Source organism: Xiphophorus maculatus, chromosome 1, assembly GCF_002775205.1.
Source record: "Xiphophorus maculatus strain JP 163 A chromosome 1, X_maculatus-5.0-male, whole genome shotgun sequence".
Classification (NCBI taxonomy): Eukaryota; Metazoa; Chordata; class Actinopteri; order Cyprinodontiformes; family Poeciliidae; genus Xiphophorus; species Xiphophorus maculatus.
The window spans coordinates 2,808,199-2,952,377 of record NC_036443.1 but is presented as its reverse complement, the minus strand read 5'-3'; the positions used below and the strand labels follow the sequence as shown (position 1 = coordinate 2,952,377).

At 37.6% G+C, this 144,179-nt stretch overlaps 3 protein-coding genes across 8 annotated transcripts in view; 2 read left to right on the top strand and 1 right to left on the bottom strand.

Annotated features, from left to right (window-relative positions):
- The window catches only part of LOC102234774 (Krueppel-like factor 15), a 16,165-nt gene extending 13,931 nt beyond the window's left edge, over positions 1 to 2,234 (top strand). The window contains exon 3 of the mRNA XM_005800918.2: positions 1 to 2,234. This exon is cut by the window's left edge and continues 819 nt beyond it. The gene's annotated coding sequence lies outside the window, so the exon portion shown is untranslated.
- A 53,100-nt stretch (positions 2,235 to 55,334) lies between these two features.
- On the top strand, positions 55,335 to 78,743 carry LOC102235038 (solute carrier family 41 member 3-like). 5 transcript variants are annotated; one of them, XM_023350905.1, is made up of 11 exons: positions 55,335 to 55,491; positions 58,338 to 58,675; positions 66,245 to 66,352; positions 66,751 to 66,822; positions 66,905 to 67,049; positions 67,740 to 67,886; positions 68,315 to 68,459; positions 69,476 to 69,555; positions 73,647 to 73,781; positions 75,144 to 75,292; positions 77,863 to 78,743. In XM_023350905.1, exons 2-11 carry the CDS (start codon positions 58,382 to 58,384, stop codon positions 78,034 to 78,036), a joined length of 1,449 nt encoding a protein of 482 aa, XP_023206673.1. In that variant the 5' UTR covers positions 55,335 to 55,491; positions 58,338 to 58,381; the 3' UTR covers positions 78,037 to 78,743. The 5 variants fall into 5 exon arrangements, with proteins under 5 accessions (XP_023206673.1, XP_023207823.1, XP_023207290.1 ...); XM_023352055.1 differs by lacking the exon at positions 55,335 to 55,491 and adding an exon at positions 57,113 to 57,302; XM_023351522.1 differs by lacking the exon at positions 55,335 to 55,491 and adding an exon at positions 57,113 to 57,323.
- Positions 78,744 to 85,624: 6,881 nt separating this feature from the next.
- LOC102235302 (carbohydrate sulfotransferase 11-like) lies at positions 85,625 to 107,704 on the bottom strand. 2 transcript variants are annotated; one of them, XM_023344572.1, is made up of 4 exons: positions 107,203 to 107,704; positions 89,584 to 89,660; positions 88,569 to 88,733; positions 85,625 to 87,808 (listed from the first exon to the last, which is right to left on the bottom strand). In XM_023344572.1, exons 1-4 carry the CDS (start codon positions 107,297 to 107,299, stop codon positions 87,125 to 87,127), a joined length of 1,023 nt encoding a protein of 340 aa, XP_023200340.1. In that variant the 5' UTR covers positions 107,300 to 107,704; the 3' UTR covers positions 85,625 to 87,124. The 2 variants fall into 2 exon arrangements, with proteins under 2 accessions (XP_023200340.1, XP_014324938.2); XM_014469452.2 differs by having other exon boundaries at positions 85,626 to 87,808; positions 88,569 to 88,736.
- Between the last annotated feature and the right edge of the window lie 36,475 nt (positions 107,705 to 144,179).

Below are 144,179 nucleotides of genomic sequence, written 5' to 3'. Positions count from 1 at the left end.
TCCATCGTAAATCATCACACTGTGTAATTAGCACTGGCACACAGGAAATCTTCAGTGCTCTGTCCCATCGGAGAATCTCTGAGTAAATTGTGTTGTTTTACTGCAGTCTGACTCAGTTTGGATGTTGATTCTCCTCAAAAAGCTTGTATTAGATTGAAACCTATTTTGATGAACGACTGTGAATTGTAGCTAAAGCTAACAGTGGATCCAAATGGTCCTGTGTGTCCGCATCACAACTTCTGTTTTACGACTTGATATTTTGCCATATCATTATCAGTATCACTTTATATAATTTCACTTGCCTCATGTCACTGTTGTGAAATAGCAGTAGATCTCATTTGAATAAGCTAAAACAAAGTTAGTTTTTTCTCTTCCACTGCCAAAAAAAAATAGATTTTGAATGTGAACGCCAATATTATTTATCTTGTCTGACTTAGAAATCACCCCAGGTTGTCAAAAGAACGGTGATCTGTGGTGTAACTGCCTAAAGCAGACCTTAGCAGAAAAGATACTGGACCATTAAAAAAAATACTGGAAAGTTCAAAAGATGCAAAGTTCATATTTTCTAAAGTGAGGTTCTGTAAAGTTGTGTTCAGTGTTAGTTTCCTCACTCTCAGTAGATACAGTGGTAGAAAGTCTACAAGAAACTTGTAAAAAGTTTCTACAAACTTTCTACAAGTTTGTAGAAATGAAGAGAAACTCTCAGACAGGTGGAAGACTAACAGTCAAATGGACCTTTTAGCTAGCTATGTATTTTAAAAACCCAAACAGTAAATGGTCGCCAGGCTATGTTAGCAGATAATAACCATCACTGTTTTTACACCATTGTTGCAATTCAGGAACTTTCTGTTAAAACTATTGCTGTTAATAACTTTGAAGAATCCTAGTGAAACAAGGCAACTGTCTCTCTAAGGCTTATAGCAGGATCATTTCTTTTGGAAAATTTGTAACAATGCACCGATCATCTTGATTATTTGGTTAATATCAATTATTTTGAGATCTGACCTGCAGATTCCAATTTTTACTAATTGCAATTTTCTATTATTAATAGGTCTTAAACACAAAAAACAGAAATGCTGCAGAGAGAGTAATTTTAAAATGCAGAAAATGAAGACATTAGAGGAGTATTCTCATTTATGTATCAAACCACATATGAATAACATTCAGCTGATTCCTTGTAAACCCAGATCAGAGTACATCCTGTGTTTTGATGCATTTACTGATTGAACATAGTGGAAGATTTTAGTTTTGACATATTTTATGGGCAGGAGATCAAAATTTACAACCTTTGGTATTGAATCTTAGTAATAATCATGGAAAAATGGCTGATGTCAACCACTGAAACTTGGACTGGCAGAGAGTTAAAAATAAAAATACAATGTCTTGTTCATAAACCATTAGTAGAGTCACTTTAATCGTCTTGAAAAAAATACAAAGAAACTTGAAATGAACAAATGTAACTGGAATGTTTTCTCTTTTCTTATTGGATTCGTTGAGACTGGAAGTTATTGCATCATGTAACTCATCCCATTTTTTTCATCAAAGCAGGTTTGGGTAAACAGAAAATAAAAAGCAATACTGAAATCCGATCCTCAGTGCTGAACATGTCACATCTGCCTTTGTCCTTTGTTTAGGGGAACAGTGTTGGGCTTTTTGACACATCAGATCTTCCAAAAAATTCAGTTTTCCTCTTTGCTTCCCCTCATCTCTGTACGATGCAATGTATCTCTTCATCTCAGCTGAACTTAAGCCAAATGTGCCACAGCGAGGCAGGAGTCGGTTTCTGTGACATAAGTGTGACAGGTGTCAGCGTTTTTTATTCACATTTAAAACAATGATTGTTGAAAAGTAAAATTACGTGTTTTGTTTGTGTTCATTTTCTCAGTAATTGACGGATCTATTTGAATGTTCAGCACGTGGCCCTTGATGCTGTATGTAGAAAGTGTATTTGCTCTGTCAGGCATTCCTTCCATGCACACAGAGGACACACTTTGATCCATGAATGTATGTAAATACTGTACATGCATCAGAAAGGACAACTGCTTGTAATATCTGTGATTGTGAAAGATTTTTTTTTGTGAAAATGTAGAGAAACTGTACATAACAAAATATTTCGAATATAAAAATATATATGTATACTGTAAAATAAGGAGAATATTTTTTTTTCTGGTGTTCCCAGACCACATATGTTAAAGTGGCTCAGTGAGTATGTCAGAATACAGTTTCAGTTTTACCTGACTGTCTACTTTTCCAAAAACGTACTATTACCAAAGTCATGTCAGCTGGTGAAGTAGCAGCTTCTACATGATGCGTCATAAAATATCTCCTGAGTTGTTTACAAAATGTGGTCTGTACACACTAAAGATAAGAATTGACTCAAATTCTTATATATATTTTTTTGCTTTGTTCTACTATGTAAAACACATTTACAATAAAATTCTGAAGCTTAAATCCTATTGTTGTTCATCTCTGACTAATTTATAGCAACTTATGTCTTAGTTGTTCTTTTACTTTAATAATCCCAGTTAGATTCAGTTCCCATTTTTGCAATATCTTTCCAATATTACTGGACTTCCTTGGATTTCTTTTTTGTTCTTCTGGTATTGTAATTCAAAGTAGAGTTCCAGGGTTTCCAGGTGTGAAAATGTTATTAAACGGAAAAGAGGAAATAGAAATATATTTGAGTTTGCAGAATTTACTCCTTAATCTGTGAGTTTATCATCTAATCAATCCACTTTCAAAAAGTGACTATAAAGCTCTATTGAAGGTCCAAACTTTGATGTTTAAAGTCTTCAAGGGACACAAAACACATTTTTATGTAAAATAATGCAATGATATAATATACTGTATATATACTGTATATATATATAATCAGGATTGTCAGACTAACTTAGATCAGTTGAACATGTTTAAATCTTGGCGCTGCAGTGGAATTTTCGTGGCTAAATGCACATTTGTGAACTTTGGTGCTTTTAGTTTCTAACTGCTGTTATTGCATGTTAGAGCCACCGTTCTTACTCAGCATGAATTTCATTTATTTAAGCAGGTACAAGGTGGCCCATATTTGATTAGTAAATCAGTGGATTGAATAGATTTTTTGTAAAGTGCCTTGAGATGACATGTTGCAAATTGGTGCTATATAAATAGACTGAAATGAATTGAACGTGAGTTCAGTCAGTGAGTCGAAATGTTAAAATCGAGGTTTAGTTTGGGAAATTCAAAATAAGGTATGTCAAATTAATACCAATATGAAAACAACTCCATTTATATCTTATCATCTGAATTTTGCACAGTAAGAAATGTTATAAGGAAAATAAATTAGGAAAATCAAAAATTTTCATTATTAAAGACCAGAAATCTATAAGACAATTTCTATATATTTTAAAAACATTGTGCAGACCTGCATTGTTTTTTAAATGTTTAACAATAAACAAAACACATTATTTATATTTAATACCTTTTTGAAAGTGTACATCTGCATCAGCTTCCTTTCCTGACATTTTGCACACAGTCTTTTTGAGGATAGCACTTCTGAGACTCCTGTTCTAAGAAGACTGAATAAGACGTTTTGACATAAAGAATGTGCAGGAACCCTGGACCCTGCCTTTTGAAAGCAGAATTTGGTAGCGTTAGATAGCTGATTTGTACCAGAAATGGTCCTTTACAAGCATGGCGGTCTCCAAAACAGTCTGACTGCGGTTTGTTTTCACACAGCACTGTGGCAAATGAACCAAACCCTGAGAAGAACCTGTTCCCCCCCTCGCCTGTGGGGGCACTGCACCAAGAACCACTTAAAGAAACAACACGAAAACCTCAGAAGAAGACACTGAACAAAGTTTTAAAATACTTTATAGCTATGCCTGGACATGAGTGTTTCCTGTAATATGACGTGGTGATAGAAATACATGAATTATTCATTATAGCCTGATATGTCAAAACTCAGAGTTGAAAGAGAGTTTTGTAAGTTTTTAGCATCATTATACAGGACCACGACCAACACAATTATCTTTCAGATCCTCTGCCCATATGAGAAACTGCCACTTCTTACAATTATTAAACTTGATCTGAACAAATATTAACTTAAAATTCAGTTCAAACACAATTTGAGATTTTGGGATCCTTTATTCTGTTTGTAAAAACCCCAAAGCTTGCATTTTCAATTTTATTTTGACACTGGGACTGAATTAGAATAAAACAGGGATAAATTTAGCCACTTTTAAGTTAGTCAAACATAAAATTAATTTAAAAAAATACTTAGTTAGTCTTATTCTAAACAGAGTCTAAAATGAACTTATTTATTTCTTTGCTACAGATTAAATATTAGTTGCTCATAAACTTTCAACAGAATTTGAAGTGAAAAATTCTGTGTTTTCAACATCTTTTAAAGATTTAATAAAAGGTAAATAGGTAACGATCCACATATTCAGTGACTTCTGCTGGTTTCAAGAAATATTTTAATAGTAACACAGTCCAATAAAATGCTTAGATGTGTGTCTCTCAGAAGTAGACCCAAACAGACTGTTTCCCGGAAAGTTGCATAAGAAAGAAATCTGGAACACGTGAGCTTATGTCAGTATAAAATTTGGACCACATGGTAAATTTGCATGGAAATTATACCCCATTCTCTGGTCTCCTATTTGCAGATCTTTTTCCTCAAACCACTACCCCCTCATCCCCTGACTGCCCCCCACCCAAAGCCCCTTCAACAACACTTTAAGAGTGGATGTTTCTTGGCCTGCATTTGCTGAGTCATTCTGGAAAAGCATAAAGGTGGCCTTTTCGAAAGTGGTAGCAACTAACACCAAAACAAAAAAAACCCGGGTGTCCCTGACTGCGCGGCTGTTGTCTCTAGACGTAGATCATGTTGATTTACGAGCCAGAGATGCTTTAGAGGCACTCTGGGATGCAGCAGGAGGAGTTAATTCAACACATCTGGCCCTAAACTACCCTCCACACTCAAAAACGGGGCTCGTTTTATTTTTTTGTTATTTTTTTGTTGATGTTCGTGTCCATGGGTCTAACTTTTATTGTGGAGGGAGGAAAAAAATATAGGACGCATAACATAATTTACCACACAACAAAACACAAAGATTGTTTTGTCTTTAAGAGCATCACGAAGCGTGTTCGAACATCCGCTTTATACAGAGTTGGACATTCAGGCAGGAAGAAGCTGCAGGGCAGTCATTAACAGAACTCTTGAGAATGTCTGAATGAGAAGGAAAAAAACTGGAGTCTTTCGCGGAACATCCACTAAACTAAAATGGAGAGAAGTGCTGCACGTAAATCAAAAAGATCTCCTCTAGTTCCTCTTGGTGTTTATAGAAGTGAATTTCCTGCTAACTTTAACCCGTTTAATTCCACCGGCAACAATTGTTGCCAGACATTTTTTTGAAATTCTGGAAGCTCTAGAACAATTGTTTTGACTTTTGGCAGCTAATTGAAGTTTTAAAATAAAATAATAATGTGTCAACTCTAAGGAATATCAATTTCATGTATCTAGTGTGAAAGGTCACATGACCAGACCTCTTTACTTCCTGCCTGTGATGCTGGAGGTAAATGTCAGTCACAAAGCTGTACAAGAGGAAGTCAGTAAAATATTTAAATAAGCAAATATAAATAAAATATTTTCAACATATGTTCTTTCAAGTGTCTTCTACTGATATATAAAGAAAATTGTATCCCTTCATTCATCTTTTGATCATAAGAGTGAATGTAAGCATGGCAATAATTGTTGCCACTAGCATAATACATAGACAGCACTATGCTATGTGTCCATAGCTCTGCTGTTTATTGTATATACCTTGCTGTTCCCACACAGCTTAAAATGTCAGATATTTTAGATCTTCTAGGCCTGAAGGAACCTAGAAATGATGTCTTCCACATCCCTGTCATTCCCACAGTTGAAACCCTCTCTTATTTCACCCCCCAAAAGGTAAATCTTTACACAAAATGTGGCCTAATCACTGAATGACAACTACAAGATGATCCCACACTTGAAACTAGTTTAGGACAGGGCCAAGGTGGAATACTTGGTCTGATGGAACAGGGAGAATTTCCTCTCAGATGCAGATTGGTTCATACCAACATTTTCTCCTGACTTTGCCTCCTTGATGAAATGACCAAATGAGGTCAAAGGTCAATCGGCACATTGAGACAATGACATCTGCAGGATCTGGCATTGAATCTTTATGTATCTAAAATATTTCTGAACACTCTTGTAACCATTCTTTGTTATAATAAGTTATGCATGTCAAGATTTTTCTTATTTTTTATATGTATAAATAGGCCAGATTTGTGCAATACAGACTGCCGTTTCCCACCGGCAACAATTGTTGCCGAGTATAAAATCTACATTTTCACTAGCATAACCAACATAAAATGTAATAATTCATAAATACCATAATAATGTTAGGGAGGTCCAAGGATTGAAATGCATGAACTTATTTTGCAGGAAAAAATTTGGGATTAAACGGGTTAATGTCTCAGAATGTCATTTGGCTCTCATTAACACAGTGAGCCCCTGGCAGTTTTGCAGTTTCAGGCTTGTAGATGTCATACACACACACACACACACACACACACACACCCGCACGCCTACCTACACTGAGTGAATTTCCTCAGTATTTTTGTCACAAAAGCCAGCTCTGATGTACCTTTTGCAATTAAAGTTTAACACCACTGCCTGTTAGGAAGTACAAAAGCATAAGCAAACATTATGAATTCCAGTAGTAAGGCCCTACACACCCCACATTTCATCAGGCATCCATTCCAGATGCACATTGTTGCAGGTGTGGCCAATCAAGGCAATTAAATCCATAAACCACAGAAACATTGTGACTCTGCCGCTGCATGGCTGTTCAGCGTGGCATCGCAAATTTTGTTGACAGGGCTTTATGATGAACATGTTGCCTACAGGAGCTGAAGATGCAGCTTTTCTCTTTGGAATTCACAGAGGCCTAGACATCAAATCATAAACCCATCTCGTCCTAGCGCACGTCTGATTGGCTGCACGCCATATTCAGCAGACTGCAGTCTTGTTTGTTCTTGGACAACACCGCACACTGATATCGGGCCAAGACAATCCAACATGTTGAATATCCTGGATTTTAGATTGGCTTGGTCCCTATGTTTTCCCAAGCAGACCAGATCACTCTCTTTAGAATATTTTAGGATTATCGTAAGAGTGCTGCCGATAATCGAGGCATATTTAAGAATGTCAGAAAGGGGAATTCTGGACCAAAAGTGGCACACAAACCTTGAAGTTTGAACTTGGTATAAAGGGTTGTGTTCATCAGACAGCCAGCCTGGGAAAAGAAACTGTCTCTGTATTACTGTTTTTTTTTTTTTCAAAAAGCATGTTGTTGTGTTGACCTGAAGACAAAAGCTTAAAGAGTTTGTGTCCAGAATGTGTGGGGTTTGCCTAGACCTGTAAAAGTCTTGAATGGTGGGAAGGTCAACGCCAATGATCCTCTTTGTAGGCCTGATTGCTCGTGACAGTCTGGTCTTGTCCTGTTTTGTAGATGAGCCAAACCACACAGTGATGGACAAACACAAGACAGACTGAATGATGGACGACCAGCAGCTCCTGTGCAGGGGTTGGACTTCCTGAGTTGCCACAGGAAGTCCAGTCTTAGCTTGGCTGTTCTTCCAAGCTCTTTCTATATATGGGGACAGTCTCATTTCTACGTGATATTCAAGCAGTAAGAACATTTTTAAAAGGTACACCAGTCTGTTTCCCTCTGAAATCACAGTGCCTGCACTTTAGTGCCTTTGAGCAAGACACTAAAATAGAAAAAATAAGACTCAAAAACAAACTTTGTCACCTCTGCTGTAAGGGGGTCAGTCATTCTTCTGACTCTTCTGCCACTGCAATAACTTGTTGTTGTCTGGGTTGCTAGTCTAATCTCTTACATGTTGCCTGGGTATCAACCAAAACAAATGTTTGCTGAAAGATTTGGATGATCTTCAAGCTTCTACTTTTAGGATATGTTAATTTTAGGATATGTTAATTACTTTTCTGATTCTTAAACGATTTCCAACAGCTGTGTGTACTCATCACATGATGAATATCCTGCGGGAGTTGGGGTTGGGGTGGAGGGAGTTGTGGAGAACCCTGTACAAAAATCTGAAGGTCAGAAGCAAGTAAACCATGACAGAACATGTGCTGATTTGACATTTGAGATCACATGATGACAGTAGTGCAACTCCAACAACTCTCAGCCAACTTCAGGCTCGGACTGTTGGCTTGCTGAAAATATCCACTATATAGAGGAAACTGATTACTTTCTAGCTAACCAGGATTGAAAATTGTGATCCAGGTTGTCAAGCCGCCATTTTCAGTAGCTGTGTTTCCATTGACCATATAATTGCACAAAATGAAATTGCAAAAATACATTTACTTAATGGAAACACACCAATTTCTAAAAAGCTCATTTGTTTAAATAAAAAGTTATTGTGCTAGGATAAGGTGGTTTCAGGCTGAATGAAAGTTACTGTATTTTGCAAAACTGCAGTGGAAACACTTTCTTGCATCCTCCGAGTTGCGATTGACAACTGCTACTTACTAATATTAGTAAGTAGCTACTACTACTAAAAGATGGAGAAGACGACAGGAAATGGTTGAAGGATGATGGTGCGACATGTTTTTTAATGACTTATTGCATGAACAAAACTTATTCCCGTGTGATTTCAACTGTTTCTTATGTAAAGGAAATGCCGCAATTGTTTTTTTTTTTTAAACAATAGCGCATATTTGACAAAGTTTTGGCACATTTATAATGAAAATGCAGCCACTGCGTAAACTGGAAACCCCATTTTTAACAGGCACTCCCTGGCCACTTTATGAAGAACACCTGTTCAATTTCCAAAAGTCAACTCAACCAATCACATGACAACAACTCAATGGATTTAACTATTCTTCTGACTTATTTTTCCCTCACAGTTAAGTTAGCTGTGTCATTTCCTGGACATTTCTTGCTTATCAAAGCAAAAGTACTTCCTGTTGTTTTTAGTCAGACATCCAACATTCTCCCTCATTTGCTCCCTAAGCTGACCTTTTCTCTTTATGTTTAATTACAGGTCAAAGAGGAATTCATTTTGAAATGTTTCTGTACAGCTAAACAAACGCAGCATGCCAAACCTGAATGCATAAAGAATGTCTACGTGTATAACTTAAAGTGACCTGTAGGTGTACTTCTAATTAAAACCTACAAGTATCCATTTAGTTGCTTATAATAATGACCTTCCACTGAGGTCCACATTTCTGACATTTACATCCACTCCAGTTATAAATGTAGGTATTCGTAAATGATAAGTGTCACTGTTAAGAAGTGATTTTAAAGCTTATAGCGCAGGCAGAGATGATAGCAAGGTGAGATCCCATTGTAAAAAGCTGTATGGTGGGTCCTACCTTCTGTTTTGTTTCATTGCATAATCCTTTTTTTTTTCTCCAATGGATTTTATCATAAGCATTCAAACCGGTATTTCTGTCTAGAGTTGCTGACGTTCTTTAGGTGTTTTTTTTCTTTAGTTGTGATAACTTTTTAATTTGTACATATATTCCCTTTTGAGCTGTTTATTTTTTGTGTTTTTTTTTTAAATGACTGAAGCTTTATTAAATTACTGGGCAGTAATTCAGTCACGGCTGCTGAATGGAGCGCTGTGTTTGCTTTGTGCATACTAAACCACAGGTAGAGGGTGATTCAGCTATTTCACAGCTGTGTTTACTTGGAAGATTCCACTGATGGGTTCAAAATTTACCAAAATTACAGCAACAGTCTGATTGCTGAAACCTTCTCTGCAAGAGCAACTGAGGAACGGGTGCTGATAGATGGGATGAGGCAAGTGTTAGTGAATGGACCCTTGCTAGGTCTTTCATGTAAATTGTTGTGATGACTCACCAGAAAACTCCAATGTAACTGTAATGAGGTTCTTTATGCCGTATATTTACAGAAGGCAGAATTCCAGAGTAAGTCCAGGTCCAAACATAAGAGGCTACTCAACATTGTATCAGGATTCTTCACTCACACAGAACTTTTTTAGTCTCAGAACAAATGATTTTCCAGATGTCTCAAACAATCACAAGCCATATTCATCAGACAAAACGACTTTGCACCATTCTTCTGCTGCCCGTCTTTGTTCCTTTGTCAGTCTTTCTTTCTTTTTTTTTTGGAGGGAAAAGTGCCATATGTTCTGCTTTTCATTTTACCAGGTTGTCGTGCAAAAGTCTTTGCCTCATTGTTTTTGCAAATGTTTTCACACCTACCAACTGCCAATGTTGAGCACCTGGTTCTTTTGTTGGCAGCCCAAAGAAGGGAGCTGGAGATGCACTGCAGTCTAGATGGCCATATTGTTAAAACCACAGACAGACCAGCCTCTGTACACGTCAAGTTGTTGGAATGGGATTACGAGCGTGCGGGGGTGTTCGTGTGTGTGTGTGTGTGTGTTGTTTCAGGTTGCGTCAGACCTTCTGGTAGTAGAACACCTTGAAGATACTACAGTGCACAGGCAGTGAGAAGACTATATGAATTAAAACATGGTTCACATGGAATTCCATAAAGGTGTTTTCTCATAAACCCACTGGGTTAGTATCGGTGCACACACAGCTAATGACCAGTGAATGCCATTTCTAAAACTGTTTGTATTTTGTCTCCAGGTGACGTTCTGGAACCTTGGAGGTGCAATGAGCCCAGACCCCTCATCCTGAAGTGATCAAGAAAACTGTTCTTTCAGTGGTTGTTGGGCCATCTGACATCAGAAATGGTAATCATTTTGATTTTTTCTGTTTCTTATTTAGCCATTGTGTGTCTGGCACCACCTTTGATTAATGCTTTGCTCGAAACTTGGAGATGGGTTTGATGTTAACAGCAAACCAGTTAACATACCCAAAGAAGTCATGATTTCACCAACAATGCCTTAGTAGATGTTTGTGATACCGCCTATAAATATTTTAAGCTTTCTGTTCCATAAGTGAACACCACTTTTTAGTTGTTCAGTTTAGATTTGGAAGCGTTACATGTAACATTGAAGTTGGCCTTACAACTGGGGGTAGTTACAGTTTCTCCCGCTTGCCGAGTGGGAAGTCTAACATCAGGGGCGTTCCAGTTGATTTCTCAGAGTGGGAAGTCAATATTTCTGAGTTCCGACAACAGATGGAAGGAAATCACCATTGAGTATATACTGACACAGTCTGCAAACCAACTGGAGTAATGTCTGTCTGTGTGACAACATAATGGATGATATTATTTGGGTTAAGATAAGATTTATTTGTCATTGTCATCAACAGATTACAACGAGATTGAGATTTGCTCGACTCGAGTTAAGATGCAGGTTATGTGTATATACGTAGTATACAAAGATAAAGAAATGAATAGTACAAAATGAGAAATAAATAGACATCAGAAGATGGTTGTAGCGCCTGGAGGTGTTGCAACAGAATTTACATTTATAACAAAGTGGTGTCAAGAGCAGAAGTTCTTATGCCTTTGAATTTAGTGCCATGATTGCCATCGGGTAAAAACTGTTTTTTAGGCGATTTGTCCTGGTTTTTATTGGTCTGTATCTCTTGGCTGATGGCAGCAGCTGGAAGAGACCATAAACCCCATTAAACACCCCAGATTCCTGATTCAGTATGAAAATTCAAATAAATAATTCAAGTGTATGCATTTTTTCTTAAATAGGAGAGTCAAAATCCATGGAAGAAAAGTGGAAAGTGAAATTTTTACTGAGCCTAAGTGTGACATAAGTTCCTCAAGTCACTGTCTGGAGGTACAATAAAGTGTCAGCCTAAATACAAAATCAATGTAGCTGACTGGAATCTTTCATGAGAGACTTTAGCGAAGGATGTAAAACAGTCCAGGTGTAAATGACACAGGCGTGGTTTGTATTTGTACAACCTGTACCTCTCACAATATTCACATCAGGCTGTGTAGAAATGTTTCTCTTTGTACAAGTGCAGCTCTAGTAATACTGGTTTAGTGTGCATGCGTTCTGAACTCTGACAAATGATAATAAATAATGTATTAACATAGTCTGGATGGCACTTACTCTTCAGGATGATCACATATGGTTTATCTGATACAATAGAAACATTGAAATTTGCTTGTGTTACAGCAATCAGTCTTCGGTGGAAACTTTAGATGAACAGCAACAAGCATTATGGGAAAATTTTGAGAAACATCCATCATTGCCGTTAATAGCTTTCCACATGTTGCTATTTGCACAAACTCGTAATTGCAGCAGAAAATATCATGGTCACTATGTGACAAATGAAACAAAACACATTACTCTTTCATGCTCCTGAACATCATACCTTTATGTTTCCCTTTCTTGCTTCATATTTTGACTTTTCTTTTTCTCATTGTTCCATTTTTGCAGACTACTGATCTCTTGAAAGTGGGTTCAAGCCAAACTTTGGGGATTTGAAAGAAACCGCATGGAATATCTTTTGCCCCAAAGGCCCAAGATGAAAGCAGCTGAATATGGTGACATTTTCTGTTTTTTTTTCAGATGACTGACATCCTCATAAGAGGAGATAAGTGAAGCCAATGAAAGCTGCACTTCAAAGTTAGAGTAAGCGAACAGTGGTTTGGTATGCAAAGGAACTGGCTGCAAATTACATTCATTACCCCGAGGCAGCATGCCAAGTCCTTAATTCATATTGTAGACAACTCCTTCACTGACTTTTCTTTTTGCTACTTGTTTATTAATCTGCTTTTGTATAAAAACAATGGACAATTTTCTTAACGATACAGTACAGTGGGCACCTGGTATTTGTGGTTGTTAGGGACGACAACCTCCCACAAATAGTTAAATTCTGCCAATACTTGAACCCCCTCTAAAAACACTTATAACTGCCTATTTTATATACCTTAAGTATAAAGTATATATAGTACAGATTGAACCCTGGACAAAAACCTCAACCTAGGAAATGTTGAACAACTTTTATTGACAGAAATCTGAATGTGCAAGCCGGGCTGAAGCTGCGTTTTCAGAACTGACAGTTTGATGAGTGACTGGCAGAGCAAACAGGAAGTGCTGTATAATCAGGAAATGAAGAATTATATGACAGAAGTGCTTTTCCCTAGATCAAAGCTTGATTATTTTGAATCTTTGTAGAAACCAAGGATGAAAGGGAATTGTAGAAACAGGAGTTAATGTAAACCGTGGCACAAGTGAACACAATCATAGAGCAGTGGAGCAGAATAAGACTAAGCAGGAACAGGAAAAACCATGACATTAATACGTAGAAATACGCACAGCGGGAACTACCTTAGCATTAATAATTTGGAGATATGTTCACCTGAACTGGACTGTTCACTGTATCCACATTCAGATCCAGTAAAGGGTTCAGGAGTTTTAAGAGCCACGATTTGTTATAACAATAGACTTTACTTGATTAACCTTCATTTTAATGTAAAAGCAATACAGGAAACTATAGGCTGTTTAGTTTTTATATATTTAAATAAAATATTGTCACCATTTAGATGTTGCAATGTTGTTTACGCAATGCATTCTGGGTAGATGATGTGTGCCACATGCTACAGCACCAGCTCCAGTCAGCCAGAAGTCTTTTTTGCATAATCATTAACATTCAGCCCTTTGAATTTGAACCAGAGATGGTTAAATAGAAGCAATGCAGAAATGACAAGGGCAAATGAAGACGAGGAGGACCAAACAGCAGAAGAAGAGACTTAAGATAAAAGAAAACACTGGTGAACTGCAAAAGACCTGCAGTATACTGCACCCAATTGAAACTGAGTTGTCTCTGTCCAAACCATTGTATGGGCCTGACTGTATACCCATCTCTACATAATGTCATTTTTTAATGACATCACCAGTCAAAGCATCTTGGCCTCCATCTTATCAACCTCCCCATGTGTTTCACGTTGTGGGCATCCTGTGTGCCTCATGACCAAAGCAGAGTGAAGAGAAGGATCTTGTTATTTCGCTTCTTTCATCGGCTTCCCCACTTTTTTTCCCCACTCTCACCAATTTGTTCTGGTTTATCAAAATCACTTCTACTTTCAGCTCTCTAGCCCAAAGGGGCCAGGACCTCCAGAAATCAGTGCTGGAATATGAACACAAGACCCAGCTTAGACTTTGAAAGCATTGTTTTACAGTGCAGTGGCATCACTTGTCTGCTGCTGTGTGATCTGATAACTTACAAGGTGTTATTCATTAACCAGCCTCTTGGCTTTAGAGCAGAAATCATTGGCCACATTGAGATCATGTTGCACTTTATCCTGCCTGCAAGATCGTGCTTTTGGATTATTCTTCCCAGAAGCATTCATACCCCCAAATCCTTCCATATGTTACAATAACAAACATCATTAGGATTTAATGCAAGAGATCATCAGAAGGTTGAACATAAACATAAAGCAGGAAATTATCCTGCACTAACTGGTTTTAGTTGTTTTTGCTGTAAAATGTTCAATAATCATCATTTGTGAGGGAGTTACTTGAAGTAGCAAAAATGCACATATTTTTTATTTAAAATTTAAAAACGAAATACTATTTATAGATAGTGTAGATATTTATACTGTTATGAAAAAAGTGCTTAAAGTATTTAAAATTACGTTTTATTTATAGACCTCTTCAATTTTGTTTGGGCTTTTTAAAAAATTATTTTTCTATTGTTTCGACTTGAAATACACCTAAATGCAACATATGTGCCTGCATATTGCATAGACACGCATGTCATGATTGATGTCATGACGTCATGATTAATTTTGGTCAACCATTGACTAAAATCCAGATGAATTCAAAAATTTTTTTTTTTTTTTATTGTGTCAAATATTCTGCTTCAATTAATTATGGAGGTGGAAAAGTGCCAAAATACAAAAACTTAAGTCAAGAAAAACATTTTTTTAAATGTGTAATTAATTACATAATTATGAAAGTGTCCATTAAATAAAGATATTTATCAAAAATTAATTTAATATTTTATCAACTTATAACTTAATACATTAGTATTATAACTTAATACAGTAGTATTTAAATAAGTACATAAATGTGTTCTGAATTAAGTAATTCCTTTAATGCATAACTAATTATTGTTAACCAGTTGCTTTGAAAATGTTTCAGTCACACGCCAAATGAATAAATTATTTCAATATTTAATTACCATGGCTTCTGTTAAAGTGTAACTAATTAATATTAATTAATTACAACACCTTTAATTAATTAGATATGTTTTGTTTTAGTCAGATCTTACTCCTATTTATAACCAAACTGTGCTTTAAACATTTACATAACTTTATTGTTGGCTGAGTTCTTGAATCCTTCAGGTTCTGTTTGATCAATTATTCTCCCCAGTCAACCCCAGAATCTTAAAAAAACAGCTGGATTAAATATTGTCATGCTAAAGTTAAATTACACACAGGCGGATTCAATTTACAAATCAAATGACTGCTGAAAATAATTGCTTATGACTTATTTTTCTCTCTTCCTTTTCTTTCTCTCTTCCTTTTCTTCCTCTCTTCCTGTTCTTCATGAAAACATTGAGGTTTGAGGCTTTAGCATGAAAAAAAGGGGAAAGCTGAAGAGGTTTTGATACTTTTGGAAGGCATCAGCTTGTGTAGCTTTGTGATGTTATTACAGTAGATTGAAAAGCAGATAGTTTATTGTGGTAGAAAACTATACGGGTACTGACAGCTTTTATTTTGAAAGGATGACAGATTCACTGCTAAACAGTGGGTAAATTCCAGTGGGTACATTTTATTTACATTTAATGACTGCAGTTGTGAATTATTATCTTTGCTGTTGAGCATATTAAGTTCATAGATTGTTATTTTGAGTTTCAGTTCGGTGTTTCAGAGATAAGTTTAATGGACCATACCTTTATGGTGAGTGAATTGTTTTCCCACTACCAGGCAACGGTCTCTTTTCTTTTGGATATTGTGGAAGAAGGTCTGAATTTTTTTTCTGTGCTCAGTGAATGCATTCTGAGCATAGGAAGTGATGGTTCAATAATTGTTACTGTAAAATACCGTGCTATGGATTAATTGAGCTTTGTTACAGAGTGGGTAGGAGAGCATTACTACATAAAACCTCACTAATGAAGTCGCTATTTCAATGTGCTGAAAGCAGAACTGTTGATGGTTAAACCGGCGCCGCGGATCACATTAACGACTAATTCATTAAGGAAGGATGCAAGTCTTTAGTCTTGGGTGGTTTTTCACAGAGTCCACTTGGCCTCACAATAAATTGATGTTCATCATTTTTAACTGTATATTCGAATTAATAATTTCATTATTTTGCTTCAAAATTATGAATACATTAATTGGGATTGAGCAAAATCTTCTGACAGGGAGAAATATGTAAATAAATAAATGCATTTTTCTTGGTTTTGATTTGCACATTTTCTGAAAATGAAACATTTTTTTCTGACTTACAACTGGCATGGCATGAACCACCTGAAAAATATGCTGTAAATATTATTTTAGCTGAAAAAAAATACTAATTAACAGCAAAATCATCACACAATATGACTTTTATTAAGTTCCAAGCTGCTGTATTATTTATGAAAGCTAAATCCTTTTGCTGCTTCAAAAGACCAAAAACACTGACAGAATTCATTGTTGAGTGTTCATGACTTTCCGTGCAAAGCATTTACAAGCCGCTGTCAATAACTTCAGTTTTAAAGTCATGCTTCTCTGAATGTTTAATGTTTATTTATTTATGTATTATTTATATAATTATTATTATATATCTGAGGCAAGAGCTGGCTGAAATCATTTATTCATTCATTTATTTGACAATTTGACTATGCATTCGATGTCAGGCACAGTTTTAAGCCATTCTACCAGCTATTATTAAAAACTTGCACCAGCTGCTGTGGCAGAACACAAACTTTAAATTGAAGTCTTTACAACCTACAGCTGCCGGGCATCGCAAAGTCAAAACATGGTTGGAATTAAGGTTCTGTTGAACAGTAAGTCTTTGATGTTTGTTGTTCACAATTTAAATATACAATAAAGCGGACATGACCACCTTAAGAAATATTATTATTGACATATTGCAAAAAATAGCTGTGCATGATCTGACACTGGTATAACAGTGTATGTTAGTTTTAAAGCTTTAAATCTGATTGGCCGCCCTGCTGCCTCCTCCCCTCCCCCAACCAGCAGAGCCGTCAGTCAGTTTGTTCATATCATGTCGTTCATAGATTAGTGTTTTGACCACGCTCCATTTCAGTAGATGACAGCAATGTGCCTTTTGTTGTTTTGTAACAGTCATTAATCATTTTGATTTACTGCTTATTTTTTAAAAGTGGGACATAGTGCTGAAAGTTAGATTAAATGGGCAGTTGAGTCACAGACTACCAAGGTGGAGAACTTGAGATATTGTCATTGATTCCAATCAGGGACCAACCATTTCCCTGTGATAATTACTCCAAGTTTGCAGGAGGATGGAAGGGCACAGACACACTTCTTTTGACTCTCTATTTAGACAAATGTGCAAAAATGTTTTTCAAGGGCACGGTCTTTAATGAGCTTTGGAGACCCGAATGATGACCAGTAAACACTTTAATTACAGTCTGTCGGCCCACAGGGTGCAGCCAGCCTCAAGACTTTCCTTACAAATCTCTGGTTCAGTGGTTTGTTTTGGAAAAGTAAAGTGGAAGAGACTGAAATTGTGTAATTCACTGTTGCAACAAGGGTCTAGTGTAAGGCATGCAAATATGTTAACACTTCTAAATAGTCAGGAAAATGTAATTTAACTTTTCATAACAAAAATGCCATTCCTGCACAAAATGTTATTATCAATGCTGCTTTCATTGCCTGAGTTTTGGCAATAAAAGCAGCATCCAAAACATAAACTAAATTAAACCGTTACTATGTTGAGGTTGCCAGTAAGTATGCCATAGCTGATGTTCTTTTGATACCAACTTTATAAAACATGGAACATTACCAGCTTCAGTCTGGCGACTCAAATGAAAAAATCTGTGGAACGTCTCACATGTTCCAGGAAAGCAAGTCTTACTGATGAACTTATATGTTTGGATGATACAGGAAACAAACAACAATAAATGCAAAACAATTATTTAACAGAGTAGCATCTCTGCACATCCTTAAAAGTTTTAGTTGATGTATTTTTTTCTCCCTGAACAAAAGTCGTGCCTGAGGATATCTTCATTATGTTCTGTCACTTGGTGTGGTTAAGGCCATCAGTAACTAGCTGCTGGTATACCCTAGCTAGTTAGCTAGCCTTTTGGTGTCTACCATGGATAGGTTTAAATTTATCGCCAGTTGGGTGAACAACGTTCGTCTTCACCACTGGCTCACTGATCCCACTGGGTGGCTAAAGCTCCCCACATAACAGTTGGTACTGCTACTACTAGCACTGATCTAAGAGCAGCATTTGGTCCAACAAAAACTAAAGTCTAAGGTTTAGTGGATTTCAAATGGTCAAGCATCAGTCTGACCCAAGAATTTTATTTCAACAAAGTTGCTACTATGGAGGAAAATACAGCTGAGCAGGGGAAACCAAAAAACAATATAAAGCTATAAAATGTGACATTCTTTTGTACGTTTCTGTCACAATGCAGGTCGCAGTCTTAAAACGGCCTTAAAAGTCTTAAATTTGAATTGGTAAAGCTTGCAGAAACTTCGAAGAAGTAGTAGAAAGAGCAGTGGGCAAAAGGGGACACAATTAGAGACCTGGGTGTCCAGAAAATATGCCCCACTTTAGTCAGACACTGTCGCTTAATGTCTAATGGTGCGTTCACATCAGCTCTGTTTGGCTCTGGTCCGTTTGCCGAGAAAGTCCGGATCATTTGGGGAGGAGGGAATCTGCAACTGAACTCTGATGCGAACTCTGGTGCATTCATACTCTGGTGCAGTATGAATGCATATGTGAATGCAAGTGAACCAGAGACTGTTTCAAAAGCAGGAAGCAAACCATAGCTAGCGCTGGGCATTCTGGGTAAATACAACCGAAGCAAATGCTCAAGTCCAACGCTAGTGGGAGAAGTGGCTTCTGGTCTATTACCAAGGACAAAAGAGAAATCCTTCAGCCCCCCAAATCTGACATCTCTCCATTATAGTCTTTACATTTTGTAAAGACTAAAGTTGTGCTCTGTTTTCTGAGGTTTTCCTGTCGTTTCCTTCAGTAGTTTTTGGTGCAGTGCCACCACAGGCGGGGGAGGACAGGTTTTTCAGAGTTTGGCTTATTTTGTTCGGTTATTCATTACAGTTTAACTTTATTTTACATTTTTCCTGCCAGCTATGTTGATTGTGTTCATTTACCTTTAATTCAAACCGCTAATAAAAGAATGGAAGCTCTGACTAAAGAGTTTTAATTCCCAAATTTATCTCCTTATTCAAATGTAAAAATTGCCCCTGAACTCCGACGACTGCTCTATCCATGATGAGAGAGAAACACTGAGTTGACTCTGGCCTGGTGGGTTTTAGTATTAGGCACGACCAGGCAGTACAAAAAAATGCACTTAAACTCTCCGGTTACATGCAGTTATGCATGCGTCTGCATATTTCTTCATTATTTTCGTGCACTTTTATAGTTTTGTTTGTGTTTGCTGACAAGTCAAAAGTGATTTTCTGACTACAAGCTTTAGTTCAAACGGCTCCAGCCAGCTGCGTGCGTGCCTGATCCAAAGAGTATCACACATCTGTCCGTCTGCACAACAGCAGACGCAGCGCTAGCAAACAAGCCCCCCCGTCCAACCCCTCGCTGTGAATTCCGTACATTCACGAGACCCGAGGGCAACTTTGAATGAGAGCTTTACTCTCTCCAGTGCCTTTCAGAAGTGCATGTGCACGTCTTAATTCGTGGCCTCTTTTCTTAAAGTGCTGTTAGAATGAATGTAAACATGCATAATGTAACCGCAGAGGTGCTACACCACCATAAATAACATGTGGTAGAAGGTGGCAAGACTGGGATGGGGCTGGATGTTTTGCTTTTTACGGCTCCTGTGGGAAGGTATACGCACATGCATGTGTTAGCCAAACCGCACAGGCACACCCCCGTACGGTGGACACACCCTGTACCCCTACACCTGGATATGTAAGAGAGCGTGTGTGTTGTTTTAAATGTTTTCCAGCAGAAACAGTTTTGTTTTCTAGGATAATCCTGATTGTTATGTCTATTTAACAATTTTTTCATTTAGGTAAAAAACAAAACAAAAAACAACAACACGCCAACTTACCATCTTATGTCCTTCTATGCTATGAAAATAGTTGTGCTACAATTTAGAGTGCCTCACAAAAGTATAAATATAAAATACAAATACAAAATAATATTTAAGCAAAAAAGCTGTTACTTTGAAGGTTGTATTTATGCGTCCCTCATCAGACCAGACAATAACCTCATGATAAATTTCATAGCTAGGCACTAACGTCAGGCTAATGTTTACTTGGTTGTGCTATAATGTTGGTTTGTTTGCTTCTGAGTGTCTTTAAGATGTGTAAAATGTGCAGGGATTTATGGCTGTGCAAAGGCTTATCTTAAAAAACATGGAATCGTCCTTTATTTGAAGCTGAAACACAGGAAATATTAAGGCCAGCAGAACTGTCCTGGTGGGGCTACAACACCCTGACCCGCCACGGCTCGCTACTGTTGTCACTCAGGTGCTGATATCACGGTTTGCTAGGGACAGACAACACACACACACAGCTGCTCTCAACATCTGTGCCTTTTTTAAACGCTCGCCTCGTGCCTCACCACGTTTTTAGAACACGTTTTGTTCTTTCCTTTTTTCTAAATGCACTGCAGTCTTATATTAAAATGAACAGTGAAACAAAAGTTCAATAACGAAACGATTTATTTATCCAAACAAGATCCATAAGTATTTTTAACATGCAAAACTATACGGTAGATTTGCTTATTATGGTGGGGCACAGGCACATTTTTCTAGTCACACAATTAGCTTGTTTATCTTAGCCTTGCTTAACTGTATACAAATCTATTTTTAGTGCTTTCATGCTAACTTTTTTCAACTTAACTTAAAGTCAAAATTGTAGAAACTATGTAAACTATATTTTGCAAACAACTGTTTAATTACTCCCTTATGAAAAGATTTTTTGTGCATTTTTTCTTATTATTAATAAACATCATATACATCAACCTACCAATGGGAATAGGGATGGAAATTAGTGATTTGGCTATTACCTCTCTTACGTATAAATGTTAATTAATATGTAAATGTTTTTGTTTTTGCTTAAATTACAAAGTAGCTCCCTTATTTCTTCCAGTGGAAACAAAAGCAAGGTCAAAGTCGATACAACTAATCTGTTTAGGTTCAATTATCTTTGCTGGAAAATTTCCTTTATGCCATTTTGGGCCAGATGGTTAAAATCTTTTACAGTTTGGTGATTAAAGTGTGATGCATAGACTGAACAACCACATGTAATATATTCTCTATTGAATTATTTTATTTTATTTTATTTTTTTGTGAAATTTCTTGTACTTCTATGAATATTTTCTATTGGATATGCAAAATAATGTCCTGCTTTTTGTATTCTTACAAAAAGATATTGTGAGATTGCAGGTTTTGTATGTTTCTCAGTTAATTTAGTCCCTGTGTTGTCTTGTCAAGCATCTGATTGGTTCCAGCTGTCTCTTGTTCCCCTTATTCCTCCCCTGTGTCTCCTGCTCCCTGCTGGATCCTGGTCATAGTTTGTCATTGTCTCCTTACCTGAGTTTGTGTTCGTGTCTCGTGGTTCTTCTGCTCTTCTGGCCTGTGTACGCACATTTTGGGATCCATTAAGCTGATTTCTTCACCTTATCCTGGATCCAACTGTGTTCATCCTCACCTTCAACCAACCCATGTTATGACAGATATATATCAAAATAGACCAGACAAGTCGCTGTATCAGGTATACAAATTCTCAATGGGTGATTTTCTTATATTAATGCCAGTTTTGAACATAGTGAATGTTGTTTAGATCATATCTGTTACAGTGGCCCAGAAGGGTCTACCAGAAACAATGCTAAGCTGAAGAAAAGTTTATCTTAACTTCTGTTTTAACATAACTTCTGCTGACTTTTGCATTTTGTTGACCTTCCTAGGCAATTGTAGGTATTATAAAATTCCTTTGTCTACATTCTGAATCCTGCATTTCCATTAATCATAAAATTTCACACCAATTTTCGGGAGAAAAAACAAATCACGTTTCTTGATTAAATGTTTTTGCGCTAGCAGTAAGTGGTTTTTCAGCCATATCAATATTGGTGTATTTTGCAACAAAACTACAATGGACATACTTTTGTATCACATGACTCACACCATTGTGCATACAGCAACAATATGCTTATTTTTAGCCAATGGCCTTCACCGGAGCTCTCGCAGCCTAGCATAGTTCACCAAACGTTCAGTTTGTCAATCTAAATCAAATCAAATTTTATTTGTATAGCACATTTCAGCAGCAAGGCATTTCAAAGTGCTTTACATCATATCAAGCACAGAAACACAATGCAACATAGAATCAACAATCAAAACACGACATTAAGTCAAATTCCATCATTAATTTGTAATTGATTAGGTTTCAAATACAATCCTAAACAGGTGGGTTTTTCGTAGAGTTTGCATCCATGATAGGTTTACCTGTTACACTCCTACTGTGTTATATGGAACAAAATACCTATTGCTATTTTTATTAAATGTTGACTCTACAGCTCTTCTGTAAAATCATTGACTATAATTTTACAAAAACGGAGCATAGCTGATCCCAAGTATAAGGAGCTTGTTGCTGCAATGCCCAAACAGACGCCAGTGTCTCCTCTGATGGCTGATCAGGGCTAATGTTTATGTCTGTTGCCGCCATGATTTTGTAACTGCCTTTGATATCAACAAACTTATTTTATGTGTGATTTTAATTGCATTTCTTATGTAATGGACGTACTGCGAATGCAAAATAGTTTTCTTTACATTAGGCGAATGTCAAAAAAGTTTTGTTCACATTTCCTGTGGAAATGCAGCGACTGGCCCCTCGAAGTCTTTTGGAAAAATCAATGTTTTGACTCCATGTTGTTCTAGTGTTCAGTCTGCTGAAAACTTACAACTTAACTGGAAAGTTAACTTGGAAAGCGGTTAATACATGTGTCCAAAGCCTATTGCTGAAGTTAATGTGGCCTCAATTTAAGGGCTCTTGTGAACACTAACTATGTAAATGGTCCACGGCAAATTAGGATAAATGAGACAGTTAATAGGCAGCAACACCAAGAACCGTTTTACACAGAAACTCTGAGGCTTTTGGCTCTGAAATCAGAGCTTTTATTACATCTTCAGGAGACTCTTGGGTCCACTGTGAAAGACAAAGGCACACTTTACAAAAATGTCTTCCATTTCTTACACACTTCATATACTTTGCAGCTGACTCGGTTTACAGTACAGAGTTCAGTGTCAAATTATTCTTCAGCATGCCTGCAAAAAAAAAACAAAACAACAGACTAAAGCCAGAAATATAGCTGTTGGCGCCACAATCGACTCCACTGCGGTGAAGTAATTTGGCTGCATCCCTGAGCACACAGAGCTACATACTGTACACAACATTAAGCAACGGAGCCGAAGGTCTAAATCATGTATGCTACAAGGAGAGGCAGTCGTTGCTGGGGTCGCTTGTGACATTCCTCCTTTTTTTGTCTGCAGGAATAATCTCAGCCTCGTGTACAGGACAGCTCTGGAATGCTGCCAGTTCGAAGTGAACCTTAAACTGGGTTTACAGTGGTCACAGTTTTTGGTAAATAGTTCACTTTCTTTACATGAACAAAGCAGGACCTCCAGGGTGGATTTTTAATAGTCTTAGCAGCACATTTCCACCAAACACATTGTGTGCTGTTAAGGGTGCTTAAAAAACACTTCATGACGAGACAATTTGGAATAAATTGCTTAATGGCAGGTATAAACATTTTATTGTTTTTATGTATAGATTTTTACCCTCTACTGGAAAGGGGGAATTATGTTGGAATTGAATCAAAAGCTGCTATCACACAGTTAGTGATCTTGCCAAGTAGATTTTGCTCATCAAGCCAGTAAATGTGTTGCAATTGCAAATGTGCACCAAACTTGGTCGACATTACGCTTATGTCAAAAAACACAATTTCACAATTGTGAGAATAAGAAATGCAATTAAAAATCACACGTGAATTAGTCTGTTCGCACAATAAGTCATTAAGAACGTGCCACACCATCATCCTCCAACTACTTCCTGTAGTCGTCGTCTTCCTGGTTTGTGCCTCTAGCACAGCGCTTCTCAATTCCAGTCCTCAGGCCCCCTGCCCTGCATATTTTAGATGTGCCTCTGTTCCAGAACATCTGATTCAAATGATTGCATGACCATCAAGAACTGCAGAAACCTATTAATCACCAAAATATTCAATCCAGGTGTGTGGTAGAAGGAAAACACCTAAAACATGCAGGGCAGGGGGGCCTGAGGACTGGAATTGAGAAACACTGCTAGCAGCAAACGGTTGCTGATCATGTGACTTGTGTGGCGCAAAAGAAAGCGTTTCCATTGCAGTTTTGTGAAATAAACTAATTCTGGCCAAAAACCCCACCGCATCCAAACTTTCAATCAAAAAATTAGTTTTTTCTAAACAGGCATGTTTCCATTTAGTGAATTTTATTTTGAAGTGTTAAATTGTGCAATTACATGGTCAATTGAAAGGCAGCTTGTTTACTGGCATCAAGAGCACAAAATCGATCATCTGAGGATGAAAGCTGAATTCTCTTTGCAAAGTATGTGCATGCACCAAGTGGTTTAATATTTGGGTAAAAATATCGTGGTTATTTGCAGCAGCTCTGAGCATTCAGCATACTGTTGGAGCTCTAGCCTGCAGACAGAACATTCATTAGTTTTACAAAACGTGCATTGGAAGTTAAAACTGCAAGAAACTAGTTGAAATTTTCTTATTCATGTTTCTTCGACTCACATACTCTTAGGACCATTAATTTCCAGATATCCTGGAAAGCAACATATTTAAATGAAATCTGTGTTCAGTTTGGCTTTTAATTCCTCGGCTCTCCATACTTTACACAATGTTTGGACTGAGTTCATTTATTGGAAAATGAACCAACTGTAAATGTACTCCTGATTTGCTGCCAAATTGACATTTTTCAGCTTTTTTGAAAAGGGATCTTGGCATTATTATACTGTATGTCCAACATCTGGTTGCTATTCGAATCTTTAAAAAATGACAATCATTTTGTTGTCAGCAAGGCCTTATTTTGCCTTTCTTTCAGTGTTTCCATGGTTTCCTTTCTGTCTATATGACACGATAGGATCTGTGCTTTTACAAAGAGAATCTAGGAGATTAATCATAGCGCAGTAATGCTTCTATCATTTTATTGGCATAAACAATAAATGACAAAAAGAAACTCTATCATTATCAGATTTCTCAAGTTTTCTTCCTCCATTAAATTATGATTTTCTACATGCATTGTGCTGCATTGCGTGTAGCGGTGTATTTCACAGATGTATCTGCATAACATCTCTGCCACTTTAAGTATGTGTGGAGGGTAATTTTACCATCCACCAGGCTTGAGAGGAAGCAGGAAGAAGATCAGAGTCGAGCAAAGGAACCCCTCTGGCTAATGCAATTAAGTGGGCAGCTGATTCCAACGTTAAGCAGAATCTGTTAGTGTGTAACAGATGTGCTATGTGGTTGCTGTACACATGCAAACTTAACCATGTGTATGTGAAGGCATATACAGTTGACGGAAAACTGAGATGAGGAACCAAGGCATTGTCTGTTTTTGAGGGGCGTTCTGTGAGCTGGAAGTCTAGCTTGGAGACTTAAAACTGAGCGCTTCTGCATCCCGACTGGTTGCCATGGGAGATTGAAGGATTTATCAAACATGCTTGAAAGAATCAAGGCAACACTCCAGGTGTGTTTTTGATGAGTGAATAATATTATAATATGATGTAAAGCTAAACCAAATGTCAATTTTACATAAAACATAGTTCTGTACCTTTGCAAGTTTCAGAAAAGCCAATGAATTTTAATAGCAGACAAACAACCTAAGTAAACACAAAATGCAGCTTTAAAGTTGTTCAATTTGGAAAAGAAATAAACCTCCAGAGGTGTGGAAGTTAAGGAGTGGCTTGGTCTGAGTCACACACACCTTCGAACTTCAATGCTTAAAACTCACGACATCATGTGACATTATGAAAAAGAAAAAACTAAAGAAATCAGTAGAATATAGGTTTGGATTATTGGTGTGCTTTGAACTTTGAGTCATTTTTCTGCTGCCTTTTAATTTAATTTATTTATTTTTAAGCTCTGATCAAGAACAATCAGAATATGTGATATTGTGAACAACCTGTTTCTTCTTGCATTGTCAATCTGTAATTTCTTTAAAATGAAACTTCGTATTCAAACTGGACCTACATCTGGTCCATTAGCTACTGAAGCTGCAATTTGCCAAAATTGGCAAAACTCTTTAGTTCATTAATGATTTGTACCCTAAAGCCCTGTAGGCTACTTTGATTTACAAGCAAAGAGAAAGATCTTACTTTATGCTTTTACTTCGAGATTTACAAAAGCAAGCTATAAAAATGCATGGCTTTCAATATTGCAAATGCAAATGTCAACCTTTGTGCATTCATGGTTTAACATGAAACCGTAGTTTTAATCCTTTAGAAACCAGAAGTCTTTACTTTGGAAATGAAAGAAGGCAGAAGGGACAAGGCCTGTCAAATAGCCATAAATTACTGCTGTCAAGCATGACAAGCTCTAGGAATGAAAAAATGCCATCTGTCAGAGAAAATGTACTTTGACTGCCTGGGCATGTCAGATGGGTGAGAGACAAATGCACCGAACACAAAGGAGGACTAGAACAAGTGTGAACAGGAGTTTATCTTTTAAAGACTTTTGAAACAGAAAAAGTACATGATGTGTCACATAAAGAGGCTAATACCAACTTAATTTGTTCTTTAGTTTATTGAAACACGACATGACACTGTCGGATTTTTAAATGACTCAGAGCTCCAATAATGTCAAAGTATAAAATCCCTGGTAATGTTCGATTTTTTTCCTTTCAGATTTCTCAAAAACTAATTGATCAATTGTAAATCCTTTATTTAATTTTCAAATTCATATAGAAAACCATAAAGACAAGAGACCAATATGAAAAACAGCAGGGTATCAAACTTTTCCAGTTCTTTTTCCTAATTCCAACTTGTTCAATCCAAATGTCATCTGAATTTTACCAAACTTTTAAAATGCTCCAAAAAAGGAAGAAAAAAGTGCAAATTAGTCATGTGTCCATCTATTGATTTGAAGTGAATCAACAAGACTGTGCAAAGTGTGATTTTGTCAGATGTTGACGCTGCTACATAAAGCTGTAATAAACAGGTTAGTACAGGTTGCAAACTAGCATGAAGCTCACATCTCAGAAACATGGATAGAGTTCTCTCCTCCAAGCTGGAGGTTTGAGTTTAAACATTTTTCCAAGTTTCGTGTCTCTGGTATAGCACAGATCCACCAGTCAGTTGTAAAGTTTGCCACATCAGAACTTACAGGGTAACTGTGTTCCCATTGCCCCTTTAGCACATTAACTGTATTTCAGGAAAGCCAAAAACGTAAAAACATTTCTGTGAACTACAAGAAGTTATTTTGAACTTTGTTGTTTCCGTCAACCTTTTCTAGTGTAATACTTCAAAAGTAGTATAAAAACATTGAAGTATAGCTTTACTGAATAAATTATATAACTGTCCTTTTGTTTGTCTGCAAACTCAAAGTTATGATGTAAGTTATGTCAGCCCTGTTGCTCTGTGACATATTCTAAATGGCAGCCTGCTTTTCTTTGGCTTCACTTTTGTTTACTGTGCCTTTGTGGTGAGTTTATGTTTTACCTGGAAAGGCTTTCATCAGTCATTCATCAGTTTTGTATTTCTAACTGACTCGGTTAAAAAGAAAAAAAGTACATTTCTCTTGGGTCAAATTCTACTTCTAATTGTAACTTTAACTCAACACCAAAATAAAAAAGAAAAACTGTAAAAAGTAAAAACTGCTGCACACAGGAATCTCCATTGAACTAATGACTTTATGCTTTCATGTTCCTGCCACTGCAGTTGCTGTATCTGTATTAAAAAGCATTCATTGAAAAGATTACATCATAAATAATGCTTTTATATATTAAACTTGCAATATGTAACTTTATTTTTAAAAAATGTTAACATTTGTTGTCAGATAATCTGTGAATAGGTCGATCTCCAGCTCCTCCTGAGCTGCTGAAGAAATGCACCATTCTTGACATAAAACAACCAATTACAGCCAAGAGGACGGTCTTAGTGCTGTCAATCAACCTCATGAACTCGCTGCTCAATGTGCTGATGGCGGCTATGCTAAATAGAGTTAGCATTGATGGTAGCCTTCTGGCTCTGATTGTTTCTGTCTAGCACTGGGTGAGTTTTTTTGATACCATACTGTCACTGTCACTTTCAACAAATATATAAAAATATATATTTTATAAGTTACATAGTGCAGCTTTAACATTTTTATGTGAGTATGGACTTTGGTTCCAAAATATTGTTTTGACGTGAATCTTGTTAAAACTAACAGCCAACATTTGAAAAACTCATTTTATATTTTAACAGCTAGCTGATCCATATTTTGTTAAACCAAGCTTTTAAAGCAAGAGCCAAGAGCCATCGTCATGTCAGGAAAACAAACCAAAGAAGGATCTCAAGCATGACTTGTTATGTAACTCTCTACTGTATTTAGTCATCATGATCCAGTGTTGGTCATATCTGAAGAATTGTGCCCTACATTTTTATTGTTTCAGCACATATCCCCCTTTTCATCCAGCAGAAGAAAGGTCTGTAAACACAGCTTTCATCAAACGTCCCAGGGCTCTTTGTTCCCTCATGTTTATGTGAAACCAAAGAACCAGCACACAATTTGGCTCATTTTATTAATCTGATATGTTGTCTCACTGTAAGCCACTCCGAGATGCCCTGCTGAGCTCTGCGGATCGTCTCTCAACAGAACTCGTTCTCAGGAACCTTTTTCAAACACATCTTGTGGCGCTTTCTGAATTGCCCTTCCCTCCACGTAGCACAATGCTGGAGGCACCCCAGAGAGACGTCTGACGGTGTCTGCGAGTAAGTGGTTGGCCGCAGCAGAGTCCTGCCAAGCCATTGTAATGTTAAAACAACTTCTGCATTCCTCGCGCTGCAGTTCAAAAACTAAGCCAAGCCTGGAAAGTTACCGACCTGGGGCCCAATGATTTCCCTACAACTTCTTGGATGCAGCTCTGTTTTTTAAAGAAAAAATGTAGCTTTGTGACCCTAAAACTGCAGCATCATACAACTGGCTGAGATATTGTGGACACCTTTGACATTTGCGTGGGATTCTGGGCTCGTTTAAAATTTCTGGTAATGTTTTCCAAGCTCGCTGTGCATTCTAGCATTCTAGGAATGAAAAAAAACACGCTCGCATGGCTGTTTTTACGAGGGCAAGTTTGCCAAAACTTAAAGGTCATAAACTAGCAAGTCACGTGGGGAAATATCTTATTGGTATCTTTTTTTATCCTTGTCCAAATCTGGACCTCTAAACAAGAGTTTTTAGTTCTACGTCACAGAGGGAAATTAAAGTAGTAATGATTCAAATGTGTTTGAATCAACAGAACAATTAGAGGAGCATCCTACAGGAAGAAAAACAAACTCTGTAATTAATCTGAAAGGGCCTGCAGGGGAAGCTGGTGGTTAGGGCCTTTTATACAAGACCACACAGAAGTGTTATTGAGGGAATAAGTGAAAAACTCCATTCTTCAAACTAGGACTGGACATTTGTTGTATTATCATTTATCGCGATACATTTCTTATGATAATAAATTTTATTTATTGTTGTCATAAATTCCAGTTAATTATGTTTAACGTCCCAAAATAACTCTCAATTTTTTCCACAGTTTTTTTCATTGAGAGTATCAATAAATAATACATATGAAAATGCAGTTACTGTGAGCAGTTTAGTGATACAAATCACACTTATTTGTGGCTGGTGTACTAAGTAAGCATACTACACATTTTTTCAAGAGTAGTATTTGTGTTGGTGGAGCTCTGATTGCTCTGATTCAGGCACAGCCATCGATAAAATTACCTAAAACAGTATTAATAAATAGTTCTTTGTCACTTTTATTGTTATCACAATAGTACTACAAAATATTGTGATAAAACTTTAAGTCCATATCGCCCACCCCATACATTTGTTACAAGCAAAACTGTCTTTCAAAGGGAACATATCATGAAGAATGTACTTTTTTCGCCCTTAATTTCATTAAATACATGTTGTGTACTTGTCTCTGAGTGTAGAAAAGTTGAGTTCAGGCCTTGTACGCACCTAGCCGGGTCTTTATTAAAATGAATGTCGGTCACAACATTTTAAAAAGTATTATTGTACACACAAGATCGATTTCAGAAACATTTTTACACAAAAGCGTGCCTGAGCGTTGTTTTGAACATGCCAAACCCATAGGAGGCAGTGTAGCGCCAAGCCAAAACCTATGTTAGCCAATTAGCCAAATCGCCAGGAGGGTCATTTGTGTGGACAGATAGAGAGATTAAACCACTTTTGAATATCATAGTAGAATATAAAGTTAACAAAGATGTGTGTATGTGCGCGTGTCCCTAATCTTTTAGTCTCACATCGGCTTTTGAAAGGCCTGCTACAAGATAATCTTTTGAATTTCAGAATTTGCTGGAAATAACAGCTTGTTGATAACGATAGCTTTTTCTTCACAGTAGATGTGGCACAGGAATTATCAAACGAGCAGTAACTGTTGTCATTACTTGGCAGCAGAAATTGCCACAGAACATTTTACACACCGCTGGGGTGTTTATGTGTGTGTGTTCCTCATTAACCTGGGATCTGAACCTGTGACCCCCTTCATCACATACATTTCCAGCTTGTGGTGCCAGCGCTCCTAGCCTGGTACCCAGCTCGCTAACAAACTGAAGCGGATTCATTATTCCCGCTACTGGCAGCCGCTGTGTTCCACTCTGGTTGTGGAAACTAAATATCTCAACCTGAAACCGTTTACGTCGGTAGCTGCATTTATGAGCCACTCATGCAGCTTTTTACCGTAGCTCTTCTATACAGTTTTGAATCTAGTGTTCTGGTGTTCACTTATGTTTCCAGTTGTAAAAATGCCTTTACAGCACCATGAACACTTCTGTTCATTTAACCTTTATAGAGTCACGAACTGACAAACCTCTGATTGTTACATGCATAAATTTAATAATGAAATAGTATATATGCTTAAAGATGATGAAATAAATTGTTTAAGATGTTGGACTCTGCCAGTCCAAGCCTGTAATTGAGTTTATATTTCTGCATGTTGTCCAGATGACACAGTGAGAGCGAAGCATTAGATACAGTAAAAAACCTGGCAGATACACAATGGCACTTTGTGTTGGTGGCAAACCTCATTCTGCTTCAGATTTAGCATCTTTCACATACAGTGCAAGATGTACTGTATGTGAAGTATCAAACATTACAGATTTAGTTTATTCTGTTTTGAAAATATTGATACTAGCCAAAGGTAAGTAAGGGCATTATGTTATTTTTCAATGATATAGATTTAAAAAATATATTTTTATGAAAAAGTTGTCCAAACCAACCTGGATCTATAGGGAAAGAGTAAAAACTAGTAACAGTAAATAAAACAAACTGAATTGAATGGATCTGGAACTCTTATGGTTTAACCAAAATATGGCAACTTGAGTTCAAGACTCAGATTTCAGTTGCTTGAGCTTGGAAATAAATGAAGGAGCAGTGTCTTGTTTAAAACGAGATCTCTTTCTCCTCTTTCTTGCTTAAACAATGTTTTAAAACTTGCTACGGGATTTATATGTCATATTTATATGCCAAAATATCTTTTCTTTAAATCAAAGATAAAACTGTAAAACAGCGACACCTCTTGGGGTTTTTAAATGTCATACAGAAGAAATGGGGATAGACACAGAAGTCATAGTGAGCCCTCTGCCTTTTTAACAAGTTGTTATCTGTCAGAGGAACATATTTTTATATCTTGTTATAACAAGATTGTGTTTTACATATATTATTATTAGTTGCAGAAACAGCAGTCAGAATAAATTTGAAAGGTGTAAACACATGGCAACAGGGTCAAATAAGTATGTAAGGTAAAAGTTTACATCTGTTCTCCAAATCAACTCCATAATTAAAGAAGGCCCTATGTTGAAATGTATCTAGAAATTTGATAAAATGAGTTGTAAATTCCCAAGAAATGCAGTCCTGAACATTTGTTGTTTTTCATACTCATTGTTTAAAGTGTGTACATGTATGTGTGCTGTTTATTTGTTATGTTTTCGATGTTTTTTGTTTTCATTTTATTTTAGAATATATTATTTCTGTATTTATTGAATATGGAGAATATTCATTCTTCAATTAGGTACAAATTCAAAATCTAAAGTAAAAGAAACTCTACAAGTCTGAAATTGAGAAAAAGTGGTTAGTCATTAGCTGCGTTTTCATTACAGATGCGGAAGTTAAAGTTGATAAAACGCTACTTTGCAATTACCATACAGTGGTTCCATTAAACAAACACAATTACAATCATATGTAAAAAAAATTTTTTTTTAATCAGGTAAACCCCGTTGATCTCTAGATCTCATTTTCCAGATGGACCTGAAACAAACTTCACTCCCCGTTGGGGAATCGAACCCTGGTCTCCCGCGTGACAGGCAGGGATACTCACCACTGTACTAACGAGGAGTAAAAAACTTTGTTCTTGTGAGAAGTCATTAAAACCCATGTCACGCCATCATCTTCTTACCACTTCCTGTCATCTTTTCCACCTGTAACAACATCCATTGATCACATAACTTGTGCGACGCGAAAAACGTGTTTCCATTGCACTTTTGCGAAATACATTAATTTTGATATGGCTAAAAAACCACCTCAACCTCGAGCAAAACCTTTTGAGTTTTTTCAAAATTGGTGCATTTCCATTAAGCATATTTATTTTTATAATTCCAATCTATGCAACTTTATGGTCAGTGGAATCAGCGACTGTTAATCATATTTACCCAGGCTAAATGTAAAACGTGTAACAAAGACAAAAACGGACAAAATAGCGAAGATGCCACTTCTTTCACAGTCCTATCTCTCAGTAATATGATCCTCAGAGAAGCTCTCTTTTCCATTTTGTGCAGCTTTTATCTTCCTGTGTATCTCCTGAGCTCTTCATGATGATCTCACACACAGACACATTCAGCTCTTGCAGCCGGTCAGTTGGATCTTTTTCATGTTATTGCTTCAGCAGTGTGCACTGCCAGCTGTTTGTTTGCATTGGAGGGCCTGTAACAGATATGCAATCTCTTTGCAGCTCCCTCTCTCAGCCTTCCTCAGCTAAACAAGACCAGCCTAAACTTTGTGAAAAGAAAAACTCCTCCAGCCGATGCAATGGCTGAGTCAACTTTCCAATGATTGACCAAATTCATATTCATAAACACATCACGGAACATACGTGCTGTATAACTGGTTGTTTGTGAGATCAGAGTGAAGTGACCAGTTTCATTGCTGGGATGTAGCTTCTAGGAAAATCAGCCTGATTAAAGGGAGTAAAGAGCTACTACCCCGCCCCCCTTCCTCCATGCTTTCACAGAGATCTTTGAGAGCTTTGTTTCTACCGCCAATCTGATTCCATTAGCCGCTCCAGCATACAAACACACTCTTGTTTTACCTAACAGTGTTTCCATTTTTTAAAAGGGTAAAATTAAAATCTAAAAGTCCTGATGAAAACTAACAGGACCGTCACCAGGAACCTTCCAGCAGCTCATCAACTGTTCTGGGCAGAATCTACCAGGTTGTTAGCGGATTTAAACCATTTATTCCAAAAACCTGCACATGATCCTTTTTAACACATGTAGTTTATCATTTGGTTACGGTGGCCATACTGAAAACCTGGTTGTGATTATCGTAAGGAAAGCTCTATGCAAGCAGAAAGCAATGCCTAGAACTACAATCTACATAAAGGTATGGCTCTTTAAATAAAAACACCCTTTTTCATAAGATACTTTGGTTAAAAAGAAAGCCTTATCATCATTTCAATCTAACTTATTGGGTTATTCTGATATTTTTTCCACAGTTTCAACCAGGATGAGTTCTGACTTTCAGTGGACCACTCCAACACCTCGAGTCTTTATTCTGCTGTAGATTTGCTGCTGTTTTGAATCATTGTCCTGCTCATGATCTGCTAAGCTGTTAGCGTTAACGGATGCCAACATCCACTGACATTTTGATTTCAAGAAGAGCTCATGTCCAACTTCGTTACTGCTCCCAACCCTCCAACTCCCATGTTCGACAACTGGTAAGATGAACAAATAAATGTTGCCCTTTGGATTTTTTTTACAAGAAATGCCACAATGACAAGGTGAAACTCTTTTATTTTTAATTTTTGTAAATAATTTTTAATCAGACAGCAGACAAATGTCTGTTGTCTGTGTTTGTGTCCGTGTCTAGGTATTCATTGCCTTTGCGCATTGGTGAGTATAGTATCCAAAATTTGTACTCAGGTAAGAGTAGCAGTACTTCACAATCATATTATTTAAGTAGAGGTAAAGAGTATATGGTGCAGTGAAACTACTCCCACAACTGTATGTAGATGTTCACACGGAAGATTGTGACACAAGAAAGTTGAACGATTTTCCACTTTTCTCATTGTCACCACTATTCTTCCCGTGTGTTGGGTTTCACCCCAGGTGATGGAAAACTGTTGCTTTTAGCTGTCGTTTGTCACTTCCCGTATGTCAAGCCAATAACTGAGTAACGGTATCTAGAATAGAATAGAAACAGTCTTTATTTTCACGTAAAGGGGAAATTCAGGACTAGTTACTAACTTTGCTCAATACAGTGATGTAGCCCCTCTTGCCATAAGAAAGTCTTCTGGTGTCATGTCTTTAGAAACTGGGCATGTCCTTCTCTACAGATTTTCATAGAGTCAGTCAGGTTCGATGGTCAGCCTCTTGTGGACAACATTTTTTGGTCTTTTCAGGAATGGTCTGTCAGATTTAACACTAGCCTCTGGATAGACCCCTTGGGATCCATTTAAGTCTTGTCTTGCAGCTTCTTTCTTCTATAACCAGAGCGGTACAACATGGGACGATGTGGTTTGGTGCGCTATCTCATGGTCTGGCATATTCAGGAGAGTGTTTGTGCCGCCTATTGGACTCTCATTGGGCAGAGAGAGTCCAACCCAAGCACCTAACTTGGGTTGGGCCATTGTGAGGACAAATGTGACACAAGCAGTGATGATTTTCAATCCCTCAATTAATGAACTGGGGTTGGTGTACTGAACCACATTGACCCTTGCTGTACCACTCAGTGGAAGTGAAGTGTTACTAACTGCTCCTAAAATCACTTCTTTGTTATCTTGGTTGTGTGCTTTGGATGATTTTTATGTTGGAAGAATTGTCTCCTCTTTTTAGTAGACTAGCCACCAAACATCCACATAAGATGACCAATGCTCTTCTTCTCTTATTACTCAGGTTAAAAACTTGATAGTGCATATTTATGCAAAATGTCTTTAGTTTTGATTACTCCATGCTCTGTTGCTGCAGGCACTGAGAAGTGCTGGCATACTTTGTGACTATTGTATTAAGACTCATTACCTGCAACCATTTGTTATGTGTGGTAGTAAAGCCCTAAATTACCCAGCTTCTTTCTGCAATAACCAGAACTTTATGTTTTGCCAGGAACTCATAAAGAGAGATTTACTGGTTACGAATTGGGGTCACTTTTTGGTATTTGCATTATGTGATGGCGGCAAATATACTTTCTGTCTTGATTATGTTTATAGATAATTGATGAGTACATTTGTAAGCTGCAACAGATGTAGGGAAGATTCCCTGCACACAATGTTTCATATGACTGCAGCTGAAATTGTCACTGAGCATGGTGAAGATTGTGGAGGCATTTTACCCTTTAACTAATGGTAAACAAGCCTCTTTTGTGTCAAGCATGCCAGGCTAGACCTCAGCCTCAGCCTCAGCCAAGAAATCTGATCTCCATTAAATTCAAATCTGCTGCTCCAAATCTGCACGACTCATCCATGTTACTTCACTTTTCTTGCACAGAATTAAACTTGCCTCTGAGTACGGCCAAAACGTAATAAAAGATCAATGTTTTCACCAAATGTTTCAGTGCAAGGCGAGATGCCGTTTCAAATTTCTTCTCCCTTAAAAGGTTTAGAGCAAACAAACAGTCCCTGCTCGTCACATACAGTTTCTTGGAAACATATTCACACCTGTTGACCTATTTCACCTTTTACCACATACAGCAATAAACTTCAATGTGTTTTATTGGGATTTATTGTCATAGACTGACACAAAGAAGTGCATAGGAAATGATCCATGGTTTTCAAATAAGATTCTGAAAATTTCAGTATCCTTGAACATCTCACTGAGCACTGTTTTATCGATCATTAAAAACTGAAAAGAATATTTGACACCTGCCGTTTCAGACCTACCAAACGTTGCCCATCATGAAAGGGGAGCATTGATCAGAGAAGCAGCCAAGATGCTCCTGGTAACTCTAGAGGAGCTGCAGACACCCTGGTTGGAACAGTCTGTCAAGAGGAAAAGTATGTGCGTGCTTTACAAATCTGGCCCCTATTGAGACAAAAAGAAAGCCTTTGCTGGAGGAAAGCAATAAGAAGTCTCATTAAAAGTTTCCGACCAGCCTTGCAGGGACCACAGCAAAAATGTGGATTACTCCAGAAAAAAAATCTTTTGGCTTACATTTATTGTGGAAATCTTCATTCAGTGGGATTGCTTGTCTTCTGTCCGGAGATGGAAACTGGTAATATTTAATGGGAAGATAGACTCATGTAAATATAGGACAGTAACCCTAAATATACAGCCAGAGCTGTAATAGTTTAGATCAAAGTATACTCATATGTTGGCATGTTGAAATCCCTAATTTCAACATGCCAACCCAAACCTAAATCAATCCCTCACATCTTGACAGAGACTGACATAGACCAAATTGCTGGTAGATTTATTTTTATAGATAATACATACTTTTAGCTATCACAAAGCAGTTTTCTCTGCTTTAAGATGTATTTATGGGAATCAGATAAGAAATAAGGCTTCCCTGACCATTTTTGTGACAGATTCATCCTTATCCCCCATTAAAACTGTACTGTTTTGTTGACAAGACTCAGTGCATAGCAATGGCGCCTGTGGATGAATGTCTTTAGCTACAGTGGCTAATAAAAGCTGTCCAATCCCATAATATGTACCAATTGTTAGCAATTAGCTGTGTTTCCATTGACCTTAAAATTATGTACATTTGAATTATGAAAATAAATTTGCTTAACCCTTCTGCGGTCTTAAGAGAAGGGGTCATTTTGACCCCAGGAACTTTTCACCCTGTGCGTGTTGCAGCAGGTTCGCAGTCACACCAAGTTTTTAAGAGTCCCTGCTGCCCCACCGTGACATCTGCCGCGCTCCTCCTGAGGGTCACGCTAAGATTCACGTTTTTCACTGAAAGGTTTTTTGAGCTAGAAATGAGGTGGTTTTTCAGCTGTGTACCATTTTATTTCACTAAACTGCAGTGGAAACACTTTTATTGCTAAACACCAGTGTGTGTAAACAGCAACACACTTGTTTACATGCAGTGGTCTCCTTGGACAATACGCAGCTGGCTCCACCAGAGGCCTCATTTTATCCCACAGTCCATCAAAAGTTAAGTCTGTCATTCAAAAGTGGTGAATCTGTAGCTCTTCTGTGAAATCACCTACTGTACTACTATTTCCATAAAAATGCCGCAAACAGTTCCCAAGTAAAAGGAGGCTGACGCACCAACAGCTCAAAACACCAGCCTTTCGTCTTATAGCCGATGATGAGTGACATGAATATTTTGAAGTGTTAACATCCATGATTTTTAACAGTTCATCATTTGAAGAAGCTTATTCACATGTGGTCATAATTTTATTTCCTATTTTATGTAAACGCCGCAATTGCGGAATTGTTTTTTCAACATTCGCAGAATATCAGGAAACTTTTGCACACATTTATGAAAAGGCAACTATTATAGCAAAATGTAGTTCAAAGTACAATGTATTGACACAGGGGTACTAAAATATTCCTGAATTCTGTGCCTGCAGCTTGACAAAATGTGAATTAATTCAACAGAAATGTGTACTTTTACAAGCTACTGTATCCCAAACAAAACGATAAATGGGTGTAAATCAGTTTATCACCAACATTTCTGAACCATGCTCTCTAGTATACCTCAAAGCAACATTATCCCTTGTCGACAAGGTTGTGAGGGGCTCCTTACATCAGGGTTTATCCAGCTTTTTACAGGGAGCGGGTGCTTTTAATATAGAGGCCCGATAGTGTTTGTTATAAAACAGGGCTCCTCCTGGGATATCTGCTTTCTCCTTTCCTCAGGAATGTACAGAAATTGAGCCTTTGTGAAGACTTCAGGGTAGAGGATCTAAGGAGGAGGAGGAACCCTCACACAAACATACACACACAGCAAGCTCTCAGTTCCTTCTTAAAGACAGAGCTTTAAACACTACCACATGCTACGAATCCAGCAGCAAAGAAGCCACAAGCGTGTGTGTGCTTAAAGAATCGTATAAGGCAACAGTTGTTTATAGCTTGGCAGTGGGTGTGTGTGTTTGGATTTTTATGCAATCCTATCGGAGAGTGAAAAAGTGAGAGTTGACTGTTTTACTATCCATTCTTGATGGCTCAGACCAATTATTAAAGTGATTAGGGAATAGTTGGCAGAGAAGTGTGAAGGTCTGCTCGCCTGCAAGAAGTCAATAAAGGAAGGCAGCCAGTGAGTCACAGAGCCGTGAAGCCCCGTTCCTCGCTCACTCACCACGATGCTTTATGATTACAATGCACAATAGTTCTGTGGGAGAATTATGTAAGAAAATACATGCCCAGTCCTACAATGTGTTTTCCAGAAACTGTCATCCCCCCACATTTCCTGGTTAGCATTAGTTTCTTCTGCGGTTCCTGTCTGTGTCTGTGTGTATGTGTGTGTGCGTGTGGGGGTGTGGGCGCAGGGGGGTGTTTGCGTGTGTGTGTTGGGGTGTGCATATCTGCGTGAGTGCGTTTTCCAATAATTTCCTCAGCTGTTTTTAATGTCAAAGCAGTCCCATGCATTTCCAAGAGAAACCATTCATTGAGTAAAACAATTCCAGATCACGCTAAAAACAACCACAATGGGATGAGAAAATCACATCCAGCACGTCTCAGAGCAGCTTTGTATGGTAGAATGGACTGTGTGAGTGGAGCCTTTACATGCATGGGGATGTGTGTGTCTGCATGTGCCTGTAGGACAGTTCCCATCCGTCCTCTAACCGTTAATCCACAGGTTGCTCTTTACTTCAGAGGATGTTGTTGTGAACCATTTCTTTCTTTCTTTTTTTTTTTGCCCCTAACAGATTTCTTCTGTTTCTCCACTTGAAGGTTTTTGATTATCATATCTATCTTAATAGACCAATAAATATAAAATAGTTTACAATGGTGATATACCTGAAAAACAGAGGAAAGCTTTCCAAGTGAAAACTTATATCTCCATAGACCTAATACCCGATTGTTCGATCCTTAGCAGCAGTGGCTTCCATTGAGGCTGGGTGAACGTGTCACAATTTAAGCAATTCTTATCAGACAAGACAAATCAGTTTTGATCATTTTTTTGTTATAAATATACAAAATACTGCCAATTTAATGATATGACCTTTCGTCTTTTATCCACAATACTTCTTGAGCTGTTGTACTCATATCTCCTTTCACTACACCATGATATTTTTTATTTTTCAGCAGTTAGCAGAAACACTGGCAAAACATCAAACTGCTCCCTCATACTCAGGCGTACTGTGTGCATTCTGTCTACAGATCATTGAGATTTCATCATCCAGCTTTTCATGATAAATTCCTTCATTGCCAATAATCCGAATTGATACTCCCAAGTTTGATGAGCTGGTTGGGCTCCTAGCTTCGTTTCTTCTCCACCAGGGCAGCAGCAGCACAACTCTCTGTGCTGCACAGAGACTTACACATCCTTGTGACTGTTGTGCCGACTCTCAATGTTATCAGCTTGGTGTCACAAGAAGTTGGATGTAAGCTGCTTCCTGTCCAAGTCAGTGCATCACTGAGCACGCCTGAGTAAGTTGGTGGCAACATGAAACTGCTGTTGCTAGCTAACCAATGAGTGAGTGATTTAGTTGATGCCAGGAAGCTTTCTTAGCTAGAACCTTGAGAGGTTGAAGCCTTTCCTCTGCCTACATCCCCCAGAATCTCCTGCAGTTCTGGATTGGAGTTCAGTGAAATTATCAAAATTCTACTGGCCGTATTTTCCATTGATATCGATCACGTGTCTTTCGGGATAATCACAGTTTCTTTGTGGTTTAATTGGGGGGGGTGATTATTTGTTTTGTACAAGGCCAGGTTACTTTTTTCTTACTAATTTAGTTTTGTCTAATATTAAAATCTGTTTGATTATGTGAAATATTTAAATGACAAAAAAAAAGGTAAATCAGAAAAAGTTTGGGGAAAATACTTTTCCACATGCTTCATGCTTATGAAGCCTGGAATAACTTGAACCTGGGACGTGTGGCTCAAAAAGGTAGCGTTTCCAAAAAGATTATTATTACGGATGTTGTTTCCTTTTAGAAATAACTGGAACACATTGGATTTGACACTTTAAAGTCTTAACGGTGACCCACCCAACTGGAAACGTCTCCAGCTCTCTGAGCTTGCACATGTTTTGTGCAGCCCATTCAACTTTACACTTTATGCTACGTCCTAACATGATACCACAGCTTCATCTGCTCCCCACCGGGGGTCCCAATAACCCTAAAGTCAATAGGGGCTTCATACACTTTTCACAGCAAAGAGGTTGTCAAAGTTGAGATTTGTTGGTTTCAAAACTAGAACTCTTTTCCTGAATATTAAAAAAGAGGCTAAAATTGAGGAAGCACATAAAACATTTCAATGAATTGTTAAATATTCTGACCTTGCATGTTTAATTCTAGGAATGATGCATTTGTTCAACTTTAAAAGTGGCAGCAAGGGTTGGATTTTTGCAAAGCCCAGTCCAAACAGATTTGACAGCAACATTCAAGTAGTTTAAGTCAATATTCTACTGACACTTTTTTAATGGCTTGTACCTGATGTATTGCTTGATTCTTCAGCTTATAAAGGATGAATATCAGCACTGAGATATAAAACATGTGATCACACCAATAATTTGCTCTCAAATTATAAATCTTTGCACTTTATTTAGAAAAAATGCCCACAAATTTGTTATGACACCTATAAACTTTGTCCAAATTCTATCCAAGGCTTTAACAAAATAACTTAAAGGGCAAACCACAAAACCTACTGAAGGTCAGAAGTTCTGTCAAACCTAGATAATACCAAGTATCAGAACTGGTATTGATATTGGTGATATTGGCTCTGTATTTGCTTGGTATCGGACTGGTACCAAAATATGCACTTCTAGTAAAATGTGCATAAGACAGTATGTGTATGTATTTTTTTTCTTTTCACTTCACTATTTTGTGTTAATTTGAGCTAGGGTTAGGGTTATAGTTTACTATGTCAAACTGGTCGATTAAAGTCACAGTGTTAGTGTACAAATTCTGGATTTACTTTCTCCAGTTACTGGAAATGCAAGTGGTACTATGGTCAAAATAAAGTATTAATGAAGTAATAAAGTAAAGTGATAAACTTTACAAAACATGCCTGTTTTATATGTTGATGGAAGACCTTGACCAGTATATATTTTTGGTCTTTCTGTGACTGATTACCTCCAGAAGAAGCCTGAGGACTTGGCTGGAGCTCTGAAAGCTTCTTGGCAAATAGAGATTTTTGAACCACAGCAGTGAAATGTCCCATTAACCTTACGGAAAGCATATTTCACTTTTCTTTCTTCATAAATCAAGTACTTTACATTCTCAGATTTTTTGTTTGAAATTTAAAAATAATGGTTTAGACATGTGTCTGCCAGGTTTCTTGTCATTCCTGATTCCTTAACCTTTTCTTGACTTCTTATGCTGCCTAAATAATGTAATGGAATTGTGTTTCTCCTTACATGAAAAAGCGCAAAACCTTCTGTAACTTTGTTGCTTTGGGATAAAAAAATATTTGTTAATTATGTGGATGTAAATTTTTGAATTTGAAAAAAGTAATAAAATATTCTATTGCAAAATTTCTCATTATTCTGTGTTTCAGCAAATTAAAAAATATAATCCTAACTGATCTAAACTAGAAGAAAAAAATGTCTACTGCTAAAGTGAAAAAATCTGACTACAATATTTGAGATATTTGCTAATAAATCATTTCAAGGCAATTAAATATTTGTTCTTTAGTTTGCTATCTGAAACTTGTGAAATTGTCTACAAATTTTTGTTCCAAAAACTTTTGGCCATGACTCTTGACATTAAACAACGCAACAAGGGTCGGGGTGGGGCTTTGACTACACCATCAACAGTCGCCCACATCATGATTTATCTGATAATATTCCTGCTTAATAATCAAGTAAATGTTTTTCTGCCTTCATTCACTCACTAACTGCGGCTCATTCTTTCCCTCTTCTCACCAGGCATGTTCACTTTGAAGGTTTTCCAAAGCATGAGTCACTGCAGAAAATAAAAAGCAGTTCACTGACACTTATTCACGTCATTGTGTGTACTCAGGCCTGGAGTCAAACAAGCAGATTACCAAATATACAAAGAACACGTGAGCAGAGAGGCTTTTTTCAAGGTAACACTTTTATTTCTTATAGAAAACACATCCACAGAAGGAAAAAGCATGACAATCTTAGTGTTGAACATTAATCTGTCATTACAAAACAAATATGTCTTAACAGTACATACTGTAGATCCTAAGTTGTTTGATTATTCTTCAGTGGATATCATCTATGGTACAACTAAATTACTTGGACTGATCAAACTTTTATGACAGTATATGACAATGTCCAATTGCTTAAATGACAACATGGATTGCACTTAGCTATATTTGTGAAAACATTATCAAAAATAACCTGAAGTTTGACTAGGAAAGGAGACTTTCTTGGAGGGAAACTAGAAATGTGTAAATAATCATCAAAACCTCTGGAGACCATGTTACCATACTCAGAGAAACAACATTCAATAGATGATTGAATGTTTATCATTTACCAGAGGCAGGTAAACGTCAGTATCATCAGCATAAAGATTATCCATCCATCCAGTTCATGTCTTTTTCTCATTCAATCAGGGTAACGGAGGTAAAAGATTGTTGGTGTGGAATCTTAGACGTCCCTCTAAGTCCTTTTATAAATGGCTTGTACTTGTATAGCATTTAGCAAATCTAGAGGTCCCCCAAAACGCTTTATCCTAAATTCAATCATTCACTCACGCTGATGTTGGTAAGCTACTACATTGTAGCCACAGCTGCTCTGGGACATTTGGACAGAAGCGAGATTGCAGTGTACGGGTACCACCAGGACCTCTGACCATCAAGAAGGGTGAAGTGTCTTGCCAGCAACTGAGATAGACAAAGCTGAGATTTGATCCTGCAACCCACTGGTTACTACCAACATCACCACTAACATGGACTGAAATGGACGTATATAGTTCCTCCAGCAAAGTTTGTCTTGGATGTACTCTTTGCAGAACCTGCCAATAAAATGTCCAGCGAGACGTCTATTCAACATTTCTCTTTGGCTCCCTGATGGAGTTCCTCAACACAGCAGTTCCTAGGAACCTCAGGAGGGAGGATATATCAGTTGCTGTTATCTGGTATCTTCATTGTTCAGTCATGAATAATGACTGAACAATAGTGGAGACATGGAATGTCCATGAGTCGATAAAGCTAGATCTTCACCTGTCAGCTCAGCTCTTTCTTCACAAAGACAGACCAGAGCAATTCCATCTTTACTGCAGTTGAGACCCATATTCGTCTTCACATCTCCTGCTGCATCTTGCCATCAACTGTGAATATGTTTCCTGAACTCAACCAAGAAACATATTCACAGTTTTCTAGTTGAGAACTATGGCCTCAGACTTACAAGAGCTTACTTTCATCCTGGCTGCTTCACACTCGGGTGTAGACCGCTCCAGTGCACTCTGAGGATTATGATTTAAACCCAGAAATAGCAGAATATTGTCTGAAAACAGCAAAAAAATGAGACTCTAGGGTTTTCAAACTAGACATTCTTCTCTCCACAAAGACAAACTGAGATCCTGTCTATAAATGCTACAGACTGATGAGGAACAGCACTTGTCAGAAATGACTTTGACTTTGGGGCAGGAATGTGGACATTGTTTTTGGTTTTGTGATAGAGAGACCCAGAGCAATCCCAGCATGCAGTGGTCCTGGAGCAGCCTCTACATCCTGAACTAAAAAGCAAGAAAGAAAACATACAGAAAAAAAAAACTAGTGTAGGTACAGACCCCTGAGGCACTTCACAGATTTACAGCACAGAAGAAGCAATATTAAAGTTTTCAAGTTAGATTTGAAGATGGCATTCCAAGAACATAACGACATGAGCCCTCACTGCTGTGCAGCTGCTGCACTGTTTTGGAAGACCTCAGTGATCACAGCGTCAGGAAGGATCGGTTATTGTTTTTTATTTATTTTACAACCTTCCCCGTTCTCTGGCCTGCTTCCCTTTGCTCGCAGCAGGCAGCTGAGTCTGTGTGGAATCAAAGACTCTCCTCACTTCATTATGTAAGGCCACTGCTGGTTGTAATCAACCTTTCTGAAGTATCCTAGGGCAGCAGAGTGACAACATTCTTGGCACTCAGTTCAGCAGTGAGGGGATATTTCCTATTAAAAGCAAGACCCAACGTTATATTTGCAAGCAAACTATAAACAGAATATTTTTTGTCTGTAAAAAGCTATGCATCAAAGTAAAAATCATCAAGTTTCCTCTGTAGTAGAAAAAAAAGTTATTTCTTGTTTGTCTTGACCCAACATCATAGTAAGTTTGGAAAAAAGACATTAAAATTTCAATTCAAGTTATTCTTTAAACACTCATTTCTTCTTATTGCCTGCTCAGGATGAGGAATTGCTGCATGTTCAACAACTACATGTAATTATTTGGCCTTCTTTTCATAGATAAAGTCCTACTGACTGAACTGAATTGGTCTTATTCAGAGGTTAGTACAAAAGTTTACTGTACAATTTGTGAAATATATGAACGTCCTGATTGATAAAGCCGGTGCCAGAACACTTTGACATTGTTTGAGTAGAAATACCCGCTATTTTAGGTAGTGGAAAAAGAACAATAGAGAAATAACAGAACAGCTATTGATCTGTGATTTTTTTTAGCCGTACAACCCAACACTTATTGGTGGCCTCCACAGGCAGAACTTATCATAACTGCTTTAATTACAAAGCCATCGGAATTTAGTAGTGATATAATTGGTTGGTTTTACTTATTAGTGAATTTTTGAGAGTTCACACAACTCACCACTGGTTTATTGATTTATTTCTTCTGGAAAACTATTAAATAATGACGAAGTGTCAGATATAAATATAATATGTAATTTAGAATATCATAGAATTCAATTTAAAAAAAAATAGCAGCACCTAAGAGAGGTCATGGAAGCCCTTGATAGTTCTCTTAGCATTTTCGATGCTATTTTATCATTTTCTGTCAATTCTACTATTTTCTAAACATAAAAAGATGAAGTTTACTGGCGAATGTTACTGGCGAATGGTCTTTGATTTCTCTGACTCTGTGTTAATTTTCCACCTTCTGTTCCTATCTCGACCCACTGGTTTGACCTAATATTTCCAAACACCTGGTTAATAAGCTACTGCAGAGCTCTCTGACCACTTGGCTTCCAAGGTCAGTGCCCAGTGTGTGTATCCAAGTGATGCAGCCATGTCGTCAGTTAATCCTTCTCACGTACCAGACCCGACCACACCGACACTTTAAGCCTCGCTGTGGAAGCCTCGTGACCTCCATGCCCCACATGAACTCTGAAAATGCTGAGCAGCAGACTTTGGCTCTGCTGTTTGAACCTGTGACCTCAGCTGTTCAGTCCTCACTTTTAAGCCTCGTAGCAGATGGTGGATTATTGAGCTGCTTAATATCTGGATTGTAATTTTGTTTTTAAAATGAAAACAAAAAATGTAACCGGGGAGAAATTTGGGCATAGATACAGAAAACGAGATGCTTTGAATCAACATGAACCTTCAGGAACCTGTCATAGTGTTAAAGTTGAGAAGCTAGGATACTGGATTATTTCTTCAACCCAAACATGTATGTTGGAACATAAATTGAATCATTTTAACCAAATACTGGGTCGAAAATTGAAAATCAGTTTGTTAGTTTGTGTCCTTAATTTCTTATTCTGCTAATCTCCAATTTACATTATTTGTCGTTATTTAATCTTTTAACTTTATGTCTTTCCTGTTTTGCTTTTTTTTTTCTACATAGAAGATGCATCTGGTCTGACATTTTGTTTGGCTGTGGTACTTTCAGCTGTAATGCTGAGGTAATGCTGCCATCAACTAAATGTCCCTCTATTAACTTACTTTACTTTCTTTTTCTTAATTTTTTGTAAAGTATTGTGTTCATTTGATATTTTTTATTATACAATGGCATATTAGTACCATTGTAGATAGAAAAACAGCATGGGGGAGTAAATTTCTGGCAAAAAAAAGTCTGTCAAAGAATTTCTGCCAAACATATTTATCTTTTCTAGAATAAACAAGAAAATTTCTGACCTCCAAAAGTCAAACATTTGTGCAAAAAAACCCTCAAATTTTGAGATCAGTCTCAGAAATGTGCTAACAATACATTTTGAAAATTCTGAGTTCCCAAAGCAGAAAACATTCCACTTTTGGAAATGTTCTGGGTTTCAACAGTTGAAAATTTGTCCCCTGACAATGAGTAAAAACAAACAACAATTACACAAACAAGGTTAAAATGACTCAACTACACAAATTTTATCAGTACCATAAATACAATTAGTATACACTTTAGATACAAAACAAGGAAACTACAATACAACTATAAAACGTATAATAAATAATTTCAACTAAATTAATATTTAGTTAATTATTAAACACACTACATCTACAGATGTAGTGTGTTTAATAAGTAACACTGAAGGAAAAAAAACACATTGTCCTGCATTTTAACTACACAATTAACAGAACTATCTCACAGGTTGACATCCAAACTTCATAAAATACACCCCAGGCTGTTTTTGTTCCCGGGTCTTTCTTGTTTCAACATTCTAAGAACCACCTAATCCTGCAGCCTCTATAGGAATAAGAAATCTGAGGTCGATAAACAATTTAAAAGCACAAAAAAGTTACTAGAACTTGTTTCTATGAGCTGCAGTTGCACTGTAAGGCTCCATATGATTATGCAACAAGTGACTTTATTAGCGCTGAACCTCGACAGCAGCACATCAACACATGTTCCATCTGAAGCCGTTTAGTGAAAGCCGATGCTCATGGCCACTGTGCTTACATATGCACATACACTACATACTGGGTGCTGCCGACAGGGCCCACATGTGATTCTGATTATCAGTCACACTCTGGAGCATTAAAGGCTCAGTCTGAACACATTTTTTGATCGTTTTAAAAGCATCACTAATTGAACGGGTAAGAAAATGATAGTGACAAGTTTGATGACCGTTGTGAGGAAGCCTTCAGGTTACAGTTTCATCTATGTTCCAAACATCATTATTGGATGTTTGGAACATAGATGATGTCAGGAAATATGGATCATGACTAAATCCTGAATCTATGCAACTTTATTTAAGTCTCCCCCGCAATGTGGCATGGATCTTAGAGATCATGTATGGAAGGTATGGAAGTCAGAATATTTCCCAAACCATAATTGAAGGATGGACTATGAATATGCTTTGACCTGAGATTGGTTCTCCTATGAGGAGCAGAGGAAAAGTCTCACTGAGGACAGTGTAGGTAGTATCCTGGCCACTGCCTTTCTACGCAGGTCCACTCCATTCCCATCTCCTTTCAGTGTTATGTCTGGCATTTCTTCCATAGACCTGGATTTCTCCAGGCCAAACAGCAAACAGAAGAAGTTGTGAACGACTCACATTGATTTTTTTAGAATTGCAGTCTGCCTGTGGTTTTAGCAATGGCAGCGGAGGAAGCCGTTCAGTCTGTGTTGGCCACGCCTCCAAATACTGAGTAATTAAAGTTGGAGCAGGAGGAATGTAGCTTATTGCCGACAAAGATGTCATGGCGCTACTCCCCATGGGGTTGTTTACAGCTCACTCAATTTCCGGTAAGCATGATGGAGCTGACGCATCACATACGTCACGGCCAAACGTTAGTGATCGGGGACAATCAAACTTTTAATGATGTGAATGATGGAAATAGCAGTTAGTGTTTTATTCTTGTTGCTATGGGGTAATGAGGATAATGAAACATACACAAATGTTTATGATTTTGATGAATAAATGTAGTTCTTTTAGGTTTCTCTACCATCTTCGATTTGCACTTTGTGTATGTTTGTACTGGGTCAGCTGGGCCCTGATAAAGTGGGTGAAACGGTAGTGGCACAAGGCCATCAATGTGAGCTGCAACAGGTGCCCCAAAGTAAACCGTAAAATGTGTCGTCCACATGATGTTTGACAATCTATACCGTATCAGCGCACGTGAACCGCAATGTGCCTCTCCTGTAAAATGATTCTGGACGCAAACTGTGCAACCACTTAGTGGAAGAGCCACATGTTCATCCGCTGAATGACAGACAAATATGCAGACAGACAAGTAGATAGTTAAAATAGCAGCTAGAACATGGCATTATACATCTAGCTGGGACCCACAGCGTGGCTGGCAACAGAGTGCAGGAGAATTTATTTATAGCTGCATTACAAGTTTCCATGATGATTTCCCTACACAAGGCCACAGTTACCTAACATCCACGGCACTTAACATACGAGCACCAAGAAACCGAGAAACATCCTTTCCAGAGGAGCAGGACTTCTTTTTTCTTCCTTCTGGTGGTCACAAGGAAGTAAATATAGAACAAAGAAAACTGAAGCCACATATGTACTTCTACTGCCTGACTTCAGCTTTTCCTGTATTATGTATTTCCTGTATTTTAGGAAACATTAAATGATTTGTTTTACGTCTCCTTTTTTTCATAATCAAAAGGTAGACTTCCAAAAATATTTCAGTTGTTTTTGATAGATTTGACTTTTGAACTATATGACTTCCTCTATTAGCTTTCCAAAGTTCCTGGCCCAATTCTCCTGACAGAACTAGAACTTCATCTTGGTTACAGCCTGCCTTGCTCAGACATCTGTACTTTGTGATCATGGCTCTAAAACAGTGTTGTCCCTAATCCACTTTTAGTAACTGAGTGGTTTGGATTGGGTCATTACCTATTTGGAGGACTAAAGAGACCAAATAGGCTTCAACTCCACAGCTAATATCTTGAATTAGAGTAGTGCACCAGTCCTTCCTTCTGCAAAACACCCACACATTATTTTAGCATTTCCTTACTTTACAATTCAGATGATGTTCTCAGAATTCTCCCTTTGTCTTCTAATAGATATACTAACAATTTTAGTTTACTCTGACCAAATGTGATGTTTCCAGAAGTCAGGTCTTTATCCTGGAGAGCATTTTTCAAACTGTAATCTAGCTGCTGCTTTTTGAGTCATGGCTTCTTCCTCTCTGAGTGACCTTTCAGCCTATGACCATACAGAAGTCGTTTCGCTGTGAATAATGGCACAATCTTTTCAGTTTCATCTTTACAACAGTTTTTGCTTGTGCTCTGAGGCAGATTCAAGCAATTTACAACAAACTGTGGAGGCACAGTCTTCTTTTTTTAAATAATGATTTTGCAAATATGTTTGTGAAAATCAATTGCTTTAAAGATGGAGGAACACTTAAACAAATTTTGATGTGCCTTATTTTTCAGTGGAAGATAACAATGACATTTGCATGCTTCTGCATTATTGTCAAACAATTGGCAGCAGACCACTTGGTTTTAGATTGACAAATAAACAGGCCCCTTATATAACGTCACTGCAAAATGTCCTCGATTAACCTTGCAGTTTGAACAGGAATCAGGGAATGACATCAGATTTAAACGGTTCCACTTTTAAGGTTGAAAACTGGTGATTTGCCTATTGCTGTGTCAGTTATGAGGCGGCTCACTGTAAGAAACATAAACAACATATTTCTGTGAAATTTATGGAAACTCTGTAAAAACTAGTCTACTGTCAGATAGTAAGATGTTTTTAGATGAAGATTGTGACAACAGTACAAAGACATAGCTTATTGTTGTAGACATCACCATGTTCTAGAAGCAAAAGAGACATATTGGATTTTAAGATTGATTGGCAAGAAAGTACTGCTCTTCCAAGAAAAAACTTTTCGATTGAATAAAACTATTCTGCCAGGAAGCAAACCAGTTTAACTTTCTGCCTTTGAACATAGTGTGATAAAAATACGCAAAAAGGAAAATATGAATGATGTCATGTTGGTCCTAGATTGGTCAGTTTGAAATGTTACACTGTTTACTGTACTGATTACTATATGTGGCTTAGTTAAAGGTTTGCATTTATAGTGAAATTCTCCATCAATGAAATATTTCCTCTACACTCTTAAAAAAGCAAATCTAAAGCAGTTGGAGAACCACATTAGTTCATAAAGTATAGGCCAAGCTCGTCGTGAGTTAATTTATTCTAACAGGGTTGATGTATGGATTTGATCCAACATACTGTGTTTGTCTTTCAATTTAAAAAAACATGTAAGACCTGAACCTTCAGGGCTACGTAAAGACAGCTACAAAGCCGGCCTTCTATCACCTGAAGAACATTTCCAGGATTAGAGGACTAATGACTCAGCAAGATCTAGAGAAACTCATCCATGCATTTATCTTTAGTAACATTGATTACTGCAGCAATGTATTCACAGGTCTGCCTAACAAATCAATGGGCCAGCTGCAGCTGCTGGCATTCTGACTAAAACCGGGAGGATAGAGAACATCACCTATTTGTGAAGTTCTTCCACTGGCTCCCTGTAGCTCAGACAATAGATTTTAAAATACTGTTGCTAGTTTATGAAACACTGATTGTCTTAAAGATCTGCTGTTGTATCAACCTTCCAGACCCCTCAGGTCTTCTGGTTCTGGTTCTGCTTTTCATCCCCAGAACCAGAACCAAACATGGAGAATCAGCATTCAGCTTTTATGCACTACAAATCTGGAACAAAGTTCCAGAAAACTTCAAAACAGCTGACACACAGAGTTCCATTAAATCAAGGCTAAAACCTTGTTTGGAGTTGCTTTTTGTTGAATGATAAATGGAACATTGACCAACATGTATTGATTTTAGTGACAGCACTTGACAAACGTCTGTTATTGGTTTTCACAGCTGTTGATTGTATGATTTGTTTATGATGTTTTTTTTTATGTTTTCACTTCGTAAAGCGCCTTGAACTGCTGTTGCTGAAATGTGCTTTGCAAATAAACTTCATTCATTGATGAGGGTGACTGTTGCTTGTGAATGACCCATTCCTTTTCCAACATGGCTGTACTACAGCAGACAAAACAAAGTCCATCCATGAAAGTTTGGATGAGTGAGTTTGTCGTCCCACGTCAGTATCTAATCTTATAAATGTTCTTTAATTTCCATAGTTTCGTAGAAAGCCTTTTCAGAAAACTTTGCATAAATAATCTGCACGTTATTAGAGTTTACCAGTGAAGTGAAGCTGATGAGGCTCTTTATAGTCTTTTCTCTAACCTGACCAAGTCCCAGTTTTTGACCCAATGTTAAAATTGTTGAAGTGATACTCTGTTCAGATTCTAAAGATTAATTAGTGTAATTTTAGGTACTAAACTTATTAACAACGATATTGTTATTCTTTTTTTGTTAAGTCTGCTGCTCAGCTGGTTGGACCAGTCTGCTGATACGTCTTAGTCTTCGACTGTTTGCCTTTCCAGGTGGCAGCTTGCCATTCTGTGTTTTTGCTTTCCAGTTTGACAGCATTATTAGTCCCCTAATGTTCATTCTATCCTGAAATCTTTACCAAAGATCAGAGGCTTCCCTATAATCTCTTTATTTATTTATTTATTTATTTTCTCGAAGGTGAAACTTAGTTTTCTTGTAACAACAGATATAAAAGTGTTTTTTCCAGTGTGTTTGTCCAAGCATACCTCTGCATTGTGTCTGCAAGAAAAGATTATTTAAGGCGCAGAAAATGCCAAATCTAACCCGGCCATTATAATCTGAGGCCAAGGAAACCCACAAATTTTATACTGTGCATAAAGAAAACCACTTACACTTGCACACAACACAGAATCTATAGACTGACGGAGCCGGTCCTGGTTTTGATTATAGCCGATAGAAGCTAAAAAGTCAACTTTATGGGACTTTATAGCGGATCTTTATAAGCTCTAGGAGCTTTCCAACTTCACAATGACAGATGAAGGATTCTCTAACTACAGCATGGCTCATGTTACTGTAAAACCTACAGTAAATACGAGCCCTACTTATAGTCTGTACCAGACAGGCTAAAGGCTGCAAAGATTCATAATGCCTGATTTTATTTTACTTTTTTACCTCAAACAACTTGAAAAACAACTTGTCTTGCTCACCATGTCCAACAGGATGTGTGTGTTTCTAAAAGCTTCTTTGTTTTGACTGTGGCAGTGAGCAGAGAGCCTAGAAAAGCAAAGGCTTTATTTGAACTCTGACGTCTGTTCCAGATACTGTTTAATCTATGCTGACATCTAGTGGTTGAGTTGTGCATTGCTATTAAGTGAAACTGACATGCCACTGTTTCTGGAGGTAGAAGATTTAAAAAAGGGCAACAGAGGTTTCACATGCATCTTAATTTTAGAACATCTTAAACCACAATTATTCAGTTGCTTCAATAATAAAAAAAAAAAAAAAAAAAAAAAAAAAAAATAATAATAATAATAATAATAATAATAATAATAATATAGAAACTGGGTCTGCCTTATTCTAAAGCAGTCTTGCTAGACTTTTTTTTTTTTTTTGCTTTATGTATCTACAATGATTTACTTGACCACACAAGCTTTTGGTCAATATGGCAAAAAGAGTTTGCCATATTTATGCCCTTGTAAAAGGAATCCAAAGTTTTGGATAGCAACATGTGGAGGACTGCACACATGTCAAATCAAATTTGTGTATCATATTTCAGCAACAACATCATTCAAAGTGCTTTACGTCATAAAAACACAAAAATCAACAATTGAAACATTACATTCAAAATGTTGGTTAGTGTTTCGTTTATTATGGTACAAAAGCAACTCTAAACAGGAGGGTTATTACTCTAGATTTAGAGGAACTCAGTGCTTTGGCAGTTTTACCATTTTCCAGACATTTGTTCTAGATTTGTGATGCATAGAAGCTGAATGCTGCTTCCTCATGTTTGGTTCTTGTACTGGAGATGCACTTATGACTCATAAATTAAGTTAAGATAAGGCCTAAGATAAGTTTAAGATAAGTTATTAAGATAAGGCCTGTCGCAATAAACAATAAATCAATTAATCACACGATAAATGAAAATTATAGACCTCATTTTAATTTATCGGTTTTATCGTCTCTTCCTGCCTTTTTCTCTTTCTATTGATGACACTGGATGAAAAAAGGCTCAACTCCGGTGCTCTCCACTGACCCCTACCTTCCTCATTTCCTTAGTGTAATGTCCAGTTCACTCTACACGATTTTAGAATTGTCGGCCGATCGTTGGCCCATTTTCAAAACCTGAGAGACCACACATTAGCCGACAAAAATCGTAGTAGGTCTAACGGGTTCAATTGTGCAGTATGGTGTCCAACAATGGACACAAAATAACTACAAGTCCACTCATTTTAAAACCAGACATTAATCAATGTTTTACTACGGTGTACCTGCAATTCATGTGGCTAGTGTCAGTCCTGACTGAATGAAAATCATTATAACCTATTTATGCCACGTTAACAATGAACAGCTGAAAAGTTACCGGAATCAACTGTGGTAGCAATTTCGCTCCAACTCCTCAACCTTGTCATTTCTATATTCTTTGCACAAAATGTTGAATAAACATTAATATTGTTTCCACATATCATCTCCGATGTCCAACGGACAAAAATGGTGTCCAACGGACATCGGAGATGATATGTGGCCGTGTCAGCTGTATCCGTACTTTCTGATTGGCTACTCGTCACATTCAACAGGCTGCGTTCTCGCGCCCAGTTGGGGAAAACCCCACACGCTGCAGTGTTAAACCGGCCAAGACAATCCAACATGTTGAATATGCCTGATTTAGATGGGAGAGGCCACGACGTTCTACCGACTGGACCCGATCAGTCGGAACAGACCAACACCATTTTTGTTGTTTTGTCCCTATACCGGTGTCACAAAGTGAAAACTTCTTGAAACGAATAGACAAGCATTTACTGGTAGCCTGGTAAAATCGCTTCTACAGAGAGTCCGGGCTTTTGGCTACTGAGAAACTAGATTTACCAGCAGAAAACTTACCATAGGGATGCTAGGGTCATCCAGCTGACATCCACCATGTCTTTGAATTGAAAAAAAATCTTTAAAGTTGACAGGATATTATGTGTTATTGGAAGACATTATTAACAATACCAACTACAAAGTTTTATAAAAGGTAAATATTAAAATGGTGAGGGGCGCAGTAATATGGCTGGCTGCCAGGTTTATCATACACTGAGGGAGCCCTGTAGAAACGACTGCTTCCTGGAGGCAAGGGCTCTGTTAAAGTTTGAAATGCTACGCAGTTGCTGAAGTTTGCCTGTGATGTATGCAATGCACCAGTTTGATGCTATGAAGCTTACCGGAAACAACTATTCCCCCATTGAAAAGAGAGAAGAGCCCAGCCAAACGAGTTGGTTTTAAATGTTAATTCAATATTTGGACACGTGGCTAACACAGACTGGATGGCTTCGTTCACTTCCTGTGCTGCCAGGCAGACTACCCAACTTCTCCTTTTGGTCGCTGATTGGAGAGATTAGAAATTCTTCCGGAGAAATACATTTTAATGGGAGAAAATCTAGATGAAGCACTGAAAGGGGATGAGAATTGTGTAGAAAGTCGATTGCCTGGGTAACCTGCCAAGCTTTTTCTACCTGAAAATAAAGTAGTTCAGTATGCTAGATGGAGTGATCATTATTCATGCAAGATAATTATGTCCCTTTTTCAAATTCCAAGCAATCTACTCTTTGTCCTAAAGTTTTAATGAATAAAAGAGTGAAGTGTTCCAGCTGCCTGCTGCCATCAGCCTGCATACAAGAGATGGAAGGAGACAGCAGGGCCGGGGGATAACCTTATCTGCTAATGCCATGTAATTTAAGACGGTGCCCTATGATGCATGCACTCTGCCTCATATGCTGCCCATGCACACACCAAGGGCCTATCATACAAACGTATACGAGAAAATTAGGTCGTACAGATAGCCTTAATTTAGATACAGAAACACACACACAACATAGGAGAGTTATTTCTGGGAGCTTGGACATACTAAGGCGGTGAACGGACTCCGTTTGACGAGCTAAACCTGAAGACAAACGGTAGGACTGATCAAGAACAGCAAAACAGCTCCAGCTAAAGGGAAACTGTATGATGGATTTCTGTGTTCGGAGGTGTATCCTCGATTTTTTCCAGTGTGCGGTAGAAGTAGTGAAAGTTTGTTGTTGAACGCATGTTGAGTGAGCGTTGTGTTACAGTCTCAGAGCAGTGTCACTGCAGCAAGCAGGGTTAGGTAATGTACAATACTACATGCAAACACGTCATTGGAGAATTCAATCATTGCAGTTCCTGCCGATAAGATCAGTGGTTTCTACTGACCAACACAGAACCCAACCATGGGGTTCACAATAAGGCTGTATAGGTCACTATAAATGTGTGCCAAAACAGTTCATATGCTTAAAGTGACAGCAGTGTTACCACTAGATTACCCTAAACCACATATGTCAAAGTCAAGGTTTGCCAAAAGGTTTTGTGTGACCCTCTATACTCCAGAACAGGGTTGCTCAATACGTCAATTGTGGGAAGGTTTTGCGTCGACCTCGGCAGGAGGCAGCAAACTAAACGCCGTGCTCTCATTTATAGGCGCTCTCATTTAAAACGACATAGTTGGCATTTTAAAGTGTTTGTTTTACTCATTGTGGTGGAGGTGCACGTACATTCTTGGATTTGAACTGTGAAGCCCGTCTTTGGCAGGACATTCCTATATGGTAACCTATTAGAGTACATAATAAAACCACCCTTGTATTGCCGTAGTAGTTTTGGAACATACTGTATTAGTTGTGGAATTAATCTTGGTGTACAAACCCAAATTAAATCTATCTAATTGATATTTATGTATTATGATTGTTTTATGGAGAAAATAAGATACCCTTAAAAAGATGTTGTTGATATCTTAAGATATCAAAAATTAATTGCACTAGGAAAATTACTTTAGTCAGTTATGTGCATTAGGTTTCAATCTCCAGATACAGAATCAAGATTCAATGATTAAAATAAAGGTAACACATACAGTATCTGCAGCATATGCCAGAATGTATAGATTTATATTAATTATCTTTATTTCAGTTACATCAACCCACATGGTCGTATTCTTTAAACCAACCATGGTTCCTGCAAAATGCATCCTGTGTGTAGTCCAGGCTCAACTGATTTATTACAAAAATAACATTCAGAATATTTAAAATGCAGATGCATCAGCTACAGTTCATTAAAACATATTTTTCTGACTTAGAAGTGCCAAGTCATTATTCCATGTGTAAACATTTCTAAGACGTTATGAATAGTGGGCATGCCTATTTGTGCTGAATACTATTCTTTATAGTTTAAATTATATTTTAGGTTTTTATATGGGACATTTAAAATGGTGCCAAAAATGGGGAAACTCAGAGTGTACCTGCAACAAATAGAAAACACCAAAATGCACACAGCAAAAATACTATAACAAAAAGTAAAGCTAGAATATCTGCAGTTGTGCAACAAATAGAAATGTGTGTCCTAAATCTTACAAGTGCAGTTAATTCTGTTTTATTTAAATGTTGTTTACATTTTTTATTTAAAAAGCCCAGGGATCTGTGAAGAGTACAGAAGTAAACATGTAGTTATATGATAAATTGGCTTGCCATACTTTAACTGACCCGCTGACTCGACGCGTTGCCGAACAAATGTTCACTCCACCACATCTGCTCCAACCAGAGGGCGCCTGGCTGTGTAACCGTGGTTACTGTGACAGATGCATTATGGGATGTACACACGGCAGCTTCCAATGAAGGAATGTGCGAAAACAGAAAACGTTCACGCGAGGAAATCTTCAAAGCTTCGCGGTGTTACAGGAGTTTTCGGGACACCGCGGGAGGTGCTGCGACTCCGTGTGGACGTGTGTGTGTACTGCTGTTTTTATTCCGCCTCTTCAGGCAGCTTGAACGAGTCAACAAAGGATAACTCTGGCATTAGGGACGTTAACGCATCTATACCAGGTTTCAATTCAACACAAATACAGGAAATCCAGGTTTTAAATTGGGTATTTTAAAGGATTCGTTTATAATTAAATTGAGAAAGTCAAAATTGTTCTGTTTGACCTTTAGAATCCCTCTTCATGGTGGAGGATTTTTTTTTCATTGAGGTTTTCAGGAATTCCTTCATGCACAGATATAATGGTCTGAGACAACATCTAAATCAGGATGAGGTCCTAATTTTGACTAGGCCATTGCAAAACTTTGGTTGTTGCTTTCAGCTAATCGGGGAAAAAAATGCACCGATCAGCCTTTTTCTGCCTGAAAGCTGATTTAGCTGACGCTGCTTTTTGTTTTTCCTGAAGATCATCTGATCTACCTGATTTTGATTTTGACCATTTTGAAATGATTTGACGTCATAAAAGACAAATGGTTATTTTTGATAATGGAAAAATAGCTTTTTAATCCATACAAAACTGAAGGAATTGCAATTTATACATCAAAGCATATCTCTCTAAACTTTATTTCATTCTTTAAACTAAAAAAAACGTTCCTGACGTTAGTCAACACACTCATGGACCATAAATATCCAGGGATTTTAGGTTTGATAGATTTCATAAATCAACAAATTATCATTATTATCTAAAGACATTTGACTTTTTCTATAAAATATTGTGTGCTTAGTTTATTTTTGAGCAGGTAAAGTAGCTTTTGCAATTTTGATAGAAAATGCAGTTTGTGAGCCTCGATGGTGCAAAATTCTTTAGACTGGAAGACATGTCTATATGCTGCTATTGGGAACCTTAGTAAGGACAAGCTGACAATACAGATATTTGTGTCCAAAAGGTTTTTAACAATTAAGATGAGCAGACTGAGAGACACTTTAAAAAAAAAAAAAAAACTTGTCTCAAACTCTGACATCTCACTATATCCTTTAGATTAAATCAACCCAACCTGTCTGGTCAGAACCGCCGCAGCCGCCATGCCTGGTGACGATAAACCACAACAGGTCCGGCAAAGGAAGAAGAACAAAAAGTCCCGATCCAATAGGAAGAGTCCTACTGGGAGTCCCACTGCTCGTCTTCCAGACGTCCTAGATGCACAAGATGACCTCATATCATCCCAGCTTCTCCAGCCGTCCCCTAAAAAGCTGCCAGAGGAGAGGCCCAAAGTGGAGGAGGAGTCAGCCATTGCGATCTGTCTCCAGGTGCTCTTCCCCTACCTGCTGGCTGGGATGGGGATGGTGATGGCCGGCATGGTGCTGGACAATGTACAGGTTGGTTTAGAATCCAGCAGAATCTACATCTCTTTATGAGTTACATCAACATTTGTTTTCCCTTTGGGATCAATAACACATTTTGAAATTGAATTAAATGATTTAACAAGGAGAATAATTACTTTTTCACATCACAAGCGTTTAGTTTGGGTATCTGTCATTCTGCATTTTGTATATACTCAGGTTGTGTTTGTCTAATTTTAAAACTGGGATCAGGAGAAATGTGTAAGGGACCAAATACTTTGTTTCACCACCAAAACATCCCACAAATGTTTTGGTCTCATTTGTGGGATACTACCAGTTCACCACTAACAATAGGAATTTAGCTAATTGCCATTGTGTTTGTTCACCGCAAATTAGAGGTAAAAACACATTGCTTTTGGCGTGTAGCAGTGTATGAGATGTGGCAGTTCTGCTGAAGTCATTATTTAAACACACTAAGCATAAAATTATTGTTCATTTATATAATAGTTAAGTAGCTCATGAGTAGCTGTTACCATTTATTTATGGTTATTCTTTTAATGGAAATAGCTGCTTTTCTGAATCAAAGTTAACATTCCATTTAGTGTTCTGTGGTGCTTTTACTCAGCTGATCAAAGCTGGGATATTAAGATAGCAGCGTTTGGTTACAGACTGTACAATAAGGCAGTGAAGGTGGACTGTAGTGCAGTGCAACCCTTCCTTTTCCAGGCATCACTTTTAACGGTGTTAGAAGTTCTGCTGCTAGTATAAAAGCCACTTCCTTCTCATCGTGTGTTCAGACGTTCTGGGCAGAATGACCAAGCAGAATCCAGACTGTTTGGGTTCAGAGAGGCTTTTACTGTTTCCTTCCATAAAATGTCTCTGTGTTTTATGGGTGCTGTCCCTTATGTCATTAACTACAATGTATTAAGGCCATTGTAGATTGAAAAAAAAAGAGAAATAAATTTCCAACAAAAAACTCCAACATTTTGGGGATAATCTCAGAAATTTTCTAGAAAAATATAAGAAAAATCAGACTAATAAATTTTGAAAATTTGCTAAAAAGAATCTGAAATTTTCATTAAAAAAAACAACTTTTCAAACTCAAATATTTCCACATTTTTATTTCTATCTTAGAGATTTTTTTTGGCTGAAATTTTCTCCTCTTATTTTTCCCACCCACCATGGACATAACACGTACATGAACACCTGCAGCTCACAGTTTCATGTAGAACATGGTCTACATGATTTACAGCTCGATAAATTCATACCTGACAAATACAGTAAGACGAAGGAGAGTCACAAGTTGAATGAGAACAAGTAGAACGACACATCAATAATGTTGATGATATTATTAGATGGTGACTTGGAGGTCTGAACAGAGTCTACAGCTCAATGGGAGAAATCCCAGACTGACCACTGACAGGAGATGAGAATCAAGCGGCGTTGCGTAGGAACGCGTTGGCCTGGCTGATGTTATCCAGCTGGATGGACTCACTGCCCTTGAAGCGAATAATCAATATAGATTAAAGTGGTTGAGTGAATAAAAATGAGAATGATGATGACATTGTGATGATGGGAAGATGCAGACAATAGTGAGGAAAATGTGGATAAGTAGCCACTTATGTCATCATTTGCAGCATTCATTAATAATGCAGCAATCACGCCTTTTCAATGTTATGCCACCCCAACCACTAATAAACTTTTTTACAGTAAAATAAAGGAATCTCTGACATTTTGTTTGATTAGTAGTCACCTCAGCGTCCCCAGCGTTTGGTCTGAAGCCAGCTGGTTGTAGGCAGTCAGACACATCACTGTCTGCTTCTCAATGTTCTGCCTCCTCTGTTTTCCTCTGTCTGTCTTGAAAAATCCTCTTCATCTGTTCATCATCAGCGTACAGTATCTGTTACTGCACTGCATGGATGGAGGCTGATCAGTCACGACTTTGGCTGAGAGCTCTCTGCAGACACTAAAGGATCAGACTGAAAGTAAGAAAAAAAAAACCTCTAACTGTTTAGGGTTCTGATTCCAGAGAGTCAGATTAGCTAATTACACATTTGTTGTCATACATAACAATATTCTACCTTCATTTCTGACCCCAGGAGTTAAATTTTCTATTTTTATGTTTCTACTGTTTCTGTTTTTATCAAACTTAGGCAGCGCGACACCGATGATAATTGTTGTTGCTCAAAAGACATCATAATAATAATAATTAAAAAAACGCATCTGTTGGATTTTAATAGACCATTTAACATCACATAATTTTTACTCCTGGTTAATCAAAGCATCATTTCTTGTGGAAACTGCTGGGCTGAAATTAGCTCTAAACTTGTTAGCTAGGAAGCCTCCTAGAAGCCAGCAAGCGATAAATGCTTTACTTTGACAAACAAATTTAATAAAGACTGAGAGTTGGATGGACTTTGCCTATTAGTGTGGTTTTATTGCATATGGATTATTAGAGTGAGTAGTTCAAGTAGAGGAAGTAGCTTTTTTTCTGCAGCTCGACACTGCAGGATGATAACATGTTGCTCTTTAAAATGATACATATTTCCATTTGGTAGCTAGGAAGCTAAATATTCCTTCAATAATCAAAAAACCCAGTTCTGTTAGCTTAAGCAGTGAATTGTTCTCTTTATGAATTAAGTTTTGTTCTCGTAAATTGCTGTGGCAACAATTATAGATTCACCGTCTGGACTTTTGGATTTCCAGTTTTTGTAAAGGTTTTACATAATTCCTCATTCCTGTGGATTCTGTTGGAAACTTTATTTTTGCATGTAAAATAAACTTTCCCCCACAGAGCAGCTCTGTAAAAACATGTGGGAAAAGTGAATTTTACATCCTAAATGAGACACTTTGGTCACATCAATCCAAAGATAGGGTTGTCACCCCAAAAATATGGAGTCTTATTGCATATACCAGCATATTTATCTGCTTGATCAACTCCACTGCCACATACGAAGAATGGAAGTAAAAATATAATTTCATTTAATATTGATCTGGTGCTTTTTATGCTTTTAGATCTATGAGAAACATCAGTTATATATCCCACTACGTATGTTTAAGTGGTAATTTCCTGTCATGAAATGGAAAGACTGGGAACATGTGTGATTATTATAACAGACAGGAATTAAGAAATATATCTAGAGTGAGCCAGCTGCTTCAAAAGTATGCAGCCAAAAGCTAGCTACTGATCTGAATAATGATAGGCTGGCACTAGCAACTGGGAGGATGATTTTGGTAAAAGAAAAATAATCTGCTCACTTGTGTTAGCATTGAAGAGGATAGTGACTAGCATGCAAAGGCTGGTCGCCTTCTTAATCTGCTGTCCATTAGCACTGATAAGGCTGGTGCTAACATTGGATAAGCTAGTGTTAGCTTTGGCTAGGCTAACAATGGGCATGCTTAAGCTGGTAACCCACTGGATTGCTTTCTTCTCTTGCTATGCATTAGCACACATAGGCTGGTGTTAGCACTGGAGAGGCTAAAGACTAGCATACCTAGGACATCCGCTTTATTAGACATGTAAAATTTTCTTTAAGAAAAACTTTATCAGCAAAATGGTTGACAATAAATATCTGTGACATGATTTAAATACATTGATGTACTCCTGATAGAATACATCAATGTAATGTGTAATCCAGCATTACACAAACATAAACACACACAGTACTGTATTACACAGGCTTTAACCAAACAAACTGATTTACAGCACCTGCTGCTATCAAACCAGGACCTCCAGGAATCAGGGGGACATGAAAGATTCTTGAAAATTATAACTTACAAACTTTCTACTGTGATTGTGACAATTATCAATCCTCAACATTAACATCTAGAGTTCCCTATTACTGTAATACCAATTGTTCTGTGGAAGAAGTAGTGACTAAAAATAGAAAAAAGAAAATGGATAAAATAATATTAAACTCTGTAAGGTGCTATAAAGTACTATTATTAACATATTGTTACTGTGCAGCATGTCAGCCAGTGCTGTTCTGACCTGAAAAGTGCTTCTCAAATCAGTTTTAGTTCTGCTGAGCTGCTGAAATGAGGTCAGAGTTTTGCTGTACACTGAGTGTGTTTCCTCGGTCTTGTGGCGTCGCACGGACTGAGAAGATGTGGATTCTGTAATGTGCACAAGCAGGTGGATATGAGGTAGCGACAGAAACAATTAGATGACTAGAAAGAATGAGTCACGATACGGGGAGAGCAAGATCAGAGCAAGGTGGATGAGAGAGGGAGCAATGCAAGGAAGGCCGTCCAATGTGGGGTTGGGGAGGTGTCACATGGCGAGGAGGAGGAGGACTGGAGGCAGACACGCAGTAAGGAGCAGAGAGAGGAGGAGAGCGAAAGGGAAGCCAGTCATTTCCCTCCAGAGTTTGCACCGTCCAGACAGCCCTGCCTCTTTCGTGCTACGTCACCACTGAGCAGGATACGCTGATGCCGACAGGAGGAAACAGGCACTCGTGTCTGCCAGAAGCCGGCTGCTCCATCCTCTCACCGGATCTTTCACCGGCTTCACAGAACTCCCTGGTTTCTCATTTTGACCCTCATTTTGAGCCTGGCCAAATCAGACAACAGACTGATTGACTCTTAAGACCTTCTGGGAATATGAATCATCTTCTTCCACAGAGCAATTGACATCAGTGGCGGGATACAGTTTTGCCTCAAAGATGGAGGTCAAATATGTTTCAGACCGGGACAGGAGGATTTACAACTCAACTTAACAAACTCCCTCTGTGAAGTTAATCAAAGTGATCTGGGAGCAACAGGAGCTCAATCAGACCTCGTCGACAGCTGATGGATCGTCTTCACGCTCTCTGTCTGACATGTTGGAGTAAATTTACCTTTTAATCAAGGATTTAGACATTGATGTTTAGTGCCGGCACTCGTTGAACGTCGTGACCTATAAATCAGAAATGGTGTTAATGAATGTGTTCCCCAGTAAGGCTGACAGATAGGTACGTCACCACTGCTGACTCACTACGTGGCCAAGAATGCCTCACTTACATGCTCTAAATTTAGATTTAAAGCCTCTAACTTTAATTTTGCCTGAAAAGATGGACTATTGATCAATTTCTCTCATCAGAGTTAAAGGCAAATTAAAGAGGTTATTAAAATCTTGAAACTTCTTGACACAGAACAGTCATTTTTCTACTAGTCAAGTTGTTTGGCAACATCACTAATGAATCCCTAAAACAAAGTGGCCTCGTCCTATGAACAAGAACAAGATTGTTTGACTTCGTCTCTGTTGACTTCTTTGGACTACTGACCCAATCCAAGATTACTTTGGACATACAGGAAGGGAACATTACTCGTGTTTTGCTTGAAGTTTCTCTCAATATGGGATATCTTATCTCAAAGTGACCGCCAGACCCCCATCAACATGGTGGTGACTCGTCTTGAGTTGGAGCTTCGCTACCAGGACAAGAAGCTCCGTGGTGTGACATGGAAGCTGACGCGATCTGAACATGGTTTCCTGCCAGAGAGCTCCTGGCTCATCGCGGCGCAAGTTATGGTGCCCTACCTGATATCGGGACTCGGAATGGTCTCTGCTGGGATCCTAATGGACCTTATGCAAGTATGAAATAAACTTTAGATATGAATTTTTCCTTTTTGGGGGATGATAAATTGATACACAGCGTACAGTCAAAGTGTTTCCAAACTAACTTTATTACAGTGCCGGTACACCTGGTATTTGGAAGAGTTTGGGACTACAGACGCCCACGAACAACTGAATTTGTGAATACATGAGACCCCTTCTAAAAACACTCATAAATGATATGACGGTCCATGTTTTTGTGTTAAAAATGCCACAAGTTAACAGGAAATGTGAAAATATGACTGGGTGATTATGTGTTTTTGGAAGACATTACTGGCAGTACTTCAACACCAACTACTGAGTCTTAAAAAACTCTATGCAAAGTAAGTTAGTAATCAACCAGTGGATCTTTAAACAAGCTATGGAATGATGGTTACATTTAAAAGTAAAATAAAATAAATATCTTAAATGGACAATGATGAGTAAACATTTTTTATGCTTGACTAAATATTCAAGCATACAAATGTGCTTGAATATGTACAAAATGCACACATTTATTGTATGAAGTTTTATTGTGTTTTTCTAAATCCTACTGTTTAGTTTAGTAATGTCTGCTGCTTGGTGCACTGTATGGATTTGCTCGTTGTGTTTGGTTGTTATTTATCTAACTGAATACAGTGTTTGAAGGATATAATCTGATTGGATAAAAAAGACCTGTCTGTGATTGGCTGGTGCTGTAGCTCATTTGCATACACTTTACCAATTAGCAAGTGCAGATGCAGAGCCAAGCACAGTCCAGAACATGCAGGGAGGACATATAAGCTCATCAGTCTCACTGCGCACCCAACAAAACCGCTATAAACGCTACTGTAAGTCAGCCTCCTCAGTCTTTATAGCTGAGCTTTTAGAGGTCTGCACTGAGCATGTGCAAGCTGAGCATATCATATTCTCTGAAAAGACAGTCTTTGTAGAATGATTACACAAATGCCGGTACGGCTCTGAAAGAACAGCTTCCGAGTGAACTATTTTGAGTGAAAGGTGGCGCGTGAGGTAATTGTGAGTCAGCTCAAAAACTAGCTTAACCCGACTTTACTGTCACTGCTACTGGCGTATAAGAAAACCTATTTAGAATAAATAAACAAATGACACTTAGTCTGGTGGAGGCTGGTCAAATTAAGTCTGGCAGCCTGCCAGGCCTACAGTTTATAGCCCTATCATTTACAGGGGAAATTTATAGGGGGGGGGGAAAGAAAAAAAAAAAAAAAAAAAAAAAAAAATATATATATATATATATATATATATATATATATATATATATATATATATATATATATATATATATATATATATATATATATATATATATATATATATATATTTCATTGATCATAAATGGACAAGGATCAGTCAGATTCTTCCTGCCCACATTATCACCATCCACAACTCTTTGATGATACCCAGATAATATGAGGAACAACAACATTTAGCTTCCCTTTGGGATACATAAAGGATTTTTGAATTGAACTGAATTTATCAACTGTTTAACCTCAGTTTCACTTTTCCTTGACTTTTTCTATTTAACCATCTTAGAAACATATTCCAACAGCTGCACACATTGTTATCATTTCTACAAAAATCAGACTATGTTTTACCATATACAGGTTTCAGGACAAACTAGCTCATTTATGCCTATGTTGCATTTTCTATTCAAGCCTGTTTCTGTGTCGGTCTTTCTCTGCCTTCATAGTTTTCATCCAATTGCAGACTGTTTCCTTTTCGCTGTCCGTTTCTCCTCCCTGACCATCATTTCTTCTTTTTCTGCTCATATCTGAATAATTTAAGGATCTTGGACCTGCCAACACTCAGCCTGACTCCCTACATTATAATACTCATCAACCCAGAAAGTAGGCCACTGGGTTAGCTTAGAATATCTTCTGGCATTATGACTTATTTGACTGCATCAGGTCCAAATGACTTTGACATAAAGATATTTGGCGATTTTATTTTGTGTGTGTACTATGTTGCTCTGTAACTGTTGGAAATCCAGTTTCCCATGTGAATGTGTGTTCCAGCACTGGGAGGTGTTCAAGGTGATAACGGAGGTTTTCATCCTGGTTCCGGCTCTCGTCGGCCTCAAAGGAAACCTGGAGATGACCCTGGCTGCTCGGCTCTCCACCGCCGTAAGAACAAACTGCTTTTCTTCTAATTCTAGTCATTCAGCTCCAGATCCGTCCTGACACACCCTCATGGTGAGATTCAACCGGGCATGAAGTTATTTTCAGAATTCTGTCTCCAGTTTCTGACATTTCCCCCATATTCTAACTTTAAACTCAGAATTTTCTAAAAAAACTTTGACTTTAAGATCATAATTTTGTCCTTAAGCTCAGAATTCTGACATTTTCTTTTTAATGTGACTTTAATCTCAGAATTCAAAAAGTTAGAATTCTGAGATTAAAGTCAATTTTATTTATTTATTTTCAGTTTCCTAAATCATCATTCATACAAACATAGCATATGGTTCAAAAACAATCGTTTCCATGACATTGAAATAGATGTGAGTGTTTCCTGTCGGTTGCAGGCCAACACGGGCCAAATGGATGATCCAGACAAACAGTGGACCATGGTGTGCAGCAACCTGGCTCTCATTCAGGTAACATCCTCCGCATAGGGCGGCGCTGCATGTTTCTACGCTTTGATTGGAAGATAAAGACGGGACGTGATGAACTGTGCAGGTCCAGGCCACGGTGGTGGGCTTCCTGGCGGCAGTGGCAGCCGTCTGCTTGGGTGCGATCTCCAGAGGAGGAGTAGAGCTGGACCAGGCGGCCGTCCTGTGTGCCAGCAGCATCACCACTGCCTTCATAGCTGCTCTGTCCCTGGGTATGTGGGGATCATCTAAACCACAGATCTGTTCAGTCAATGGGTGTGTTTGTTTGGCTGCTTTATGTTCAGAGATCAGCTCAGTGCTAAACACTGGAGCTGCCATGGTGATCACATTCACCGTGTGCATTTTTAACCCTTTGTAGCTAACCTAGGGTAACCCTGATGTGTCTGTCATACTCCTGATAACCTTTTACACATAAGCTTTACTCAGCTTGTCTTGGATTTTAGAAATGTTTTGGTCCATAGACACTTTGCATGTTTTTGTTAACATCCAGAAATTTTACACACGTGCCTAATGCTGGAGGGCAAAAAGATGATACTTTTACTCCCCATCCATATCCGCGTCGCCGCGGTGGAACGATTCTGTTAACTAAATGAAGACAAAGCTACGATTCTTTTAGTGTAGTTCAACACAGAAAAGGGAAACGTGACGTAGAAAAAACCATTGGAAATAACTCCGAACCACTCGTTCTTCTTTTTTTAAATGTTAGCTACGCTACATGCAGATCAATTGCCATGGCAACTGACAACAACACCACAATATGTTTCACAGGCAGCATTACTTTTATCAACTCTGACAGGTTTTCACCAACCTGATAAAAGCTTTTCCCAGTTTCTGCTGTATGTAAACCTCATTTGAAAGTTAGACTTTTGCTTCTGCTCTGCGTGTGTCTGCCTCCCATGCAGGCCTGGTGATGATCGGAGTGATCATCGGCTCCAGGAAGGTGGGAATCAACCCGGACAATGTGGCCACGCCCATCGCCGCCAGCCTGGGGGATCTGATCACGCTGTCCCTGCTGGCCGGGGTCAGCACCACGCTCTACCAGTACAAAGGTCAGAGACTCAGAGCTTCCTCTGGACTATTCCAGATCACACCACAAGATGGCAGCATCAAGCAGGTTTCATTTCAGACAGAAACATGACTGCACTGAGCTGTGTGTCAGTGAAGTAGAGCATCAAAAGTTGATCTAAAATAACAATTCAGTTCAAGTTAAATCTGGTGTTAAACAGGTTTACTATGCAGAGTCAGTTTAATTTCACAGTTATTACATAATACTTATAAAATATTTATTTTATATTATGTTATGACCACACTATAGCTTACATATTAATGGGTAATATTGCTGTAACTATTTATTGGAAAGTTAAGTGGAAGAAAAAAGTATAATTGATGTGTTAGAACTGCACTGACCCACATGCTGGTAACGATCCTAGCGCAGATAGATGAGCTCCGGTTTGGTTTTGTGTCTTTGGACCCTCAGACCTCTGGTACCTGTCCCCCTCGGTGTGCCTGCTCTTCCTGGCTCTGATCCCGCTGTGGGTGGTGTTGGCCCGACAGAGTCCGCAGATCAAAGAGGTTCTCCGCTCTGGCTGGCAGCCTGTTATAGTAGCCATGTCCATCAGCAGGTACAGACGACATCTACAGCTGATTCATTTCAGACATGTAAAGCTGAAGCTGCAGCACTGAGCAGAAGTTTTTAACCTCTGCTTCGCTGACTTTCTTTGCACACAGTGTGCTACAGAGGAGTCAGGCTTTCTTGTAAATCTCAGTTATTTAGTTACTGTAAATACTTTAGCTGCTGTAAGTAACCTGAAGAAAGAAGACAGCGTTCTGAAAATGTTTCTGAAATAGACTGAAAATAAGAGACAAAAAAGCAAAGACCTGTAAAAATCAACTATTAACTATACCCAGATGAGGTCTCATTTTTAACACCATACTGTACGATGATTCATTTTACCTCATTTTTGTTGCAGTGACACTCAGTATCATTTTACCTCATTTTCGACAGCACAATGTACTATGTGTCAAAAAACAGTAGGTCAAATGAGTGATAGTTCAGTTTGATGTTTAAAATGAGCAAAAATGACTCAAAGTAGAGTCATTCTGGAAACTGGAGCTGTTTTTGATTTGGGTGATATGGCTTTATGTCCAGCGTAATGCCCAGCAGGGGGCGCAATGAGGTAAAAAACTATAAATATATCAAAAACTAGAATATTTATACTTTTTAAAAATAATCCTAAATAGAGCAATCTTAACTCAGCTGAGTAATTCTTTAGTAAACCAACATTTTTCATGTTTCAGTTTTCATGAAACTTTATTTTTATTTGTGGAAACAGCTTTTCCAATGCTGTGCTAGCATCAAGACCACCTTAAGTTGAGACAAATGTAACAGAAACCTGTACTCATGTGTTTTACAATGCTTAAGGAAGTTATTAATTAATTAATGTCAGATCAATAAGATTTAGTTCCTTTTGCACAATGTAGAAAAAACTGAAAATTGACAAGATTTCCTGAGAAATAAAATTTTACAGAGTCATTGCATATAAAGATTAAGTAAAAATACTAAAAAAAAGAAATGAAGTACCAGTTACACAGTAAATGGACATGGTTCTGATTTCTCAGTGATTCTCTAATTGTTCAGTTTTGGGGGCCTTATCCTGGACAAGACAGTGAGTGACCCCAACTTTGAGGGGATGGCTGTTTTTACGCCTGTTATTAATGGTAAGGTTCTTTTCTTGTTATACCACTCCTCTGTTTTCCTCACCTTTTGGTAAATTGCTTGCTTAAGTTTTGACTTATTTTATTTCTGAACTCACAGGACTGATGCATTTAAAATGACTGTTGTTTTAAAATGAATTGAGAGAAACAGGAATTCAGTGGTGGGCACTAAAACGTTAGCTGCACTAATTCTAAAGCACTAATCGTGAGCATTAGTTCTGCTAATGCTAAAGTGTTATACCAACATGTTATTTAGTGGAAGCTAATGCTAAAGCACTAAAGTTTCTCCAAAATTTATATTTTATACCATTTACTGTATAACAACATTGAACGAAACAGTTGTTTGCCTCATGAGAAATAATATATAACATTCAACAAAAAGCCTAAAGCAGAACAGATTTCAATTATTTTGATGCCAATTTTTTTGTCAGAGTCTTTGATAGTCTGAATATAATACTTAACCTCATTGTAAAATGTGTCCAACATTTTTGGAAAAATTTATATAATATTTAGCTAGAAACAATAAAAGAGAAACTCAGAAGCTTTACGCATGCGTTTCCCAGTGAGGCCGAGTGAGACATATTCTCATAAAAGAATAAATTGTGTTTCTATATTGTGGTTAAAGTGACAGATTCTGCCAGAAAGCATTAACCAAAGAACAGAAGCGCAACAGGAAGAGAACAGCTGCAGGACAGGAATCACAAATCAAATTTTCTCTTGACTCTAGAATTGATATTCATCTTAGCAGGGTAGAATTTTATGAATATCTTTTTAGTAGGCGATCTCTTTAATCTTCTTAGTAATCAGAAATCATTTTGGAAGAATCCAGAGCGTCTCCAGCTCTCTGCCAATGTTTCCCTCTGAGATAGGGCTCATCTGAGTTTACTGACAGGATGACTGAACCACTGTGTCTTAATATATTTTTCAAATATATTACATACGTGTAAATGAATTTCTCTACTGAATCCAGTTCTGGATATTCAAAACAGTTTCAATTTGCTGAAAGATGCTAACAAAATAATATTTGAATTATAAGCAGTCCATGGTAGGTTGCTAGAAAGATCCAGAAACTCTGAGCAAATTGGATATTATACTGAGATTCAAAATGAATTGAACTGATTTGTATTTTCTTTCCTCCTCACAATTATGCAATTTTATGCCTAGTGCATAAAATTCCCAAGATATTTTGAACTTATGATTGTAATGTGACAGAATATGAACAAATTAAAAGGATGTAAATACTTTTACAGACATAATAACTATTCGTCTTAATACTCCAGCAGCGTTGGAGGACTGTCACTAAAGTAAAACAGCATCAAACTTCCAATTAGCATTAAAATGGAACAAAAATAACATTTGAGTTTGAAGTAGTCCTGAGCAACAATCATAACCACCAGATGAGAGCTGAAAGGAGCCGCAGCTTTAAGCTGCTGTGCCCTGCAATTCTGCCTCAACTCAAGCATTTCCTTTTTTTTTGCCCCAACCTGATTTAAATTGCAATCGTGGGATGAACTGAAACCATATGTTGTCTGAGAGGCAAAAGAGAGGTCTAAAGTCATCCATGATGCTTTGGGAAACATTTGGCTCCAATATGAAAGCATGTTGAAGTCAGTGATGCTGAACCATGTAGAGCTGCTGGGAGGGAAACCGAAGGAGGCTTTAAAATCTCTGGAGCATTTTGAGAAGCTAAAACTGCAGAACATGGATTGATCCTGCTGCTCCATCACATGCTTGGGATTCCTGAGCTGACTTCTTAAAGTCTGCTCTTGATTTTATTTAGATGTATCAAAATATGGCATTAATTTCCTGCCAAAACGTTGCATACACATAAAACGTATTTTACATGTGGCTTTGTGTACAAAGTGAACTCTTCTGACATACGTAACAATTCCGCTCTCTGCGGTGAGTTTCTGCCAAAAGCCATGAAAAATATGAAGTAACTTTTGGCCAAAATGATTTTGAAAAAACCCCAATAAAAACACTTGGCCTGGCTAAAAAAACCAGCTCCACGTTCTTACACCTAAAATAGCACAAATTGGAATTCTGAAAATAAATTAGCTTATTGTAAACACCCCAATTTTGAAAAAAACGTTTTTTGATCAAATGTTTTCGCATTAGGGTGAGGTGGTTTTTTGGCCGTAATGAAATTAGTGTATTTCACAAAACTGTAATGGAAAACTGCAAAGTCAACAGGAAGTGGTAGATGGATGATGACGCGGCATGCTACGTAATAAAATAGAATAGAATAGAATTCAACTTTATTGTCATTGCACTGTCACAAGTACAAGCAACGAGATGTAGTTTGCATCTATCCAGAAGTGCTCTATGAGATATAATATTTATTTACAGATGTACAAGACTATGTATGTATGGACTATAAGGGGTTATAGTAAGAGATATAGATATTGTGTATAAATATAAATATAAATATGGGAGCTGTATGCACAGATTATACAGATTATACAGAATATACAGATTATACAAGATATACAATGAAGCTAAAGTAATCATTACTGATTACTTTGTAATGAGTTTTCACCTGAAAATTCATGTGTGATTTTAGTTGAGTTTCTTGTTTAGTGGAAACGCCTCAAAATTGTGATATTGTGTTTCTTTCAAAATTAGCAGAATATCATCAAAATCCTCCTCATATTTGTGATGGAAACAGCTCGTGGTTTATGTTTTTGTAACATTTTGGCAGGAAGCTAACTCTGTAGAGCTGAATATGCATTTTTGAAAATGTTTTTCATTCCATACCGTCATCCATGATGCTTTGGGATGACAGTATGTTGTTGCATTGTCATCACATAAAATCGTAATTAAAATACATTGAAGTTTGGAACTATAAAGTGACAAAATATGTGGAAAAACAAATACTTGCGTAAGCCTCTGGAGTTTCAAGTTGGAAAAAATGTGCTGAAGCACAAGTGAAGGCAAGTTAAGGGGAAAAAAAGAGGCCTGTAATGGAGCGGTTTGGCTGTGAGGCGATGCATGCAGAGATCCTCTGAATACAGGAGAGAAGTCAGTGTGAACCACTGATGGTGCACAGCCAGAGACCCACACAGCTGACAGGTCCTTTAATAACCAGCCACTCAGCCTGTCACTCGCTCTCATTTAGTTTCCACTCTGGTTCTCTATCCTTCCTCTCCGCTCAATTCCAAGTTTGCCAATCTGGTTCAAATTTCCTCTGATGTACTTATAAAACCAGGCAGATTTTTTTTTCCCCCATTTTCCTAAAAACCCATCTGTCATTGTTAAAAGTTTGAGATCCTTGGAAATGTGTCTGACATAAATGTGTTAAGCTCAGAGACCCTTGTCAACAGCAAAATGAATATGACTATTAAAAGTAAGGCAGTGACGAGCTTAATAAATAATCTCAGAAAAAATAAAGTCCGATTGAAAGACTAAAACTGCTGGCCATCTGTGGCACAATAAAACAACAAGTGAAAATGTCTTCTTTAATGCAGCTCAGGCAGTTTTATGCAGATGCCAGAGTTTGACACGTAATGATTTTTGCAGGACTGCAGCAGCGTTTAGGGCCCGTCTCCATACGGCGACGCTCCACAGAGCAGGATTCAAACTGTTCTTTTAGGTTGTGTCTGGGGTCAGTCTTTGGATAAAATGTGATGTTAAGAGTTGCCTTTTTTAAATTCACTTAAGGTTTTTAAAAAATTGTTAATTCAGCAGAAACAATCAGAGATTTTGCGGCCAATTTCTGTTCTGAGATTTTGTAAATGTGCTTTTGTCAGAAACAAGCCGAGGTGACAGAGCTCCTCTTTGTCGCATCAAACATCCTCCAGTAAAAATAATTACAGCATATCTCATTTATACCACCAAGTATAAAAATGAAGTAATAAAATTATGAAAATATGTATGACATTACGGCAATAAAGAGAAGTACGAGAATAAAGTTGAAATGATATGAGAACAAAGTCATAATATTACAATTGGTAATATTATGTAATACTATACCTTTATTCTTATTATTAACTATTAACTAAAAAATAAATTACTTCTCTTTATTCTATCACTGTAATGTAATGTGTCTTTTTTGTTTATTAATCGTATTATTAAATGTGCTGCCTGGTTGTTAGGAGTGGGTGGAAACCTGGTGGCCATCCAGGCCAGCAGGATTTCAACATACCTTCACTTCTGGAGCGCTCCAGGTGTTCTGCCCAACAAGATGAGCCAGCACTGGCCCAGTCCCTGCGTCAGCTTCTTCTCTTCAGGTAGACTGACTCTTCTGGGCGGTGTCAATGAGATCTACGGTGTTTTACCTCTGTGTTTTTTATTTTATTTTCACCTGATAGACCAGCAAGGAATTCTCATGTTGGGATTCCTAACAGAACTCACATGACTAAAGACATATTTTTGGTGTCATTAGCATTTAATTGTGGTGACAAAAACCAGAATAAGACTGAAATAGAGAATCGTTGATCAGGATTTTGTGACCAATGTATGATTTCCAGTTTTAACCTTCTAATGCCAACCTTGGTATTAGAAACTCATTCTAGTTTATCTTTGAGAACCATATTACTCATAAGGAGGCGCCCAGCTTCTTCATATTGTTTGAAATACTTGGACAGAAAACATAAGAAAAACTATAAAGAATCACAAAGAAAAAAAAAACACTGCTGGTAATTGAGGCCCAATTGATGATGTATCATTTTTTTCATGTGGCAATTCAAACAGCCTGAAAAGTGAAACCAAGCTGTGTGTTAGGCAGCAAATGTTGTTTTTGTATTGAACAGACATGAGCCTCTGCTTTCATGTCCCATGTTGGATTATAAATACTCATGTAGGGCTGAAATGATTCATTATTGAAGTAAAAAAAAACTAATTTAGATACAGACAATGCAGACTCAAAAAATGCTATTTGTTGAAAACAAAATATATAGTCAGAGCAGTAATTAAGCCAAAGCTTAATTATATATATATATATATATATATATATATATATATATATATATATATATATATATATATATATATATATATATATATATATATATATATATATATATATACATATATATATATATATATATATATATATATATATATATATATATATATATATATATATATATATATATATATATATATATATATTTTTTTTTTTTTTTTTTTTTTTTTTTTATTAAAGATAAACATACCTTTGTCTGTAAATATGTTGTAGCCAAAAGCCCACAACAGGTATAGTTTTAGCTTCACTCGGATGGAATTCACTAAAGGAAGGAATGCAATGGTATTGCATTTTATACCATAAACATTTTTTAAAAGGTTTAAAGATATTTGCATCTTTTAATGTAGTTCTTAATGTATTTCTAATATTGTATAAAACAGTTTAAGTGGCTAATGAAAAATCTGTAGACTGTGCCGTTTTTCATCCAGCTAATTGTCAGAATAATCAATAGATTAATCGACGACTAAGTAGCTGGTAGTTACACGTCTAGATTTATCTCCTCAATGACAGAAACTGTCCGTGTTTTTCATCTTGAGCAGCAGACATGGGAACATCAGGAAGATCAGTGGAAACTCAGCGAGGTGAGCAGAGGGAATAACGCTCCATCTTGTCTTTTGCGTCCCAGGAGTGAACTCTAAGTCGGCGCGTGTGCTGCTGCTGCTGGTCGTACCCGGGCACCTGGTCTTCCTCTACGCCATCTCTCTGCTGCAGGGAGAGGAGGCTCCCGTCACCACAGCCTTCACCATCTGCTACCTGTGTGCGGCTCTTCTCCAGGTAAACTGACTCAGCTGCATGCACACACTGGGCCTCGTTTATCAAAATCTGGCATAGACGGACGGGCCTGCAGCAAAGATCGTATGACAAGGTGTATGTGTGAATGAAGCCAGTCCCGACGGTGTCAAGAAACGGCAGAAAACACTCGTTATTTATATATTACTAAGTAAACGTCAAAATCCCCCATGCATCTGATTTTACACAATACGCAAAAATAAAAAAAGATTTCCCATGAACCAGGTGAACTGAGAATCAGCCATCTGAGGTACGTCACATACTTTTCACAGTCCGAGTAAAAATGGCTGCCACCACCTGTTACCCAACTGTGAGGTGACTGGTGCCCAGTGTTGGTGTTTGTTTGAGAATGTCAGCCACATTCTGAACCTAGAACAGCCTCGGATAGTTTCCACACACAGTGAAGTCAGTGACTGCTGGACAATTTTTGGTAATAAATCTCAGAAAACGGTGAATGATTGGTTGTTCTTCTCCACTATCAGGAAAACATAAGCTTTATTTTTTTGTGTTTTTTTTTGCTCTATATTTTCCCAGTAACTTTGTTTAGTTTTCCAACCCTTTTTTTTTCTAATCTTTTTGCAAAATCCAACGACATTAATCATTTGAACTTCAGTAACTTGCAGCACATTCAACTTTTCCACATATTCTCACATTACAGCCACAGATTCCTGTGCATTTTGTAGAGCTTTATTGTGGTGGACCAACACAACGCAGTGCATAACTGTGAAGTGGGAAAAATAACACAGAGTTTTTAAAATGTTTTAGAGGTAAAATTTTAAGTACGGTGGAAATGTGCAATAAGTCCCTTATAGTGAAGCATATTACTGTGAAAATGTGAATACAAGTACAGAAATTTGCATGCCATATGTTTTTCATATTTCCTGTTGGCCACCTGATGACAGCCATTACTCAAGATGGCCACCATTCTTGGCATACAGTGTTGCCCATTTTCATGACTTGAATGAACCTTTTATGTGTCTAACATTAGCTTCCACTTGTTTTTTTTGTGTATTGGTTTAGCATTAGCAAAGCTAAATTTATTTTATATGTTTAGCATTAACACAGCTAAGCGCAGTCCTGCTAATGACCTCATTATTTGACTCAGCTGTGTTGCAGTAGAGTTGCCCAGCCCTGATCTAATCGGTGAATTTAGCGCTAAACTTAATTTTCCATGACATGGTGGCCATCTTGAAAAGTGGCCGCTAACAGTTTTTCTTGTTTGTTTGTTTTTCAATAAAGCTAGCCTCTGGGTACATCTGAGCCAAGTTAGGTTCTTATATCCACATGTTAAAGATCTTGCTGAAATATTTGAACATCTGCTTCACTATAAATAAAATTCTCACTCCTCCTAAGGTTTTCTATATTGCCGCTATAAATACTATAGAGGTTATTGTTTTGACTGTTCTACAGACTCTCAGAGACAATAATGGCTGTCAAAAAAATACTAAGACAAGCTTTAACAGTTTCCCTCTGTAGCACTGAACACAAAACAGTTTTGTTGTTCCATTCTGGAGGCCAGAACATGTTGATCTTCAGTGACTTTAATAACCTCCTGATTTCTTTCACCAACTTCTGCTGTGAAACGTCTGAATTGATCCACTTGCTGGATGCTCACAAACTGGCATGTGTTGTAAGAATGTGGTTGCTAACTAAGGTTTTAATGGTAACTTTATTTTCAACTAGACTAAGAAAACGTCATTAATCTCAGTAGACATTTTATTTGTAGCCTACAAGTTCGTACCTTCAACTCTAGCATCCGTCTTCTAACCAAAATGATTAAATAATCAAACAAAACATATTTAGCTTATCATGAAAACCAGTAACCATTTCATAACGGCCACATTCTCTTTTTTTTAAAGTTGAAAGAAAACAAGTAAAATGAAATTCATTCATCTGAGCAAGAGCATAGAACTGAAGTGAATAGAATGCTCCTTATAGGCAATCTCTCTGCTTTAGTAGCTCATCAAGATTTCTGACACCTTATGATTAAAAAAAATCCAAATCTAAGTTTGTCATATCGCCTCTCACTTGTATGAGCAAATTTTGAAGATGTGGAAAACTAGTAGAGACCTGTAACTGTATCCAGATCTAAAGATGGTTCTACTCAGGGCAGCTGGATACAAATTCATGCCACCCTTTTCAAATATTGATTTGTAGAAAAAGAAATTGTTGAGGTTTGAAGTTGTAACGTGACAAACTGTGAAAAAATTCAAGAATACTTTTTCGAGACGTACATCTCCAGTTGGGTATCAAATGTTACTTGGTGTGGACCGATTGAAGTTCTCTGGACAATCACAGATTTTTAAAAAGCCAACCTACTGGTTCTTTGTTTTTTCTTTTGTCTGAAAAATCACTAAATAATACAGTGACAAAGTTGACTCTATATTGGTGGATAAGATCGCTTTCTCATGTCAGTATCAGCCAATCGCCAAGCTCCCAAAATTAAGGACATTTGGAATGATTTATCAATACCTAATAACTTCAACTCTCACTTATTAATACCCAAAACACAGCCTGGTCCAAACTCTCCTTTGTTTTGTTGTTGTTTTTTTCAGGTAGCCATTCTTCTATACGTAGCCGATCTCATCGTCCGTCTGATGTGGAGACGAAGTCTGGACCCCGACAACTTCTCCATCCCGTACTTGACCGCTCTGGGGGACCTTCTGGGGACCGGCTTCCTGGCCCTCTGCTTCCGCTGCGTCTCAATGATTCACAGTTTGGGCCTGTGAAGTTTTCACACTAATCCCTGAACAAACACTGAGATAATACCTGTCTTACTGCACCACTTTTTTTTTTCTTCTAAAGCAATTTTGAGAGTTTCTCCAGATCTTGATCACTGAGCCAGTTCAAACACAAACCCAGGCCTTTACTTTCACTCTCTAGAGGAACAGCAGTCGCGTCTCTGCGCTGAGCGGTTGGCCTCAGTTTGGAGTTGGGTTTACAGAAAAGACTTAGAGCTGCCATCTTTAGGCGGGCCACTCTATGCATGTATGCTGGAGGACAAGCAAGTTGCTACACACTAATTGGATTAAATATGAGCGAAGAGTTCAGTTTGCGTTACGACTCACATGTCCCGGTGCGTTAGGTCAAGTAGACGGGGATGTTTCTGTATCTCCTTCACAAGCTCTTATCTCATTTTAAAAAATCAAATAAAATTAAGAGCTCTATCATGACAGAAATGTGCAACAGAAGTTATATAAAACGAAAAAGGCCATTGAGGAAGAAATGTGAAATAAACAATGGATCATGTCAGATTTGTTCTTTAGTTGAAGATATTGATCACTGTTCCTTTGAATCTTTGTCCCTATTTTCCATCATGGCTGCATCTGTGGCTCTACTGGCTCCCTGCTCTACTCATGTCCCTGTTGTCATTCTTCTATGCTGTATTTCCCTCTGTAGTAACAACTTGGTTGAAATAAAATTCTTCAATAGGTCAGACTGGTACTTGACCACCATGTTTAAAATCCACTAAACCGCCGACTTCAGAGTTTGTGACGCACTAAATGTTGCTTTTAAATCAGTGCCAGTATCTGGGACATTTCTGGGGTCTGTTTGTGGCTCCTGGCAGCAGCTTTGTGCTTCTCATACTGAACACGTCTTTGTACAACCTCAACCCCGCAGTGCCAAGCTTCTTTGCACAGAATGTACGCAGCATTGTACGGATTAGCAACGGAAGTTGCCAGACGCTCTCAGACAGTTTCAGGTCAGAGGGTCAGCGGCCCTCCATGTCCTCTACAGGAGTGGTCAACCATACTGACCAATCTACCCCACAGTGAGAAGGTAAAACCTGTTTACAGACACAAAGAAGGAAGACGGATATGTAGTTGTTCTCAGAGAGGAAGAGCCGAGCAAAACTCAACGGAAGGAAACTTTTTGACTCATAAATGTTAAAGCACACACTCTTGTTTGTCACACGAAATGAAAAGTTTATTGTCTTTAGAGAAAGAACAGGAAACACTAAAAGTCAAATTAACCACTTTATCTTTATCTGATGAAACTGGGGATTTCTTCATTATGTACAGCTTCTCTAGTTTCTGTTCTCTTTGCAGATTTATTTTTATTAACCAGATCCAGTGAAACTTTGAGTGGGGAAAGACATTTGGCCTCACATGTTAGTGAACTTCCTCTGAAAGCAGAAGCTGGAGCTTCTCTAAAAAAAGATCCATGTTTGCTGTCAGCCAAACGAAGCAGGCAGCGTTCACCACTCCTCTGAACGTCTCCTTGATAGCATCAAAAAGTGAAAAAGAATCTGATTGGATGTAAAATTACTAAACAGGATAATTCAAGCTCATTTCACTGTACTTCTCCAGAAATCCTGTTCAAACGAACCGGACTTTCTAGGCCAACCAGTTCAATTATCGTGGACTAAACAGGACTGGTTTGAATTCATCCTAAATCAACAGGAAGTCATGTTTTTGTAGTTTCTCCTTGTTCCAAACAAGCCATGCTTCTATTTCGAAGGTTTACATTGAAGTCACAAATGGAAGGTTTGAGGATTCAGAACAGGGTATTAGAAATAGTTTAGCCTTTTCCCAGTGTAGCTACCAACAGAGTTTCGCTAAGACAACAATGATCTGGAACTGATTCCGTTTCTTTTTATTCTCTCATTATTCTCTGTTCCATGTAGATCTAACCTTTTCCATTTCATTTAAAACACTGAGAATGAGTTCACCTATTTCACCATCTGTACAACATTTTTATATTTTAGTTTTTTCTGCTGTGATTTAATTCATATAAAAACACTAAATCAAGATGTTTTCAGCTTTTGTTTGAGTGTTGACATGGAGGGTTAAAGAACCTTGTAGTTCAGTTCTCAGACCATTAAAATCTCACATGTTGACATACACTCTTTTTCAAAGATGCTTACAGAAGAAATCTAAGCCAGTTCTTACTTGACAGTGCTGTGAAAAAGTATTTAACCCCTTACAGGTTTCTGATTTTTCTACTTTTATGTTGTCAGAAATTGATTTCTTGATTGCCCAGGCAAAGTGAGTTAATTCATTATTTTACAAGAGATGTGATTCTATTTTCACAGAGGGCCAAGTTGGTTTGGATAGGTTTTCTTTCCTTAGTTAATGAAACAATCATTTAAAAACTGCATTTTATATCTACTTATATTAATATTTGTTTGATCTTAAACAATTATTTGTGACAAAAACAAATTAAAAACAGCAGAAATCTGTAAGGGAGCAATGACTTCCTCACTACACTATACATTACAGTATTTGCACAAGTTTCACACTGAATTATTTTTGTAGATCTCGGGTCAGATTCTGGACTCATGTTTCCGTCCCATCGCCCTGCTGTTGTCCACCACCACGGCTGAGTTAGATTAACCTGAACTGGAACGAGGGCTGAGCCATAACTCGGATTTAGAGGTTAATCAAATTTATTTGTTTTTGAGTATTTAATTGTAGAAAAATCTGATTTTTTTTCAGACATGCACTCCTTGGGTTCAGAGTCATGTGAGCTTCTAATTATCTGGAACTTGAATTCAGGTCAACTTACAGAACGGACGACTGATACTGAAGCCAGTTTTCACAAATATTTGTTGTCATTTGTAATTTATTCTTGAGAAAAGAAGATGGGGAAAAAAACTATCACTTAAAATCAGAAATTTGGTATGAAAAAAAAAAGTTTTCTCCCTGCTCTAACGGGAAGGAAAATGATCAAAACACAATTTTTTTCAGTTTTTTTTTGTTTGTTTGCTTTTTTCAGGTATGTTTGATACATGAAAAGTAAAAAACATTTTTCTATGTTTGATATAGCTCTCATTTTGAAAGTACTGTTCAAGATTAAAAATGACTTATCTAGGCTAAATATGCAGGAAATATGTCAGCGGTATATTTTTAGATAACTTGTTTCTCATGAGGCATTAAAAACTGCAGAAATTTGACATCGCACACCTTCCACCTGTGTGGAGCATGTTACAATTGCAAAATTGTGTTTTTTGACAAGGTTTTGCGCACATTTGCAATGGAAACACAGCTACTGATAATCTGCAGCAGTTTGCTTGTGTGTTTCACCCAACCTTACAGAGTGGGGTCTGCCACCTACAGGGTGGGAAGAAGAGTGAGAATAAGACCCCACTCTTATTCTGTGAGAAATAGTTTACTGCTATGTTGTGTTGTACCAGCATAAACATGTCTTTATAAACAGGGCTGGATGATTCAACCTTATAATCAGAATACCATCAAATACGTCGATCTCAGTCATGCAGGAGATCCAGAGTTCTGGATTATTCTGTTAGTCGTTGATCCAGATGAGTTTTCACAAAGTTTTTTTTGTACCTCAAACATTCTTGTGTTCTGAACTTTTACCAGGATTATATGTGATATAAAAAAATAGTCCACACAATTGTTCTCCATATTTGAGAAATGGAAGAAAAACAAAGAACAAATTTCCAATTTTGACATCAACCAAAACACAGGACTGAAGGAATCTACAGAAAATATGAGAAAATTCAGGGGAAATATTTAGCTTGCTGCCAACTACATGTTCTGTGTGTTATTTATTTGTAATAGTTTCTGTCACATTACATTCTTGGATTTTTATGGTTTATCATCCAGCTCTGACTTAGAGCATAGAGTATAATTGTGTGATATTGAACTTGCACATAAACATGTTTTATAAGTAGTGATGCACCAGTCAGTCACAGCCAGTGATTGTAATTTGCCATTTTTTCCCTGACTGTCTCTAGTCAGTAGTTTATGTAGTGCAAACTGGAAAAAATGAATCAAAATGTAAACAAACAAACAAACAAAAAAAAAAAACAACAAAGATCTGTTTTTTAAAATTACTTTAAAAAACAGATAAAGATCAATTCCCTTCATTTTCTGCTGGATTCAAAGCTACTGGCTGTAATAAATAAGTGTTTGACACATTTACTCGTTCATTAATTTTTTATTATTTTTTTTTACATGCATAACTATATGCTAAAGTGGTTACAAAGAAAACAGGAGGTGACCCAGATCAGAAGCTGAAAACCAGTACAGGCCAGTAAAAGCCTGACTGGTGCATCTCTACTCATCTGTAACATCCAGTTGCCTTGAAATCAAAATGAATGTCGACTGTATTGTTGCTTAAATCTAATTTTGTTTGTTTGAAATGTTTCTGTAGCCAAAACTTTGTATTGAATTTAAATGTTGACACTGCCACGTTATTACTAGAAGGCCTTTCTAAATGTACTCACCTCAGCTTCCAGTGCTGTCTCATGTCTTACATGTAAATGGTTTTAATTTCATAAAAAAACGACCGTCTTTTAGGTGAGCTGCTTTGCCACCATCACCTGTATAAGCTTACGCGGGTAGTGAAAGCCAGAAAGTAGAAAATTGTATTTTCATTGTTTCATTTAATAAAGCATATCTGGTGGGGAGAGTTAAGTTTGGTTTTGAAAGTCTTTTTTTTATTTTGGCCTGATCAGACTGGTTAATCCAGGATAGCTTAAACTTTTTTTTAAACGTCAAAGTTTTGTGATCACAAGTCAGGAAAACATCGGACCTGAAATTCAAATGTCAGTCAAATACTCTCATATTACACTACGTAGACGCTTTATCTGAATCAATGAAAATTTGCATGCCGCGTCTTTGAAGTGACTCCAACAGAAGTGTAGGCCGACCTACTTTCTGAATAATTAATTTTATAACCTCTTTACCTCTGAGGAACCTTAGGACTGAACTTTCACAACAGTTAATCTGGAGCATTAAAATTAAACTGGTTCTTTAATGTTTTCTGCAAAAAGCAAATACCTACTGTAAGTTGGCTCAATACACTATGAAATATGTAGGTCATTAAGAAGCTTTTTCTTCAGAACCATCATTTCTGCTGGCCAGTCAGTTTGTCAGCAGGTAACTCCTCCCAGACCAACAGGAGAGACTGAAGCCTTGTTCAGTCACTGGATGAGAGGAAGAGATGTTCCGTTTATAAAAGACAAAGCTGGAATCCTCAGCAATAAGATGATTCTGCCGTCAACAAATCTGTGACAAATTAGAAAGAGAATCACCAGCGCAGACTTCTCAGCTCTCTCAGTTTTGAGGCGTCTTTAGGATAGAAGAGGATGGAATTAATAGCAGGTGTTGTAGCTGTAAACCTTCAGTGTTAATGCTGTGAAACTGAATTACCATCACTACAAAATGAGAGGAACTTTAAATATTAAATAATGAAACCCTGAGAGGTGCGTTCCAAAGAAGCATAGACCACAGATAAAACTTGAAAATATTTACTTTAACTGGATGATTTACTCCTTCTTTGCAGATGAAATTGGTTCAAAATCAATTACAGTCATATTAACAAAAAATATTCACCTTGAACAGATTATTTCAGTCATATTCAAATGCTTGGCACTCTCCCTCCACAAAGTCCCAGTAAGAGTAAAATGACTAGCAGGGGATTTTTCTGGGCCAAATAAATACCTGCTATGTTTTGCTGTTGGTTTTTTTAACCAAGTTAAATGCAATGGAAACAAACCTGAAGGTGACAAATGTGAAAAACTGTGTGAAAAGCATCTTTTCTTGTGTTAAAATGTGTTAACCTCCTGGATTTCAGTTCATTATTTTCACTCAGTTACATTAACTGAGCATCACCATGTAATACTGAAACGGTTCAGGAGGGAAACCCGAACATTCTTCTCTCCTCTTACTCCCTCTGGGGAATTCCTCAGTGTTCCCAAGTTAAAACACACACACACACCCACAACGCCCCCCCCCCCCCACACACACACACCCTCTAACACTTTAAGGTCTGCCTCCTCCAAGTTGTGTAAATTTCAGACTTTTCAAGTCTAATGATAACCAAACCTCACGATGTGCATCACAGAACATTTGAATAGAATATAAAAAGAACAAAAACACACCGGAAGACATTTAAACGCCAAGATGAGTCTGTTTGAATCTGAGTGAGACACTTTTTATTTGCTGTCAGTGTTTACGTGACAGCAAACTGCAGTTGGATTGCAGGTGGCAGTCCAACTGCCATCTGCAGAAATACACTTCTCCCTGTCTCCCTGAAACAACCAGGCTCAAAAAAGGAGGGGAGGATCTTAGCGATGTCAGTCATGGTTGACATTATGGGATGTATGCTGAGTGTTGATTGGACCGTTACCATGCTACAGTCACTGACGTTCTTAATAAAAATGATTGTAATTTGTTAAGTTTATGGAGAGCTGTTTCATTCAAAATGAAATAAATAAATACTGTTATTGAATAATTAATAAATATTCCATCAGCTAAATATTGTGATTAATTTTTGTAAAATAGGTAGCTTATTTTATTACGTGTGTATTTATTTCAAGATTTATGAACTTTGGGATTTACTTATTAATCATAGTGCTTTTTTCTGATGGTTTTATTTTATAAAGCTACTTTATGTATTTCATGGACTTATATTTCAGGCTCTTTTTATCTAATGCTCATATTTTCAAATTAGGAGGCGGAGTTTTCTCTGTTCACAGTGACTTCACATAAAGTACTACAGAATAAAACACAATTATGAAATAAATAAAACTTGATTGACAAAAACGCTCCCCATTAAAAATACATATTCTTTAAAATATCTATTATGTTTTTGTTCCATGGAAATATTTATTTCTTTGGTGGAGTATTTATTAATTGTATTAATTGTTAATTAATACTGCTATTAATTAATAGTATTTCATTTTGAATGAAACAGCTCCTCATACTGCAGAGTAAAATTGACTTTTATTCTGCCTAATTTAAGACCCGACAACAAAAACACTGACATTTATAAACTTAATTATTTGCTACTTGTTTTAATATTAATGTGGGGAAATGATGAGAACAGACACTGTCAACTGACTTTCACAAACAAGACAGATACTTTCTATTTTCAATTTGGGCAAAATTATGACAGGCAACGTAAAATCTTCCTACAATTAAAAATGTTGGCAGCAACAGAAATGTTTGTCTTTAAATAACCAGGTGTTTTGATTTTTTCACCTCTATCCTGTGAATTTTACTCAAAAGCAAACCTGCTGCACTGAATTTGGCTGTTAATGACACCAATGCGTAATTGTGAGTTTGTTGCAATTTTTTTTTTTGTAAAAATGGTCAAAAACATTGAGTTTAAGTGATGCTAACTCCCACCTGCAGGTGGCAGTATTTCTTACTTCTACTACACTGCTGCCACAGCCTTACTGAAGTCGGTTTCTGACTGTGATCGATGTGGCGAATAACAAAAATCAAGCTATTTATGTTATTAAAAGAAAAAAACTATTTTTTTCTTCTATATTTAGATTTTGGAAGAAATTTGCAAATATTTCTTAAGTAGAACTACAAAATCAGTGACTGCAAAAAAAAAAAAAAAAAAAAAAGTTAAATCCTGGAGGGACTGTCTACACTACAGAAAGTTGCCAGCAGTTTTAAGGGGAGTTGCATCAAGGAGATTCTCTGTCAGGAGCTGGTTCTAAAAGCAGCAACAGAACAACACTGATAGCAACGCTGATCTCTCACTTCCTCTTATGGCAACATCTACTGTATGTGTTGCTGTAACAGCACAGAAAAACTGAAATGCTTTAACATTTTTAACTTCCTGCACTTGTGCACAGACAGGACATCATCCTACACAGTAGACCTTTCAGTTCTTTAATTGTTTTTCAGAACAAATGATACAAAAATAACACTTTTCTTAAAGGTAAAGTTGAGGTCCAGCAGCTGAAGAAAGAAAGAACAAAAATCTCCAGATTCTTTGTGCCTACACTACCCACAATGCAACTCAACGACAGATGACTGTACTTGTTAAACACTTAGACTCTTTTCTTTTTTAATGTGCAGTAAAATCCAACCTACAGACCCAGAAAAAGCCACAAAATGTGTCAAAGTTTCCTCTTTTGGGTGCAGAAGACAGTAAAGTCCATTAAGAAGCTGTTTTCCTATAGTAAGCTCCAAATTATTCCTCCAGAAATTCCAAGGCGTTTTTGCTGAAACAAGGCGCTGCAGTGCAGAGGGCTGTAGGTGGATTTAACGCTTCGTCTGCCGATGCTGCCTCTAACAAGGGCGGCTCTGACCGGGGGAGCGCTGGGCCGGACCCCGCCGTGACCACAGCTATGCGCTTGTTTGTTCAGCTCCAGAGTCCCAGAGCTAAATACGGGCAGGGAAAGATGCTGGGTAGAGAGTTTCACTGAACTGAAGAAGACTATCAGATGCCCAAAACATTTTCTTAATCTGATCTCTAACATTCGGTAAAAAAAACAAAAAACAACCTCTTGTTCTTTTATTTAAATTATTTTCACACCTCGCTTCACACGACAATAAATACTCTGTGCTGACATACGTACATAAATTAAGGCTTTCCGTAACGGCTCGGAAACAATCCGAGGAAAACTTCACACTCAGCACAATCGCCAGCTAAAGAGGAGAACCGGCTCCTCTGGAAAACACTGGCTTTCATTTATGGCTCATTGATTCTCCTAGAAGAGGAAAACTACAAGAGGATTATCACTGTAGTGGGCACAGCAGGAACACTGGTGAGGCGCTTTTCACCGGCTCAATGACAACTGGAGTCAAATCAAACAGTCACAAAAAAATAGCAACTTCTTTGTAAGAGTTCGTGATTCACCTACATCAGTCTGGAAACTGTCTGTCTGAGAGACTGGAGTTTGTTTCCGCCAATAGGTAGGAATCTACAGAGGCCCTAAAGGGACATAGAAGAAATAAAGATAAAGTATCTTGTACACATGACAATGTTTCTTTATTTCTTCTATGTGCCTTTAGGGGGTCTGTAGATAGGAATCAGTCGTTTCAACAGGAACTAATCATCACTCTGAAGTGTGGATGGAACGTGGGATCCTCTCGTCTCTGTTAGTCATCGAGTCCTCAGATACTCCGGTGTGGTGTAGTTAAAGAGTAAGAAGTCCATGCGGTAGAGATTGAACAGTTTCTTCTGATAAAAGGGGCTGATGTGCTTAAAGAAGCGTGCTGCCATGTTGCCATCGGTCCTGGTGCTCTTGCTAGACGTTGGGAACTGAACTTTACCCTCCACCCCCGCTAGCCTTAGCACGGCGTGAGCATCAGGCTCCAGAGTTTCGTACTTCCCCACCACGTCGTAGTGGATCAGACATGGGTGGCAGAGGGAGTGCACCCGCTCCCAGTGCTCGTTGAAAGGCTCCTCCCGCTGTGTCTGGGGGTCCACCAGATACTGGATGAACTCTCGGAAGGAGACGTCGTTTCCTTTCTCCAGGGCTTCCGGTTGAGGGTTGGCCCGGTGCCGGCGGATGATCTTGGTTCCGTAGCGCTTGTGGAAGGCGGTGTTGTAGTTACGTGTGAACTTGTTGCGGTAGGCTGAAACTAGGCGCTCAAAGGGCTCCCGTACAAAAATGAACTTGAGGTAACTGCGGAGGCGCTGGTTTATCTCCGTCACGGAGAAGTCAGAGAGCGTGCGGAGGTTACCTGCCACATGGGCCTCGTTAGCAGGGATGGCGAGGGGGTCAGAGTAACGGCCATTGCTGGAGAGGACCATCAGCACACGCTTCCAGTTGGTGCAGGCTACCTGGAGGTCAACCGACAGAGACAAACAGAGGGCAGTGAGACGCAATCAATACACTTTAGTTAGGCAGTTTTAAAGTTCTAGAGACTTCTAAGGGAGCATTCACACCAGCCCTGTTTAGTCTACTTTAATCAAACTCTAGTTTGTTTGACTAGAAACTTCAGTTTGTTTGTGGAGGAGTGAATGTGCAATCAAACTCTGATGTGGAACAAAACAGCAAACTCTATTCTGTCTAAAAACCTAGCTCTGTGTTCGGCTAAAGTGAACTCTGATGTGGTTCGAATGCATTTCAGCAGCAAGTGAACCGGAGACTGCTCCAAAGGCAGGAAACGGACTATATTACAGGGCATTCTGGGTAAACACAACCAAAACAAATGCGATGTGGTTTATCAAATAAAATCTCCAATGAGATACAGAAGTTTAAAGTTTTGAAGAGATTATAAGGGTGTGAAAATATTTGGGTGTCGCTTGGTTTCACTCATTCTTACTTTCTCTTCAAGTTGACGACTCACTGTGCTTCTTCTACTCAGTATTCACTTAACTTTTTAAAAACTGTTCCATTCAGCATCTAATAAACAGAAACTGAAGATAAAGGAAGTTACTGTAGTGCTAATAGCTACAGTTTTAGAAGAACATACTTCTTCTAATTATTACAACAGAAAAAAAAGAAGTAGAAAGCAATACTGCCTTCAAGCCTCTTTGGTCCTTGATTATCAACTCTCCCCAACCCCACAAACGTAGGATTTATGCTACAGAAACCAACCTTGGGTACGTAGCAGTAAATAAGGCCATGTTTGTCGTCCACAATGAGGTGTTTGAGATCCTCTGGCGAAAGCACCCGGCGCTTCTTCGTGTGGCTCAGACATGCCTGCTCCAACACCTTCCTGCGGCCTTGAAGGGACTTCTGAGCTGCCGACAGCTTCAGCTGCTTCTGATGAGGACGAAGCAGGTCGAGTGAGAGGAGGACCAAAAACATAAACGCCTTTTAAACAGAAGCAATGGGAAGAACGCTACCCATCAAGGCCTCGTCGTTTAACACTTCACTGATAGAAATAGACTGATTTTTTTTCTGTCGTTATCATTTTTATTAGTGAAGGACAGAACTGTATATTCCCATTACTAATTAAATTCTTGGTTTTTCAAGATAATAGTTTTTGTCCAATATGCTTGCTATTTAATTTCTTCTATATGTAGATTTTGGAGGAGGAAAAAATATTGCAAAATTCTTTGCAAATATATCTAAAAATCAGTGACTTTAATTGCAAAAAAAAAGTTAAAAACAATTGCGTTTAGAAGCAGCAGCAGTTCCAGCTGGAATTTCAGCCACAAAATACTTATTGATTTTTTGTCTTGTTCTGGCATTTTAGGAGAACCGTATGGAAGAGCTGGTGGTCTGCATGTGGTAGAGCATTGTTGCTCTACATAAAGGATGTATAATTGTTAAAACATTAATACATTGCTAAAGTATGTGTGAGAATCACACACTTTCTGTTATAAATATCCCTTAGCAGTTTGCTTTTTCATTACATGGTTTCTGTAATGACAATTAAGATTATTATTATTATTTTTACAGAGTTGTAATGCATACAGTACAAATTAGTTATGCAACTTGCTCCTGGTTGGTCATTTTAAGTGATATTAAATAAGTCAAGCTCAAGATTTGTCTTAAACTGAGGCAACTTTCTGACTATGTCAACATTTTTGGAGATGCAGCTGTAGTTGTTTTGTGGTTGCTGCATTCATGACAAATGCAGAGAAAGTTGTATGTTTGTTGTCACCTGGTCTCCTTTGTAAAGGGTCTGCAAAGGACTTCTTCTACTTTTCCCAGGTCTGCTGCTAGTCTTCAAAGCCGGTTCTATAGAACAACAAGAAAGTGATTCATAAATATCTTATATAAGGAAAGCTTTTGAATAAAACATTTAGAAAATCTCTGTTCCAATGCATCCATCAGAATGATTTCAACACCCCAGTCATTTTTAATGAAAATTTTAATAGAGTGGTTTATTGACAGGGTACCTATTAAGATGAACACATTACTCTAAGTGCTTGTGAAAAATCCTAAATCATTTTACACTGTGTCATATTTTCCAGTTCATTCCAAGCCAACTTTCCACCACTCCACTGCTCTGATTTATTCACGGGGGAAATCCTCTCTACTTCCTTTAAACAATCCATAGGAACAGATTGTTCCCAACAAACTTTGCCTTTAGAAAACAGTGCTCTGACTTCTTCTGTTTAACAGTCATTTGCCCAACCTTTTACCCAACAATAGAGGAGACTTGTTTTACAGAGCTGCTCTTACAGCTACTGCAGAAAACAGGAAGTTCAGAAAACTAAAGGACAAGAAGAGAGAACATTTCAATTCATGTCAAACAAAAACTCAATTTTTAATTACATTTTTTGACTTTTGGTCACATGCTGTCTTTTTTAATATATCACACATGTAGAAGACATTAGTAAGCCTGAACATTTTTTTTTTTGCACAACCTAGCTCAGGATTAAGATTATTTATTGAGGTTATATTCTAAATTCCCTGCATTCTGCCAAATGCACACCTCTATGGGTTTACACTTGGACAACCAAACAGGTATCAAATCACTTCTAATAGTATCAATAGAATGAGAGGTATATGCATCAACCGATATTTGTAGTATACACCACCTACACCAGTGGTGCCCAAAGTGGGTCCTGGAGGGCTGGCATCCTGCATGTTTTAGTTCTCTCCCTGGTTTAACGCACCTGGATCAAATGATGGCTCATTAGAAGGTCTAAGAACAGTCTGAGAGAATTTTGATCAATTCATTGAACTCCGTTCCAGAATCACATGGCATTCTGGGGGATCCATGGCACTCATTGTGAGGTTACTTATGAGGTAACCTCTAAACTATGAGGCTGATCAGCCTCATAGATGGTTGACCGGGTTGGCTGGTTGACCAGCTAACCTTTTGTAAGGTTAGCTGGTCAACCTCTCACCGCCTAGCTGAAAAAGGTTTCTGACTTTACCTAACATTACCTTACCTAACTCTTTGGTTACTTAGCAAAAGCTTGCTGTGTAATATGTGCAGATGCAGTTTAATTTTGCCTCCAACAGACTCAGGTGTACTTCACTTCTCAGAGGTCCGGACTCTGACGGACACGCACAGACATTTTTACGACCGCAGACGCATACTTGGTGACACACTGAAATAAATAACTCGTGATCTTTTACCAATTAAAAAAGCAAAATCCTAGAACCACTAAAGTCTCACGCCACTCCATTTTTATTTACATTTTGTGAAGCAGGAAGTTGCGCTCTGTGTCATTTCCATTGGTTCGGCGGTTCTTGATCTTAAAGATCAAAATGCACTTCAAGTAAGAAAAGGGATTTGTTACAATGCTAATGATATCAAATAAAAAACACAGCGTGAGGAAAAGGCAAAGAGAAGGTAGGGGGTGAGAGTAACTTCAGGGCACAGCAGCATGAAGGAACTATTTTTTTTATGATGAAAATACCACATATTCATGCTGAAACAATATAAGCAATAAAAACGCTGTGTATATTACACAAGTATAAAATCCAGCTGGGGCTCACATGCTGTGCTCCCTGCTGACTTTACTACATTCTAAAGGCATGCTTGTTTCACTGCTGTCAGAAGGCATACACTTGTATTAGGTTATCATTTTAAATTGGAATTCCTGTGATAATAGAAGCCTGACTGCAGTACATGATTTGCAGCTTAAAGTCAAGATATAAATCATGACTGCTTCCCTCAAGTTAGAGGAAGAAAAAATCCTGACAAGCGGAAGAACAGCGCTAACGGTGACGCAGCAAAATGTGCAGCAGATCTACTGTAGAGCGCTCTGCTTCTGCACTCTGAACGAGATCAAAATCCTCAATTTCCTTAACAGCAGTGTTTCACATACCTTCACAAAACACAGACAGACAGTCATCACGCTGCTGCTGAACTATTCTGAGCTTTAGAAATTTTTAATGGAAGCTTTTGAATGTTCATAAACAATATTTTGTACACATCTTTATTCTTGCAGTTCATGTTTCACAGTTGCTTTATCAGACTGACAAATCCAGGTTACATACACAACCAATCAGGCATCAAATAATCCTCGGGCAAACTCAGGACCCTTCCTCAGGAAGCCAGGAAGTAGGTCAGAGGCTCTGCTTGCATAAACACCTAAATACATGATGACAGAATATGAACTGACACAGTTCATTACTTGAGATGCATTGTGATTTATTTGTTGTAATTTCAACTGTTTAAAAGGCAGATTGCATTCTCAAAAGCTCAAATAATAGTTGAACCAGTATACTTGAACAAGAGGAGTTGAAAAGGAGGTTCATGGATGCATCAGTCATTCAGGGCAAGCATCACATCCCCAACTCCAACGTCTGTCTCTCTGCCAGACAGATTCACAGAGGAAGATACTTGGATGACATAAATTACCACAATTAATTTTCTTCATTAAAAAAAAATCAATTAAAAAATAACATTTTTTTTTTAAATAACTTTAAAAATGTTTTTTTTTTAAAGGAATTGAATGAAACCAAAATAATGAGTAAAATCTACTGAAAACCACTGACATGAGCAAAAGCAAGGAAGATTGCTGAAAGAAACCCCTGAATGGACAGAGCATTAGATATTAATCCAGAACCACTGAATGATTTTACAAGACTCCATATTAAGACTTTGCCATAAGAGCTCAGACCTTTGAGTAAAGTTTTAAAAATGTAAAATAATGAGTGGAATCTCTTGGGTTTAATTGGGTTAAAATATATATAATCACTTGTTTTGATCAATATTGACTTGTAAAAAGTCCCTGAACTATTTTTTTTCTAACATCACCAGCAATTTATTTACTCAAAAGTACAAATGAAATAAGTAAAATCAGTAATTTAGTGCTCTTCAAAAATCTGTAGGAAAGACAATATCAACTGTAAATAAAAAAAAAAAACATTAAAAATACTTTGTAAAACTAAGCTGCAAACTGAACAACAATAAAACAAGAACTACTAACGGTCAAAACAATGCATATGGGAAAATAATTTCAACTTAACAGAAAGAAACAAAGCTAAATATATTTCATATTTTCCTGTCAGTTCTTGTATTAGCTGTTCATAGACCACTAAGTTCAAACTTCAGGTGATTGAACAAATTAGCCGTGTTACGATGTGTTTCTGATCCCTGTCTGCTGCTTCTCCTCTCCTCTTTCTGCCATGTTGCACTGACTTTTCAGAACAAAACAGCACGAAGCATGAGGGTTTCACATTAGAATGAGGTGGAAGTGCTCATCAGTGGTGAAATTACAAAATAAGAGCATACTTGTTAAGCAGAATATGCCAAAGTAAACAACTTTTGTTTTATGATAAAACTTTTCTTTTGTGATCGCTTAAAGTCAAAATCTAAATCTGGGCAATTAATAAATTTTAAGGCCTATATATAAATCAATACTTTAGATACTTTATGAACAGTGATAAAGAAAAGGACAGTAAGGCTTTACATTAGGCTGCAGCCTTATTTGTGGAGGTGAAAATGAAGAAAATTTTGAATACATTCCAGCTTAAAACATCAGAAAATCCTTATTTATATTTTATATAAATAATATGAAAGAATCACAAGGCTGCACAGTATGGAGGCCCAAAAGGGTCAGAATTAAATAACTACATCATTACATTGTTAATTAAATGTACCATGAAATGTTGAACACAAATTGAATTATTGGCTAATTAATCATTTTAATGATTTAAAGCTGTAGTATGTAATTTTTTTTTTTTACACCGTGTTATGACTATAATATGAGGCAGATAATCTGTGGAAAGAAAGAAAACAAGTCAAGCTCCTCTGCCTTCTCCCACTGCTAACTACAAACAACCAATCAGAGCCAGGAGGTGAGCCATAGCGACGTCAATCATGTCTGTGTGCACACTGCCCAGGGCCTGCTGCTTCTTCCTGTCAGCAGAGTCTGTCATGAATGGCTAGTTACAATGATGAACATGTAACAATGAGTTGTTTCTCTGCCATTAGCACATTTAGCAACGCTTTCATGAGATTGATTGACAGCATCAAGACCCTCCTTCAGGCTCTAATTGGTTGTGGCCAGGAACAGTCCATTTCTTCAGACAGCTGCAGAGGGAGGAGGTGGAGGAGTTCGATTTATTAGCAGATTATCTGTCCCTTAACATACCATCACGACATGGTGACAGTTTTAGCAAATATGTAAAAAAACATATTTTTTTAATGAAAGTTACATATTGCACGAATGCTATTGAAGCATCCATGCTTCTATAGCATGAGTGGTCTTAAATAAATTATATAAACATCTGAATAAACATTTCTTAACTTCATTGTACATTCGATTAATGATTTAATGGTGTAGTTAGTCATTAAGAATGTACGATATATATGGTAACAGTAGAAACGATATAAATTTGACCTACGATAGAAATCTCTACTGGCTAACAGCGGTAATGCTTGTTGATTATGTAATCGTCCGACATCAAAACAGAGCAAGCAGGAAGCAACGTGGCTGAGAGCGCAAGGGAAGAGGTCATTAAAAGGCAAAAAACGTAACTTATCTGGACCTGGTTTGGGTTTAACGTCAAATGGTCTTAGCGCAATACTCAGGAGGAGTGCGAAAACCATGACGCACACGGGGTAAAGCTCGCTGGATTCAATGAACCCTGTTTCTTAACCCTTACCGTCATAGCGTGCTCAGGAGAAGCATGGCAAATGCCACAGGAAGCGCCATGGGGCAACATAAGAGTCTGACGGTCTTCCCGAAATCACACACACACACACACCTAAAAACTCGTAAAAGTGAACATTGTCACTCTGCTGGACCGAGCACAGAGTAAAAAACTTGTGGGGTTTAAACAACTCTGTCTCTTAGGACTGTGGGAGGGTTGAACACTCAGACCAGGAGCAGAAAAATATAATTTGCAAAGTGTGTGGCAGAGAGGAAATACAAGCTATTTGTTTTACCACCTTACAACAAAGCATGAAGCTGGTATTCAGTTAACTGAATACCAGCAAGGCAGCTGATGACAAATTTCAGTCACAACACAGGATTTGACTCAAACATTCATTATAATAAGGTTGTTGTGTATGTATACAGAGACAGATTTTTTATTTATTTATTTAACTTTGTTTTAACCAGGTAGTCATCACTGAAATGATGCTGCTGCCTGTTATTGCCAGGTCTCCCTTATAATCACACTTTTTTACTGTAATGACAGAAAGCAACATAAAACAGAAGTTACAAACAAATCCACAAAAACAAGAGTTAATCAAGTTTTTACACATACACATGTATACATTCCACTCAATTAGTATGTGAAAGACAAAAATTGCATCTCATTTGATCTAACACATTTATGGACTTTTTCTGCATTTTGAGTGTATTAACGCAAAAAGCAGACAGACTACTACTACATAGTTATTATCACAGACCGCATCTCTTTCAGTCTGATGTGTTTTGTCACATGCACCAGAAAACCACCACTTCCTTTCACAGCAAGGAAGTGACAAAATACTGCCTGCAGATGAGCCCTCAATCCTATTAACCACTCGCCCCAACCCTCTGCTTTTAGGGGTACATGTGGAAACTGGAAGCGTGGTTCAACAGTCTAACCATCATATGATGTCATGCTGCTTCATTCCGAGACAAGAAGGGCTCCATTAAGCCTTGTACATATCAGGATAAACATACAGCACTTAACTAATCTAAACTGACTTCTCCTTTCTTCAAATAAAATGAAAATAATGCATTTCCTCTTCAATAGAGATACGGATCGCAAACAAATGAGTCATCAGTAGAGCAAATATGGACATTTTTACTTAACTGCACTGGAAAGAATGTCCACGTAATGACAGCTTCAATAAGCTCATTTCAGTGTGAAAAAACACTGGAAGTGTCTGACGGAGAAAATGGGGCATAAAGTATTTTCAAATTGAACAAAATTTGCTCTGATGTCACTAATTAGAAGAACAAAAGCAAACATTGTTTTATTTCCCCCTCCCATTTGATCAACTGAACACTTCTTATAGATGAGTCAAATAAGTAACTCTGCTCCTGTGTCATTACATAAACCAGTTCATTTGTCGTTTGACAGAGACTCATCTTAAAGGATATGATGTCGTTCACATCATATGTGAACGACATCAGCAGCTTCAAATCTAATTTCCCTGGAACGTTCAAAGACTTCACCTTGATGGATTATGGCTTCACTGAGGGAAGACAGCCTGCCAGTGGTTTGTGGGGCCCCATCCTGTTAGCAGCAGCATTATATGCAGCTGTATAAACACAGCTTAATAAGAAGCAGTCGGGGTGGTAAAATTTGGAAGTCATTCACTGTTTTCAGGGGAGATTTTCAGTAAAGTATGACCGACTTTTACGTGTTAAGTTAAATGAAATTTGACAGCTGTTTGAGTGCACAGTGCATTTGTTATAGGCTAGTTGCTCCCAACAAATATTAAAGCTTAGCATCATTTAACTGACCTGCTACACAACAACACTTCCTGTTTTTCTTCACAATGCAAAAGGCAGAGACAAATACTGCATCTTCCCTTTAAGATTTTTTTTTTTTATTTAATGATTGCACAACAGCGTAAGCAGACCAATATGAATACACGTTGCAAGTCAGGTTTTAAATGCAGAACAGAAATCTGCTTGCTTGCTTTCACAAAAAGTAGCTCATAAAGAAATTAAAGCTTTTACTATGGTAAAAGTTTTAAGAAAAAGAAATCAGAAAGCCTCAGAACCACATTTTCTCTGAGTCCCCGTTTAAAAGAAAATGTACAAATGAGTCCTGGCCTCTTTTTCAGAAATCAGCTGTAAAATGACAAAAATGTGATATATTTCAGGAACTACACGGTTCATTTGAATTGTTCTGGTATCAAAATGAAGATAAAACACTCCAGAGGTTTAAAAATCAACACTCAGTCACAGTAGATGAAGAGAGTGAACAGTGAAAAATGGTAGAAAAAATCAACCATTTCCACCTAAAAAATGCACTTTGTGATGTGAATATTGAAGGATATCAGCAGCTTTATATAACATCTAGGAAACCACACAATATCTGACCACTTGTACCAAGATTCATGCAAAAACAGAGAGCCGTTGATGTTTTGGAGAGGTGATAATTGGTAAGTTGTCAAATCAAGTCAAGACAAACCTTGCAAATTAGGCATTTTGGCGCAATATGGCACCGTACATGCTAATTCAAATTTAATTTTTTTTATCAACTTATACCTCCTCATAAATGATCATTCTATCTAATAATCGCTGTTGCAATGAAATAAGAGTCAAAGCAATGTGAAAAATATCCTTTCCGATGCAATCTGGGCCATTAGAGCTCAGTACTTCAGTCAAATATTGGCAGTTTCTCAGGAGCAGACTGGAAAATTTGAATGATAGGCATGTCAATCGAGTCGTCATAGCCAACAGAGTGTGTGGGTGTTTACTAAAATGTCCTAGTCAGCGTCATTCACCAATCACACAGAGAGAAATACATTTACCGTAAACCGAGGGAGTGCAGTGATAGAGTCTCCAACAAGGTATTCAGGAGACCAAAAAAAGCATAAAACAGTCAGGAATCACATCAGTGTGACGCAAGGATAATAGATTACTGGACCAGTGTGGAAATATTTATTTGAACGAAAAGGATGACCATAAAATAGCAAAGACGTTCAGTCAGTTTTACACAGAGAGGTGATGCTTAGGCTACGTTCACACTGCAGCCTGAAGTGACCCAAATCAGATATTTTTGCCATAATGTGACCTGTATCTGATCTTTTCATGATGGTCTGAACAACACAGACCTGATTTTTTTTTTTTTTTATGCAACCCAGGCCAATTGCAATGGTTCTAAATCCAGTACATGTCAAATCTTTTCAAATGTGACCTGAGACTGAATGGCCAGGTCACATTCTGGAGCAATTTAAATGAACCTTGTAGTTAAGACCAATTGTTAATATGCTGCTCCGGTCGGACAACGACTTCAACATTGTAAGACATGCTCTACCATTAGCATCCATGTTTACTTCCACAAACACTGAGCACTTCTTCTTTTTTATGGTGGGAAAATACTGAGTACGCTCTCTATGTGTGACGTTACTGTGCCCTCTACTGCGTTTTTCTTGATTTACAGCAACTTAATGGCTTAAACCTCCAGTTTAATGACGTCTTCTAATCCACCATGATCATCATTTTGTGGTTTCAAGTCCAGGAGATCACAACGTTCAGCATAAAGGGGGGCAATGGTTATGTTATGACTAAGAAGCCACAATCTTATGAGTTTGAGAACACACACTCAGAAATAGTCATAGCCAAATTGTTTAGATTCAAGCTTACAAAACATCAACGAGGATAGCTTGACGCTTCTGTGTTTGATGTTATTTATACTGCACAAGAAATTTGCTTTCACAGTTGTTCACTTAAAATGGGGCAAGCAGCAGCAGGCTAAATGGTATACAAGACGGATCGGGTTTGTTTGACCCCATATGCTTGAATAGATCGTAAAATAACAGCCAGAGGGAATAACATGTCTTCAGAAGTAGAGGAACTTGTTTTGATATCATGCTGGCAAGAAAAATCAAAGCCCAGAACAGGAAGAGCAGCTGGCAAAAACAACCATTACAAGTCTGTCATCCAGCTCTGGCAGTTTACTTGTTATTTTAAATGAGGTTCAGATTTGACCAGTGGATGTGGACGTACCAGCAGTTATGAAATAACCGCAACAGATAGAACCACTGTGGAACTGACAAGCACCTAAAAAGGTGTCTGGATGCAACTCGTCTTTCTCGGTCAGACCATTTGTTATGGTTTTCCAAAGTCAATAGAGGAACAGCAGTAAGTTTTCCTCCACATTTAAATGTGAAACGGTGGTACCAATGACGAACAGGTTGGATGAAAGTTAATAACGACGCTGCATTTTTATATTATTTAACACGTTTATGCGTAGAAATGTAGCATTTGTTTTCCCCGTGCAGCAGTTTCCTGCCTCTGATGTTTCCATTTTTTAGAACTTCCCACACTTCACCCAACTATTTTATAATGAACTCAGATCCTGTCGACAGCGACTCATTCATACACCGAAAGGATGCTGTGCTGAGGCACTGCTGAGTCAGGGAAACCGCATAAAATAGAACCTCTGAGGGGAAAAAACAGGATGCTTTATCTCTACTATTGTAAGGTCTGAACAATATTAAGACAACATGCAATACGCAATAATTTAGAGATAACGATAGGACTTATGACAGGAAACCACAGCATTAACATTTCTGCTTTGAGTTTATAGAAAACAGATTCCAGATAATAACTTTGCAGCTAAGCAAAACAAAATGAGTTAGAAGATTTCCATCTCAATTATAAGGTTTTATTAAAAAGGCTGCTTTTTCCGTTGTCTATAAGATGATGTTATTGCTTTCTAAACTGAAAAACAAACACTTGTCTTTCCACTACCGAAAGTCAGACAGGATATTGATTACAACAGTTAAAATACATTGTTCATTGATTTAGATACAAAGACAAGAATATAAAACAGGGTTTCCCCCAAAACACTTGATAAGCCCGGTGATTGGATGTCAGGCCAGTCATTGATCCAGCGGCATGTCGTGTTTTTCAGTTAAAAAATGTTTAAAGTTGACAGGACATTTAAAAATATCACTTGATAGTTATGTGTTATTGAAAGATTAATATCTGAACACCAACTACAAAGTATTAAAAAATGCAAACATTTAAAAAAACTTAAATAAGTAAGCAATGTTTAGGCTGGTGGCCCACCAGGCCTATAATACACTGTAAACTGTAAAAATCCCCTAAATTTAGTTGTAGCTTTTAAGTAAGATCAATATAAACAATAAAGTATTGAAAAATAGTCAATTAAATCAAAAGTTTGTTGTTGCTTTGTTGTTCTGACTTACATTTCCAAAATGCTAATGCTACATGCTAGCTGTTCTAATGATAGAAGCCAATGTTACAACAAAGGCTGAAAACAATTAATTGGATTAATTGTGATGGATAAATTACTGAAATTATCGTCATCTAATTTAGTAACTGAGTAATTGTTAACTGGAGTATACAGACAGTCATTTGCTGAGAGAACAACATTGGTGCAGTAATTAATGCCCAAACTGTACAAAAAAATGAACATTTTGCATTTATGATACTCTACCCAGGACTCCTCAAGTGTTGTAGTTTTAGCTTTTTTCTGTAATAAAACAAAGGAAAAATCCTTTACCTCCTATTATCCAATTATTAACCACTTACTCATCCAAAAATTGATCACCAGCTCAGTCCTACACTGTACTGAGCTTTTCACATGCTGATGCCAGAAGTACTTTTTTTTCTGCAGATGTATCCTTTGATACAAATGATTAAGTGTAAACTAATTGTTAATTCAAATCAACAATTTAATGGTCAATTTGCATCTTCTAATGTATTTCTAATGTTGTCTAAAAAGATCTAAGTCGCTAATTGAACAATCTGAAGATTGTGCCATTTATCTGATTAATAAATTATTTGTCAACGTAAGCCATAACTAAAATTATTGTTAGTTGTAGCCCTAGATACAATTCTGATTTCTCAGAACTTAAGGTCAGTAAAGCTCCTGTATCACCTTGAAAACACTCAAATCCAATTCCAGACTTTTTCAAACTACATAGGAACCCTGTGGTAATAACTGTACAACACAGGTGTCAAACTCCAGTCCTCAAGGGCCGCTGTCCTGCAGTTCTTAGATGTGCCACAGCTACAAAACACTGGAATGAAATGGCTTAATTACCTCCTCCTTGTGTAGATCAGTTCTCCAGAGCCTTAATGACCTAATTATTCTATTCAGGTGTGGTGCAGCAGAAGCACATCTAAAAGTTGCAGGACACCGGCCCTTTAGGACTGGAGTTTGACACCCCTGCTGTACAACAAGTCATTATCCATGTCTGGTTTCCATCACTGTTTCGACTGACTGTAAGATATTTCTGCAACTGTCTGACAACAACATTACCCTTGTGCTGTGTCATATGTTCCAGCTGCAAAACGAATCTATCACTCATAAACTAAATTATGTTCAATCCAGAGCATTCCCCCAAAGTGCTTAACTGCTTTCACAAGTGAAAGAGGAACCAAGCTAATGCTTGCATTTCTTCTCTGTCTGAGGCAATGATTGCTTAAAAATGGTCAAGTCTAATTAAAACTGGCATTACTAATTCTTATGTAATCTTCTCCTAACATTAAAGGCATTAAAAGCAACTGGAGATAAAAAGAAACTAACCACAAAAGTAATCTTAATCAGATACCATCTTTACCATAATGTTGGCAGAGATACAAGCCTATTACTACTACAAGCCTGTACTTCTTAATACATAGCTGCTCAATGGTTTTACACTACAGCTGTTTAATAACTACATGTCAACAGAAAAAGAATGTACTCAGTTATATATTAGACGTTGCTGGAGAAATCCATGTGATATCAATTACTGGAAGTTCCTAATCACATGCTGGACATGAATTGTATTTCTTTCCTGTAAGCCACTGGAGTGTTGCAGCAGGATGTTAGACAATGAAAGCAGAACAATATTACTTTATTACTTGGACTTACCTGTCACCCTAATTGGCATACCAATAGGTCACTGAAGGGGTAAATGTATCTTATTTTCTATAGCCGTTAACTGTTTGAGCAGGCTGCCATAACAATAAGTCATTCACCAAAAAACAAGTCAGAAGAAGCAAGACCAACCAACATTGACAAAGTGAAGCAAAGTTGCAGTTCTTTTGAAATTCCTGCACAGCAGTACAATGATGCAACACAAACCACAGGATCCAGTGAGTAACTGCCAGGACCGTTTTTCTTTCACTCATTTTCCTGTTTCTCTTAACAGTTGGGCAAGGTTACTGAAAGCCATTTCTTATCTGCCTCAGACAAAATGTCGGTTGGTAGCGAGGACAGACTTGGCCTTTGTCTGTCCTCGTAGCTTCAAATCAAAATGTGCAACTGATTTTTACCGCGATCTGGAAGAATGACTAAAAGTAGAGGATGTAGGTTAATGCAAGTTTCCATCTGTTCTCAACCACCAGTGTTCTGCCAATGTGGCTGGTGTGTTGAGCAGGTGTTGCTGTTCGCTTCCCAATCAGGCATCACTCAACTTTTAAAGCTTTAGCTTCAGATCAGAAAGATGGTGACTAAATGATAATACGAAGCCTTTCCTTTTAAAGTGTTAACACTGATCCATGCTTTTGATTAAATTGCAATAATACCTAAAGTACTGGCTTTCCGTGCTTTAAGATGCCACAATTCAAATTTCTGGCTCTGAAGTTACAGACTAACAGATTTCATGGAATATTTAGTCTGTAAAACGGACTGTTAAGCTGGAGGAACAATGTCTGGGCCTCTTTGAGATGAAGAGTCCAGTAAAATAAAGTTGTGGTAACTTGAAACAAAACACCCACCCTCTAAACCAAAACTAGAGTAGTACTTAAAAAAACTGCAATACCTTTTCTTAAAAACTATTTTTTAAGACGACCTAATGGTCTTGGGGTTACTCCGCAATCTCTAGAGCTTGCAGACAAGGCAATTGTTGAGTATTTTAACTTTTTATCAAATCATCAAACTTTTTAAGAAATGTTTCAATGGCAGGTAAAATAGTGGTGAAATCACAAAAGGTCCGTCTCATTTGTTTACGGAAAGAACATGGAAGACGGCAAGGAATATTGCAGCAGATAGTATCCATCTTCTTTTTTGTCTTTTCAGATCAGGAAAGCGATATGGGGTCAAGCTGGCAATTAGGTAATTTATTCCAAGTGCAATAACCATTCTTAACCAACCTAAATCACAACATTTACATATGGCATGCAAAATGTTTTATTCTATTCTATGTAATTGTTGTTATTGTGATTGTATAAATATTTGTGTTCTTATGGTTGGAGAGCTAAAAGAAAAAATCCCACCTTCATGGACAATAAAATGTTCTTAAATTTTTTGAGGTTTTGCATATATAGTTGTGAAAAATCCATTGAACATTTTTACACTTTGACAAAAATCCATCTTATTGGGATTGGTGGTGATCAAGAAACATGACCACCACCATGCTTCAAAGTGGGAACCATGTTGCTAATCCTCCAAGAAAGCTAGATCAGATCCTTTGCCAGGACAAAGGACAAAATAGAAATCCTACTGCTAAAATGTGACGCCTCTCCATTTTTGTTTGCATTTCATAAAAAAGTTCATTGCGCTCATGTCTTCTGTGATTTTTATGTCGTTTCCTTCCAAGTAATTTTTGGTGCAGTGCCACCACAGGCGAGAAGGTGAACAGGATTTTCAAAGGGTTGATTGTTTGACATGGTGCAGAGTGAAAGCGAACCTTGGCAGCTGAAAATGTAACACATGCAATTATGGTCCCCAATCGAACCGAGACCACTAGACTATCAGGTGTGAAAACACTCTAAGCATGTACAATTATAATTATTATATTATTATTTTTGAAATATCACTATTATGTCATTTTTTAACAAAAACTCATTGTGTTTTTATTGACATCTTTCAAACATCCATCTTTGTGTAATTAATTTAAATAATGTGATAAAGTTCCAGTAATTAATGGACTTCCCTTTTTTTAAGAGGTCTGTAGATATCCAATCTTAAAACATAAAGCATGCTGTTTCAAACTCTTCTGTCTTAGTCAAATTAATTTAATTTAATTCCAAAACAACCGTTAGGTAAAATTATATCATTATTATCGTACTGCTAGTAGTATTAGTTATATTTTTCATCACACTTAGCTGTTCTTTTTCTAGACTTTTGCTCTTACTTTTTTATGACGTGCAACTGTGGCAACAAAGTAGGGGTGGAAGATATTGACAAAAATATAATATCATGTTATATTTTTTTAAATACCTTGAATAAATGAATAAAAAATACATAAAAATAACTAGAGTTAAAAAATATATATTTTTATATCAGTATAAAATTATACAATACATTTAGTGTGTCAAAGAAAATAAAAAATAAATATACATGTAAACTAATTCTGGCCAAAAAATAGTTTGAAGTCAGCTACCATGTGTTTAAAAAATACTTAAATACAAAAATGAAACAGACTGTTGTGGTTCAACAGAACAGTAGTTTTACAAGATATTTATTTTAAAAAGTCAAACATTATATCGAAAACTACAAATCTTGTTTTACTATGAAAAAAAATCTTCCTTTTGAAAAGGAACTTCGATAATGTTCAGTTCTTCCACTGGTCATCGACATCTCCACTGAAGTAATGACTGCATGTTAGTGTTTTGGTTTTTAGCTTTCATGTTCCTGCAACTGTTCTGCTTTTTAATAAACAAAATTAACCGGTATTACCGTAAACAAGATAATATAATTTCCATTTTCATGATTTACTTGTTTTTTTCTTTTCTCTCTCTCTACCAAAAACTGGATGATAAAAGTCATGAGTCTTTTTTGAAGGACAATTTTGTACAGAGACTTCATAATTAACTTTATTTGATGTTTTTGTCCACAATCCCAAAACATGACTTTTAGGTTCATTGGTCTATCTAAATTCTCCTTAGGTGTTAGTTGCAGTGTTAAATGTTCTTTAGAATTTAACGTTTTTTGGTCTTTGACAAAGTGTTTGACAAAGCATTATTATGCTGTTACCATTATATTATTTGACAATGGCCTCAAAACAACATTATCACGATAACTTCTGGTACAATTTATTGTCCAGCGAAATTTCTTACTATTACAGCAATAATGAAGACACTCAGTCCCTCCATTCCTATGCCCTCTCTTTAGTTGTTCACAAAAAAGAGGGCAAACTAAAAGTGTTGTCCATTCCTCATAATTTTCTAACCCTTCTAAACTGCGATACAGTTGTCATGCTCCAAACTGTATAGCAAAGAACTGTTTGGACGGCAGTAAGTGCCATCAGACTCTTTTTGCCAGTAATGTATCAACTGATGCGAGAAATTAAAAAGGTACAAATCGCCACAGCAACACAGAACCGAACAAGACATGACCGGTTGGTTTTGGCCTCACTTTGAGCGCATAAACAGTAATTACAGAAAGACCCGTGCTTTGTTGACATCCTGTGAACTAGTCCCGTCTAATGTGGCTCAGACCGGCTTCACGTATGGCTCTCTTAGCAAAAAGACGAGTCCGAACATGCCGGGCAGTCAGGACGGGGCGTGTGGAGGTAAGTCAACAGAGTGCTATAAGTGTGCTGTTTGTAGGGTCAGCAGCGTCTGGTTAGTGTTTTGGTGTCTGGCAATAATAAAAGGAGGTTTGCGACAGCTCCAAAGTGATTTGGGAAATGGTCAGGTGTGGAGTGTTTTGTTTTCTTACATCAAATTTTCATTTCCAATTGATTTGTCGTAGAAAGACACTCAACACAGAACCTGCTGATCACCTTCTCCATTGCTCTCCTGCTTTCACTTCCTTCTTGTTTCTTCGTCATGCATGCCTTAAAACAATTAAAATAAAAAATGTTTTTCTCTCCTCAGTCAATTGCTTCTCTGCCATCAACTGTTACACCTCAGCAGACACAGAAAGCATGCTATTGTTGTATGAATTTTAAAAATGTTTCTGATTTGAATAAAAATAATGGTCCATAAAACCCTGTGTCTCTCATTTAGACTCACTAACATAATTTATCATCAAAGAATGAACATTTTAAAGAAAAAAAATTAACATTACAAAGTTGACTTAAATTAGAAATGAGTTATAAAAATGTAAAATTTTAGGTTATGTCAAAGTGACGTAGTAATGTAAAAACTTAACTAAGTAAGTTGGGGAAACTTTTTAAAAATTTCTTGTAAATGACTATTTTTATTTAATAAACTTACAAATGTCAATAGTTTTCATTAAGTGTTTTGAACTTGGCAGTTAAAGTTGGTACAACTTAACTGAGTCAAAGCAACAAGAAAGCTAGACTGAGTCAAAGTGAGTGAGTGGATTTTGTTTTACAGTGTAGAGAACTTAAATTTTTTGACAAATTTCTACTTCAGGAACTTTGTTGTCATTTTAAAGAACAACATTTAATTTCTGTTTTTAGATTTTACAATAAAGGAAACCTTAAAACTTTTGCGAAAAAGAAGATGAATACATTTCCTTCTATGTGATGTTGAAATTGAAAAAAAAAAACAGTTTTGAACTTAACAACTGAAAAAATATATCTAAAATAATACCACAGGTATTTTTAGAGTGATTCTACCATGGAATATCAATTTACATGAAAAAACTGCTTAAGCCAGAATTTGTAATTAAATTTCTATTCAAAACATCAATTGGCCAAAAAGGTCCAAAGAGCCACGTGCTACCTGCCTTTAAAAATCCTGCAGAAATTGTAGCATCAACCCACCATTTGCTCTACAGAAAGAGGGTTCAGCCAGAGACACAAACAGAAGAGCATGAAGAGGAAAAGGGGATACAGCCGTGTGGAATGCAGGGGGTCTTCAGGAGGAACGGAGAGGGGGTTCTGAAAACATTCCAGTCTTCACAGTGGGCCTATTCATACATCATTTCATTCACTTTCAATCAAACCATCTGTTTTACACCCATACTAAAGTGTCTGTCTATTTGTTGCTGAAAAATACAAGCAAAACTGACACTAAAAAAAAAACACATCATACCTTATTAAAGCTCTTTTGAACATAGTCATCCAAAAAAAAAGTACATTGTGTTTACAATAGGACAGTTATGGTCAGAAACAATATAAAATCAGGTATGCTGTGGCATTCAAATGTTGCTAGGTTGGAACCTATGGAAACAAAACCGGCCAAGAAACTAGCCACTGATTTATGCCGAATTCCGACCAAATGGGAATCTGTTTATTTCCCATCTTGGCAGACCTGTGAGAATTGTAACCCCGGTTTACCTTTTTCTCTTTACTTCGCACCAGGTGTGATCTGCTGCAACTGTAGCCAATTGGCTTGAAGGTTCTACATAACTAGGTCATAACAAGTGAGAGCTTAATTCCGCTACTGCTGCTTCTGTATCACTTTAAACCAGTGTGTGTGTGTGTGTATCTTTTGACCTTTGACATTAACAAGGCTTTCAGATACAAACAACTAACTCACTGGCAGTTGAACAGGTGCACCTAATAAAGCGGCCTGTCGGTACAAACACTTTTTCAGAATATCTTTTATTTCCTACACAGTTCTAGTTTTGTTGTTGTTGTTCCATCCTTCACTTTTAGAAAGTAAGCCTACAATAACACTGCAATGCAACCAGACCCACTGAGCTGTTTGCCTCAGTTGCCAGGACTGAACACGGTGAAAAAAATCACTACAAACGGGCTTTATACTTAAAAAAAACTGCATTGTGACCTGGACACAAAAAAGTAGAACATTTTTAATAGAAATTTATCTCTATAAAGTCTGAAAGTTCAAGAAGACTGTGTACATGCGTGGCGTCTTACCTGGTTTAGTGATGCTCTGGAAGTAAAGAACAAGAACGAAGAACGAGCAGAGGCACGTCGCCAGGAACAGACGTCCTCCCTTGGGCATCCCCATCATAAAGTCTGGCTCCGCTCGCGGAGCCTCCGACCCTACGTCGCTGTCTCGCAACGGTTCATACGAAACCGATCGACGTAGGATGCGAACATGCGAGGCAATCGACGGAACAGACGGTCTCCATGTATTAACTACCGGAAACAAAACTGAAATAAAACATAGAAGCGACGGTTGGCCCGCGGAACCAAGATGTAATTGAAGTTCCGTGAACGGAGCGTAAAATTCAGCTCCAAGAGCGAGCTTTGGTCGGGATTTGTAACCAACGTTATTATTTCTAGCCAAAAAAAATAACTTGTACGAAAGGTGATATAATGTAAAGTTGATACCAGCGGAAAACAGGGGGCAGGAAAGGAGTTAACGGTCAGCTGTGTTCCGCGCATCTACAGTATGGTGTCTGTCTGAAGTTTGTCGAAGCAACACAAACTTCTCCTCCTAACACGGAGGGGGCACTGTGGCGTGACGTCACACCAACCCACCAACTCTTCCCGCACCCCCGTCTATCATCTGAGCTGCATTCAGGAACTGGTGGTGCACAGAAACTCGGCTCAGCGCGGATCTTCATTCTGGTACGCTATAGTTTCTAAGCATAAGAATAATAAAAGTACATTATATGTTCACAACTGGACGCCTGAGTAGGAACTTATGAAGATGAATTCAGACTCGGCCACTGTTTTTCAGCGGTATTTTCTTTGCGCTAACTTTCTCTACTAGGAGAACTTGAAGGCAGCACCTTAGCCAGGCTCTTCCTGCATTAATATTTACTTCCATAATATTACCTCTTCTACCTACTAAACAGAAGTCTGTAGCCGTCACTATTTCGTATATGCGATAGTCAAGTGACTTCGAAATAACAATAGGCTTTGAACCAAGACTAATATAGATACATATTTTTTTCAAGAGAAATAAAAATTATTCAAAAACTAGACTTGGCAACAAATCTTGCTATTTAAATCCTTTCCTGCTGTGGATTCCAACACCGTAGCAGGCAACACCTTTTATTTTCAGCACAATTTAAATTAGAATCACTCCAAATTGTTGAAAGCAGTTGTTTCGTTGTGAGGCACTGATGTATTGACTCATTGTCCTCTTGCTTCTTGCAAATTCCGTGTTAAATATAAGACAAAATTACTGCACTCTAAAGTTTCCAGTTTTAGCTCAGACAGCATGTGGAATGCAGGCCTGTGGTTCTAAAACTGTATCCAGGCTGATTTTCTCTGGAAAGCCAACTTAAGATGTTTGAAATGACAAAAATGTATCAAATATCCTTAAAACAAAAGCACAAAGACAGAGTTCATTTTAAGCAATACAGAATTGACGAAAGACAAATGCTTGAAGTGACATAAAGAAGTTGCATGATAGAAATGCAAGAAGGCAAGTTGAACAACAAATCAATTGCAAAAAGCACAACAGAATTAAAGCAACCAAAAGAAGAAAAGATGTTGACTGTACCTAAAACTAATTTGTTAAAGTCGGCGTCCAGGAACAGAGGTTTGTGGCCATCCATATTGGAAGTTTGAGTTTTCTATGTTTCAAAATAGACACTCAAATAAAATTTAAGTATGTTGTTCTGTATTTTAACAAAAAGTATTTTCTCCCCTTGGACTCTTTCCTATTCTGTCAAATTACAACCACAAACTGTAATGTATTTCATTGGAATTCTTTATAAATGAATAACACATTTGTCAAGTTTGAACAAAGACACACAACGTCTGCAAACTCTATGCAGAGGGATTTGAACCCAGGACCTTCTTGCCACAATAAAACAGTCCTACGAACTGTGCCATCATGCAGCCCCAGTCATATTCAGTTAATTAAAAGATTATTGAAATGTTAATTGAGTTGAGTACTCAATTCGCTAATTGAAACACGTTATGTAATTGATGTTTCCAAGCCAGTAGGCCTGTTAGTATGATGATATGGAGTGGGCATTTATCGTATTGTTTATCATTAATCGTGAAAAATGACATCATGATAAAAATGTAAATTTTTCATTGTCTCGATAGATTTTAATTCATAATCTAGAATTTAAAAAATACCAGAAATGCCATTTGTACCATTTTCTCCATGTTTCATAAGAGTAAATTAGTAAATTTGAAAATGATTGAAGGTAGTTACTGTGTGTGTTTTCAGAAATCGGTGTCCTGAAGTAGCTCATCATAAATGGAAAAGTTTTTCCAATTTAGGTCTATAAATGTTGTGCCATGAAGTCACAGCCATACGGTTACGTAAAAAAAAAGCAATAGTTTCTTTTTATTATCGTTATCACAGCAGTACCACAAAATATTGTGATAAAATTCTAAGTCTATAACATCCACCCCTATTTCCAGTTCCTGCTTACAGTTGATGAACACATTACATACCTATAGTAATCATAATAAAAATATTAATACAGAAATGTGGTCTGAACAGAAAGTATGTTTAATACCTGCTTAAAGAATAAGCTAATATGGGAAAATGAAAAAGAAAAGATTTGGACAAACATCCCTTGATGCAGAATAAATCTGACCTAGCATAAATACTGGCTAAAAGTCCATAATTCAGCATTAGCTTGACTCCTATTCTCAACATGGTAAAGTTTAAAATTCCAAAGTCTATGTCATTTTTGTTTGCTCGGTTAAATATCAATTTAAATTCACAGGCATATTGTCACCAGACATGCAGTTGAATAAAACGATGTTTTCAAATTACTCGGGCAAAAACAAATTTTCTCAAATGCACTTTTACTTACTGAGCAATGAGATAAAGTGGAACTCTGTATAATTAACTTTAATTGAAGCTGAACAGAAGTCAGTTTTGTTTTTAAGTCCTAAGTTCAAGTTGCTTTTGACTTTAGGAGTTACATACTTATAACCAAAATGGTTAATTATTGTATATTTATATGTACAGTATGCTAAGTCTGTTGTCTGTCATTTACTGGAATGATTTATACTGTATGAGGTGTTTCAATGATTCAGGCCAGGGAGAGTAGGTGAGTGTCCAGCTAATGGGGATCCTAAACAATAATCGAAAATGAGTCTCATGATCAAATTCATGAAATATATATTCATATGTACACAGAGGCAGTATATTGTACCAAACTTTAAGATACATGCTTTATTTTTCTTCGGAATTCAGCCCACACGATAGTTACAGGGCAGGACTGAACCTGATTAAAGTCTAAAGACGTGGCGCTGAGCAAGTGCCATGTCAGCATGTGAGCAATGCGAGCACGCATGCTGCCATATCTGAGAATGCTGTAATTACACACATCATTAGATCTACAACACCATCATTAGACCTCCAACACGCACCGCGTCCTGCACTTCTTGGAGGCACTTGACAGAAATTTCAGACTCGCAAATGAGAGCGAGAGTTGGAGGATGCACAGGGAGAAACCATGCGGTCGCCGGGGCAGTGTTAGCATTTATCCGGCCACCCATAGGGCTCATTTAAGTACAAACTGGTGGCAATGTCAACCCGCCTAAAGGGAGTGGAAGCATTATCATGTCCTTGCCTGCCAGTGCTGTGGGAAACTGCTGCTTTTTCATCCTCATACTTTCAAAAGCCCGTGAGCTGATTGAGGGACAATTGGATCTTTCACTGAGGTTGTTCTAAATGTATGACTCAAGACTAGAGTGAGTCATTCTGAAGTAAATTGCTGTAAATTGTGTTAACTTGTTTTGGCGTAGTAGAAAATAGGTGTGGCAGTATATGCAACTTTGATGGTATTTATGATAAGTAAACTAAATGATGCATAAAATGTTTGTTTTCCCCAACTCATTGTTTTCCTGATTTTGAACAGCAGTTTTAATGTGCAGCTTATTTGCATTTTAAATTAGTTACTCATCTGGGCAAAGTTGTGTCTGAATGAAGCACAAGTCTTCATCAAGAATGTCTGTTGGAAAGTACAACAGGCTGTCAAAAGCGCCCTGGGTGAAAGACTATTTAGGAGAAAGTTACATTATTAACACTCTTGTTGTCAGGTTTTGTGGTGTGAGTGGTGGTGAGGCAGAGGCAGCAAACCCAGGTAGCGATAAAGTAGATGATTTAATAAGATGCAAATCCAAAATCCAAAAGTCCAGAACACAGAGAAGCAGAGAGCAATGATCACTACAGGTGACAACGGGAAACTAGACAACGACGAGGACCCGACAAGGAACAAAGAACACAGGTGGGGTTAAATACACTGAGGGTAATCAAGGAGACAAGAAACACCTGGAAACAATCAAGGGGAGACAGGACAACACGGAGACTAAGAGAGACAGAAACTCAAAATAAACACAGATAAGGAACAGATCCCGACACTTGTTTCTTTTTAAGGAAGTTCAATTTAATTTAAAAGCTTCTCCCAGAACTGGCCTTTCGAAGACAGTTATAAAGTCAGTCTTCTACCACCTGAAGAACATTTCTAGGATTAAAGGACTAATGTCTCAGCAAGATGTAGAGAAACTCATCCATGTGGTAATCTTTATTACACAATTGATTACTGCAACAGTGTCTTCACAGGTCTTCCTAAAAAATCAGACAGTTTATAAATCACTGAATGGCCTACCACCAAAATACATCTGCTGCTGTCATAGTAACCTTCCAGACCTCTCAGGTCTTCTGGTTCTGGTCTGGCCAGAACCAGAAAGAAAAATGGAGAAGCACCATTCAGCTTCTATGCACCACAAATCTGTAAGAAACTTCCAGAGAACTGCAAAACTGCCGAAACACTGAGTTCCTTTAAATCAAGCCTTAAGATCCACCTGTTTAGAGCTGCTTTAGCACCATAATAAATGAAACATTGACCAACATATTTGATGTGTATTGATGATTTCGATGATGGCATTTCACAAAAAGTAATATTTATTGCTTGTTTCATTATTGGTGACTGTGTGATGTTTATATGATGAAAAGTACTTAAAACTGCAGTGTTGTTGAAATTAAACTTAACATGACTTGTTTTTCTATTACTTTAATGTATGTAGGTCCATGCTGGCATACAGAGAATTGCAGTTACAGCCACTGAATTATGATATCAACTAATCCTGCATGTTAAAACTTCAATACTTGCTGTTTTTCACCTAAAATGTTTTGTATTAATTTACTTTTGAATTTGCACAGGATTTCTTTCTTTTCTTCGCTGTCACAGTGAAGGAAAGAAAACATTTTCCATCGTAGTCATCTGCTAACATGTGTTTGATCAAGTCAGCTCTTCTTCTGTAGTACCAAACCACTTCCTCTGTTGTAAAGGTCTTCACTTCAGTATCGTCATCAAAATGACAAAACAGTAACTGTCACCTCTCACTAAAAACGAGAAAAAAGAAACACTCAAATCAGAATTTCAAGTCAGAGATGGTAGAAGTCCCCTACATACTGAGAATGTCACTTCTGTAGTGTATAGCTTCAGTGTCATCTTTTGTCTTTTTACACCACACAGAGTTGTGGTGGTGAAGCCAAAGATGACAATGGATCTATGAAAAGAACCAAGTTAATCGTATTAGTATAAGAATATAAAAAATACAAGACTGTGTCTCTGGTGGCAGCTTCTGCATTTCATCATCAAACATTAGTCCATGTTTGGTTCTGATCAAACATTAGTCCATATCATGGTTGCTTGTGTTTTCTGCCAACATGTCACAGTTTGAAATCACCTACTTCACTCTTTCTGGTCTATTTCCCCAACCTGATGAAGACATATTGATAAGTAAATGTTTCCCAACCCTGATCCTCAAGGCCCATTGACCTGCATGTTTTAAACTCCATTCTGATATCAGTAAAACTCTGTTAATCAGCCATCAGTTCAAGTCATGTGTGCTGAGGCAGGGGAATGAACAAAACATGCAGGGCAGTGAGCCTTGAGGACCAGGGTAGAAAGACACTGTGATAAGTATCATTCTTGTTTCCAGTGACTGCAATCTTTGGTAGAGATACAGCAATCCGATATTAATATCTGTATCGGCCGCGATATTGAAAACAAATCTAGATTGGGTATTGGTGACAACGTACCCAATCCATAAGTGCAGATCTATTCAGTCTAATTCTGCTTTGTGGTCTGAGTGACATCATGCTTTATTATTTATTTTACATTATATTTAGAATTCCTAATTGCACTTTCTGAACCATTTTTAAGAAGATTTGTTCCAGGTTATTTTTACATGTTAAGCATAGTTTCAGTGTCTTTGTTTATTATTTTACATTGGCTCCTAGACTCCTAACTAACTGAACAAATTAAAGCTCATGTTTGACCAAGCTTGTGAAGCTGTTGGTGTATTTAAGTGTGCTGTACTGGTGCAGAGTTATTAAATAAACTTGTAAAAAAAAAAGAGAGAAGTTTTTAGTTATTTCTGTACTGTTTTTCTGTATTATATCAGTATTGGCCGATTCTAAACCTCAGATATCAGTAACATATAGGAAGTGAAAAAAGTGGATCGGTGTATCCCTAATCTTTGGCTATTTAACCAGCAAACTCATTCCAAGAAGAGGTTACTTTCTGAAGGTCCTGAGGTAGAAAAATGATCATTCAGAAATTGTGTCTAGATGCCTGGAAAGGGGTGTGAATACTTTTCTCAGTGCTAGCTTAAGAGAACAGAAACATGCAAAAAAGTAGCAGTGACTCTGGTTTAATTAAATCCAGCCAGTTGGGTCAGAGTGGACAGAACTTCAGTGGACAACTGACTGACTAATTTGCCTTTCTCTGCACCAGCAGGTGGAGAGACTAGATGGCTTCCTCAAAGCATATTGTTCTGATTAGTGTCCAGACTATTTAACTTGATAATGAATTGCATAAATGGAGTATCTATTAAGAACATCAACCAGGAAATGACGGTGGAACTAACACACTGTTTTCATCTCCTTGATGTGTTTTTAAGGTATAAAACTAAAGACGTTGCCTTTTCTGTCATGGAACCTGATCGTTTTTAAGAATGAGCCACCTATGAAGATTTAATAAAAGTCTTGGATTTCCTTCATTAAAACGAAACTTAACAAAGGCCTGGTCCAGAACCTGGTGTTCAAAACAAAATGAATAAACTTCAGTTGAAGGGGCGCCCACTTGGTGGCGCCACTGCTTATGTAACTGCTTTTCCTTTTTGTTATCTTTTGTGTTTTCTGTTTTCTCTTTACCATTTTTATGGATTGTAGATTTCACAATTTTTTCCACTGTCATATCTCTTCGAGAGCAACCGTTCTATTATTTATACTGGTAACACTTTATTTGATGGGTTGTGAATAAGACTGTCATGACACTGTCATAAACATGACATAACACCTGTCATGAACATGAGTAAGTCTTCATGAATATTTATGACTGTTGTCATAAAGTGTCATTCAATAAATCGTGACACTTTTAATACAAAGTTGACATTATTCAAAATGTCTTTGTTATGACAACTTGACATTAACCAAGAAATCATGATCTGACATAAATTTGTTATAAAAGTATTACTACAGTTACAGTACATGTACAGTAACAGTACATTACAGTATAACATGTAACACAGTAATCAGTTACAGATCAACTGAGAGCAGCGTGTACAGGAGGATGATTGACAGGACTGAAATTCTCGTCCTGGTTCTGATTGGTTGTTTCCTGTTAGCACTGGGAGAAGGCAGAGGAGATTGATTTTTTTCAGTTTATCTACCTCATATTCCACTGTCACGACATAATGACAGTTTTTACAAACCTGTAAACACCATATTTTTTATAAACGTTACATACTGCAGCTTTAAAGATTTAGCAACAAACTGAAAAACATTTCTATGAAAATGTGTCAGAGGGCAAAACTAAAGAACACAGAGCCTAGTGAATGTTGGACCTGCAGTTGTTTCAGATGCTGGCGCCACGCTCGTGTTCCTGACTGGACACCCTCATGGGAATTGTTCTCCATCCTGAGATCATGAGCAGAAACTGCAGCTCAGAATGCCTCCATGCTGCTGTGACAAATTTCATTAGTGGGATCTGGGCGAATGTTTGACATTTAACAGCTTTCCCAAACAAATCACTTCTGCCAAATATTATCTCAACACTTTTACAAGCCCTAATGCCAAGAAGAGAGCTGCTGCAATGCAGAGGTTTACTATTCCCACCTCTTCACAATAAAATGCTGCTTAAATACATAAAGCACCATGAACGCACTGTAAAGTGAACCACCGCATGGCAGAAGCCTTCTGGACGCTGGTCCACTTCAGAATTTGATAGTTGCAGATAAAGATTTCTAGTTATGATGGCACTGCAACAGAACTGAGGTCTTCTCATATTACTGTTTATGATAACATTTATTTCCATGACCTTGTTTTTTTTATTGAACATTAGATTTAACAGCTAAAACCAATGAAAAAATATATGAAACTCATGAAGAAGTTAATTCTGGACCTAGTTCAAAGATAAGCAATCTTACACACAATGTTGTGATTATAATATACTCTCTATATACATATATATATATATATATATATATATATATATATATATATATATATATATATATATATATATATATATATATATATATATATATATATATATATATATATATACATACTCAGACCTGAACTCACTGGTGCTCCCAGAAAATGTTCACAGCCAAACCAGACCAGTAAAAACTTCCGGGAGAGAGCACAGCAAAAAAAAAAAAAAAAAAAAAACCCTATTATTTATGTATTTTTTCATTTATTTATTTAGTATTTCTTTGTTTAATAGGTTTCACTGAAGAAGATGTCTCTGTATGCCTTTCTATGACTAAATCTTGTTTTCTTTGCCAAGTCTTAAGCTAAAATATGAGCAAAAAATGTTAATAATTAAACAGTTGTAACTCATAGACATTAATACATATTAGTGCTATAATGACAGATGGCATTGAGAAGCACTGCAGTGATGGTGTACTAAAGGGGGCGTGTCGGAAAGAGTAGGAGGTTCTTAAAGAGACAGAGGCCAATTTCATGCAAAGTCAAATTTCTTTTACATTATTTTTGATATACAGTAGATAGCATTTTTTAACAACTGAAGATAACATAGTTAGTTGTCTGTCTTATACAATTGCACTATGTGACTGGAAACTATATAATACTCCCTCTCCCCATAAAACGATGTAAAATAATCATAAAAATTCAAATTCTTTCCTATCAAAGTGTATTTTATCCACTCCATTAGCATTATAACAGTCAAACTCTTATTATTGCTGACCATCGTTTTGCATGTTTTCACCAATGTTTCAGAGCTTTGTGTTTGGTGATCAACTTTCAGTCTTTGGTAAAGTGGTAAAGTGTGTTTACCATCACCCTGATCTTCAGCTTAATACTCAGATTATCTACAAATCAAGTGTCTCCTTAGTTTGAAGAAACATGTTGATAACATCAAAAGATGTATAATTTCGGGCTTAATTGTCATTGATACATGTGAAGATAAGCTTAGCTAAAACCCTTTTTTACGACTCCTGCCTACATCAAGCTGAAAACTAAATGTCATATGCCAGACAGCGCAACACGACAGCCTGTGATTTATGTTCTGCTGATTTGTAAACTCACTTAACACGATTCTTTTTACCAGAGTCCCAAAGCGCAGGGATGCCTTTAGTGGCTAAATCTGTGCAACTTTGATGATCTCTTTGGCAGTAATTACTATTCTTCATTATAGTTAGGTGGTCTACAGATGGGAGTAGTCCATCAGAACCCCCCCTCCGAGTATTTCCACATGCTGTGTGGAAGATAACGGTCTGGGTCGTTTAGCTTAAATGAGAGCCTCGGGTTGCAGCAGTCGTGTTCTGAGACGCCACATCAACAACATTAAAACGAGCTTATTTGGTTTGCGAAAGCTTTAATATGTTCATATTTACAGAGTGTGGAGTGCAGGCCTGACGACCGGACCGTCATCCACCCTGATCCTATGGATTCTTGTCGAATCTGATATTTTTCTTTTCTTCTAAAATGTTGGATTCTGCGACAGAGACTTGCTTCTGGTTTCCCTTCTGGAAACTTTAGTGTTTTCTGTTTCGGGTCCAGCTGGAAGAAGGTGGGAGCACCCTGGATCTACTGCAAATGGGTTGTCAAACCACAATGCAACCACTTGAAATATTCCCAAAGTATACAACTTTAGTCATGTGGCACTTGGTCCACAGCAGTTCCCTCCTCTCCCCCCACTAAAGCCTTTTAGCACAGTTTATATGAAACAGATGCAAAGCTGGATGCGCCCTGACATCAAAAATATGAGGGGAAAAATGTATCACAGTACATATAATCTGTAAAAAGTGGACCCTGTCTGTGTGGAAACTGCTCTTTCATTATTATTTTAAAGATTTTACTGTTAAATTCTACTATGGTGTTGATTTTTTTTACTTGACCAGAACTGAGTCATAATTAGTCTGCTTTGTCTTTTAAGGAAAAATCTCCAGAAAGCTTAAATCAGTGCATCACAACTTTTGGTAACACTTTATTTGACGGGTTGTGAATAAGACTGTCATGACACTGTCATAAACACGAGTAAGTCTTCATGAATATTTATGACTGTTGTCATAAAATGTAATTCGGTAAATCATGACACTTTTAATACAAAGTTGACATTATTCAAAATGTCTTTCTTATGACAACTGTACATTAACCAAGAATCATCATGTCATAATAGTAGTCATAATAATGTCATTAAGTATTATTACACTGTTAAAAGATTTAACAAAACAGTAATTAATATTTCCCCCAACATGAAATAAAACGGAACAAGTAGGACCAACAAGTAGCTTTATTACACTTTCAAATGATTCAATAACAGAGTCATTAATAATTCCTCTTACATCAAGTGGAACAAATAGCACCAGTTATGAAGATTTCATTAAGTGTTATTACAGTGCCATTAATATTATCTCTTACCTCAAGTAAATTGAAACAATTAGCAACAGTTATGAAAATGTCATTAAATGTCATTAGTGTCAAATGTTACATTTTACCTCAAGTAAAATGAAACAAGTAATTAACTAAATATAGCAGAAAATGAGCCAGTTGTGGCCATTGGGCTGCGCTTTGGGCCCCCCTGGGTTAAGTAAAACAAAAACTCCTGTAGAAATATCATAGCTTTTTTTTTTATATCATATTCAACTTAAGTATTACAGCATGAAGAAGTTGAGTCACATTATTACATATTATTGCAATAGCCCTGACACTCCTCACTCCTCAATAGCCCTGACTTCTCTTTCTCTACTGTGTCCTCACAGTAGAGAAAGAGAAGTCCTTTGTCCTTTATCTGCAGTTATCCATATCGCATTTGTTTCACATGTGCGCTGCAGCCCTGAATGAATCCCTGTCATTATCCAGAGCGGGAATGAAAATGTTCACAACATTTGCAACATTTGCTTTGGGTTTAGTTGGGTTGGGTAGCAGCTAATGACAACAGGCTGCTGTTTGTTGTTAGAGATGAGCAGCAGAAGTGAAAGAGGACTGAGTCCATATGGCCACCAGACAACTGGTCGGCCCTTCAGCATCCGTCCACACCGCCATCTGTCTCACTCTCCGCAGAGAACCGCCTGCTGGGTGAGAGAGCGCTGAGCATCACTCCAGAGAAACCCGGTTTGTTTTTCGGAAAATCTCACATTTTTCAGTTTTCCCCCTAAAAAAATAATAAATGGCATTGCTACTTAAGAAAGGGATCCAGCCCATTTGGAAATGTCCTGCTCTAAATTTCCATGGTGTTGCGTTAGATCCCAACTGTCAACTGTTGTTTTGCAACAGGTCATTCAAACTAGCCAACTCCTTATTGGTTCAGTGTGCAACAGACAGAAAGTTAGCTAATGAAATGAAATAACTATGCAATACAGAATATAATCAATGAAAACCAGCTGAGGAAGGCTAACACATTCTGTACCCGATGTCTTCTACAAACCAACATCTGTCTTACACCAAGAAGTGGGTTACTATCATAACCAGCTATCACAATAAGAAAAATACTGTTTAGATTTCCCTGCATTAAACATTGTTTAAGCTGTTTAAATTGTTTAAACTGTAAATAATTGAAACAAAAAATATTATTTTTATTTTATTTCCATAGCTTTGTTCATAAAAGCCCTGGGTATCATGGCTATCTGATTTTATAGCTAGAGTCAGATATTAAAAATAAAATAAAATAAAAGCTAAATATCAAACTTGTCCTTGAGGAGGACGATTCAACCAGCATGGATCATGCTAATTTAATTTATATTACATTAAAACTTATATACTCTATAATGCCCTATAATGCCCATAAGTATTGTATTTTTGTTAATGTCTTATTCTTTTGCTGTCTGTGTTTTATTTGTTCCTGTTTCTTGTTAGAAATAAAGAGAGGGAACTTGAGTGGAGGAAGCTGCATGAACAGACTTCAAAATAAGAGCAGGAAAACATTTAACTTCTTGAATAATTCTGAAGTTGATAACCAAAACTTCAACACAGATTTGAAAATGTATTCAACTGAAACCTTACAAAACAGCCAAGTGATTTAGCACTTAAGAATTTATACATAAAAATTAACTTAGGCGAAGTTGAGAGGACTAAATGTTTCCAAACGTAGCAAAATCTATTTGTTATTTTGGTTTCATAATTTTTGATATTTGTTTCTTTAGTGGTTTTATGTCTAACTTCTGGTTTTAAGCTCTGTAAAGCTGGGTTGTAGAAATAGTGCTCTATAAATACAGTTCAATTCCAGACAAATTGAAATAATCAGAATAATGAATCAAAGTTCATTCATTCTTTTTGATAAATTAAAGGTTTAGTTCAGTGGTGCCCAAAGTGGGTCCTGGAGGGCCGGCATCCTGCATGTTTTAGTTCTCTCCCTGGTTTAACACACCTGGATCAAATGATGGTTCATTAGAAGTCATTTTCTGAGGAGGTTGTTACTACCAAAAGGGAGAGAACTAAATCATGCAGGATGCCGGCCCTCCAGGACCCACTTTGGGCACCACTAGTGCAGTTTAATAAGGTGAGGTGTGAAGCATTACTACAAAGAAGAGATTTGTATAAAAAAAATACATAAATAAAAAACACAGAACTTTTAGTTCTTGATGGTTCTATACTACAGAGACATTGAATTGGACAGGAAACCGTGACCCATCGTTTGTCGTCCAACATCAGTGTCTGACCTCACAAATCCTGTCCTCGGGTATTCCTTGTAAACACACTCCTAAATTGTGTACAGAACCCGTTCAGCCAGTTTTTATAAGAAACGTGATATCATTAGACTTCATGCGTATGCAAAGAAAAGTGAGTGAAAACTTTTGAAAAGTGAATTTACACTCAACTCTTCCAAAGTGAAGAGGAGATCCACTTTGGAAAACAGCAATTCATGATTTCTCACAGTCGGCTTGTGTGTTTTAAAACATATTAGTCCCCAGCCTAATTTTTGTTGTGGTGTATCTACAGCGCCTCCTGGTGGTCCATTAGGAATGCTACATGATGAATTTCACACATTCAAATTAAATCTGCTCTTTAGGATTATCGATCTCTCTGTTTATAAATTTCAATATCATTTTCATATAAGTTCAGTTTTTTTCACTCACTTTAAAAAAGAGAGATGCATAGATTCTCCTTAAGAACATTTCAAAAGAACATTCAGTTCTTTTAATTTTGATTATTACTAATCAGATTATTATTAGTATTAATAATAATAATTGTTATTGAAATCTAAAATCCCATATCGCTGACAATTAAAATATTACATTAGATCAATAAAATAAGACATTTCAAAAGAAATGGTGGTGAATGGTGTGTTCATTTCTCATCCAGAGAGCCAATCTAAAGGCTCAGGAAATGTTTTCAGGTGTTTTGAGATAATTACCTATTTATTGAGTTCCCAGTAACATTTCAACAGTTTCCTAATATTCTGAGACAATGAATTATTGGTTTTCAATCATATTTCATCAAAATTACAAAAAATGAAGGTTTTAAATATTCCCCTCTAGGTGTATTGAATGCATAATAATGTCACCTTCCAAATAAAAGGCCTAAATCATTTTTTGCCAAATATGATTTCCCTCCCCTCCTCCCCCAAAATTATCCTTTGACTGAAATGATGTGATTTTTTTTTTTTTTTGGAGGGGGGTGTGGGGGGTCATTTTTGGTAAAAAATGACAGCCCATTATTCCAGGAAGGTGATGATATATGAGTTTCACGGAGATAATGCAAAACAACAGATTTGTGTGGAATTGATCACGCAATATTCAAAAAGCGCCACCAGGAGGCACTGTTCACACATCACAACCAGTCAGGAAGATTGCAACTGGGAAGAATGGAAAGTCATTAAAAAAAAGTGACAGACAGGCAGAGTCAGAAATAAGGAATTGCAGTTTTCCAAAGTGAAACTACAGACAGCTGTGTGTTCTGTGCCAGCTGAGAATTTGAGCGACCATCTATTTCCTGTATGTGGCATCTTAAAAAGAGTTTCATCCTGGCCACACACAGGGTTTGTTCAGTAAAGGCTTTAGATTGAGTCTAATTATCCCTGCGTTTTGTGTCTCTTTAGGGAAAAGCATGAGACTTCTGATGGCTATTAAAAAGTTCTCGCCAAGATGAAACAACTGCAGAGTCCAGACCACAAATCCATGTGGTCTCCAGATGCAAAACAAACAAACAAACAAACCCTCAATATTCATCAATCTAACTGTGTATGGAGGCAGAAATAAGCATTTTCAACGCATATTTTATGAAAACCTTGATGACACACTATTTTTTTAAACAACCAGTCCCTACAAAAAAATACATCTTATACCACAACAAGACCAGATTAAAGGGAAATAAGACTTCTGGTCTACAGCTACCTTTTGGATGCCGTTTGCATTGTTCGGGTTCCGTCCACAGCTGAACCCAGATCCTCACAACACTGAAGAAAAACAGCTTCTTGGAAGACCAAACCCGTACTAACACCACCTAACATCCTGTGACAGAAACCAGGAACGACGTGTAAAAAACAATTTATCCTCCTGAAGTCGCACCAGAATGCTCTTCCAAGAACATTTAGTGGTCTGCCACATATTTAGAGGACTGAGTAAAATCCTGAGGAGGATTACGATTGCAACAACATATTATCAGTGGGGTAAAACAAGTCTGTCTCTAAACCCAGCTCACACCCAGCTAATTTCAAATTGTCTCTCTTATAGTCCTTGACTTTTCATATAAAACAATCTCAACAGAGTGCCTACAGAGTGCAAAGTTTCACATTTATTTACAGGAATTACTGAATACAGCCAGGCCTTTGCCTTCTTACGCAATTCCACTTGACTCTCATTTTTCTTCAGTCCTCCCTCTGGGTTTTCTCCCATTGCGCTTGATTTCTCCATTTGAATTTCATCCTGGCCAATTAGCAAACAGAAAGTGTTGTGTGCGATAATATGTAAAATAAATGCATAAATGATATATTGTCTACCTTTTAAAGTTTTATAATCTGAAATTAGGAATACATTTTTAATTCTTTAAATTACTTATCATTGTTCTTATTAATTTATTTATATAGTGGATGTTCATGAAGTGACTGGCAACCTCTCCATGGTCTCCAGCGCCTGTTGACTACTGGAGACAGGCACCTGCCACCATCATGACCCCACTAGGGTTAGGGATGGATGGATGGATGGATGGATGGATGGATGGATGGATGGTGTTCATAAAGTGGAGGTAGGGTAAGGGATATGCAAATGTTTTCCTCTAGACAACAAAATATTCATAGAGGCATAGGACTTTATTTTATTTTACCTTTAATTACCCAGGTAAGTTGATTGAGAACACATTTTCATTTTCAACGACCACCTGTCCAGAAAATATTAAAACATACAAAAGAATATCATAAAAAAGGAAAAAATAAATACAACTATATCCACATTTACTACATGTACTATAAGACACATGATAAGTCATGTTTCAAGAAAAAAGGACAAAAATGTCTCTTTGGATTGTAAAGGTTGCTGACCCATGCTTTAGTGGATACTTGGTAGATTCCCAGTGCAGAACTTCAAAGCTTGGTGTATAATCTGTTATAATGTCAATTTAAAAAAAGCAAACTCTGAAAATGAGATCAAGGCTCGGAGAAATTGTCTGCTTTGGGGTTATTTGTACATTTCTTCCAACTTTCCTTTTTGGTTTCTTTGTTTCAGTTTCATCAGATTGGGCTTAAGCGGTTTAAAAGTGTGTGTACGCCTGCTGTGAAGCCTGTGAGGTGCACACAGCGTCTCTCTGTCTCCCTCCTATATCAACACCGGTTTGTGTGCAGGAGAAGGGGTCCGCATGGCTCTTGTGTGTTCGCATTGTTTATGCATCTGGCCACCGCTCGGCCCTTCAGGATCTGTCCACACTTCCATCTGCCACTTTCTCTTACCGATAAACATCTCTTCGGGTTTTTGCTTCTCGCCCGCCAGGAGAAAATCCAAACAATTCTAGGGAAAACAGGGGGGGTGGAGTGGAGCCCAAAAACATACAGCTGGTGTACGACTTTTGCCAAACAACAACTGGCACTTAATATTTTCTCAGTTTGAGTTGAACTTATTGTGCAACATGATCCATTGTGCCTGAACGGCCAGACAAGCTTTTGGACACATCTGTCCCACATTAGGCGAACTCAGCAGCCAGCGGAGCTGCCAGTGGTCCGTGACTTCCACAACTCCTGCAACGCGCAATTAAGCAACCGCGCATGCAGATTTCTACAGTTTTCTATAGCAACTTCCCTTCAGCTGATGTCAAGCTTATGAGTTGTAGGGGAAAATAAGCATTGAATGCAGCCCACATCTTATGCTTCATCTTTTTTTAAAAGGTTTCTTGGCTCTAGTAGTCTTTATTTGAAAGTGGTCAGACAGGAAAGTGGGTAACGAGGGGAAAGACATGCGGCAGATGTCGTCAGGCCAGGACTTGAACCTGCGAGGGTTGTGGGTTGTGATCTACCCTTGTGCCTCTACATGCTTCATCTTTACCTTTTCTTTAGGTGAAAGTGGTAATCATGCATCTTTTAGAGGAGATCTTTAGTCTGAGTCCCAATAATGTGAGTCTTTATATTCCAGGATGTCTGGTCACTCTTAAAAAGCCTTAACTTTATGTGTGTGTGTGCTTGTGTGTGTGTGTACACACAAAATAAATCATCTATCAGGTTTAGGAAAAAAGGAAAAAACCCTACACTCTGTTTATTTTTTATGTGCAAATATCCATTATACACACAGATGCTGTTTAAAAGGGAATATTGACAATAGTTTTCAGAAGACAAACTGATGACAGTCCCAGAGGTTATGGGCTAAGCAGATGATCATATTACAGATATAAAACACTGAATTTATGCGTGAAAAGATAATGGTAGATAATGGTAGATAATGGTAGGGCAGCAAGAGCCAGAGAAGGAGGGTAAATCATGACCTCTGCTGATCAAAATGAAAACTACCATCAGAGGGGAAAACATTTTAAAAAGCCAATAAGCCAATAATGATAACACTACTATCTTTTTCACGTGGTGTACATTTGCTGTTCTAATTATTAAAATTAATTCACTTTATGATTTTAACTTAATCAGAAAGAAAAATCTGATTTAGAACAACATATAAATAGATTAGTTTATTTTGCACAATTAAAATACAGATTAAAAAAATAAAAATAAAATAATAATAATAATACAATAAAAGACACTATTATTATTATTATTATTAGTATTATTATTATTATATAACAATAATGATAAACATTCTTAAAAAACATCAATGCAAATGACACAAGGTCAAACTACAGCCGCTTTAAGATGTTACTTTTTCTACTGCCAGATTTATGCTTCCATTTAAAACTGAAATCTTTCCTGCTTCATCAGCCAGAATAAGGTGGGCTGTGAAAGATACACCAGTTGTTCTTCAACTTTGGACAAAAGGAGGATGGATTTACAGAAGTCTACGAATCTGAACAGTTTTCGTTGCTTTATTATTGTGACGTAATTGGCCTTCGAATGATGCAGCACTTGAATATGGACACACCCAGTGTAACCCTCTTCTAAAGGCTACAGCTAGCAGGAATTAAAGTCATGAATAGTTAAGGTAGTTTTGAAGACAAATTGAAGTCCAACACAGGGCCGACTACAAACCAGCCTGTTTTATACACAGAGGGTCTGGATCCTCGACTATCGAGAAACGACTCTACTTAAGTTTGACATTTTACGCATTCGCTAACGTTTAGCTGTGTAATGTGCCAGTTCAATGCTATGAAGCTTACTGGAAATTGCCTGCGCTGTAAACAACCATCTTCCACTGCAAAGAGAGTCGAGCTGATCCGAACGAGTCCACTCTTCATTTCAACTCAATATTTGGAAACGTGACCAACATGGACTGAACAGGTTTGATCACTTCCTGGTAAAACTAAAACTACAGGCAGACCGCAGAAAAATCAACGTCATCGTTCACAACTTCTCCTTCTGTTCACTGATTGGCCTGGTTGAAATTATACCACTTCAATGGGAGAAAGACCAAATAGAGCAGTGAAGGGAGATGAGAATCATGAAATATTTAATGTCCCTCAGAATTTACGTATAGCTTGTTCACACTTGTGCTCAGATTCATAAAATGCCTGTTTTCCTTTGTGTTGATGCATCTTTGCTCAGTTTGCTCACTAACACTTTTTCATGCTTTTGCTTCCTGGTATCCTTTATTTCTGCACCGGTTTGAAAAAGTACGGGTGCTGCGTAGGAGAGCGTGAAGAGAAACGGTTCTCAGGGATTCAATTCTTTGTGCAGCAGGGAGAAGAGGGGAAAAAAAGGCAGCATTTTTGACAGGTGGGAGGTCTTCACAACTGGATCATCACACAGCCAGCCATTCAGAGAAAATAATGTGTCAAGTCTTCAAAAGGCAGTCAAAGAAAGTGTCAATCATGGAAGACAGGAAAACCCAGGTGGGAAGATTCCTCCCGTTCCTTTTCCTCCAACTTCCTACCAGGTTCAAAAGCCATCCGTTTGATTCAAGTCCTTTTTCTTTTTATTTAGCGTTGTCCCTTTATGTGAGTGGTTTTATATTCCTCCGCTCCATCCCGACTTCTTGACAAGCTTGATCTCTCCCTCATGTATCCGTAATGAAAGTCTGTCTCCTTTCAACGGCAAATAAAGACGTTTGTCGTGACTTGAAACTGTGCGTTGCACTCTATTAGCAACTTGCCAAAAACTATTTGTCTCTTTTGGTTCGAAGCAGGAGAATTATTCCCCGCCACCGGCCCTGTCACAAACAACAAAACGCTAAGAATGAAAATTTAATACATACATGCTCGGCAAATAGAATGTCACAGCCCTCCATCTGCGAGACGTCTGCGAATCGTTTTGTGTTAAATTGTATTGACTGTTGTTATGTAGCATTTTGCTGCGGCTAGATTACATTCATTTGTCGAGTGGTGTTTTTCTGCGCTGGGACTTATTTTGGTCTGGAAGTGGCTGTCACAGGGGGAAACACGGGGGATGTGAGTAAAAAAAGGCATAAATGGACTGGGCAATATTCACCGTTTTTACCGTGAGGGATGTAGGTTTTGATTGCAGAGCAGAAATTGAAAGGGAAACAGAGTGGAAGCAAGCGTCACAAGGCTGGGTAGAGACAAACAAATCATACGTCCTGGGACTTGACCTTGTGCTTGAGGGCTTTAGAGAAGTCAGTATTTTAATCTGAACAATTTGAAGTTTTAGGTAGCTCCCTAGACAGTGTCATTCAGTTCACATTCAATTCAAGAATACTTTATTTGTCTGAAGGGAAAATGAAATGTTGTTGCAACTCATTTAAAGAAACGTCTGACAGAAGATTGTTCCTCGATTTGAACTTCACAAATTGAACTCCTCTACAGTTTGGGGTTGTAGTTCAGGTATTGCTTGAGGTTTTGATTAATTGTTCCCAGTTGTAAAAGCAGAACTTTGTTCCCATGGTTATGCATCATAACAGTTACACAACAACAAGTAGGACCAAAAATCCTTCTATCCGCAAATACTTGGGACCCCTTCTATAAACACTTATAACATCCTATTTTAATCATTCAAACACCAAATATTACACTGTTATGCACAATGGGAACCGTCCAGACACTAGCGCTGAATGTTCCCTCTCCTTTGTCTTGGGTCTTGTGGGCACAGAGCAAAAGAAATTGGAACTCCTGGATTGGCTGCTTTTGTGTTCAAAAACTCCTTCCAAACCATTTCAGAGAAGTTCAGTCCCACGCGTTCTCAAATTCTCTACAACTCTCTTTGAAGCCGTTAAACCAAAATATACTTCAACAATGTTATAGTTGAAGTATGAAAAGTAGACAACCAAGTTATAAAAACTTTTTTCTTACATTTCACCATTCAACAGATTGTTTTTCGGTAGAAGTGAACAGAGCACTTTAAAGTTGGGAAAACTCCTTAAATAATTTAGCAAAGTCTTGCAAATGCTGGCATTTTAACGGGAGTGTTTACACTTTGAGCAGCAGCGATGTGAAGCTGCTGTAACGCTTCACATCGCCTTTACAGTCAAAGCTGTGGAGAAGCATTAGTTGTGGACACACTTTATAGATTTAGCTGTGTAGCTGCTGCGTACTTAAAGCTTAAAGACAATCTAAATTAGTAAAAAGCTCAGTTCTATAGCTGCCGTTTTAAAATGCTTTTTTTTTTTTATTAAATTGAAAATGTGATTCTCTTCAGTCAAGCTCTGCTTTTTGGATCTTTTCCCCACCTTGAGTTTTCCTGACTCAAACACTCCTGAGCCTCAGAGACACCTTCAGAGTGGGTAGGTCAAACATAAGCACAACATATACCAATAATTTGTCCAGATTTGACATAATTAACAGTAGGAAACATAAGAAAACCTATATTTTCATAAGAAAACAGATTTTGCGGGTTTCCAGACATCTTCCCGACATGTTTAGGCTGCTGATGGAGCTGCCTGCGAGCCGCATCAAATTTTAATGACCGCAGGACTTTTGCGATGAAAGCAGCACCTCCTATTGCTTTCCATTTCAACATGTTCTTTGCGATGCCAAACGCCGTCCGAACCCCCTCCCCCACCTCAAGCCCCTTCCTTCCCTCCCCCTCCTGTATGTTTGTTAATGAGAACTAACGGCGCCGCGTCGATAATAAAAGCTCTCTCCTTTGATTTCTGCGTGTTTTCCAGCACTGCGGAGAAATCAAACCGCTCTGATGCAACCTTGACTAAAAAAAAAAAAAAAAAATCTAGTTAGTGGACCTGCAACAACAAAATAAAGAGTCAAAGTGGTTGCTTAGCAACAGATACATCTTTCTCTCTCTCTGGCCTTCCTCCAACAGCATCTGCTGCTGGAGGATGTTTTTCATCCTATCACAGAAAAATCACAGGTTGAGATGACTCAGGCTCGCTTTCTTCAGTCAACAAAAAATATTAACAATGTGACTCCTGTAAGAGTTTTTCTCCCTTTTTTTTTTTTTTACAGGTCAGAGGTCAATATTAGGGTATAAGACATAGTAGACTATTGAAACCCCAAATAATCAAAACAAGAATCTGATTTTCTCTTATCTGTTTCCAATATCACACTTCTAACAAAAGTGGTGACTTATTTTTTTATTCATACCTCATCATCCTAGTGGTCAGTACTTTTACCGTCCATTGGATGGCGCCATTGCTTCACGTTACTGAGATTCCTCGAGGCGCCGTCTCTGTGTCACACACACACGCGCGCGCCCACGCACACAGAGAGAGAAGTGACGGGAGTCTCCAAATACGGTGTGCAGTGTGTACCCCCCTCGCTGTGGCACGAGCACTTAGGCTAGTTGATCCTTTGATGTGCCTGAAATAGGCCTGCAGTGAGGAATCATTAGGGTTTCAGAGAGGCAGCGGAGGAGCACGCTCCGCTTCAAAGCAGGTGCGCTTCGCCCCTTCGCATCCACGGCGCTGTGTGAAAGCGGATGAGGACTTTATTTCTGCACCGGTTTGAAAAAGTACGGGTGCTGCGTAGGAGAGCGTGAAGAGAACCCCCCAAAAAACGAAATAAAACAAAACAAACAAACAAACAAAAAAAATAACAAGACACGTCGCGCTCGTTTGTTGATAACAAAATGAAGTCCGTCGTTGCAACACGGACGGAAACTCGAGTTGGTTTTTGTGAAGGTAGCCTGACCTGAGTGAAGTTGGCCCCCCCACCTTCTTCAAATTAGACAAAATTGGTGTCAATCAACTCGTTTGTGCTCGTTTGTGCAGAAAAGATTTTTGTTTGTGCTGCTTCGGTTTTGAAGATATTAAGAAATGTTTTAGAGGTCATCAAAGGTCAACCAGCCCTCTTAATATCTTTAAAATGATAGCTGCACAAATGAAAATCTTTGCTGCACAAACCAGCACAAATGTAGCCGAGTTGATTGACACCAATTTTGTCTAATTTGAAGAAGGTGGGGGGGCCAACTTCACTCAGGTGGTAGACCTGTCATAGTGGCAGTTTGGGGGAAACTGTTGTGAAGTGTAAACTGACTCAAAAATATTCACACGCCTTCAAAACTTTATACTTTAGTTTCCATGCAGTCCACAAACGTTGCTGTTAGGATTTGATCTGATCAAACGGCTCTGCAACCTCTTGTGGTTTATTTGGTTATGGATAGAGACAATTGTTTTAGGTTTTTTTTTTCTTCTTGAAGTTAATATTAATAATAATAATCTATTAATAGATTATTGAATTAATATGAAAATTTGCCGTCATAAAAAGGACCATGACAGAGTCACAAAGTTTCTTCCATCAACAGACACAAGTTCATGTGTGAATAATGGTCAACAACTGAACAACCTTGTTGCATTTGGGACTAAATAGGTTCTTATGAATGATCTTGGACAGGTTATAATAGTTTGGGTTTTTTCATTATAGTTCTGTTATTTCTTTTTGACTTTTTGTTTGTCTAATTCCATTGGTTTTAATTAGTTTTAGAAAGTATTTGTTAGTTTTTATTAGTTACAGCAGTAGTTTTAGTTTTTTCATTCTGGTGTTTAAGTAAATTGGGTAATGAATACTCAACAGAAGAAACCATTTTCAAAAAATATATTAAATTACTGTTGAACAACCAACTGACTGGAGTTTTCTTCCAACTTTTGCGCCGCCAGGAAGATTATGGAGTTCTGTAGTTTGCTGACAGCTGATGTAAGCTGCTTGTATGGAAAAAAAAAAATTCACATCAGTATGAAAGACTAATAAATAGATTTGTAAACACAAAATTGAAGGATATTTGTAATTTCAGTATGTTTTACTTAGTTTTATATGTGCACAATAGTTCCAGTTAGTTGTAGTTTTACCCCAATAATTAATGTTATTTATTCCAGTTAACAAAAATGCTTTCTCAGTTTCAGTTTTTGTTTTGTCAATAGTTTCAGTTCATATAATAACGTCTGCTCTTGGTTGCTCTTATGCTCTGAAGTTCTTATATAAAATCTGCAACAGGCTTTTAAAAGAACAAACTTTGTTTTGTGTCTTCATTTTCCATACTGATAGAAAAAGTTCACTTCATTTTACAGTGTTTTTTTTCCCCCTTTTGGAACAGATGGCTCATTTTGTTCCAAAATCTGAAAATACAAAATACATTTTAGCTTAATTTTGTTAGCTTTCATAACAAAACGTTTAGCTGGAACAGCGGTGCCCGAAGTGGGTCCTGGGGGGCCGGCATCCTGCATGTTTTAGTTCTCTCCCTGGTTTAACACACCTGGATCAAATGATGGTTCATTAGAGGCCTAAGAAGAACACTGACCTGCTGAGGAGGTTGTTACTACCACCAGAGAGAGAACGGAAACATGCAGGATGCCGGCCCTCCAGGACCCACTTTGGGCACCACTGAGCTAGAACAAATATCTGAAATCAGTTTTCATGGTTATTTTGTAGCAACGGAGCCAAAAGTGAGAGACAGACAAAATGTAGTGCAGAGTTGTGAAGTATAGGGAAAATGATTTTGGACTTTCTATTTTTTTACTAATAAAATCTAAAAAAAAAAAATAAAAACAAAAGTGTGCCATGCGATTGTGTTTAGCTCTCATATCCCTGAATAAGATTCAGTCCAACTGAATGCCTTTCAGAAGTCATCTTGTAGTAAGAACTGAGTAAATGTTGTAAAGGAATTAAAATGACATCATGATATATGGGAGATTTGTTGTTATGAATGTAACAAAAACGTATTTGCAATTTATTTGTAATCTTTTGTAAAGAACATAAATGACTAACTAAGTGACATAATGACTGAGTGTGACTGCAGCTGCAGCCCCACAAACAGAAAGACTGTCCATAAAAACACATTCAGTTAGAAACAGACTTCTTCATGATGCCTGATATAATCAAAGTCAGTTTTCATCACTAACCTGCACATGTAGCTGGATTTAATCCTATTTTTAAATGATTAATATTAATTGACGACGACAATTGCTATAACAATCCCTGCAACAGTTTTAATCTGTGTGGTTTCAGACATCATTAACTGGACTTTATTGTCAGATTCTGGTGGCTGTGGTAAAGAAGCATCTCCTGTAGCAGTCTGTATTACTGCAGTTCAGAAAAAGCCTCTGACTGAAGACACTGTGCTACCTAACAGTCTCATGAAGAGGATACTCAGAACATTTCGAGCCACAGCTCAGATGAGACAAATGATTTACATGACAACTTGTAGTAGTGCACGACACAAATCTGAATCTTATGGAAGAGTTTTTAAAATATAAACTGAAGTTAGTTGTTGATCTGTGAAAAAAATGTAAAAAAAAAAATCAAAGTACTTATCAAGTCATGTAGTCAACAGCGCTATGGTTCCATGACATTGCGTTACCTTACAGTCCATCCTCCCATTTTCAAAGGTTTACTTTGTTTGCCTCTGCAAGGTTTGATAAACTTAACAAATTAACTTTAATAAAAGTTAACTTTGGTAAAAGAAACTTAGATTGTGAGCAGAGCAAAGAAAACCATCAGCTTTTTCTGCGGCTCACAGTCATGTTTGTTAAAGCTGTGAAACAAAGCATTAGCCTTGGAGAAGAATGACTTCCCAGAGAGCTTTTGTTTTTCTGTTTCAAATTAAAGTTGAAACTGATGATTACTCTGTATTCTGATGTAAAAAGAAAGCTAAATAAAAAGCAATTTATTCTGGTAAAAGTGGAAAATGAGAAGTCGTACCTCTGCTTTTGATGTATTGTGTCAAACATGTTCAGCACTTAATGCCACTTAGATTTTTATCTTTCTTTTTTTCTGAAAATCCATCTGTAATATTGTACAAAATGTTATCTGTATATTGTACAGTCTTTAATCTGGATTTATTTTGGTTCTACATATTCAGAACCAGATGTTTACATACATAAAAAGGCACAGAATCGTTTTCCTCTTCATGTTAAATTAAACTAAACATGTCCTGTTTTGTGTTATCTGGAATTGGAATAGCTTTCTCTCTTTACTAAATAGCAGAATGATTAAAATTTTGTTTCATTGCTTTTATCAAATTTAAAGTTTCCTTTTGCTAAGCCCAGATAATGATGTCAAGGATTCAAGTGCGTCTCAATCCACAACATTTACTGCAGAGCTACACATACCGCTATGTTAGAGTTATTTTACTGTTGTAGACAAAAACAAAAAGCAAAACGTTTTACATGCAGTTATTCACTATTGAGGCAACAAAACATACTGCTCTGAACAAATTAAAAACATGAAAAAAGATACAAATACAAAAGTAAGAAAGACGTGATTCAATGTTCAGTCATGGTCAAACGACTGACATTGCCTGATATCCATGTTAATCTCTAGTGAAAGTGTTGGACATCAAGAATTCAGCCAGTAAGTTGAAGTCTGGGCATAATTATGTCTTCCATATGGACGATAAACATACCAACAAATTAGCCACAAAGTAGTTTAGGGATAGCAACAACCACGTTTTTAATCGTCCATCACAAAACACTCCGGTAGAATATTTGTAGCGAGAGCTGAGAAGACGTGTGCAAACAAACCAGACTCAGTTCCACCAGTTCAGTCAGGAGGAACGGATGGGTATAAAGCTACCCAAAATACAACTTATCATAGATTTTAAAAGACATTTTAAAAAAATGAGTACATTTTTCATTCTGGGATGGAGCAAACAGAACTTTGGTAGACTGAACTTTGGAAAGTTCAAACTAGCTTAATGTCAGAGAGAGAAAAAAAATACAATAAACTACAATGTTCCTTCGCTCTCCAAACAAACTAAAACAGGTTCATTCATTTATACAAACATACTGTCATACATTTGCATACAATAGTTAGATGTTATCATGAGCAAATGTTTTCAGATTTGTATTTGTAGTCACATCCGTTTGACAAATTAAAAAAGATCTGTTAAAGAGCATTGAGTTCTATGTTCTGCACATTACAGAATATATAGGAGTTATTATCATCCATACTTTGAAGTCACTTCCTGACTTCCTTTCAAGGAAGCCATTACTAACAGGCTTTTAAACATATATATCTATTTTAAAAAGCTGTGAAGATGGCATTATTATTTTTCTGTTTTGTAGTGACAATATTTGTATGTTTCATAGTTGTGAAATATGACACAAAATAAGAAGCAATTTATGAGACATTCTGTATAATCAGGACATAAAGTACACAGAGTAAAAGTACTTATATGAATTTTATGCCATATTAAGAGCTCTATTCATCAGGCCAGCAGCACTTCATGACTCCATTTTCTCAGATAACACCACATGAAAAATCTCACAAAAATACAGTCTGGAAAATTGTGTAAGCTTGTCTGGTTTGGGGTTTTGTGGCCTAATTAGTCTTATAAATCTGCTGAAAATCTATGCAGAGGCTTCTAGTGCCACTGCCGTTTGACATATTCCAGTTTTTTTCCCTCCCATGAATCACCTGGGACATATTCTGAAAAACATAATCCTGGATTCTCCTGTTCATCAAGTTCAGACTTCGCAACATAATGACACAATAAAATATAAAAAAAAGAAAAGAATGCACATGCAGCAGAGAGAGGGCAAACTTTTAGGTTGTTATAACTGAGCTTATCCATTTTCCATCAAGGCCCCTTTGCTCTGCGCTCACATTAGTGCAATCCCTTATCGCTGTCGTGGTCCAGACACACTCAGATCTGGGCAGTGAAGGGAACATTGAGTTTTATATAAATCAATACAATGTCCCCAACACTTTGCTGCTCCTGGCACACCAGGGGAGATTATAAAGCGCTCGGCGGCGTCATCCCTTCCAATCATTTCATTCTGAGGCAGGAAATAAGAGCTGAACTGAAGGAATGGAGCGGGAGGGGGGAACACGGTGACAAACAATGTGGTGTACTTCAAGGTGACAAGGGCTCACTTCAATTTGCAATTTACCATCAATTCCCATCAGCTACGCCCATTTTTGCCAGCAAATTTGGTTGCTTGTTTGCTAAAATGTGCTTGATGATCTAAAATATTTAAGTTTGGAATTTAAGTACAGTAAAGTAATCAGTAAGTAATATTTTCACTGCACCTAAACAGTCTTGAAGCATTTTGAAATGTCAGAAACACTTGTGTAATTGTTGAAACAGGATTTTGTGCTAGACAGTGTTTGATTTGCCTACAGAGTCAAATTTAGCAGCTAACATGACGGAAAAGTCAAACCTTTAAACAGTCGGCTGACACTGCAGTGGAACCCTGATTATTTGTGATTCAGTTTCCCATCAAATTAACTTCAGCAATTTGCAACAAGTGCAAGTTGGCTTGTTAAAAACCAGCCTCTTGTTCTATGCTTTGCTTCGTGCTCAGGCTCTGGACCCTCAGTTATTGAGAAACGGTGGTTTCGTGGAAGTTTTAAACGATTGGATATGATTTTACTCAATCGCTAACGTTTGGCCGTGACATACCTAATGTCAGCTCGATGAAGCTGCGCTGTGAACAAACCCATTGGGAGCACAACGTGACAAACACTGTGGCATTCTTCAAGGTCACAAGCTCTCCTACATTTGCGATTTCCAGTCAATTCCCTTTCCCAACAAATTTAGCTGCTTGTTTGCTATCCTCAAAATTAAACAAAGTGCCATCCTACCACCTTTTAAGGTTAGCGAGTCAACACATTTAGACCACTGGCGGTTCTGATATCAGTGAATGAGCTGACAAGCTGTTAGAGAAATCTCATTGAAGATGCTATTCATAAGACGCAAGCCTAACAAGCGGCGAGCTTAAGAAGCCTTTCAATTCGACAGGTATTCAGACTTTGGGGAGATGGGAACAGGTCGGATTAGATGGGATAGTCTGTTGCCTAAGCAACTGCAACACTCCAGTGTGTTCGAAGAGGTTTGCTTTATCTGCCAGGATTACACCAGGCACAAGGGGAAGGAGGGAAGGTGGAGAAAAAAGGAAAAGAAAAAAAGGTGTTTGCCTGAAGTCAAACAGTTCAGATCCAAGGCCAAACGGCGTGTCGAAACGAGGCTAAATCCTCGCTCGCTTTAAGCAACAAACAAAAGAGCCGGAGCAGTCAACAAGAGCACAAACAAAGTTGAGTGAATCAAATAAAAAAGGTGACAAGAAGGAGGGACGAAAGATAAGAGGCGGAAAATGAGGCTAATCTATGCTAAGTCCACTCCAGAAAGAAAAAAATGTTTCAGAAACGGCAGCATTGCATGCCTAAGCTCTCAGGTGAAAAGAAACTGGATTAGTTTTCTAAGCCGACAAGTGGAAACAATCAAGCTGCACGGGACATGTCAAAATCCCCAAGAACTCCTTTATCTCAGAGAGGTGACACTGGTTGATGTTATTTATTTACGTCCTCTGCGTGATATGTCCCGTATTCATCGCATCATGCTGACGCGCTTGCTTATATTTCTGAATTTTCATGAAGAGATTTTCGTGGGACGACGAGGAAAACTGTGACACAATGCACACAAGGACTTTCATGTCTGGAGCTCGCGGGTACCTTTGAGGAGACTTTGACTTTTGTTTGGATCACAGGAACTTTCTTTCTGCAGAAGCTCTCTCTGAATTTTCTCTTCAGCAACCAGAAGCTAAAGTATCTGGGAGTTGTTTGATACCCATCATGAAATGGTCTTTTAAAAAGACGCAACATTCAAAGGTGACTGTTGATTTCCAGCTTTTCAGAAAGGAAGATTCAAAATTTGTGTGTACAAGTCAAAGGTTTGGGCTTGACTGTTCATTGAATAGGTTTAAATTTATGCATTTATTTTAGGATCTTGTGGCTCTATAAGACATTATCTGACAGATCCTTGACAGAAAAGAGGTTAAAGAGAGGAGTGGAAGAGAGGCAGTAAATAGGAGTAAACCTCAGGTGTCTTTACTCAAATAGTCTTTGTATGATAATAAAATGTGTTTGATTATTTGAAATATTGAAGTTTGGCAAACTTAAATGCGATTGTAAATGCCATGTAATTGTTAAGGTTAAATTTTGTGCTACACAGAGTTCAATTTGCCAACAAAATCTAATTCAGCAGCAAAAATGACAGAAAAGGACGACTATTTCCTCCCACTCTACTCAAAGCTCTATTCACAGATACTCTAGGATTTCTCCCATTCACTTAGATTCCTCTGGCAGAATTTTAACTGGGCCAATCAGTGAACAGAAGGAGTTGTGAATAATGACCTCAATTTTCTGTGCTGTTTTCAAATTGTAGTCTGCTAGTGCGTCGCATGGCGTGGTGGGTGGATCGGGGGCCATGTGTGAGGAAACTGCAGTCCTCATCGTTGTTATCCCGGGTTCAGTTCCCGACCTTGATGCGTTTGCTGCAAGATTTTCTACCTATTGTCAGAAAAATCAAAAAAGTCTCCAGACTGGGAATCAAAACCTTCTCGCTGCAAGGCAACAGTGCTACCAACTGCACCACTGTGCAGCCCTATCCAAAAACAGACTTAAGAAATGGTGTCTGCCTGTACTTTTAGCAATGGCAGCAGAGAAAGTGAACGAAGCCATTCACTCCATGTTGGCCACGCATCCAAATATTAAATGAACCTCAACAGCCGCCTCGTTCAGCTCAACACTTCTCCCTCGGCAGTGGAGGACAGTTGTTTACAGCGCAGGCAATTTCCAGTAACTTTGTAGTGTTGAAGTGGCGCATTGCATACGTCACAGGAAAACTTTAGCTTTTGGGTAAAATTTCAACAGAGTTCTTGCCTCAAGTAAGCTTAGTTTCTCAAAAGCTGAGAAGCCAGGCCTTCTATATGGGGCTAATAGCGTAAAACAAGAAGTTGTTTCCCATAAAACCAGCTTCAGCCTGTCAGCAACAAGGGCAAGTTAGACTGGTAAAAACAGGACGCTTTGTTTTGTTCTACCGGAAATTTTGAGCACTGTAAACACACCTGTTGGGAGGAGGACCGTGACAGCTTTTCTAGTAATAAAATGTCTTAAACATTCCTCTTGTTCTAACTCTAATTGCTAAATATTTGGAAGAATGGCAGATTTAGTGACAGAGTGAAGGGCTTCGTTCACGTCCTCCTCTGCCAATGCCAGAAGTACATCATACAGGCAGAGGAAAATCATCGTCCAAACTAATAACTCTTTCTATTTGCTGATTGGCTTGCTTGAAATATAACCACAAGAATCAATCTAATTGGGAGAAATCCCAGTCAGAGCACTGAAGGGAGATGAAAATCAAGTCAAATTGTGCAGGAAAGCAGTGGGCAGGCTGGGTAAAGGGTATTTTTCCCCCAATAATACAAGTATGTTAGTCTTTCCACAATGTGCTTTAACAATTAAGGTTTTTCTTCAATACTTCAGCCTTGAAAGCCTATGATAAAAAAAAAGATTCTAAATGACTTTAATGCTGTTCAGCATAGTGAAATTCCTCCAGTCACAGTGAATTTCCATAGACTTTCATGTGTTAACACCTTGTTTAAATCTGTGCCTCGCACATATTTCAGCAAATGCCACTCAAATGTCTCTGTGTTTTCATGCTGAATGTGAGATTAGAAATGGCACAACTGTTGCCCGAAGCTGCGCAGTGAGATAAAGACTTCTCTATGTCTGCTAAAGCCTCTGCTACACGAACAAAGTCTTTCTCTGAAATTATTTGGCTCATCAAGCATCAATTACAACTCTTGGTTGACTAATCCCATGATGAAAATGGGCAAACATTACACTTTAAACACACGTGCGACCACAAACGGCAGCAGAGCAAACTGGATTATCTTCCTCTGAGGTGATGTCAGCAGCCAGGCTCGGTTCGTGGTGGTGTGTGCAGGGGTGTGTGGTGGTGTGTGTGTATGAGCGCGGTGACATGTACACTACGCGGATGCCAACGCTGTACTGAGGGGAGCAGGGAAACACAGAAGATCTGCGTGACTCTTGCCATGTCTTCACAGTGGAGACTTGGAAACTGAAGCAATGAGTGGCGGGCGGTGTGTGTGTGTGTGTGTGTGCGGGTGTGTGTGTGCGTGTGCGTGTGCGTGTGTGTGTGTGTGTGTGAGTACAACCCTGCAGTGAAAGGCCTCCACGGGAAGCAAAGTAAAATGTGCATTTTCAGCCAAATTACATTTTTACTTTACAAAATAAAACCTGAAATGTGAAAGTATGGGTTGAGCAATAAAGACTTGGAATTTTAATTGCGATATTTTGTGGTACTATTGTGATAGCAATAAAAAAATTATGATTTTCATTTTTAGGTATGGCCTTGACTACGTGGGACAGCGTTCATAGTTCATAGTCAAACATTGTAAAAACAAATTCCCATTTGAATCTGAAAGAAATGGAAAGCAAATAAAGAAGTGAGAAACATTTAATCATGTTTTCAACTTTACTGTATTTATTGTTTGTTATTTATCTTATTTCCAAATGGACTCCATCTGTGTGTAATTTATTCTGAAAGGACAGAAATTCAGCTGATCTGTGAGGTTTGTTAGAGAACATTAAAGCTGCAGTATGTAACGTTCATAAAAAAATATGTCTTACATATTTGTCAAAACTGTTACTATGTTGTGACAGTATAACACGACAGATGATCTGTGAAATAAAAACAAGCTTCCAGACTTTCTTCATGTGGTCCTACTGCCATCTGCAGAAATACACAGCTCTCGATCAGAAACAACCAGTCAGAGGTCGAAGGAGGGTCTTAGCGCTGTCAATCACTCTCGTGCAAGTATTTGCAGCTGCAGTTGCGTGAAAAAAAAAATCATATTGGCAAATTTTTGTTCAGATTTTTATCTGTGAAAAACTTTCACTTCATAAGTATTCCCTAATTTCTTTGTCAGTTAAAACCCAGTATGATAAATTAAAGTTTGTGCTGCAAAATTGTGAAAATCTCCAAACGGGTATGAACGCTTTGGCAAGTATGTTAAGGACAAGGAAATAAAAGCATCTTTAATGTTCATTTAAATCTAGCGAATGCTCCATTAGTATGCTGATGGGTTTATTTAGGTTGTTGTTATCCAACCAAATTAGCGCAACCTCCATTTAGCCCGGCTGCTCAGCAGGTCAGTGCATTAATGGCGAAACACTGAAGGCTGCCGGGTTGGAGGAAACAGGGGTGAGAGAGGGACTTTTTAATATAATGCTTAATAATGGGAGGACATCTAGCAGCTAATATGCACTCACAAAGGCAACCACGTTTACTGACATGTTGGGAAAAATAAACCCAACGCTCCACGGAACCTTGGAGGGACAAAAACAGTGAATCAAGAGAATCAGCAACTGGAGAGCTCCAGGGATGTCTAAAGCTGGAGAAGACTTTGAGCATCACAAGGCGTCTCTTTCCGTTTCAACTGCAACAGCCGCTGGTCGGAGTGTTTTATTTACTTTGTGAAAACCTAAGAGATCAGGCTGACATCGTATTTGTCATTGAGGCAAATCCACCCCTGGATGGAGCACTCACTTACTCCCCTTTCGTGGAGCTTTTTAAAAAATATTTTACTTCTACGTTTTGATCCGTCTCCTATGTGAGCGGATGCAAGAGGCAACAGAGGAGAGAGTAAAACTTCAGGTCTTTCTTAAAAATAAAACTTCTTTCATGCAGCCAAAACTTCCAGAATCTCTAAAGATTTCAGTCTCTGTTCACGTAAAAGTCTGTTTTTGGTCCGGATCGCTTTGACGGAACCAGAGCTGTGAGTCTCACATTAAATATTCTGTTTGACAGAATATTTTATCCACAACTCATTACTCCTACTTTTTTCCTTCATTTTGCCTCAGAATATACCAAAGTGTACCCATCAGTACATACCTATCTCAGTATAGTTATGTAAATACATTGATTTTATCTCCTTCCTTTTTAGTTCATAGGATTATAACCTGTTAAGAATTTTTTATTTCTATAGAGATATATAATTTTTATTTCTTTTTTTTACATTATTACGTTTCATTTACAGAGATACTGGCTGGAACCTTCATGTGTCTGATGCTTAAACAACATTTGCTAACAACAACAGCACTTGACAGCTGAATGAGCATATTAACACTTTGCATCGATCTGATGGTTGCTAAGTAACAGATTAAAAACAATACATATCTTTATTGTTGAGCTCATATGTCTGTTTATTCAATAATTTAGCAGCAAATAGGTTAACCTATTTTGTTGATAAGTAGTTTTTGGTTAAAATGAATTACGCTAGCACCTTTGCATTTTTTTTTGTTGGATTTTAATTATTCTTTTTTCGGAAACATTTTATTTGTTTGTATTTACTTTTTTTTGTGGTTTATGGTTGAAATGCTGAAATGTCTGAAATGACAAAAAAGATAAACACTGAAAAACATACCTCACAATAATGAATGTTAGTACCCTTATAACATGTGGTTTACAAGATGAATTAAAGAATTCTGTTCACAAAAAGCAATTTTTCTATACAATATTAAATTTAGTTGCTTAATAAAACCACATGCATAACTGTAACATGTTTGCCGGCTGAGTTTCAGCATGAAGAAATCTTAACGTCTAGAAACCGACTCTTCTTTTTTTGAGATATTTGTCACTCAGCGGGTCACTCACCCATAAAGCCATGCTTTCAGGTTTTTTAATGGAGCCCTCTGGGACCCTTTTGATGGCTGTCATTCCACCAGCAAACACTCACAGCATGCCAACTACACACAGAAAGCCAGCGCAGTGTTTGTTATCTGGAATGCATTTCTAGTCCTGTTGGAATACTCTCCATTCCTGTGACAAAAAAATCACCTGAAAATCCCAATGAAAATAGACAAAACACTTGATCATGATTTCTTTAATTTCGCATCTGGTGTAACCCTGTTGAGTACTGACAAGCTATAGCCAAACATTTGTGATAAGCATCACTTGATGAGGATGAGTTTTATATCTGGGATAATGTTGATTGTCATGCAGACGGCTCCCATCAACCCCATCAACATTTCTTAGTTAGCGGAAGATTCAGGCCAAAACCTTTAAAGGGGCAGTTTTACGTAAAATCAATTTTTTGATCTTTACATCATGTCCCACACCAAAAAGAGCTCATTATAGCAGCTAGTTCTCAGTGAAAACGTTGTTAAAGAGTTAACAGAGGAGCCATGTTGTGATGACTCTCTATAGACGGAGGTTCAGACAGAGCAGGAGTTTTAAAGACACAGAGACCCAATTTCAAGGCATTAAATTGTGAAGTCAGCTTTCTCTTAAGTCATTTTTGCTATACACAGTACGTTTACAACTTAAAATAAGATAATTACTTAATTGTGTAATACCGTCCCTTTAACACACTTGAGATATAAGAATAGAATCAAAGAGACTGGATGGGGGAAGTAACGGTCTCTATCGCGGCAAGGTAAAAGTGCAAACAGTTTATGTCCAGCATGTGTGGGGTCTGCAGAGATGTTCTTTGGTCACCAAAGGAAAATCACATGTTATCTTGTAACATTGCAAAAGTTTATATCAGAACATGGTAAATATGTGTATAATCAAAGCTAAAGGTGGTCCACGTTTTGGGGTGTGTATTTAGTTAGAAATTTATTTTAATATATATGTAGAAACTATAATGAGGCCGAAATGAGAGTCACTCCTTTGGGAAGCAACCAGTGAGGAGTAAAATGTTATAGAGTGTGAAGTGCAAAGTTACAGGGGGATGTGAATAAGAGCAGTGAGAAGCACTAAGGCTGCCTGGACACTGATGTCCAGATGTGTGTCGTCCAGCCACATTTAAATTGCTTTCAGAGAGAGTTGGTCTCCCACGTTTTCCTTGGTTCAATTTTTTCATAAAATATTTTTTCTGTTGCTTCCTCCACACAAATTCATCTGGAGCTGTTCTATATGTCTCTTTTGATCACATTCATTTAGGGCTGGAACTAAAGATTGTTTTAGTATTCAATCAATTTTTCTGCTGATTGTTCAGATGATTAATCGAAATGAAAAGAAAATTACACATTCTGCTGATTTATCGTTTAATCACTTAAGTAATTGTTTAATATATGATATGAGAAATACATTAAAAGATGCAAATAAACAAGTCAATTCCTTTTTTTAAATAAGAAAGTGAAATAACACAGTAATCCTTTAGTTGACCAATTTTTGTAATAACTGTTTGGTTGGGTAGCAAAACATGTTTAATAGGAGATTTTGCTTTGTAAAGAATTTGAACCAGGTGAAGCTAAAACCATGTCACTGCAGAAGTTCTGGGTAGAACAAATTAGAATCTTTTTTTATGCAAAATGTATTTATTTTTGTACAGATTTGGGTTAATTACTAACTCTGCATGTTGTTCTTTTTCTGAGTCCATGTATTTCAGATTAATTAATTACTGAAAAGGTTGACGATTATTTGAATAATTATTAACTATGATTAATCTGTTTAATCATTTCAACCCTAATCACTGCCCAACCTGAACAGTCCAGAAATCATTTATAGAACATGTCTGGCAACAGGAAGTGGGGTAAAAGATATACAATTGATTGATCGTGATTAATCACAATTAATCTGATTAATTGTTTCAGCCCTAAATTAATTATGTGATAGACAGGACTTACAAAGATGTAAAGATGGATATGGCTTCCTGAACGTATCCCGCATTAATTATTAAAAGAATTTGATTTTTACTTTTTTCCAAGTTGAAAACTTTAAACCAAACAAAGACTTCAAGTTGTCTACCTTGCACCACAACAGCTGTGTCCCAGTTCAGCCTCTGAGGGATGCGGTGAATGAGACTTATTCATATGCACCTGCATCTCTTCTCCAACTTTACATATTAATCAACTCATAAGGGGGGAAATAAAGTCTGCTGCTGTCGTTGAGAGCAGAAGAACTGGGCACTTATGTGCTTCGGTCGGAGCCCAAAGAGCCTGAAGGGATGCAGTTCGCCCAAAGAAGACCTGCAGCCAACCCCGGAGCAAGAACAATCGCAAGTTCTGAATGCTAATTTCAATTACAAAATAGTCATCTATCTGTAGTTAAAAGTTCCCGTCTTGGTGTTGATTACATATTGAGTGGAGTTGAAGGTTTAACGGGTTGAAAGAGAGATGCTGATGCATCACATCCTTGAAAAGAAAAAAATGTCCCTACGCTGCAAAATGACTCTGTTCTGTGGTTCTGAAGGTAAATCTGGCAAACACACGGCTGGCATGAATAGAAGCGTCTCAACAGCCACGTCTGCATTCACAATGAAATCGAAGCCTTGTGTTCAGGTGTCAAACTGACATTTGCACCTTCTGTCAGGAGTGTCACAAGTTACACTCGTATCTTTGAAATGAATTATCAAGAGCTACAGGAAGTTATTGTCACATGGGACATGTCATTCCTGCCAGATGTCTAGCTCATCCGACACAGCTTGCCTGGCTCGCCGTGCCTTCCTCCTGTCTGATGGAGACGAACAGCACAGTGAACTGATGCGGCAGCAAACTCAAATCCTGAACATGAAGAAAACGTGTGTGAGAAACAGAACAAAATTTCTTTGCACCACAAATCTGGAACAAACTTTCAGACAACTGCAACGATGCCGAAATGCTGAGTGGCTTTAAATCAGGGCTAAAGACCCACCTGTTCAAAGTTGCTTTGATTAAAAGTGGAACATTGATCAACATATTTATAGATGTTTTCGCTCCATGAGTTTGATGTTGGCATTTGACAAAATGTAATGTTTATTCCTGGTTTCATAAT

Excerpts from the sequence above, each read along its gene's own strand:
- LOC102235038 (XM_023350905.1), top strand. The coding sequence starts at position 58,382 with ATGCCTGGTGACGATAAACCACAACAGGTCCGGCAAAGGAAGAAGAAC. Across the intron at positions 66,353-66,750 it reads CTGCTCGGCTCTCCACCGCC|GCCAACACGGGCCAAATGGA; the intron begins GTAAGAACAAAC and ends TGTCGGTTGCAG. Across the intron at positions 67,887-68,314 it reads CACGCTCTACCAGTACAAAG|ACCTCTGGTACCTGTCCCCC; the intron begins GTCAGAGACTCA and ends TTGGACCCTCAG.
- LOC102235302 (XM_014469452.2), bottom strand. The coding sequence starts at position 107,299 with ATGATGGGGATGCCCAAGGGAGGACGTCTGTTCCTGGCGACGTGCCTC. Across the intron at positions 88,737-89,583 it reads CCCTTTACAAAGGAGACCAG|AAGCAGCTGAAGCTGTCGGC; the intron begins GTGACAACAAAC and ends CGTCCTCATCAG. Across the intron at positions 87,809-88,568 it reads TTTACTGCTACGTACCCAAG|GTAGCCTGCACCAACTGGAA; the intron begins GTTGGTTTCTGT and ends GTTGACCTCCAG.